This window comes from Thermobia domestica, chromosome 1, assembly GCF_964235325.1.
Source record: "Thermobia domestica chromosome 1, izTheDome1.hap1.1, whole genome shotgun sequence".
NCBI lineage: Eukaryota > Metazoa > Arthropoda > Insecta > Zygentoma > Lepismatidae > Thermobia > Thermobia domestica.
Window position 1 is genome coordinate 241,242,161 of NC_137454.1, and position 144,179 is coordinate 241,386,339.

The following is a 144,179-nucleotide window of genomic DNA, read 5'->3' on the forward strand; positions in this document are numbered from 1 at the left end:
TCGGCTTCTCATACTGGACGAGCAATTGTTATGAATGTGGAAGCAAACACCTGTACCATGATAGAGACGATTTACAAATGTTGGTTGGGAAAGGGAAGGAAATTAGCAGGACATTCGCAACATTTTATTGATCTGCAGCACTTTTCGTGTTATCGTTCTCAGAAACAAACACTACACAACTTGTTAAGCAGAGATTGGATACAGCAATCGTTGGAGTAGTTGTTATCGTACAAGACTCCCACATAGAAAATCTCGGTTGGATTCCCCGCCAGTTAATATAGTTTGTTCGCATAAAATAATGGCTCCAACTGTGCGAATTACAACGTTATATCCGCAATAGATGAAATCGTTCGGGACAGATAAATCTTCAGAGATGTCTAGAAAATGGTCCGTTCTATTTCTATTAGTTTGATACAAAACTCGTTTCCATTCTATAATTCAATGTGTTTGTATTCACATTTGAAATTTGAAACAGGCATGGTCTGCTACATCTATAAGAAATATCCAATTTTTCTGTTGAGCATTTGTAACTTTTCATTATGATACAGTTTGGACTTTTAATATGGGGTGTTTCTGATAGAAATTTAGCAGTAAAGTAGCATTCATTCATTTTCTCTTTCTTTCTTTTTCATTTCCTTTCTTTCGTATTGTTCAGTTGGCATTAGTAATCTGGAATGAACGGTAGGACCTACGCTACCTACTGGGTTTATTAGAATGTATTTCGGATCAGTATATCCAATGAACACTACCAAATTTGCAACCCAATCACATGTAAACAAAGCATATGTTAAACGTTTGACATTATGCGGAGATCTACAGTTCTATTAGAAATTGAGTATTTTATTTGACCACCAAGTTTCGCATTCATTTTGAAAGTGACTTAATGAATGTTCAAATAGAGATGCAAGGGCACGGAAAAACCGGCTTTTTTTGGGGAAAAAACTTGGTTTTTTCTGCTTTGCTTTTTTGCTTGGGAACAGACTTTGTTTCGAATCTCTACGGACAAAAACTCATTTAATTAGTTGTTGATGTAGGTAATAATATAAAACCTAAAATAAACCATGAATTTCGAAAATATTTTTTAAAAATTCTTAACATAATTACATTATTAATTACTAAGGATTAATTAATAGATGTAATCATTTTTTAACCTCTTATATACAAAATTAAGTACTTTTATTTTTTTAAAAATGATACACAAATAACTATCAAAATTGTATGTAGTATGAGAGAAATACATTTATATGATAATCGTGAGAGAAATACATTTATATGATAAACACTGCACATGAAGAGCTTGGTTTTGGGTGGATCTGCACATTCTTGAAACTTTTAACTTTCATATACATTATATGGATATTTCGAACAAATTTTTCATACATTGATCACATACGTAATAATCTGTTACCACCTATCAGGTGCTTCGGATCTACAAAATCGGTAAAATTCCAAATTCTATAATGCACTGACGTTTCCTTAAGCTTGTTTAGAATCGGACAAGTACCGAATTTTCTGTTCATGGATCATATGTGTAATAGACCGTTCATCTGATCGTGTGGTTTCCTAGGTTTATAACCACCATCACGGTTTACCCAGTCCTGATGGTTTCTGAATTTTTAACGACAGGAATTCAACTTGTTTGAAAAAAAAAACTATGGAATACATTTAAGAAGACTGGAAAGAATCAATCACTGTTTCAATTCACAAGAAAGCCTACAAAACGTATTGCAATAATTAGCGAGGCATTTCTCTTAACATTATAATAACAAGATTGATTCTATATGCAGATGAAATTATTGGAGATTATCAGTGTTTATTTCGGTTAATCGATCAACTATCGACCAGATATATACTATTCGATAAATACTCGAACACGTTACCCAGTACATCAGCTGTTTATTGATTTTAAAAAGGTTTACGACTCGAATAGGAGGGAAGTATTGTACAATTCTAACAGAATTCGGAATACCGAAAAAGCTAGTTAGATTAATTAAAATGTGTTTAAATGAATCCCAGAGTAAAGTCCGAGTAGAAAAATTCTTGTCCATGAGCTTCAACGTTGAGAATGGTCTGAAACAAGGAGATGCATTATCGCCATTATTACGAGGCGTGTTTTTTAAGTAAGGTCTGTTTGAACATAAGTACACAACGAAAGATTATTTCAAGAAAGTAAATGTATTTTCAGAAATACATACTTTACTCTATTTTTCGACATAGTTGCCAAGTTTGTTCAAACACTTATCATACCTCTCAACCAATTTCAAAATACCCTCTTCATAAAACCTTGCCGCCTGCTCCAATAACCAAGAGTTCACTGCCGTTTTCACATCGTTTCGGGACCCAACGGGAGCACAGTTTCCCAAAACTTTAGGTGTTCAGAAACAACTTTGTAAAGCACTGATATCGACACGTCAGGAAATTCGCTCCGATATTGTGCATCGGAAACCACTACCAGATGGTCAGAGCATCAATACAACTGTGTACTGTCAGCAGTTGAACCGTGTTCATAAAACCTCAAAATTCTGAAGCCAGCACTTCTGAATCTCAAAGCGGACCTCTTGTTACATGACAACGCTAAGCCCCAAGTGGCTAGGATGACCTGAAACACCATTCTACGCCTTGGATGGGAAACACTATTGCATCCAACATATTCTCCGGACATTGCACCATCCGATTATCATCTATTCCATTCCTTGGACAATCACCTTAGAGGACGCCATTTCAAATCCCTGGTAAAGATTGCAAATGCACTTGATACTTTCTTCACTTTACGGCCCACCAACTTCTACCGCGATGGAATCCATGGCTTCAAGAACGTTTGCAGAACGTCGTCAAAGATGATGGGGACTATTTTTGAAATTCCAGGTACGTGTTAGATGGCATATCGATGTTGGAAGGTGGTGGGTGAAAAAACCACAGAACGTTCTTGGTTACCTTTATAATAAATTGTTAGAACCATTTGGAGAAAAGCGAAATTAAATAGAAGTAAATATTGTAAAATTTTGTTTGAAGCAGGTAGAAGCTAGAGGGCAGATTGTACTAAAATCAATAAAATCATCCCTAACGTTAGGCAAAAGCTACAACACAATCGGACTGGGAAAGAAGTGTCCGGACCACCAGAACATACCCTCTGCGTACGTCCCTACAACTAGCTAAATATTAAACGAAAGGTTTGCAGGCATATTTCATGTAGAAAGTAGGGCTACTGAATTCAGAAGAGCCATGTGCCGGCTAAGCTAAAGAAATAATTTAACAAAAAGTGGGAGCAAACATGACCTTGAGAAAACCTCCACACACTTCGTTTGTTTAGCACATTGCCCACTGGGCGGGAGCTGGGTGGAACAGGGTGAACCATTAGAATCACAAAAGTCAGTAGTAGTAGTAGTAGTAGTAGTAATAATAATAATAATAATAATAATAATAATAATAATAATAATAATAATAATAATAATGGTATTAAAATTTTTACTGTTAACCTAAATTAGGTAAAACTTACAGAAAAGTCGTCATTTCGGGGAAGGAGGTTCGTACCTCCAAGATACATATCTGCAACTATCCAAATTTTAAACCAAAGTGTTCACAAAAGTTTCAAGTAGAAAGTGTTCTACTGTACGCTTTAAGGAAAATAACTGTAATAAAAATAACTGAATATCACTGAACACAGTAAGGCATATAATAAAATAACTTTTAGAATATGCAAAGTTAATTATAAAAGCTTTGCTACAAAAATACCAACACAGACCATAACTCGATGAGCTCAGAAATACGAAGTAACAAAATGGAGTATAAGATTCAGTCTGCAGAGCATTTGGTACTTAAAGAATGGACATGCACTATTTCGAGAATCGAGATAAGACGAGAAATGTTTAAGATACTTTTCGTCTCGTCTCGATTCTCATCTAAAAGCGAGACGATAATTTGAGTTAGCCTTGTCCCGTCTCGAATATAAAATGTTAATTCTCGCCTCGAGTTTGCTTGGTTTGCTTTAGAAACGAGATGAGAAATCCTCTTCTCGTTGGCAACATTAAACAAAACCGAAGTATTATTGCCAAAAGTCACGTTTCTGCTTATAATGGTATGACCTGAGCTATATTAAGCTTCTACTTTTAACCTTCCACGAGATAATAACAATTATTATTATTAGTTTATTATTATTATTATTACTATTATTATTTCTGAAGATTTGATAGCTCAAGTATTGAAACATCCGAGTATTCGAATATCTAAAGATAATAAAACGTGTCATCGACATTCAATCGCCACCAAAAATCCCTTAGAAAAACAAACACTTCATGACGTGGATCAGATGCGAGAACCTCGAGATTACTGACAAGGCGCCTTGACCACTGAACCACGATCACTACGCGATAAACGATTCGTCTTTACTGTGTTTACGTTAGGTATCTTTGCCTCCGCTTACAAAGTTATACGTTATTTTTCTTCGTTTCAAAACGTCTTTCGTAGTTCTTTTATAATGCTATAAGTGAATAATATTTGACGTAGTTTTTATTAATAACTTGAATTGTTCTTAAACCTTTCGTTCACAATTTTTTCTCCACACCAAACTACATATATGACAGATTTAATTCTTATACTCTGCATTTGACTCCAAAGCAGTAGCCATTACCTGATCAAGAACTTCTGTCCGGCACGCATATTTGCGGATTGCAAACATTTCATTTATTCCCTGATCTTATTGGCCGATACAGGTAGGATATCAAGAGTCATGAGCTATGTATAGCAGAAAGTAAACATTAAATGCTGTCGGCTCTCGTAGCACATTGTGCTAGTGCAACGTGATAATAGTGAAAATTGTTTGTGTCATGGGTTCAAACCCGGCCCATCGAAAGTTGTTGTTTTTTTATTTTCGTAACACTTCTTTCATTAAAATAAGATTGAAATTAATACTCAAAAAGTGATTTACCGATTATTTTTTAAATTTTACTAACACATTTTTCATTAAAATAAGCCTGCAGTTTCATTATAGGGATCCATAGAAAAAGTAATATTAAAAGTAGTAGTAGTAGTAGTAGTAGTAGTAGTAGTAGTAGTAGTAGTAGTAGCAGTAGTAGGAACGGGTTAGAAGTACCGCAGGGGTTGGTTGGGTTCTGTTCTCGACATAAAATGGGCAATTAAAGACTTGCACAATTTTTTTGTAGACTTTACATGAGCAACTTAAAACAGATGGCTAGGGTAGCGGTCGAAAATAATACAGGGTAGCGGCGGATGCTGAAAACGTTTGTGATCAGCAGAAATGCGTCCTGCACGATACATTTTGGTGTAAATAACTTTACAGGAAGAAGCCGGTTCGTTCCAAAGCTGAAGTTAGTAATATTTGAGTTTTAGGTTCAATTGGCATGATAGTTGCAGCCAGTACTCTCGCATATTTCCAGCGCTATGTGCCCTTGTTAGATGCGTGCACTTATTTTGATTTTTTTAAGACGAACACGTCGCAAGCTCTATCCTCCACTATTTCAGCCGGTTCTTAGAAGTTGTTTTGCAATAAACTTTTCGCTTTTCTGTTATTGTTATTGTTATTATCATTAATCTTATTTTTCTTGTTGTTATAATTTTCTGTTTCTTATGTTTGTTAAGCTGAGTACTCACTTTCACGGTGTTTAAATAACCTTCTGTTGTGTCAAGAATAGTTGAGTACAAGTTCTGTATTTGATGTTCAGTCACAATAAAACTGATAATGTAGGGGTAACATAGTTGACTTGTAAGCAGTTGTTATCCAACCTAGGTTCAAATCTTGTTCAAACCCAAGTTGTTTTTTTAACAAAGTGATCGTTAAGAATCGGCTTCTCATACTGGACGAGCAATTGTTATGAATGTGGAAGCAAACACCTGTACCATGATAGAGACGATTTACAAATGTTGGTTGGGAAAGGGAAGGAAATTAGCAGGACATTCGCAACATTTTATTGATCTGCAGCACTTTTCGTGTTATCGTTCTCAGAAACAAACACTACACAACTTGTTAAGCAGAGATTGGATACAGCAATCGTTGGAGTAGTTGTTATCGTACAAGACTCCCACATAGAAAATCTCGGTTGGATTCCCCGCCAGTTAATATAGTTTGTTCGCATAAAATAATGGCTCCAACTGTGCGAATTACAACGTTATATCCGCAATAGATGAAATCGTTCGGGACAGATAAATCTTCAGAGATGTCTAGAAAATGGTCCGTTCTATTTCTATTAGTTTGATACAAAACTCGTTTCCATTCTATAATTCAATGTGTTTGTATTCACATTTGAAATTTGAAACAGGCATGGTCTGCTACATCTATAAGAAATATCCAATTTTTCTGTTGAGCATTTGTAACTTTTCATTATGATACAGTTTGGACTTTTAATATGGGGTGTTTCTGATAGAAATTTAGCAGTAAAGTAGCATTCATTCATTTTCTCTTTCTTTCTTTTTCATTTCCTTTCTTTCGTATTGTTCAGTTGGCATTAGTAATCTGGAATGAACGGTAGGACCTACGCTACCTACTGGGTTTATTAGAATGTATTTCGGATCAGTATATCCAATGAACACTACCAAATTTGCAACCCAATCACATGTAAACAAAGCATATGTTAAACGTTTGACATTATGCGGAGATCTACAGTTCTATTAGAAATTGAGTATTTTATTTGACCACCAAGTTTCGCATTCATTTTGAAAGTGACTTAATGAATGTTCAAATAGAGATGCAAGGGCACGGAAAAACCGGCTTTTTTTGGGGAAAAAACTTGGTTTTTTCTGCTTTGCTTTTTTGCTTGGGAACAGACTTTGTTTCGAATCTCTACGGACAAAAACTCATTTAATTAGTTGTTGATGTAGGTAATAATATAAAACCTAAAATAAACCATGAATTTCGAAAATATTTTTTAAAAATTCTTAACATAATTACATTATTAATTACTAAGGATTAATTAATAGATGTAATCATTTTTTAACCTCTTATATACAAAATTAAGTACTTTTATTTTTTTAAAAATGATACACAAATAACTATCAAAATTGTATGTAGTATGAGAGAAATACATTTATATGATAATCGTGAGAGAAATACATTTATATGATAAACACTGCACATGAAGAGCTTGGTTTTGGGTGGATCTGCACATTCTTGAAACTTTTAACTTTCATATACATTATATGGATATTTCGAACAAATTTTTCATACATTGATCACATACGTAATAATCTGTTACCACCTATCAGGTGCTTCGGATCTACAAAATCGGTAAAATTCCAAATTCTATAATGCACTGACGTTTCCTTAAGCTTGTTTAGAATCGGACAAGTACCGAATTTTCTGTTCATGGATCATATGTGTAATAGACCGTTCATCTGATCGTGTGGTTTCCTAGGTTTATAACCACCATCACGGTTTACCCAGTCCTGATGGTTTCTGAATTTTTAACGACAGGAATTCAACTTGTTTGAAAAAAAAAACTATGGAATACATTTAAGAAGACTGGAAAGAATCAATCACTGTTTCAATTCACAAGAAAGCCTACAAAACGTATTGCAATAATTAGCGAGGCATTTCTCTTAACATTATAATAACAAGATTGATTCTATATGCAGATGAAATTATTGGAGATTATCAGTGTTTATTTCGGTTAATCGATCAACTATCGACCAGATATATACTATTCGATAAATACTCGAACACGTTACCCAGTACATCAGCTGTTTATTGATTTTAAAAAGGTTTACGACTCGAATAGGAGGGAAGTATTGTACAATTCTAACAGAATTCGGAATACCGAAAAAGCTAGTTAGATTAATTAAAATGTGTTTAAATGAATCCCAGAGTAAAGTCCGAGTAGAAAAATTCTTGTCCATGAGCTTCAACGTTGAGAATGGTCTGAAACAAGGAGATGCATTATCGCCATTATTACGAGGCGTGTTTTTTAAGTAAGGTCTGTTTGAACATAAGTACACAACGAAAGATTATTTCAAGAAAGTAAATGTATTTTCAGAAATACATACTTTACTCTATTTTTCGACATAGTTGCCAAGTTTGTTCAAACACTTATCATACCTCTCAACCAATTTCAAAATACCCTCTTCATAAAACCTTGCCGCCTGCTCCAATAACCAAGAGTTCACTGCCGTTTTCACATCGTTTCGGGACCCAACGGGAGCACAGTTTCCCAAAACTTTAGGTGTTCAGAAACAACTTTGTAAAGCACTGATATCGACACGTCAGGAAATTCGCTCCGATATTGTGCATCGGAAACCACTACCAGATGGTCAGAGCATCAATACAACTGTGTACTGTCAGCAGTTGAACCGTGTTCATAAAACCTCAAAATTCTGAAGCCAGCACTTCTGAATCTCAAAGCGGACCTCTTGTTACATGATAACGCTAAGCCCCAAGTGGCTAGGATGACTTGAAACACCATTCTACGCCTTGGATGGGAAACACTATTGCATCCAACATATTCCCCGGACATTGCACCATCCGATTATCATCTATTCCATTCCTTGGACAATCACCTTAGAGGACGTCATTTCAAATCCCTGGTAAAGATTGCAAATGCACTTGATACTTTCTTCACTTTACGGCCCACCAACTTCTACCGCGATGGAATCCATGGCTTCAAGAACGTTTGCAGAACGTCGTCAAAGATGATGGGGACTATTTTTGAAATTCCAGGTACGTGTTAGGTGGCATATCGATGTTGGAAGGTGGTGGGTGAAAAAGCCACAGAACGTTCTTGGTTACCTTTATAATAAATTGTTAGAACCATTTGGAGAAAAGCGAAATTAAATAGAAGTAAATATTGTAAAATTTTGTTTGAAGCAGGTAGAAGCTAGAGGGCAGATTGTACTAAAATCAATAAAATCATCCCTAACGTTAGGCAAAAGCTACAACACAATCGGACTGGGAAAGAAGTGTCCGGACCACCAGAACATACCCTCTGCGTACGTCCCTACAACTAGCTAAATATTAAACGAAAGGTTTGCAGGCATATTTCATGCAGAAAGTAGGGCTACTGAATTCAGAAGAGCCATGTGCCGGCTATGCTAAAGAAATAATTTAACAAAAAGTGGGAGCAAACATGACCTTGAGAAAACCTCCACACACTTCGTTTGTTTAGCACATTGCCCACTGGGCGGGAGCTGGGTGGAACAGGGTGAACCATTAGAATCACAAAAGTCAGTAGTAGTAGTAGTAGTAGTAGTAGTAGTAGTAGTAATAATAATAATAATAATAATAATAATAATAATAATAATAATAATAATAATAATAATAATAATAATAATAATAATAATAATAATAATAATAATAATGGTATTAAAATTTTTACTGTTAACCTTAATTAGGTAAAACTTACAGAAAAGTCGTCATTTCGGGGAAGGAGGTTCGTACCTCCAAGATACATATCTGCAACTATCCAAATTTTAAACCAAAGTGTTCACAAAAGTTTCAAGTAGAAAGTGTTCTACTGTACGCTTTAAGGGAAATAACTGTAATAAAAATAACTGAATATCACTGAACACAGTAAGGCATATAATAAAATAACTTTTAGAATATGCAAAGTTAATTATAAAAGTTTTGCTACAAAAATACCAACACAGACCATAACTCGATGAGCTCAGAAATACGAAGTAACAAAATGGAGTATAAGATTCAGTCTGCAGAGCATTTGGTACTTAAAGAATGGACATGCACTATTTCGAGAATCGAGATAAGACGAGAAATGTTTAAGATACTTTTCGTCTCGTCTCGATTCTCATCTAAAAGCGAGACGATAATTTGAGTTAGCCTTGTCCCGTCTCGAATATAAAATGTTAATTCTCGCCTCGAGTTTGCTTGGTTTGCTTTAGAAACGAGATGAGAAATCCTCTTCTCGTTGGCAACATTAAACAAAACCGAAGTATTATTGCCAAAAGTCACGTTTCTGCTTATAATGGTATGACCTGAGCGATATTAAGCTTCTACTTTTAATCTTCCACGAGATAATAACAATTATTATTATTAGTTTATTATTATTATTATTACTATTATTATTTCTGAAGATTTGATAGCTCAAGTATTGAAACATCCGAGTATTCGAATATCTGAAGATAATAAAACGTGTCATCGACATTCAATCGCCACCAAAATTCCTTTAGAAAAACAAACACTTCATGACGTGGATCAGATGCGAGAACCTCGAGATTACTGACAAGGCGCCTTGACCACTGAACCACGATCACTACGCGATAAACGATTCGTCTTTACTGTGTTTACGTTAGGTATCTTTGCCTCCGCTTACAAAGTTATACGTTATTTTTCTTCGTTTCAAAACGTCTTTCGTAGTTCTTTTATAATGCTATAAGTGAATAATATTTGACGTAGTTTTTATTAATAACTTGAATTGTTCTTAAACCTTTCGTTCACAATTTTTTCTCCACACCAAACTACATATATGACAGATTTAATTCTTATACTCTGCATTTGACTCCAAAGCAGTAGCCATTACCTGATCAAGAACTTCTGTCCGGCACGCATATTTGCGGATTGCAAACATTTCATTTATTCCCTGATCTTATTGACCGATACAGGTAGGATATCAAGAGTCATGAGCTATGTATAGCAGAAAGTAAACATTAAATGCTGTCGGCTCTCGTAGCACATTGTGCTAGTGCAACGTGATAATAGTGAAAATTGTTTGTGTCATGGGTTCAAACCCGGCCCATCGAAAGTTGTTGTTCTTTTTATTTTCGTAACACTGCTTTCATTAAAATAAGATTGAAATTAATACTCAAAAATTGATTTACCGATTATTTTTTTAAATTTTACTAACACTTTTTTCATTAAAATAAGCCTGCAGTTTCATTATACGGATCCATAGAAAAAGTAATATTAAAAGAAGTAGTAGTAGTAGTAGTAGTAGTAGTAGTAGTAGCAGTAGTAGGAACGGGTTAGAAGTGCCGCAGGGGTTGGTTGGGTTCTGTTCTCGACATAAAATGGGCAATTAAACACTTGCACAATTTTTTTGTAGACTTTACATGAGCAACTTAAAACAGATGGCTAGGGTTGCGGTCGAAAATAATACAGGGTAGCGGCGGATACTGAAAACGTTTGTGATCAGCAGAAATGCGTCCTGCACGATACATTTTGGTGTAAATAACTTTACAGGAAGAAGCCGGTTCGTTCCAAAGCTGAAGTTAGTAATATTTGAGTTTTAGGTTCAATTGGCATGATAGTTGCAGCCAGTACTCTCGCATATTTCCAGCGCTATGTGCCCTTGTTAGATGCGTGCACTTATTTTGATTTTTTAAGACGAACACGTCGCAAGCTCTATCCTCCACTATTTCAGCCGGTTCTTAGAAGTTGTTTTGCAATAAACTTTTCGCTTTTCTGTTATTATTATTGTTATTATCATTAATCTTATTTTTATTGTTGTTATTATTTTCTGTTTCTTATGTTTGTTAAGCTGAGTACTCACTTTCACGGTGTTTAAATAACCTTCTGTTGTGTCAAGAATAGTTGAGTACAAGTTCTGTATTTGATGTTCAGTCACAATAAAACTGATAATGTAGGAGTAACATAGTTGACTTGTAAGCAGTTGTTATCCAACCTAGGTTCAAATCTTGTTCAAACCCAAGTTGTTTTTTTAACAAAGTGATCGTTAAGAATCGGCTTCTCATACTGGACGAGCAATTGTTAAGAACGTGGAAGCAAACACCTGTACCATGATAGAGACGATTTACAAATGTTGGTTGGGAAAGGGCAAGGAAATTAGCAGGACATTCGCAACATTTCATTGATCTGCAGCACTTTTCGTGTTATCGTTCTCAGAAACAAACACTACACAACTTGTTAAGCAGAGATTGGATACAGCAATCGTTGGAGTAGTTGTTATCGTACAAGACTCCCACATAGAAAATCTCGGTTGGATTCCCCGCCAGTTAATATAGTTTGTTCGCATAAAATAATGGCTCCAACTGTGCGAATTACAACGTTATATCCGCAATAGATGAAATCGTTCGGGACAGATAAATCTTCAGAGATGTCTAGAAAATGGTCCGTTCTATTTCTATTAGTTTGATACAAAATTCGTTTCCATTCTATAATTCAATGTGTTTTTATTCACATTTGAAATTTGAAACAGGCATGGTCTGCTACATCTATAAGAAATATCCAATTTTTCTGTTGAGCATTTGTAACTTTTCATTATGATACAGTTTGGACTTTTAATATGGGGTGTTTCTGATAGAAATTTAGCAGTAAAGTAGCATTCATTCATTTTCTCTTTCTTTCTTTTTCATTTCCTTTCTTTCGTATTGTTCAGTTGGCATTAGTAATCTGGAATGAACGGTAGGACCTACGCTACCTACTGGGTTTATTAGAATGTATTTCGGATCAGTATATCCAATGAACACTACCAAATTTGCAACCCAATCACATGTAAACAAAGCATATGTTAAATGTTTGACATTATGCGGAGATCTACAGTTCTATTAGAAATTGAGTATTTTATTTGACCACCAAGTTTCGCATTCATTTTGAAAGTGACTTAATGAATGTTCAAATAGAGATGCAAGGGCACGGAAAAACCGGCTTTTTTGGGGAAAAAACTTGGTTTTTTCTGCTTTGCTTTTCTGCTTGGGAAATGGGCTTTTTTCAAACTTTTGCTTTAAATTGATAAAGCAGACTTTGTTTCGATTCTCTACAGACAAAAACTCATTTAATTAGTTGTTGATGTAGGTAATAATATAAAAACTAAAATAAACCATGAATTTCGAAAATATTTTTTAAAAATTCTTAACATAATTACATTATTAATTACTAAGGATTAATTAATAGATGTAATCATTTTTTAACCTCTTATATACAAAATTAAGTACTTTTATTTTTTAAAAAATGATACACAAATAACTATCAAAATTGTATGTAGTATGAGAGAAATACATTTATATGATAATCGTGAGAGAAATACATTTATATGATAATCTTAAACGCTGCACATGAAGAGCTTGGTTTTGGGTGGATCTGCACATTCTTGAAACTTTTAACTTTCATATACATTATATGGATATTTCGAACAAATTTTTCATTCATTGATCACATACGTAATAATCTGTTACCACCTATCAGGTGCTTCGGATCTACAAAATCGGTAAAATTCCAAATTCTATAATGCACTGACGTTTCCTTAAGCTTGTTTAGAATCGGACAAGTACCGAATTTTCTGTTCATGGATCATATGTGTAATAGACCGTTCATCTGATCGTGTGGTTTCCTAGGTTTATAACCACCATCACGGTTTACCCAGTCCTGATGGTTTCTGAATTTTTAACGACAGGAATTCAACTTGTTTGAAAAAAAAAAAACTATGGAATACATTTAAGAAGACTGGAAAGAATCAATCACTGTTTCAATTCACAAGAAAGCCTACAAAACGTATTGCAATAATTAGCGAGGCATTTCTCTTAACATTATAATAACAAGATTGATTCTATATGCAGATGAAATTATTGGAGATTATCAGTGTTTATTTCGGTTAATCGATCAACTATCGACCAGATATATACTATTCGATAAATACTCGAACACGTTACCCAGTACATCAGCTGTTTATTGATTTTAAAAAGGTTTACGACTTGGATAGGAGGGAAGTATTGTACAATTCTAACAGAATTCGGAATACCGAAAAAGCTAGTTAGAGTAATTAAAATGTGTTTAAATGAATCCCAGAGTAAAGTCCGAGTAGAAAAATTCTTGTCCATGAGCTTCAACGTTGAGAATGGTCTGAAACAAGGAGATGCATTATCGCCATTATTACGAGGCGTGTTTTTTAAGTAAGGTCTGTTTGAACATAAGTACACAACGAAAGATTATTTCAAGAAAGTAAATGTATTTTCAGAAATACATACTTTACTCTATTTTTCGACATAGTTGCCAAGTTTGTTCAAACACTTATCATACCTCTCAACCAATTTCAAAATACCCTCTTCATAAAACCTTGCCGCCTGCTCCAATAACCAAGAGTTCACTGCCGTTTTCACATCGTTTCGGGACCCAACGGGAGCACAGTTTCCTAAACTTTAGGTGTTCAGAAACAACTTTGTAAAGCACTGATATCGACACGTCAGGAAATTCGCTTGAGAGACCTGTTATTGTGAAGCGCCTGTTCTCACGAACCCTCGCTTCAACTGAAGCCACCAAATCGTCTGTAAACGAAGAAGGGCGACCGGAGCGGTCCTCATCATGGACGTTGTCACGGACATTTTTAAATTCTCGTACCCACTTACGCACTTTGCTTACACTCATAACAGTATCACCGTACACTTCGCAAATCTGTCGATGAATTTCTGCAGCAGACAGGTTTTTTGCTGACAAAAACCGAATCGCTGAGCGAACCTAACATGTGGCGGGCGACTTGATAGTCTTAAACATTGTGAAAGCTCAGAACACAACCGTACAGGTCAGCTACAGAGCTGAAACTGAGCACAGTTGTTCCCGAGGCATGCCGATACACGACGCACACACTCGTTGCGGTATGCGCGTGAACTACTAGTGTCTACAACAAAACGGACCTTACTTAAAAAACACGCCTCGTATTTAGCATTGTTCCGGAGTACGCTATAAGGGAAATTAAAGATAGCAACCAGGTCCTAGAGCTGAATGGTATTCACCAGGTTATGGCGTATGCTGATGTAAATTTAATTGGGGATGATAGAACAATAGAAAGAAATGCATAGGCCTTACTAAACGGTTGCAGCGACATTGGTTTAGAAGTGAATGCAGAGAAAACTAAATACATTGAAGTTCATTGGGATCGTAAAATGTGGATGCGTTAAAATATCAAATAATACTTTCGACAAAGTAAATACTTTCAAATACTGTATCTAGGATCAATATTACCAGACCAAAATCACATCCACAAAGAAATTAAATGTCGACAGAAATTAGGAAATTCCTGTTATTATTCAGTTCAAAATATTTTGCCGTCGCGAATTCTGTCGGGAATTTAAAGCTTAAAATACATAAAATGATAATCATGCCTATTGTTCTGTACGGCTGTGAAACATGGTCGTTTGCGATGAGGGAAGAACGCAGACTGAAAGTATTTGAAAATAAAATTCTGAGATGAATATTCGGACACAAGAGTTAACGGGAATGGGGGAAACTTCAGAACGAAGAACTGCATAATTTATATGGTTTACTAAATATCGTTACGGTCATCAAGTCTAGGAGGCTCAGGTGGCCAGGTCATGCAGCCAGAATGGAAGAAGGTAGGAACGCTTTCAAAGTGTTATCTGGAAATCCAATCGGAAAACGTACATTAGGAAAGCCTAGGGGCAAATGGAAGGACAATATTAAGATGGATCTCGCATGTGAACGCGGCATTGAACCTTCGGATCCCATAAGCCATAGAGAGAGAGAATATATTTAAGTTAAGCACAACTGCACAACCATGAGTGAGTGGTTAGTTTTTGCACTTCTATCTGGAAGTCGGGGATTCAACCCCGAATTCAAGAATTTTGACAAAAGTTTTTCTTAATTCCATCTGTGAATGTAGAGATAGTGCGTGTACTGTGAATCCTGGCCGACTTCCTTTATCGTTTTTAAATCGTTGTTATTACTAGTTACCAGCAGTGACGGATTTGCGAAGGGGATTAAGGTAAGGATGTCTTAAAGATTGAAGCCTGTATCCCGAAATTACGGAATTTCTAAAACAATCGAAATATTTGTTATGCCTTTACTCATAAACTTCAAGCTCACCTCAAATAAAAATTAGGTATTTTTAGAAAAACTAAACATTAATATGGAAAAACCCTCCCAAAATACTTTTCTAAATCCGCCGCTGATTATCACTATAAAATGGACTTCAAGGTTTTATCAGGAAGATTATTGCTGAATACAAAGAAAACGAAATATTAGTTATGCCTATACTCATAAACTTCAAGCTCCTCCCAAATAAAAATTAGGAGATTTTAGAAAAACCGAACATTAAGTGGAGAAACACCTCCCAAAATACTTTTCTGAATCCGCTACTGATTATTTCTATAAAAATGTATTCAACGTTGTATCCGGAAGATTATTGCTAAATTATTGCACAGCTACAGTATAACAAAAATGTGGACGTACACTCTGACAGATATACTGACAAACGTTTCTAACGGATATATTGAAAAACATAAATTTAACTTATGTGCTAGAAGCTAGAGTAAGCCTACTAATCTGTTAAGAAATGAAACACGGATGACTAAAAAGAAATGATGTAGAGAAGAAAAATGTCAATAAGAAGTTAAAATAAAGTTAAATATCCTCTACGATTGCGCTCAAATACTACGTACTGTATGTTTAATTTAAAAACATGTGCTCCATCCATCATGATGGTGAATCCCAGAGCAAAATATGGTATTTAGGTCATGAAATCTTACTTAACTTTAAAGTAGACTATAAGAAAGCTATTCCAATAGAAAATCATGAAAATGAAAAAGACAAAATTTCCAAAATTCTCGTTTTTTTCCAAAAAAAAAAAGCCGGCTTTTTACTTGCAAAAAATCATCGATTCAAAAAAGACGGCTTTTTTGCATCTCTATGTTCCAAGCATCCTCTCTCTCTATATATATATATATATATTATTATTATTATTATTATTATTATTATTATTATTATTATTATTATTATTATTATTATTATTATTATTATTATTGCATTATATCTCAGATCTAGGCTTGTGTGATATGTCGATATATCAATATCGTCAATATTGGTATTGACATATACCAACATTCGATATCACGAAAATATCGACATCGATATATCAACATCCTAAATTTTCGATATCGATATTCGGGGGGCGAGATATAGGAGGCCCCTAAGACTTGCGATGGATGAAGAAATATAACTTAATTTTTACAATAATGTCTTCTAATGACAATTTCTTTATGATCACAAATTGCAATGTAAATAAATCCACTTGCAAATTTGCAATATTATATACTGTAACTTCTTAGCCGCCAGAATTTTTCTGTTCCAGAAAAAAATGAAGAAAAAAGCACCTGTCAAAAGCAAGTACTTCGAACTTTGAGCTAGAATTTATGTTAAGAATTTTTTTGTTCCTCTCCCATCCCTTTTAGCCTTTGGGACCGCTCATTGACAAAAAGTGCACACATGACCACTATATGCACACATGCTCTTAGCCGGAATCAGAGATTTTGAAAAGGAAATGAGTTTTTAATAATAATAATAATAATAATAATAATAATAATAATAATAATAATAATGTTTTAAATATAACAATTGGGTTTACAACTAGGGTTCCATCTGTTTATCTTGCATGGGAGGTTCGCAAGTCTGCTACGCCACTAGTGTCCCTTATTCTGTGTTTGTCTCTCTTTCTGTTTAGTTTTTATGTTTACTTTTGTGCTGATAGGCTTTTATATTAAGCCTTTACATTAAGTAACCTTTTAAATTTTTTTATGAGATGTTCTTCTTTTGGAAAAGTAGAAAAACTGCTTTCTTCTGATATCTATTCCTTACCATTCGTCTTGTTTGAACTTCTTAAGTAAGAACATTTTGTAACTTTTTATGTCATACATTCCCCTCACGATAAAAAAATACATCATTCTTAACAATTTATTTTATTCTCTTAATTGCAGTTTACCACACTGCTATATTTGTAACAAAACTGAGGTTGGGTCCAACATCTTTCTAATTCTCAACCACTGCAACGACAATGTTCTTGGGTTGCCTACTATTGCAGGAAAGGAAGATTTGCAGGTGGTAATGCATTTTTGGAGTTGTTAACACATTACGCTTACATTCTCACGAGAACGAGCATTCTAGTTCGAAAGGAAAATACTTGCATACTTAATTACATTTTGTGGCCACGTCGTTAAATTGCAGAGTTCTGGAATAGTAAGGAAGATAAAATGTTGGCTAATTAAAAAAATAAGAACTAGTAAGAAAAATCAAAGCCATTGTTAAAATCAGGGTCGTTTTCTAATTACACTAGTTAACAAAGGTTTTGTTACATAAAAGGAAATACCTGTTCTTAAAGGAACTTTTTGCGCTGAATTCGAATATGCACTCGGTTTTTCTCCATCACGTACGATTTTCCCGTAACAGAGGGATTTTCGGGAAAATCCCTCAAATATTTCCCTTTTCGTTTATTTTACACCCCAAGATCTTGTCCCCTTGCATATACTAACATAGAAATTATACCTAAGTATACTTTGATTCATATTTAACAAACCCTCCAAGTTTCGTAATAATCGCTTTATTCTTTCTAGAGAAATAAATATGTTTGTATGTATACTGTGTGTACTGTTTATTGCACCTTATAGTAATGCTTTCAGATCTCTTAAGTTGAGGTAAAACGTTTTGCTTTATTACCACAAACACATATATAAAATATAATACAATATAATTTACAACTGTGACAATTTACAATAAACAATAATACAAATGTACCAAAAGGTCATGAAAAGACAATCAAAACTATCACAATATATGAAACTTCCATTGGGTTACAAAAACGTATACTACCTCCTACTTTTGTAAAGGTTGCATTCTCTAACAAGACCCCAACAATAGTCCCCCATCATTGAAGGATCCCATCGTCCCTGGTACCTTTTCTCCATTGCCATTATATCTTGGTGGAATCTTTCCCCCTGTTCGTCGCTGAGAGCACCTAGGTTAGCAGGAAAGAAGATGAGGTGGGAGTGCAAAAAGTGGATTTTTAAAGACATCCTACAACCCAACTCTTTGTATTTCTGTATCATGTCCTGTACGATTTCTGTGTAACTCTCAGCTTTGGTATTGCCCAGAAAGTTGCGCACAACACACTTAAATGCTGTCCAGGCAGCTAGCTCAGCACTGTTTAACTTGCTGTCAAAGCTATCATCAAGCATTAATTTCCTAATTTGGGGACCAATAAACACTCCCGCTGAAATCTTAGCATCACTCAGGTTTGGGAACTTATCTCGCAAATACTTGAAACCTTCACCAGATGTGTCCATGGCTTTGACAAAGTTTTTCATAAGTCCTAACTTGATATGAAGTGGCGATAGTAATATCTTATTAGGATCTACCAAAGGAGCGTATTTGACGTTGCATTCTCCAGGTACGTAATTCACTCTAGGTTCCCATTCCTTCACTTCATAATGTTTGTCATCAGCTCGGCTATCCCATAAACATAAAAAACATTGGTACTTCGTGTAACCGCACTGCAGTCCTAATAAAATACCAACTACCTTGAGATCACAACATATTTGCCAACAATGGTCCTTGTAATTTATAAGATTTAGCAAAGTTGACATGGTGTCATAGAATTCCTTAATCTTCACTGAGTGCGCAAGTGGTATAGAAGGTTTTTTATTTCCATTATGTAAAAGGACAGCTTTAAGGCTGACCCCTTGACGCGTCGATAAATAACCTCCATTCTTCTGGAACGTAAGGAATTCCTAGCTCCGCCATCAACCCATTTATATCCGTACATACGCACACATTATCTTGCATTGAGAAATAGCTTGAAAATTGAACATGCCTTTTCCTGTACACTGATATGTTCGTTTCTGCATCCAATAAGTTCCACTGCTGGAGCCTTGATCCCAGAAGTTCCGCCTCTTGTTTTGTCAGGTGCAAATCACGGACTAGGTCATTAAGTTCACATTGCCGGATGAAATGTGGCTCGAGAACAGTCAGGGATGAACGTTGGATCCTTGGATGTACATGTTGATGTCGATGGTTCATCAAGGTCATGATCATCATCAGAGTCTTTTGGCCATATCTCTTCCCAGTTGGTAGGGGGCTCGGGAAGTGGAAGTTCATCTCCGTGCGGAATAGGTCTAATTGCGGATTTAACGTTGGGATAACTTATTGTGTATTTGCTTTTTTTAGAATGTCCCTTAACTACTGTGAGACAAAAATAACAATCATCCAGATGGTTGGTGGGTTCTCTCCACACCATTGGTACAGCAAATTTCATGAACCTCCGTTTCCCTTTGGCCCATGCAAGTAAAGTGACGTAGCACGACGCACAAATTATGTTGGGTGCCCAAGTTTTGTCCTGATCTCCCACACGACATCCGAAATATATATAATATGCTAGTTTCACCGATGGCGTAATGGATCTACACTGTCCTTTAACTACAAACTGGCCACACACATAACAAAAACTATTTGGTGAGTTAACACACAAACGCCGTCCTCTTGACGCCATTGTACTGATCACAAACTAAACTTCTGGTCTTAGTTGGGTATAATGCCGTTAAGATCAAACATGAAAGCACTCTTAGCAGCAAAGACAACTTTGAAAGTGAAGTAGTGTTAAACCACACGTCAATATAAAAATGTAAAAAACTCCCTCACCAGGTGTCAAGAACACAAGAAAGAAAGAAATGCGCGGGGGAGGGGGGAAACGATACCGTAGTGGAAAATTCAGACTGCATAAGTTCATTGTTGTCAGCAATGAGTCTGTATTCCATTCTTTCTTTCTTTTGCATTCTGTTACATTTGATAACAAATGTTGATAACCATTTCATGAACAAAACGAAAAAACTTGGAGAATTGTATATATATGTATTAAGATATACATATACTGTACGTTTAAAAAAATATACGTTGGAAGTACATTCTATTTTTATACACGTTTCTAATTTACAGAGAGCAATACAAGTGTGTTGTTGACTATTGTAAATATTCATTTTTATGTCTGTGTTTGTAGTAATAAAGCAAATCGTTTTTGCCCCAACTCAGGAGATCTGAAAGCATTACTATCAGGTGCAATAAACAGTGCACACAGTATACATGCAAATATATTTATTTCTCTAGAAAGAACAAAGCGATTTTTACGAAACTTTTAGGGTTTATTAAATATAAATCAAGGTATACTTAGGTATAATTTCTATGTTACTATATGTAAGGGGACAGGAGCTAGGGGAATAACATATCTGAAAAAGGGAAATTTTTGAGGGAATTTGCCGAAAATCCCTCTGTTACGGGAAAACTGTACGTGATGGAGAGAAACCGAGTGCATATTCGAATTCAGTGCAAAAAGTTCCTTTAAGATCAGGCGATTTTTCTCATGTAACAAACAAAAAGTTTAAATTTGTTAACTAGTGTTATTTTTATGGCATTTATAACGGTTAAGGTTATTTTTTCCTACAAAAATAAACGGTCACTAATATTACAAAAATATGACTAGACTAAATAGCTTCATACAAATATCGCGTTAGAAAAGCCGCATCACATAAGAAAGTATATAATAAAACCCGAGATGATCAAAAAGTTTGTGGGATATATTAACTACATAAGCTGTGGCACACCAAATCCGAAAGAGTGCTTTCTCATATTAACGAATCTCTCTCAGCAATATCGATCTAAAGATCCTCCCTATTATTTGTACTCAGAGAAGACAGTCTTCCTCCAATGTTTTCATGGGTAACTATCAAGAGGCCTGACACAATTCCAGTCCGAATTACGGGAGACACATGAATTTGATTGGCACGTTCATTTGAAGGTATACACAGTATTTATTGGTCAAATTGAGGAGAAAGAACAGACCGAATTCCTGATCGATTTCCCAGCAGTTAGGTGCCCTCGAATAGCATACTAATATGGCATTATTATTATTATTATTATTATTATTATTATTATTATTATTATTATTATTATTATTATTATTATTATTATTATTATTATTATTATTAAAGTATTCTGCCTTTGGTAGATCCTGGAAATATTTTTTTAGTGTTTGGATCTTGAAATATTTCTTTCGCGTTTCAAGATCTTCTGTTTCCTCTTTTAACTCCCAATGTTTTCTTCTATTTTCCAAATCATCTATAAGTTTTGTTCTTCTTCCTACTCCTCACTGTTTATTTTTCCATCTATGGCGGTATGAAGAGGACAGTTTTGTCGCAAGATGTCTTCAATCTCATAGATCTTCCTCCAAGGGTACTGACAAAATGTATCCTCTTTTGACCTATCTGTTTTAAAACTTCTTCGTTTGTTACTCTCTCCGTCCAATTTGTCTTTTCCACTTTCTTCCACCACACTTCGAAGCTCTCTAAATGTTTCTTCTATAACTTCCGTACGTCCAAGTCTTTGCACTATTCAGTCCATTACTACAATACACTTGATTAGCTTCTTCCTTGGTCCAATATAGTTAATAATGATCTCTTCTTGTTGATTGCTTATTTGGCTATGGCATTTCTTGACTTGGCTTCTTTGGTGCAATAAGTCTCTCGTGAAATTCTTCCCAGATATTTTAAATTATCAAACTCTTCAAGTTCTCTTTGTTCTACTCTAGTCCGTGAGGGCGTGTTTCCACAAGATATTCTCATAACTTTCGATTTTGATTTTAATTCCATATGGTTTCCTAGTGTCAATTACTTTATCCATCATCTCCTATAGTGATTCTTCTGTTCCAGCTTTAATAACCATGTCAGTTATATACCTGACCTTGTTATTGATTTGCACGCCAATCCTTAAATCTCCAAATCCCATTAAGGCTTGACGACATGCTACATTCTTGTCTGAGTCCTCTTCCTATCTCCACACTATTAGTTTCTCCTTGATTCAAGAGCTACCTCAAATTTGACCAGTCATGTCATAGGTCATAGGCTGTGTACTTTACTGAGAGAAACCTCTTCCGATCAACATAGTTATATGAGGCAAACATTCTTTAACTCCCAAAATATCTACTAAATTATGACTAAATTTGACAAGCAGGTAAAAATTACATATTTAACCCCATCGTATTTCTTGATCAAAGGTGGTTACTTTCAGTACTCTTTCGGAGTACAATTTTCCTCGTTCAATTTGCTTCATTATTATTGGTAATAAGTTCTTATATTTTGAATATTTATTTTTAAAAAATATTTGTTTTTTATTAATTATTGGGTAAAATTTTTAGATTATCTCTCTCTCTCTCTCTCTCTCTCTCTCTATATATATATATATATATATATATATATATATATATAGGGCCGGATTTAGGGGGATGCAAAGATACACGTGCACCCCCTCTTCAATGTAAATATACACTACCTAAAATGAGAAACTAGCAGGGAAAATAGGAACACTTTCCGGAAATTTCTGCTTTCATGTTTCTGTTTCGGCTTAACAGAAAGCGAAGTTTTGCAAAATAAATAGTTTAAGTCAATATCCTGAAGGTTGAAGGAAAAGGATTCATCGTGAGCAGAGGCTTAGCATTTTCAGGGTAATCCTCATTCACACCACATATACCTAAAGGCATTTTAAAAAATCAAATTTAATTCAAATGTACTGGTAGTTATTGGTGTACCCCCGTTAGAAAATCCTGGATCCGGCCCTGCATATATATATATAATTTTATTTTATATAAAAATGAAATTTACTTGTCACATCCCATAATTTCTTTTTACTTTTCTCCGAAAAAGACTCACCTTTATCTCACCGTAGAAATTGAGCCATTCCATGAGAAAATAAACAAACACACAACATAACCTTCCTGGGCATCAGTGTGGGCTTTGACACAGGATGTGGAGCTCCTCTTCAAATAAAATGAAATGAAATTTTTGAGTTTTACGTCCCACGCTTATGCCTTATAGACTAAAGGAGACGGTGATTATGAGAAATGAATGAAATGGTGGAATAAAGAAAGTGGGAGGAAACGGGAGAACCCCGAGGAAACCCACGCACGCGGTGTTTTTCCACCACAAAGTTCACTTGGCGGGAGCAGGGTTTGAACCTAGGACCCCATGCACCAGAGGTGAACGCTGTACCACCTGAGCTCCTCTTCATTTCGACCATGGATCTCCTTCGCATATTATTGTCGTAGTTTATAACTCATAATCAACTGCTTCAGAAATGGCTCGATTTCTTTACGCCTAGTGGAGATTCATAAATAGCAATTGGTTCAAGCAAAAGTACTTTAGTTAAATCATGTAACACCTAGAAGTCTAGCTTCTTCTTGTAGCCAGTTTTCTCCAAATGATTTAATACTGTTCGGGTGATAGATGTCATATCGATGTATTGACCGAGTCATTTTCAAAGTTATGACTACTTATTTGCCCTCTTACTTTACTCTTCCTGTGATTGGTCGTCCATCACGAGGAGAATTTTCGACATCCAGAACGAGAGCTACTGAACCAAATTTTTGCTGTTGCTTTAGATGATACATCTTGCCCATAAATAGCACAATTTTCTTCACGGTTCTCCGCAATATTTGTGCCTTTATCTAAACGAAATTGTAAAATGTAGCGCCCTTTTGTGGAAAGTTCACATATCTTTACCGCATTCTTTTATAAGAGTTCAATACATTTTACATTTCTACTAGCTTCGACTGTCAGTTGTCAAATGACGTTATGGCTAACACGATGCGACTGATATATCCTGAGAGTTCCTGCAGAAGAGACTCAATACTTATGTAAATGACTTGCTAGATACAGAGTGACCAAGATAAAAGAGGCCCCGTGTGATACGGAACGTGAAATTTGCAGCTTTCTAAGTTTTGTTATTTCTTAACATTAATGCGGAGCTCGAGTCGGGTCACGTGATGCCGAGCGGCTGTTAGTGACCATAATATTAATTTATTCTTCTGTAATCTGTATTTACAATAAACGAGTTATAAGACATAGTGCCTCTTTTATCTTGGCACGCTGTATAAGGACTGAATAAAAATAATGACATTATAATTTGTACCTATCTTTATAAGAAAATTAACTGAAAATCAACATTTTGGAAAATCTTAGCTCGTACCACTACAGGAAATTAAGATTGCTGTTGTTATTGATATTCAATTGAATTATTTGCTATATATGCTGCTTTTGCATTATAAATTAGCTTAAAAGGTTAATCTCCTCTGAAAGGGGGAATTATTATCCATTTATTTTCATTATTAATGGGTGATTCTCTGACAGGTGGTTCATTGTCAGTAAATTTTCAAAATTAATTTCAAACTATGGTGTTTATGTTTTTCTATTAAGAAATAGTGTAACTATATACTGACACATTTAAAATCTTTTTGTGAAATCTATTTACTAGGTTTTGCTGTTCACATATCCCTGCTCAATACTGTTCACATATCCCAATTTTTAAATAATTTTCAAACTAAATTCTAAATCTGTAATTATATTAACAACTAAAAATATGAAGTGGACCTTTGGCAAAAGTTTGACAATTTTGTTTTAATTAATGTTTTATTCTGGTAGACAAAAATCGTAGTTTTCTCATGTCATATTTTGCTGTACCGTTCGTAACGAAAAATATGTATTTTTTGACTTTCCTTTGTAATTGTAGAAGATAAAGTATTGAAACTTTCGCTCCAAAGTAGAATTATTATTAGCCTGTTAGTGGTACCTATTCAATTTGTTTATTATCTTCCTTATTTATTTTATGAGGTACGTATAGAAATGTTGTCCTGTGCGTAACGTTACTTAACGTAACGACATTTACACATTTATGCAAGAAAGTGAATAAAATCAAGTTATTAAAATTTCAATACGTGTTTGTTGTTATTGAAGCTAAACAACGAACAATAAACTTTTATATTAACTCAAAGAAACATGAATTTTCTGACAGAAACTATACCAAACATAACTAAACGTAACTATTTAAAACGTCTACGTCAAGTTACATAGAAACATTTATCACGAGACTTAGAAAAATATTACTGTATAATGATAAATATATATATATATATATATATATATATATATATATATATATATATATATATATATATATTTCATTAGAAAGGTAGATATCTAAGATGGTTTGACAGTCTCGTAGGGGATCGCTTCAAAACTCTTTAGTTCCTTTCAAAAACGTCTATTGGTTCTTTAAATTTATTCTTTCACCCTTTATCAACAAATTAGGTACTGGAAGTATAGGCTATATTTAAAACTTGATCAAATGGGACATAAGATCTGTTCTTTTCGTCAAGACAAAACTTTATACAACTGTTGTTTATGCCTTTCAGATTTGTTACTCTAATGTGCCCATCTTCTTCTACATCACTTTGAGACAGACATACATACCGATATTTAATCCTATTTCTGGAAGAAACACAACCAAATTTCACTAGGAAACACCTGCTCGAATATTGTCCATTCTGAGCTCGACAGTTGGAGGTTGGAATATCATTTTGAACATCGTTTTCAAAGTTGTATTCTGAATTAATGTCGCTCCCATCACTGGATGAATATATCATTCTGTACACTGTCACTCTTTTCGTTTTCCTTGAACCAATATAACTTGTATTACCTTGTTCTTCTTCACATTTTAGAGTTTTCCTCTTCTAAATGGCCAACAACGAAACAATGATCTTCGTAAAAGGAACGTGATACGAAAAGAGTTAATCTTTTAACTTGCCTATAACGTTGCATCCTCACTTTATTTTTCAGTCCCATCTTCCCCTTGTTTGTCTTAATTATCTAGCCACTTCAGCCCCACTCATTGCTTTTGTTGATCGATTTAGTTCATTACTGACAATATTACTTCGAACACAGTTACTTGCCTGTGAATCCATATTACTTTTAAAAAAATCACACTAAATAAAATCTTCACTGTGAAGTAACAAACAATCATACCAAATAATCAAAAACCAACTGTTTCCCTTTAATTCACTTTCCCGCATTTAACCTGACAATGACAGCGTTCAAACGACTCAACGTTTGGTAGGTAGCACAGAGGATCGAACAACTCAACAGCTGTACAACATTGTGTGGTTTGAACGCCACCGATCAGCGCTCAGAGAAGTAGCCCAAAGACACTAATACTAAGCGAGTTGTCTAGCAAAGTGCGACTTTGATACTTTGGAATGTAATTTAATTCATTTAAATTAAATTATGGATGCAAAATTTTTATGCTTGTCAATGTCCTAATGTTAATCTTAAAATATTAATCTTTTTCGTAAGGCTATTGCATAATAACAATTTTAAAACAACTAGACAATTGCGTTGATTTTATTTTAGCTTCCCTTTTCAGCAGCGAGGCTATATGAGACGTGAACCTACTGATTAACGTGGAATCCGAACCACATGAGCTCCCGCCGGGAATCGAATCCGGTTCCCCCACGCCAAAGGCACGTACGCTAACCGCTCAGTCACGAGGGAGCTCAATCAGACAATTGCATGGTTACTTTTCTGTCCCGTGCGTAACGGTGAGTCGAAAAAGAAAACATAATGTGAAGCTAATTAAATTCTATTTTCCAACTTAAAAATATAATACACAGTAAGGAGAATGAATGCAGAACATAAGTGATGGCATATAAAATGAAAACGCTGCCATAAATCGCAGAGAATGTCCAATGAAATTCAAATTGTCAAATGAGCTTTTTGTCTGAGTCCCGTGTATAACGCTTAATTTTGGCTTATAACTCAAATTTGCAATTGTTTTGAGTGTTTCATTTTATTTAACTATGCACTAATAATTTTCCCCCTAATTTTGACAAACTTTTTATTTTATTTGAAAATACATTTTTGTTTTAAAAAGCAGTTTTTGTGTACAAATGTTCTGTGCGTAACGCTGAGAATCGCCCCAGCACAAAAATAATATTCGGCGTGCAAGTATTTACGTGTTATGTAAACATTTCAACTCAACTCTATTCGCAACAGCCCTTAGGGAGGCAGGGCCTACCAACCGACTCATGCATTTGGGGTGATATGTGGTAAGCACATCGGCTTCCCTCACCGTTAATAATGGCTTTCTAGATGCAAGTTCGCGATTTCTTCCTTTCAAGCATCTCACCACTAGTATTGCTGGGTGGACGCTGCGATACTATTTTCATTTGGTGGAGACGTACCCATGATTCCTCTGATTAGGCCCAACATTACTTGACTGCTTATTTCAGGAGAAGTGTATTTCATTGCGAGCAGGGCGTTGGCGTTTAATAAATCTTTAGATTTGGTAACTATAATACAATGAACTTTTTTTTTTAGTTTGCGCAACAACCACTTCAAACTCACTACTATTTTAATGTAATTATTCAATTACTCTATTATAGACATTGTGTTGATTAAATCATTGAGTAGCAAGCGATAAAGCAGTAGCGATGTCTTGGCATGCTTGTTTATTATTAGGGATTAGCATAACACTCAGGCTGAGACGTTTGCCTTCCATTATTATAAAGATAACAAACAAATTTTGTCACTTTTTGTGGAGGTCTGTGTTCAATTGGCCCTCACACCGTGAGTTGATTGCGAATGAAGATAAGGCGAAGGCCAGTTGTTGGTGTGGGTGTATCCAACATACTACCTGGTTGTGGCAGTTCAGTTACTCTGTGAACTTGGGTAAGGACAAAGTGAACATGGGACGTTCGCAGAAGGTCGTCGATGCTGATGGGGACAATTGATAATCTTCCAGCTACGTCTTAGATGGCATATTGATGTTCGAAGGTCGTGGGTGAAAAAGCGGCAGAACATTCTTGGTTACCTTTATATCATAATGCACCGGTACATAGAAAAGGAATAGTGTAATGTGGATAAGAGAATAGTCATATATTACGTAATAACAATCTTTATCCACCCATCATCTTTGGTTAAAGTATTATGTCCACGATAATTTCAGATACGTTGTTTTCTAACTGAAAATTAATTTTCTGCATTAAATAGAGAAAAATATGTAATTATATGTTGTGTATTAGGCGGTAATTTTAGACATAAAAGTATATCACAATAGCGTTTGTGGGTCCGTCTACTCCATTTTGTGATGCGAGTCTACGTATCTTGTACAATCTTACAGGTTTGTGAAATAACTTTTAAGTTAAATAAACTATAATCATTTAGTAAACTTGAACCTGTAGCTCTACCTCCAAGTAAGTTTGGTGTAGGTACTTGTTATCCCAATGTTACTCGTATGTGGTAAGAAATCATACCCTCTTCGAAAGCATGTATTCTACTGTAAGTGGAGTTAATTTGTTTCAAGAGAATCTTATGTTCCTGTTTCATAATTACCAAGATAGGTGTGCTTTGGAAATACTCAGAACTGGAGAGAATTTTAATGAGAGTAATAGTCGAGTTCTATAATTAGTTCGAAAGTGCTTCATCTCAGACTGCCAAATTGTCTCTCTAAAGAAGAAACAAACTTAATTGTTTTAATGTACCTAATTTTGTAGCATTTATATTAGTTCTAGATTACGTAGAATATAAAAATAGTATTTATCCTTAACATTCTGAGCCTTAGGCTGCCCGATACTAAATAGTATTTTTTTACTACATCTTATTAACAATTTTCGTGGCATAGTTACAAACGGACAGATCGACATGACTAATATAGTTGTGTAAGTTTTGATAATTTTGTTATTACTCTAACTCAAAAATTTTATAAAGCAGAAAACAAAAAATTTGACGAACATAGGAAACTACGTATTCAGTTATATGTTTAAAATTCGTTATCTGAATGTAGAAACAAATAAAGTATATTTTGTGCTATGGTTTTATTCTCGCTACTCATTTTAATAGTCTGTGACTCTATGCCAGTCCAAAATGGAATAGAGCTTTTCACTGCGTTAGTTATTAGATGACTCTAAAGTGAAGTGAACATAACTAATATTCAGATTTTTCTCTTATGTTTCTTGAAACACAGAAGAACAGCGCGTGAAAACATATTGTACAGATGTAAGATTTTTTCTTGTCTTCTTCAAATCAGCAATCGTTTGTGTGGTTTTACATAGTTATCCACTCTTCTCTATTCTGAGACAGGCCTCTCATTTCCCCTTGTCTATCCTGTGTCTTGTATTATTTTGATTAGTGTATTTAGTCCATATATTTAAATCTTGGCTTTCCTCTGGGTATTTCTCCTTCTGCCATTCCCTCCATAGCTAATAGAATAATTCATTCATGCCTCATAATCTATCCAATCATCCTATTTCTTCTTTTGGAAGTATTCTTTAGTATATTTCTTAAAAGGTAGGTGTGCACAATTTCGCCACGTTAAGCTTTGAACGACTGTTGAAAATTCCTCATAGGTATGGTGAGTACGTCCGTACTGGAAATGGATAGTATACGCTTTAGTTATCTGTGGGGCAAAAATAAAATCTGTACGCTTATAGTATGGCACTTCCAAATAGAAAAGAAAAAAGTGTGCAACTGGCGAAATTGCATACAGCCTGTCCACAATTTTGCCACCCCTACTTACTATAAGCAAAACTCACAAGTCAAACTGCTCGACAAAACAAATACTGAAGTACATATTTTCACCACATGAATATTATGATAAATATAATACATAATCATTAGTAAATATTTACTTATTTAACTTCTGGGCCCTGGCTTCACTTAAATGCTGAACTTTTCTCTTCGCCACTTCAGGGTGCAGCAACAAAAATCCACGAAGTCATGTTCGACTTGCTGCACCTTGTATGTTGTTGAAAGGATGTAGCTTTGTTTTGTATACAAAACTTGTAGACACATCTTTTCAACAGTCGAGATGTGAAAGGAAATCCTACGTCCCCTAGCCGCACAATACTCTGGACTAAGACATCTTCCTCTGCAATATTTAACACAGGTTTTCTACCAGAGAGTGTACGTTGTGTCCTTCGTGCTTGTACATAGACACCTAATGTTCGACGTGGTATGTTGAATTGTTTACTTGCAGCGTTGACACATAGCTGATGCTGGGTAACGCTGATCACAATGTTTTATAAATAGATCGATGAACAGTTGCAGTGCTTCCCTTTATTCCGTCTGTCTGCCATTATCTGCAACTAAATCGAAATAAAGGAGATATCAAAATCGAAGAAAAGGGAATATCACTGCCGTTGCTGCATTAGGTCATGTACATTAGCATAGGTTCCCATTTCGCTACCCTTTTTCTGCATGGCGAAATTGCAAGCACTTCCAAGGACTACAGAAATAGGGTGACAATATGACTCCCAATGTACAACCCACAGCTTTCCACATATCACTGCAAACATAAAACATTCGTCTTCACAATGCAATACTTAATACAAAGCTTCGAATCTTCCTTCTGGAACAATGGACCTCACTTCGTTGTTCTCTATCTTTTAACAACACCACGTCTATCGCATACACTGACTGAATGTCTTTCGCGTCTAGGGCTACCCATCGAAATGGTACAAAACACGTTTACCATGCGCTACCTACCTATACAATAGCCCACTCTACGGATTTATGCCAGCGTGTTCGGAAATACAGGTACCTGGCGGAATTGCAAACACTGCGGAATAGCGAAATTGCGTACACTTGCCTTACACAAAATGTATAAAGACAATTTATGAGTTTGCAAAAGCAAGGGAAAATAAGTACCAAATAAAAGAATAAAAGTACGAGATATGCACTTTAAGTAAGTACCGTTTTGAAAATTAAAAATAAAAAAGCACGTATACTTTTCGTAATAATTTTATTGTTAAATAAAAGTCTCTATCTTAATCTACTTTTATTACGATACTTATCGTAATATTAAGATAAATATTAAGAAAATATCGTATCGTACTACAAGCTTTAGAATGCCATCCTCATAGAAGTCTGCCGCGTGATTTGACAACTACTGCAACACACTCGTTTTCACCTCATCGTTGCCGTGGCGCTGACCACCCAGATGCTTTTTTAAATTCAGGAACATATGGTAGTCCTGTGTGCTAGATCGGGACTGTACAGAGGGTGATCAAGTTGTTCTCAGTCGAATGATGGGATGAGATTTTGAGTTTGAGTTGTCGCGTGTAGACAGACACTGTGATGAAGCAAAACAATCCCCCTACTTAGCAAGTTACGCTTTTTGTTTTGGATTGCACGGCGCAGTTTCCGTAAGGTCTCACGATACGTCGTAGAAACTATTATCACACGAGACAAAACATCCCCTTGCTGTCCCAAAACAAAGTACACATGATTTTTCAGACTTAAATTGTTTGCTTGAACTTTACCTTCTTTAGATGATTTTGAATGACGCCATTCCATGAATTGTTGCTTCAATTCCGGTGTAACGTAAGTCACCCACGTATCGTCGCTTGTGACAGTTTTGCTTAAAAAGTGACCATCTTCCTCACTGTACCGCTCAAGGAAAGTCAACGCAGTGGCGAAACATTGGTTTTATGCACCTCAGTCAACATTTTCGGTACCCAGCGTGAGCAAAACTTTCGATAACTTAAGCATTGATTCACAATATCACATAGAACACTTCTTGAAACTTGAGGAAGCTTACCAGATAAAGACGAAATCGTAAATTGTCTGTTCACTTTCACATTTTCATCAACTTTCTGCACCAAGTCTTCAGTGATGACACAAGGTCACCCACTTCATCCCTCGTCATAAACATTCGTGTGGGCATCTTTAAAAGCTCTAACTCATTTCCGTACCATTGTATAACTCATAATAATTTCGCCATACACTTCACTACTCTGGTGCTGAATTTAAGCTCGCAACAGGTGTGTGTGCTGCTAACAGATATAGGTACACATCGCACATGAGCAGAATTCCGACCGAATAACTGCAGCGGCGGAATTTCAATTCGGTGCCATATATATGTATAACCAATATTGAGAAATAAGTAGAACATTTATGCATACTTTAAAAATATCGTAGCTTCTTATACACGTAGAGTAACGTGACCGATGATGGTCACTCTACCTATGATGGCCACCCTTTGATATTTTCGCATAGACACAACAGGTGGCAGTAGTAATGCAGTGTGAAAGAAGGAAGTGACACGCGCAAAAGGCTGTCAAATTTGCGGGAAATTATGGTAAGTAGTATTAGAGTAACTGAGTTATGAAGTGCCAATAGGTACATTTTTCGGGTACGTTGTAAAATGAGACATGAATTCATTGCGTGGTTTTAGGCGTAATTTGTGTTACACATTATTCTCCCATTTGTGTCATTCTTGCTGTTACCAGAGGTTCAATTTCGACTTAGAGTGGTGTTCACAAAGTCACGTGTGTGCAGCCGGTGACGTCAAATGAGAGGGAGATTCTAGTATCCCTATGATGGTCACAGTGAAGGGTTCGTATGATGATCAGCGTGGCCAATGTGTTGCAATGCAAGTGGTGATTTCATAAAACCGTTTGTTATTTTTAAGGGTAAGAGAAGAAGACCTGAGTTCGAAAGGGGGTTTCCCCCTTGGACTGTTATTGAATATTCAGAAAGTGGATACACAAACGCTGCATTATTCCTCGCGTGGATACAATTCTTTCGTTCCAAGTGTACTCCTGGGCCTGTTTTTCTTCTTCTTCTTCTTGATGGACACTGCGCATATCTACCATCTTGAAACGCTGGAATTTGTTGCAGAAAATGAAATAAATCTTCGCTGTTTACCTCCCCACACCACACACTGGCTCCAGCTATTAGATAAGGCTGTGTTTAAGTCATTGAAATGTCACTACAATGCAGCCACAAACAACTGGATAAGACACAACCCTGGGGTGAACTTTTCTAAAAGAGATTTTGGCAGTATATTTTTTGAAGCTTGGTTGAAGGCTGCCACACTTCAGAATGCTGTGAATGGTTTTGCGGGATGCGGAATTTTTCCTGTAATGCCAAGCAAAATTCCGGACCATGCCTTTGTCGCTGACTTCGCTGGTGAACCATCCCCAGATTGCGCTGCACATGAAGAAAGATTTTCTGAGGCTGCTACAACTAATTCCCATCATGAAGTTGCTGAAGCGTGTTCAAGTGTAAGTGACAGTGTTAACCCTTGTTCTCCTATCTCGTGTAAACCCGACCAAGTTGTTAATTCCCCGTTAGGTAATGACAATCACATAAGCTTTTCTGCATTGTCCCCTGTTCCATTGATGAAGACACAAAGTATGGTAAGAAACAAACGTATGAAACCGCATAAATTCAATCCTGTTTTGCCAAATAAACTGCAAACGCTTCGCGAGAAGCAACTTAAAGGAGATCGCAAAGGCACACATAACATAGGCAGTAGCGATCCTGCTCCTCAACTTACTACGGACAACGTGAAACAAGCAATTCCGCAAACCCGTGGTGTTATATCTAGTTATTTTGTTCGTACCACTGGTAACAAATTTCCTGCTAGAAAAAAATTGAAGTTGTCAAATGATGATTCTGATCTTTGTGTGTGTTGTGGCAAAAATTACTACGAGAAAAGTGCTGTGAACAAAGTTGATTGGATTCAGTGTGTTTTGTGTAATCTTTGGGCCCACGAAACGTGCGAACAGTCATAATGTGTGCTGACGAAAACAAAATATTTTTGCGGAAGATGTTTTGATATGGAATATACTAGCCATAAGATATTGTGGTATCCAAGAGAAAGAGTGGAATGTTGAAAATGTTATGTTTAATTACAATTATCTTTAAACTGTCAAATAATACAAATGAGATTATGTACGCGTAAACTTAAATGTTAATGTTACACTTTTACTTAGAACAAGATATTTAAGTTTCTCGTGAGTTTTCAAGTAGGATGCACTAGCACTACTCACTGCTTTTCAACTAGCAGCTACATAATACAACTATTTAAAATGTATTCTCTTCAATGTGGCTTCAAATATTAGACGACAAATATCACTGTATTTTCAATATCTTATATATTATAGAGTGTTGCCAAACATACATGTGACTATTTGTTTTTAACACACTTAAGACTATTCTTCTTTGAGTGACCATCATAGGCGATGAGGGTGGCCATCATTGGGTATGGTATTCCTATGTTGGTCTTTGTGAACACTTTCACATTTCCGATCTGTTCTCTATAGATACTACAGGATGATTCATTATTTATCTGATAATAGTAAGAGGACAGAGCAATGGTTGAGCATGATAGTTTTCTCTTCAGCTATTTTGAAATTATAAGGAAAAGTTGTTAGGGGTGGCCATCATCGGTCACCTTACTCTATATAGAGAAAAAGACTAAGAAGAAAGCCAAATAAAAGACGTCCAGGACCCTGGTATCATAACTGGAGCACGGGTGTTAGCTATATGTTATAAGTAGTATGTATGTAAAGATGTTTGTGTGTGTAATCGTTAAGAAAAGATGAACAACACAAGACAAAATCTACTAGGTTACAACGTAAGTTGTTTTTAACACACAGCACATAAATAGATTTTTCAACTTCTTCTAGCCTGTCAATTTTTATTATTAGCAATAAAGCACTTTTATAGCGCTCTTAAACTTCATTTTTATCGATTTTCTCTAAATCTACGCATGTTAATTTACATTCAAGTATGCTACTTTCAATCGACTGATATATGTTATATATTACGACAATATTGCAGAAAAAAATAAATAAGAAATAATAGCATTTTTAAGTGTTATCCTGTTAACCATACTAGCTAGAAGCACTTGATGATATGCATTGACTGTTTTACAAGAAAACGGGTTGGTCTTGAGGATAAAATTCTCATTACCGCAATTTCAATATTGAAACCAATAGGACACAAAGGATCAAATGTAACAGCTGACACAGCTTTTAACATATAAAGGCTCAAAGGTTAATTACTGTAAAGTAAATCATTCAGTTGATTTCTAAAGTAAAGCTTCCCATATGGAAACCAAAGTGTCAAATTCATGATTAATTCTTTGCAAATACAATAATCCATTAAAGCTTTGTTCATATAAAACAAGATGCTTAACGCTTTTTTCATAGAAAACAAAATACTCAAGTCAATCTTTATTCATAGAGAATAATATACTCAATTCAGGCTTTATTCATAGAAAACTAGTTTATTTTTGCTATGCATATTTGATTATTCTAGTACAGCATTTCTGAACTTTATGTTCGTTTTTTGGCACGCTAACTTAAAATCCTCCGAAACATGTATAAAAATTTTACATTATTGCATATCTAACGTTAAGATACTTTGTACAATATTTTGATCATAAAAGAACATTACAGTGTACAAAAGAAATGCAATTCAATTACCGAAAATAAAAAATATAATTATTCCGTTATGTGGACCTGCATGCGAAATTAGTTTCTATGGCCTAACTTGCTCCTGAGAGATCGTTAGTTTCGTCGCAGCTGTAGCGGTGAACACTGTTTGTGAATACTTGTTCTAGCAGCACATTATTATTATTCTGTAAACCTTTGCTTAATATTTCCTTTTCATTTACTGATGGCCTCTTTTGAAATAGTTGATAGAATTATTTCTCGTAAAAAAATATGGTGCATTTCCAGAAGGACACAAAAATCTTTCAAACATTGGTCTCCAAATTCTACTTTTCTTTCCTTCAGGTTCAAGCATGTTGTTCCATTGCAGATTGGCAGCTAAAATTCCAAAAAGAAATTTTCGTCAATGTTAAAATATATATATTTACTTTTGAAAATGTATTTATAACTAATGCAGAATATCAGATAAGTTCTATATTCAGTTGATAAAAACTAATAATCTTTATACTTCTTCGATCACTGTGAAAATTAGGTTATTTTTCTATTGCTAAAATAAAATTAGTTAAATAATTTCATAGTAAACAATAAGATAATTATATTGACTATGTAACAGCCGGTCCATAAATTCGTGAATCAGGTTATAAGAGTTATCTTTAAATGTAATAATCTCGTTAAATGAAAACACACAGACCCATGTATGTATATACTGCATGCTTTGTAAAAGGAAAAAGGAACATGTAGATTCAAAATATTTTCAAAACAAATACTTCAAGTTTTCTCCATGTTAGTGTAGAAATTAGTAAGTGTGCAGAAGTGAAATTAAACGAGAGGAAGTATTTGATACTTTTCAACGTTTTGTAAAAATATATATTACGTGTATCATAAATCGATGAAATTTTGCTCAAAAAATAATAAAGAGTTTAGTTCCATTTAATTGTTTTTTTTTTAAATTAATGTCATTTCATGACTTTTGAACAAAAGTTCATTGATTATGACATTAGAACGTTGGATTACAAAAAAGTCATAACATTGAAATGCTATCTAGTGGATATATGTTATACGAAAAATACTTAATATGCAAAACTGATAGTAACATATAAACTACATTTTGAAGAAAAACATTGAGGATATGTGATAGCAGTATCATATTCATTTTACTTGAATTCACCTTGTTGTTGACACATTAAATTAAACATAATTGACACAGATGTAAGTAAACATATTACTCAAACTGATTATTTTAGAAATAGTCCTTGAGAAAGACAATTGTCAATTATACTGTTACGTTTGAGAATACAAAACTGGAAATTCTCGAATCTTTTCATACCGACAACATTTAATCATTTTATTTCACAGTAGACAGTAGTTCGTGATATTTCTTGGAGTTACTTATTGTTTGGTTTTGTACTAAAGAGTGAAGTGCTTACCAAATAAAATTTTCAAATATTCAGTATTACTTATGTCATAGTTTTATTTACGTACATACTGTATCTTCATATCTTCCTTACGTACATATCTACATATCATACATTCTTACCCTCTGCCAACAACTTTTGACTAATGTGGAAGCAATCCGGGGCCAAATAAGAAGTGTCCGGGATCTCTCTTCCGAAAATGTCTCCCTTTATTCGAAGATAATCAAAAGCTGAGAATGGTTGTAGGACGACGGTAAAATCATCACTTCCATCATAACGGCCGCTATTGATCTGTTGAAAGGAGCAAAATTAAATGTAAAATTCTGTTACATGTAACATTCTGTCAGTAATAAAATCATGTTACTTGCATATACATATTTGTATATCAAAAAGCTGTTATATAAACGTAGGCTGGTAGGGTTTATTGATTGAAACTTAGCAAAATTTCTTGCCATCTTTACAGCTTTAATTAAGCAATGAGATTACAAAGTATAACATTTCATTATAGTTGAATTCGTGCTGTTAGTGAAATAGCTAAAACACTTGTTTTTGATTATTGGTTATGTTTCTGCCCATAGCAGCCCACATGCATATTAAAAGTCAATTAATAAATTTTTGTTTTAAACTAAATCTGGAATCACACAAATCAAAGTTAAATATGTGAAGAATTCGAAACTTTGAATCCATAAAGTAAATGAACAATCTTCCATGTTTCCCGCCTTGTTAAAACCAGTTTAAAAAATCCATATCAAAACCCTATTTGCTCCACTATATTGCATAATGTTAATTTTGTACCGAAATAATTGATCAAAGAAAAATAAGGTTCAATATACAGCTGGTTAATAAACAGGTTGGGTAGTTGCCTTTTTCTCTCCTTGCGTAGAAATAATCCTCCTAATTGTATTGCCTCCTTCAAGATTAAAACAAAATATTACGCACATCATATGAAAATGAAATACTTATTGTCAATCAAAGTTCATCTAAAAGCAAACATTGGTGAACTCAACTCACTGTCAGATCTTCTTTCCAGCATAACAATTTCGTCTTGTTGAAAAAGGAAACTATTTAGAGGATGGAATATGATTGTTAAGATTTACTTTCATTTCTGAGTAGTCCAGAATTTCACTTTAATTTTATTTCCGAGTAATGCAGAATTTTACTTTACTTTTATTTCCGAGTAATGCAGAATTTTACTTTAATTTCTGAGTAATGGAGAAATTTACTTTACTTTCTGAGTAATACGGAATTAGTAACTATTATAAACTTGAATCGCAAAGTTGAATTTCGCTGCACAAATAATAGGTTAGTACCGTCATTGATGCAAATGAAACTCAGCCAGTGGTACCATGTTAGTGAATATTTAGTTGGTGCAATCGAAATGTTCGTGGAACATGTATCGCTTTCAAAGGGATTAAAAAATAAAAGCTAGAATTTATGATAGGTCAAAGTAGTATCCAACTTAGCCACACACTTTTGTCCTCGCGTAGCCAGCAATTGGACAAACAGCTTGATATTTCACAATCTTTCATCATCATAAGTGTCTTACTACTAAAAGGCCATTTACCGCTAACTGGAAAGCTTCTATATACCGTCTATCTTTATATCCTGAGGATTTATTTGTTTCAGCATCTATTATTAATTCGCAGGTGGGTAGGTAAAGTGCGTTAGGTCAAAAATTGCCCAAATTGAGTTATCATAAACACTAGATAGAGAAAAGTGAAACGAATGCTTGGGTATAGTGCAATAAATCATAATGGCAATAGTGGCGAAGTTATGAAGAGGTGTATTTTGAGTTACCTCAGATCGAAACAGAAATGGGTGTGTAGGATGTGTTATGTCATGGTGTTCATAACTTATCACATAAGACACGGTGTAAAAATATGATTGTGAGTGTGCAAAATGTGTTATGTCGACACTGTACTGACAAAAGACATTTTACACCGATACTTTTAAATTTAATTCATTAATTTACAAATTCTGCACTAGCTTGAAAACATTAAGAAACGAAATCAATAGTTCAGTAAATGATTTTACTTTTTGAAAATACTAATGTCTTTCACACAAATGTTTTATTGAATGCTGTTCAAATTTCACATTCTCCTTTCCATAAGGAAATGCCCAATAAGATAAGAACTCAAGGAAAGGATGATGAAGAAAACAGAAACAAGAGGGTACTATGACTTTAGGATTGCTTCAATAACACCGCTCACTGGCAGTCGTGTCTAAAGTGGCCCCGAAACCATCGGAAAACTGCTCGCTCGATGCGACAATTGAATAATAGCAGGAAATGAGATTGTTGTACACTGAGTAGTCATGTATGTTATTTTATTTTAATGTTGTGTAGAAATCAGACGTTGTGTTTAATCCGGTGCTTTCTAGAATACAATTACTTGACATGAGTGCACGGGGGGGACGAAATTGCTACGGTAGGCTGCTGAAAATCCTGAGGAACACGAAGAAAATGTAATGAAGATTCGAATATGAGGAAGTAAATGGCGCTATTATATTTTACAATAAACTTACTTGCCTGGTCTTTGAATACAGTAAATAAGCCTATTCATAAATTTGTGCGGTAAGATCATAGTTTGGATAGAACAATGTCGCATATGCTGAATTTGGTTTAGGTAGAGTTAGGTTCATTTGCTTCAGAAATATTAAATTAAAGATATGATATGAGGGATTGTATTTAGTAGACTAAAATTTTAGCTCTTCTAATTAAGAATATATTAGAAATGGTGAAGGTTCACATTATGTTCTACACAGAGAAACAAGTTGTCCTTTGTGCATCGTATGCATAGTTAGGTGGGTTCAAGCAGGCAAGTAGCTACCAAGGTACGAAAGCCATTATGCAAGGAATGCACAATATGCAAAGAATTTACCATATTATGTGACCCTGGCTGAGCTTTAAAGAGTGCGCAGATGTTCCAGTACGCAAATTTATATTTGACGAAGTATCTCATGAAATGAAATTATCGATACATAAACCACATAAAGACACATGCCCAACTTGTAATAAACTTATTTATTAATCAAGTCAGCTTGCGAGGTGAATAAAGAAGCAATACAGAAAGAGCTGGATGGCTATCAACAAAAAGAAGAATAGCATATGAGATGAAGAACTCCGATAAGGCAATTTCTAAAAATGACCTTACAAGGAATTCAGTAACATTTGACATGCAACAATGTCTTCCGACTCCTTCCTTGCAGTGTTCAATTGCTTTTAATAAAAGACAGTTATGTACATTCAATCTTACATGATTGTGGCAACGAACAGTGGACAGTGTTATAGCATTGCATGGCATGAAGCGATTGCCGAACGAGATGCTAATGAGGTCAGCTCTTGTATTTACGAATATCTGACTCATTACTTAAAGACGTCAAACATATTACCATGTTTACGGACACATGCGGTGGCCAAAAAAGAACCATGTGAATAGTAGTAGCCTCACAAGACTCAAACACATTCGAATCCATTGATCATAACTTTCTAGTTTTCGGCAACACCCATATGAAGTCAGACAATGACCACAGTATCATTGAAAAGGCGAATAAAATTAAATGGAAACATTGAAAATCCGCATGGGCAGTACTAATGGGACAATCAGCAAAGAATAAGCCAGTCATAGTATATGAAATGAAACGAAGATTTTCTCGATTTTGTTGCCCTTCTGAAAGGCCTTCTGCAACACAGAAAAACGAATCAAGAGGGAGAACGTCTAAACTGGAGAGAACTAAAATGGTTTAATTTTAAAGAAGGCGAAAAGGTTTTCATTAATTACGAAACATTCCTGAATGAGAACAGATTCCAACATTTATCTTTTACAAGAAGAGGAAAGCTTCCAATTCTGAGACTAGATTTGGCCTGCAAAGGACCTGTTCACATCAGCGTGAAAAAGAAGAAGAATTTGTTGGACCTGCTTCAGTTCGTTTTTGTAGCGTTTCACAACTTTTACAAAGAGCTTCGTACATCCTGTACAGCCAGAAACATGCATCCTGACAGCATCAAAAACGGAGATGAAGGTGCATACCTGTAAGTGGTAGCCTTCTTAGATATACAATAGTGCATTGAAATTAGAACAATGTGACATGTTGAAAAATATGAATTGGAACTTAAAAGAACGCATTGTAACAGGAATTAAAATCTAATATAGTTCTAATAACTGTAGAAGTATCTCAAGGATTTTTGTACTATTATTTCATAACTGTAAGTGGTCTCATTCTTGGATATACAATTGTGTTGATGTTCTTGAACAAAGTGAAGTGTTTGAAAGTGAACTGTACATTTTGGAACTGAAGAAACGATGTAATTAGGATAAAAATGTATTTCAGTACTATTAGTAGTAGCAGTATTTCCAGGAGTTTTATAGTATTATTGTCGGAATGTATAGAAAGTAAGGACGTAACACATTCTACACGCGCACATTCAGTTTAGAGTCATTGGAGTAAATTGAATGTGCGCATGTAAAATGCGCTTAGTCGTTTTTTTCTATGCATGCTGACAATAATTCTATGAAAATCCTTAAAAATTGCCTTGATCCGAATGATGTGTTTTCAAGTTATTAAAAACAGTCTTATTAGCATGAAGAGTTACCACACTTAATCATTCTTCCAAAACCGGATTTTAGATTTATGTCTAAACTTTCAAATGCGATTTCTCCAAAACACTAATTTTTGACTTAACGCACTTTACCTACCCACCCGCCAATTGTAACTGACTTCCTGTTAACCTTGTTTTCCTTCCACTGAACCTTCTACCATGTCCCTAAAAATATAATTTCTCCTCAGGTAGTGCCGTAACCAAAAAAATTTACTTTTCATGTCCAATGTTTGTCTAGAAGTAGATTTATTCGAAGTGTTATTATGGAAGGAGGAATTCAAGGCAACTGTGGGTAAAGGTGGAGATGGGTTTCTAGCCGTGTCTGATGATGAGCTTTTTGTTACTTAATATAGGACAATTCAAGTAAAGAAATCCAAGTACACATAGGTAATAGTAGAGACAGAAGACTTCAAGTACGATATTACTTCAGTGTAAAATAATTCCAGACAACCACTGGTAACTACACTGATGTTACAGGTGGACGAGGGTACTCATGAATTTCGATACGAGGAATTACTCCCCATGTATCATCAGTATTCTGATTATCCACAGTATCAATGGATTCTACAAAATGATTTGATTTCAATATGAAGAATTTCATTATGTATATATAAGGTGGTTTCTATCATGAACGGTTTGGAGTGGAAGATCCAGGTTCGATTCCTGGCAGAAATTCATGTGGTTCGGATCCCACATGAAGCTCTAGATTCACGTCTCATATGGGCTTGTTGCTAAAAGGGACGTTAAACTCAAACTCAAATCAAATTTCATGAGCGGTGAGTCATAGATAAACATCGTAGTATAGCTTGGGGTTAAAACTCAGGGGACACACAATGGTTTTCATAATCGCAAAGCCACCCTATACAATGTGGTTCCATACTATTTGCAACGTTTCTACCTTTCATCTACTAAAGCACAGGAGTGAAGATTAAATGTGAAGTTACTGCACCTACCAGATCCTCTTGTATCCTGTTGTATTCTCTCACTCCATCGACTAGCGATTCTGGATCTGTAAATGCACACGCACAGAACATAGACTGGAAAACAGCGCAATGTGGAGGACTGTGAGCAGATGTATGAGCCGTCAGGTCTATAATGTTAGAAACAAAAGACAGAAAAGTTATTTTTCAATATGCATTAAAGCTAATCAAACATACTCATTCAAATCCAACATTATTATTATAATTATGATTAACACTCTAGTTGTGAAGATACCTCGGATAACAATTTGATTTCAAACACAAGTTTTCCTCTTTTTTTCAAAATTATATAATCAAAAACAAAATGAAATAACATTCCTAAAGTTGCGTGAAATTGAACATCAATGAGAACGTTTTAAAAAGTTAAAAAAAATAAAGGCTCTGAAAAGCACAAAATAATAACAAAGCCCTTAAAACCAGAAAATATTTCATGACTATTTATCTATTAAAAAAACGTAAAGTCATGCCACTTCGAACAAATTAATATCTAATTTAGAATTGTTTATTTTTTTAAAAAAAATTCAGGTAGAGTAATAGTAATGAATTAACTTCTATCTTATTATTATTATTATTATTATTATTATTATTATTATTATTATTATTATTATTATTATTATTATTATTATTATTATTATTATTATTATTATTATTATCTGCTATCTAAAGCTCTTTTTGAAGTAGCTTTTTTAAAAAATATTTTATTTTCTACTTTTTAAGTGGGATTTTGAGGTCAGTTATTTTTCTATTAAGTTTTTTTTTTTAATATATTTCTAGTTTTCTTTACCCCAGTAGTTTAGTGTTGGTAGGTATGGAATGAGACCACTAGATGATAAGGTTTTCAAATAATGGCACGTACACATATTAATAGGTTGCTAGAGGATATACTGTGTAAACATTTAGTTTATGTCACCATATAGATTATGATGTAGTGACTGGAGTCCTAGTATGTTATGTGAGTTATATGAAATCATGATGGATAATGGCTATGTTTGTTTTGTAGTTGGAGGAATCTTTAATGAATTTTGAATATTCTCTGATTATATTGAAGGAATCATTTGAAACCATGATGGATAATGGCTATGTTTGTTCTGTAGTTGGAAATACTAAGATATTGGGAAAGCAAGTCGAATTTAAAGGTAATATGATAATAAATGGAATTAGTGAAATGAAGATACTTGTATTTATTGTTGGGAATATATCTCAGTTTGCCTAACAGTATTAGCATACAGTCATTTGGAAAGTGATTCTGCAGTTATATTAAGGTAAAGGTGCAGGGTAAGCTGAAGAGGTCCACGATTGAATATTTTGAAGAATCTAACCTTACTTTGTTACTAACATTTAGTTAGATACTTAAATTAAAGGCAGAGCAATATTTTCCTATACAAGACGCCACTCTACGAAACATGCGTGAACATTTTTTTAAAAATCAGTTTAAGTATTGCGAAATAATAAATGAACATACATATAGTGTTAACACTATCAGCTGTTGAGGAGTTTCATGGTCTATCTCTAAAGCCTTTTATCAGATCCTAATAAAATTTATGTATAATTCTCATGAAAGTACACTATTTGAAACTAAAGAAAAGAATAATCAATATAGATATAGTTAAAGTTATGCGTGAACACCTACACAATGAAGTCTGTTAATTACGATATTAAGATGGAACACGGATTTCATGGTCTAGTTTCAAACAGTATCATCAGATTTTAATAAAGTTTATATCAAACTGTTTTGAAAGCATATTTTTCAAATGAAAAGTAAGTTAACAAAATTAGTTGAAGTTATATTGATCGCCTATGTTGAAGTTATATTTATTATTCATACAAATATGGTACTAACACTCAGCCGTTGAGGATTTTCATAGTCTGGCTTTCAAAACTATCATAAGATTCTTATAAAATTTATATGTAACCACAAGAAAAATACACACCTTCAGACAGGAAAGTATAATCATATCGGCGCATCTGTGTTGAAGGTATTCGTGAGTATACACATATTGAAGTCGGTTGGTTAATTACTGCTTTTATACTCCGTTGAGGCGTTTTATGAGCTAACTCCAAGGACTTTCGATATGTCCTGACAAAATTTACATGGAACCAAATCGGTGGGCAGTCATGCTCTCTCAAACAAAGAATAATCATCAAAATCGGCACTCTTACGTCGAATTTGTGCGTGCACATACCGAACAATACAGTATGTTAACCTAGTGTATATGTGTATGATTTTTTCACAATTAATTAACAACCTTTTTTCGAATATTTTATATATAGAAACCTTCCTTGGAAACAGCTTATTCGATTAGTGAAAACCGCATCGAAATATGACCAACGGTCTTCCATATAATCGCGAACACCATTGCATACATAAACACATACGTATGAAACTGAGAACATCTTTTTTGTTAAGTCGGTCAAAAATTAAGTGAAATCTTCAACGTCTCTTTCTAGGCTAAAGAAGCGGATGGTTAATTTTAGTGATATGAGAATGTGACAGAAGATGGAAGAAACCATGAAAATACCCACGGATATAATGTTGTTCACCGGAAAGTAGAATGGCCGGGAAAACTGCTTACCAATACTTCACCGTTGAACTACTGACGAAACAAGGAGCTGTTATTGTATGTTTCTAATTGCTTGAGCATCAATTGATCAGAAAGATGCTGCGTGCTTTTTATGTCCACACAATGTACTATTTTTTGGCTACATTCAAAATATGATATTTACAACTATCACTTTAAACCTACTTTAAACATACATGATAATGATAACACAACTCTGTACAAAAATTATATTTTTCTGGCTTATCGGGGGCTGCGGCGACTCACACGTCAGTGGTAGGGAATTTACCTGTGGTACGTAGGATCCAACTCGTGCTAAGTGGATATCGTGGTTGATGATGAGCACTGTGTCATAAGCGCCCGAAGGTGGGACAGGGTGGGGCCCGGGCCTCCTGTGGCTCACGAAAAAAACTTAAATGTCTTAAAATTTTCTTAATACAACTAAAATAAATACCAAACGTAATATAGCAACCAGGGAGATGGGCCCCTCCCTAGAAATTTTTTTCGGGCGCCCATGCACTGTATGCATGTGGTTTATCGGGGTTCTCCCACTCCCTTCATTCCATCCTGTGATTCAATCTCATCTCCGCTGTCTCCTTTATCTAAAGCGGCATAATCGTGCGACGTAATACTGAACGACTTCATTTCCTTTAATATTTAGACTACCGGTAATCAATATTGTCCCATAGACATTGTGTTGTGTGAAAATAAAATAATTTAAAGTTAAAGTTTATTTAGAAAGACGTCACTCCTGCGTATCATTGATAGCTCTAGTAAGCACGATGGTTGATAAGTTTTGAAAGTGATATCAATATGGCTTAAAAACCCACATTTGAAAGTATCTTGAAACTATATTTTGTAATATTGTAATGAATTAACAAATTAAATTATATTTAATAATCTTAATGTAAATCAAATTATCTTGACTTATAGGCAAATCGGAAATGCATGTACACTGTACAATTATGTGGAAGTTGCTGAGAATACATGTAATCAACATCATTTTTCGAAGTGAAAAACATAAAACATCCAGCAACAAACTTTAATTTTAATAATTTCAGGGTACATCTCGAGGTTTTCATATTCATTACTCATTAATGAATATGTATACAAGGTGTTCCCGTGAACTGGGGATAAACTCGGAGTGATGATGGATGATAATGACTGACTCAATTTGAGAAGAGTAACAAGTGTCCAGAAGTTGGTCGTTTCCGAGACAGAGACCACCAGAAATTTTGTTGCAACGGGATAAAAATGGCCATAACTCGAGAACGAAATGTCAAACTAAGGTCCAGTTAAGGATAATATGCATTATTAGTACCTGAGATTTCATTATTGTATGAATGGATCGGAAGTGAGGACGATACAACGGTAGAATCAAAAGAAAATTAGAATATTTCGCACATTTGAAACAAAAAATATCACGAGAAATCGTCAATTGTATCCAATAAAATTATTTCAGATAGAAAGTTGTCCAATACCTGAATCGAATGAGAAGGAAATACGACTCTGCGAGAGCATGAACTACGGATTGGATGCAAGTTGTGACCGTAGGAAATATTGATAAAGATGATGGACAATCACAAAAGAACAAATCTGCGTTACAGGTCACTGAATCGAAATGTTTTGTATCCGAGTATGATCCGCCGAAGAGTGACAGGAATAGACACAATAACTGAAAATCTGGTTCTGTCAAAAGAAGTACGTATCCAGCTGTTGCAGCTTTCTCCACGAGACCAAAGTATGATTTTTCTCGTTTCGTTTGGTAGATGTAGTAGGAAATATTGTCTCGTCTCTACTACAGGGCCACGGTGGCTCAGTGGTAGAGCGTTCACCTCTGGTGCATGGGGTCCCGGATTCAATCCCAGCTCCCGCCAAGTGGACTTTGTGGTGGACAAACATTGTGTGCGTGGGTTTCCCGGGGTTCTCCGTTTTCCCTTCAGTTAATTTAGGTATTGGACATCTTTCTACCTGATACAACTTTATTGCGTACAATGGACGACTTCTCGTCGCATTTTTTGTTTCAACTGTGCAAAATAGCATACTAATTTTGGGGCCTACACTTGCGCCGCCTTTACTTGCTATCCATTCCTACAATAGTGAAATCTCAGGTACGAAAAACACATATTGAACAACCTGACTTTAATCCGACATTTAGTTCTCGACTCATGGCCATTTTTGTCCCAATTCAACAAATTTTCAGTGGCCTCTATCTCCGAAACGATGCACTTCCAGACACTTGTTCTTATTCTCAAATTGCTTCTTTTATCGCCCACTATCATCACTCCGAGTTTTTCCCCAGGTAACGGACTCACCTTGTATATTAGAAAATTATATTTTAAATTATATTATATTTAAATTATATTATATTTAAATTATATTATATTTAAATTATATTTCTAAATTAAGACGACAAAATAGTAGGTGTGAAAAGGAATTTTTGAGTTGATTGAGTTGAGTTGATTTTGAGTGTAACGTCCTTTCTACCAACGAGGCTATATGAAACGGTACCTACTGATTAACGTGGAATCCGAGATACATGAGCACCCGCCGGAAATCGAACCGGGGTCTCACACGCGAAAGTCGCGTACGCTAACCGCTTAGTCACGAAGGAACTCAAAGGCAATTTTTATTTTTTTCTTCAAGGAAATGATTTATAGATCTTCTCGCTTACAAACTACAACTCGATTGCTAATAAAAAATGAAATATCAGATCAGCAAAGGTAAAGTTAGGAACTCACTCATTAGGGGAAGAAGATTGACAAATGTTCTTGGTAAATTGTCTCTTAAATAATCCAAAACCTCCATCAACTTCCTTCTATGATGTTCGGCCGAGTACTCTTCTTCGTTGAAACATTTGTAAGAACATATATCGTTATGTCCAATAAGAATGGTTAACATCTGTTGAAAGAAGAAGTACAGAAAGTAGAAGTAAGTAATGTGCTTAAAAGTATTTACATTAGGAATACGTTAAAACTAAAATTTAACTTTCTGCCAAACATTTCTTGGTTATTGAAGTAAGTTACGGAATTAAGAAATTAATTGTTTATGCTATGACCAATAAGTTACTCAAATGTTAGTAAAATATTCGAACTGGTTACTTTTAATTGATTACAATTATACAAATAAACAGAGTGGAACACTTATCTTGATACGTCCTTGTAATCTTTAAACTAATTCACAAAAGTCACTGGAATTTTGTCCCTTCCAAATATAGACAGAGAGCATTGCTCGGCATACTCTTTGATACCACAAGATTAATAGTGTTGCCAACCCAACATAAAGTTGTATTTTTTAAGTAGCACTACGTCTAGTTATTACTACTTCAAATCTACATGTTAAGCGAAAACTTATGATGTTATTATTCAGTGTTGGAAAGTACATTATCATAAACTTCCGAATTTTGGTGGCCTCTACACTAGTAACAACGCAAATGAGAAAGACAGGGCAATAGTCGGTCAAAGTATTTTAGTGCCTAATACTATGAGTTCTACGAGTATATACCGGATTTCGAATGAATAGAAACAAAGTTACAAGGGATTGAAAATATGTTTTCTTCAAAAACCCTTATTTCTAGAAACTGCTCAGGTATTCAATTTCTTAGATGCTTTTCAGTAGAAGATCACAATGCCGTTTATGTCTCAAACCTTTCTGGAGAGACTGTAAACACGGGTAAAGTTTGCAATAAGGGTCATTTAACTCGAAGTGGCAAAATGGTTGTGAAATGGAATGTACTGAATTACTCACTTCAAGAAGCTTACAGTCCTTCGATGTAGTCTCCACCAGCCTGTTGAATCCTTCGCCAGATGTCTGGTAACCGTTGAATACCTGTCAAAACCCAACTTTGTGAGAGATCGTTGATAGTGCACCCTAAATCAAGAACAATGCTGGGAATGTCTCTGAAACGTTTGCCCCTGAGAGGTTCTTTCATTTTTGGGAAAAGATCAAAATCGCTCGGGCTCATATCCGGGAAGTATGGCTAATGCTCCAGTACCTCCCAACCCCATCTTCGTAACAGAAATGAAATGAAATCTTTAAGTTTTACGTCCCAAGGTTATTGCCGGTTAGGCTAATGGAGACTGTGATGATGAGAGATGGGTGAAATGGTGGAATGAAGAAAGTGGGAGGAAACAGGAGAACCCCGAGAAAAGCCCACCACAAAGTCCACACGGCGCGAGCTGGAAACGAACCAAGGACCCCAAGCACCGGAGGTAAACGTTCTACCACTGAGCCATAGCGCCCCCAATCGTCGTAACAGAATCTCTACTGAATTTGCCGTATGGCATCTGGCATTGTCATGTAAGAGAATTGGTCTAGACTCGAGGAGATCTGGACGTTTGCGCTGCAATGCTGGTCACAAATGGTCACTGAAGCATGAAGCATAATATGCAGCATTGACGGTAACAACCGGTGGAACTTGATGTGAAAGGATAATGCCTTCGTGGACGTATGACATTATCATAATCACCTTCACGTTTTCTGGCTCTTGCCTAAACTATTTCGGTCGTGGAGATCCTGGGTGGCGCCATTCACTTGACTGACGTTTCAATTGCGGCTCAGGAGTCACTGAATCTTGCCCACATTTCGTCACTTGCAATAATACAGTACAAGAAGTCATCACCTTTCTAATTGTAACGTTGAAGGTATAGATGTGTACATTCCCACCTATGTCACTTTTGAACCTCTGTCAGAGCATGGGGTACACATTTGGCTGCAGTTCCCCGCATGCCAAGATCTTGTGTTAGTATGCGGAACACTGATCTGGAAGAAATGTTCAGCTCCTGCGAAAATTCACTACAAGTCCAACGCCGATCACCATGAAGTAGTGTCCGTAGTCTACCAAGATAAATTTCGTCCGTAGTCGTTCTCATATGCCCTCCACCATGCATTTTGTCTGTTCATTGTCCTCCAGCCTGAAATACTGCAACCCATCTCGCCACTGTTCGATACGGTAGAGCAGCTTCACCACAGGCCTCTACTAATCATCTGTGACTCGTCCTAGCATTTTACCCTCGTGCCACCTGGAATTTCATAAACACGCGCTGTTCTGTACACATGAATATTGCGTTTGGGCGGTATTTCACACAACACTCACCTCTAAGAATGTCTACTCGTCACACACACCGTAATATGGGACCGCAGCAGCGTTAAACTGACTGGTAGAATTCACGGAACACACTACGTTCGTCATTTGTCTCCTGCCCACACGACACTCCAATCGTAGCAGTGTTGCCAGTTCGAGTTAACTGACCCTCGTATATATGTATCGAATGGTTTGGGATATCAAATTGTTGTAAACGACATTAAGATCTTTATCAGTATTGAAAATCTATCGAATGTTCTTTTGTCATGTTATCTCACCTTCCAATCTCTCTTAACATCTATTCTTGGATCTCTTGACATTCTTTTGACAAGTCTTCTGGCTTGTGCCAGCAAATCGTTGTCCACACAGGCAGTCACTGCCATATTGTATTCTGCTGTTGGATCATAATGCTTTCCATCTCCGGTCGAATAACCAATTATCTCTGGGTTGAAATTCTTCAAAATATTTGGAATTGTCAAAGTTGTTCTCCAAGTCCCTTCTCCTCCTAAATAAAAGTAAAGATTCAGATAAATATATTACATAATTAATTTAAAAGACCTTATGAACTAGTAGAGTCTCAATTAAACAAAAAAGCTGTTGCAATTCAGATAAAAGCTTTAAACCCATCTTTAACTTTTTGATAGTTAAGAGGTAGAAGGACTTTAGTACATACCTACGGATTAAAAATTGCAAATTAACGTTAGCCATAAACACTTTCCGTTACATTTATCTCAAGTCTATAAAGCTTTAATGTAAACGACTAATATGTTAATGTAGCTGTATCAATGCATCTTCATGGGCATATTATACTTGTAATTTATTAATAATTGGTAACTCCATAAGAAGATCGATTACACTGATATGTATCTTTACACGTTTTTCTGTTTCTTTGATATGAAATGGTGTATCGGAATTCGAGTTTTTCTGCAAATTTCGAAAACGACCTTCAAAGTTGTGTATTACGTCAGGTTTTGTCAGAAATCACGTACATGTGAAAATTAAACAAGCAAGCTTTTAATATATCTATATATATATATATATCTATATCTATATATATATATATATATATATATATATATATATATATATATATATATATATATATATATATATATATATATATATTCCAAGATGCTCTCCATCTTGGAAGGAAGATGCCCTATTGGAAAAGTATTACGATACTCTTAAAACTGGTCTGGAATCCATCCTCAATTGTTCTCTTAATAACAACTCTTGGATACAAGCTTCTTTACCAGTCAAAAATGGAGGCCTTGGAATCCGTCGCGCCACAGATATGGCTATTCCGTCCTTTTTAGCGTCTTTCTATGGTGCAAGTCAAATAGTTAGTTCACTTCTTCAATGGGATGACGACGAAATCACCAATCCAGATGTGATGGACTGCATAGCTAAATGGACAAATTTAGTTGGGTTAGACTCTCCGACTCTCGAAAATCGTAACAATCTGCCATCGTTAATTGCCAGGCAGCTTCTTTATTGCAGACTACAAATAATATCGAAGATAAAGCCAGACTTTTAGCGGTCATGTCCCCAGAAAACGGAGCATGGCTTCAAGCTCTACCATCACCATCTCTGGGCCTACACCTATCCAATGAGAGCTTCCGAGTATCAGCTGCACTACGGTTGGGAGTAGATATATGTGAACCACACCACTGCCCCATTTGTAACACCTTTGTAAATAAAAAGGATTACACGGTTTGTCGTGCAAAAGCAGTGCAGGCAGACACCCACGTCATTCAAGTGTAAATGATATAATATTAAGAGCATTAATATCAGCAGGAATCCCAGCAGTGAGGGAACCGATTGGATGCAGCCGATCTGACGGAAAAAGACCCGATGGTATGACATTAGTACCTTGGAAGAAAGGAAAGGCATTGATTTGGGACTTCACATGTTCAGACACCTATGCCCCCTCCAACCTACAATATGCCTCAGTACAAGCTGGACTCGTAGTGCTCGAAGAGCGAAAGAAAAAAGGAATAAATATAGCAATCTACTCGATAACTATTGCTTTGTCGCAATAGCAATTGAGTCTAGCGGTTCTTGGGAAGAAGGAGGCCTCAAATTTATAAAAGAAATCGGCCACCGTCTATCAATTAAATCAGGAGATAATCGAGCAAAAAGTTTCCTGATTCAACGCATAAGCATAGCTATTCAACGTGGGAACGTGTCGGCTATAATGGGAACGTTACCCACTAGTAAAGAGCTAGAAGAAGTCTTTCTTCTGTAATTGCGGAGAAGGGAGGTTAGGAGTAAAAACAGACATCATTGGTGCATCAATTTATGTAGCAACCGAGCAAGGAGTATGGAGAGACAGCTCACAGTCCATAAGTTTATATGAAAAAAAACCGGCATGAATGCTGTACCGTACGTCAAGACAGTGACATAACATGACAGGTTGGAGCCTTTGAAAGCAGAAGATTTAGTATTACCTGCCGAACATCATGGGAAGAAAGTACCGAAGAATAGATATTTACTGTTTCATTTTAAATTTTCATATATATATATATATATATATATATATAAAATCATTTATAGCCAAACCTAACTTAACCGTCCATTCCAATAGCACATTCGCCGACCATAAAAGAGACGTACGAAAATCTTAAATTTCTGCTGGAAAATGTGCAGTACAAACATTATAAGTGATCTATGTGCAGGAATTTCAAGATGATTGCAATATTGCAAGACAATACACAAAATACCCTTGCTTTTGTGTGAATAGGACTCCAGAGTAAGAACTGAACATTGTGGTCGGAAGCGGTGGCCAGTCAGAAGTACCTTTATATCTGGAGCAAAGAACATTGTTTCAGTTACACTGGTTGATCCCTCGGAAATTCTCTTGCCACCGTTACACATAAATTTAGGTTTAATGAAGATATTGTGATAGCTTTAAGCAGAGACAGTAAATGAATGCAGTACCTTGGTGTTAAGTTACCATCAATCACGTCTAAAAAAATCAAAGCTGGCATTTTTACGGACCCACAAATAACAAAAAATGATGGTGGACAAAAAATTCGAGAAAACTATGGGTGAGACCGAATTGCAAACATGGACTGCTTATAGAAATGCGATACAAAACTTTTTGGGAACTCGAAGGCTGCAAATTACAGCATTTTGGTCGACAAGATATTGGAATCTTATAAACTGCTAGGCAGCAACATAAGCGAGAAAATGCACTTTCTTCATGCTCATCTAAATTACCGTACTTTCCTGGCATTCTTGGTGATTTAACGGAAGAACAGGGCAAGCATTTCCATCAGGATATTAAAATGATGGAAAATTAATACCAGGGAAGGTGGGCTATCCTTATGATAGTCGACTATTGTTGGATGTTAAAAAGAGACTAGAATAGGAAGAACACTGAACAAAGCTCAAGAAGAGGAAGTTTCAAGTGGAATCCAGTGGTGAATGTTTGGTATGTATGCTTTAAAATATGTATTTATGGCCTTACACAATCATTCCGTCCATCTAGAATGCTATTGAACATGTTACATGCGTTGCCATATATCAATATCATTTGAAATGTACACGTTCTTCAATTTTCTAATTTTGGTGATTTGTGAAACAATCTGACGTAATACAACATTTTGAAGGTCATTTTCGGAATCTTCGGACAAAATCCATTCCGATATAGCTCTTCACTTCAAAACAACGAAACCTTGCATATTAGTGTTATTAACATCAAGTTGTCTAAAAGGTATTGAGCCTTTGGAGGTGAAAATAAGAATACATTTATTTTTATTTGAAAATAACATTACACAACCACATATGCACCATATTGTTTGATGACTTTATGTAATTGTACTGACAAAACCATATTCCTTCACTATATAATTTCTATGGTTTCTGGTCAAAAATTGTGACACGTGATTTTCACAGGCCTCTTCTGAAACTAACTTAACACCATTTAGGAAGTTTTGCACACTGACCGAAACAAATGATAGTCTGACGTTGCCAGGTCCTACTTATACAGTGAATGTGTTAAAACCTCCCAGCCAAGTTCTTCCAATTTCTGACGAATCGTTAAAGATATATAAGGTTGTCAGCGTGGTATATGACATTCTTTCTGTTGACCAGTTCCGACAGTTTATTTTAAATTTCTAGGTGCGCTAGCGCTAATTGTAAAGAGTACAGTCGACAGTACAGCCAAGTCTATCACTCTGACCGGCGAAAGGTTTTTGTAATGCCATACCCTTCTAATCTCACCAAACACATAGCATAACCTTCCTGGATGTCACTGTAGACCTTACTATTTGCAGTGGAGCTTCTCATTGCTTCTACCATTATCCGTTTCGCAGAGTGTTGTAGTTTATCAACTTTTTAGTACTCGTGATCAATCGCTTCAAAAATGGCTGCAGTTCGTTATATCTCAATACGAATTCGCATATGGCAATTTCATCGAGTAAACGTTTTTGGCACCCAAACGTCGAGCTTTTTGTAGGCTATTTTTTCTCAAATTGTTTAAAACTCTTTGATTTTGAATGTTTAGGGCATTGGCTTTTAATGGCTGTTGCATGTTAGTCTTGATCCATTTTTGCCAGAATATAATCCATTCTTGCTATGATTAGTCGCACACTGCGACAACATCTTGATCATCGAAATTTCCAGAACGAAAGCGAATGAACTATCTTTTGGCTGTTGCTTTTGATAATGTATCTTGTCCAAAAAAACAGCAAAAATTTCTTTATGGATCTGAGTAACACATGCGTCTTTATCTAAATAAAATTGTAAAAAGCCCCGCAATTTACTCATTCCGCAGCACAATGTTTTACGTCTGATTGAAAGATTTCTAACATATTTTGTACCTATACTAGATTCAGCTGTCCGCTACGTAACAACGTTAGACCTGCTGCGATTAATACATCCTGAGATTTAGAATACAAACCGTCATCTCGTGCCCAAAAGACTCAATACTTTATTCATAACTTGCTATAATAAATTACAATTTAATATGTCCATGACTATTCAATAGTTAACAGCCGAGTAGTGTTGGGAAATGAAATCTTTTCCTCGATTATGCCTTTTAGGCTCCGAGTAATGTTGGGATCACAGTTTAAACGGTAATTTCACCTTATATGTGAATCTTATACTGTCGGTGTTGAGAAGAAACGTTAAAATTCAACTAATCAACACATAACATACAAGTTAATACACAGATATAAACAATTAATTTCCTATTAAAGTTTTACAACAGAGATGCCATCATTGATTGTGAATTCGTTAATTTATTGGAAGATCTTACTTAACTTAAATAAATGGAAATTTTAAAGTAATTATTTCACTATTTTAACCTTATTATTTTATATAGCTTACTTATATGTCAATTTAGTTTTTATTTAACGATAATATTCCAAAATTATATAAAATTTATGAATATTGATACTATATATATAAAGGCAAAACCAAAACAGGCAATATACAATGAAGAAAATAATTAATAGAAATGTTCAGAACAAAATAATCTTATTCTTTATGCAGATCAAGTCACCGAAATCAAAACGTCAAAGTGTTCATTTATTTACATGAAGAAAGAAATTATAAATCCCTAAGTAAAAAGTGCATTATAAACAAAGGATATTATCACGATTGAGCATTCTTAGTCTCATAAAGAAATCGATTCAATTAGTGTAATCACTTATATTATTTTGTACATGTCGTACCTGCACTCCAAGAAACACCTCTATTTTCAGTAAACATATCAAGGATACTTGTTCCTTTGGACCCAGTGGCTGCTGTCAAACTATCTCCAAGTGCACCAATAACTTTGATATCATTTGGAGTTAGTCGATGTACACTTGTGGCAGGCTCTGCTAATCTTTTCGTCTTACAAGGAAAATTAACAGTAGTTGGGATCATCAGCTGTTCATGGCTGTCATTTGGAATATCGTTGTACTTTGTTATATCGAACTGAAAGGAAGGGGAAAATAGTTTTTGTATAACAAATGCTATCAAACGTAACCTTTGATTTTGTTACAAAAAACTATTTAATCTTAAACAGCAATAAAATATTATTCTAGCTGAATCATTTATTTTATTTTACATTGAATTTTTGTAACCTGCTCTGACATTCAAATTCCACTACTTGGATAAACTGTTTGCAAAGTGGTATAAGAATACAATACTTATTAGAACTCGATAGTTAATATTTTTTCAATTTCAATATGTTAGGAAGTAAAACTAGGATTATGTGGAATAGATCTGATATGTTTTAGATAATGAATTAACCCAAGATAAAATGAAAAATAACCTTTGATCTTATTGCATAATATGTTTCTTTTTCAATGGCTATCTTTAGTAGCATCGTAATTTAAATGTAATCACTGAATTTGCATTGAAATTCATTTACATACAAATGTGTATTCTTATGAAAATTACAGGATAAAATAATCTGTCAATATTTTTGTATTGCTATATACAGGAAGTTAATAAGAATTGTTGAAGGAACATTAAATAGGGATATTGTGTTAAATATAAAGTTAGACTTGACTTATATGATCTTAATTATCTAAAGATTCATGCTACTTAGTAATTACTTATAATATGCAAATTTTACGTCAAGAAGTAATGTTTCAATATGTGTTGGCACAATGTAGAAACCATACAACTCTAGATGCATGACCAGTTTTATTTGATATTCACAATAGTAAATTTTGCTTCATTTCCTGAGTCCTTAATATGCATAGATATTTGTGAATTTACTAACATATAAAGTGTAGATGTCTAAATTTTGAATTTTGTACATATCACGGTAACTTTCTGTTCTTTTTAATCCATTTTGTTAATTATCTTATGATTTTGTCACCAATAATGGCCTGAATACAGTAATTTTATTTTTCTCTAAGAGGAAAGTACTATTTCTCAGACGAACTAGTTAAAATAATGTTCATCGCTTGACTGTGAAACAGATGGAAACCAAGAAAGTAACTCGGCAACTAGAGCATCTTTTGTCTAAGCTAATTCGTAATCATATTGGCTTAAGAGTGAAAATCATCTCTGCAATCAACCGTACATCGTGAATGATGAATATCCAAGTATCTACCGAGCGAGTCGACAATTAGTTAGAATTTTGAAAATCCTATTTTACAGTAATCTATGGAATATCTTGACAGCAAACAATATAACTAGTGCTTTCCTCTCAAATTCAAGACACTTCTTTCTGCACTAGAAAGAGTTTCAGAGGTATAGGCGATTGTCAATACTTCCTATTGATTTGATTAAACAACACAGCTCCAGCGTCGTGTGATGAGGCATCTGTTCATGGTAACTATTGAATGTTGTACTTGACATGGATGTAATACTTCTGTTTGAGTTAAAACGTGTTTAATATTTTTAAATTCTTTTTGGTCTGTTTCTGCCCAAATCCAATTTATTTCCTTCCTGAATAAAAAATGAAATGAAATGATTATTTCAGTTTAACGTCCCACGTTATGTCATATATTCTAAGGGAGATGATGATTAAGGGAGATTATGATGATTAAGAGAGATGATGATGAATGAATTGCTGAAATGAGAGATTCGGAGGAAATGCGAGTACCCTGAGGAACCCGACGGATATGTTGTCCACCACAAACTTAATGGCCGGGATTCAAACCACGGACCCCACGCACCACTGACCACCATGTCCCATTCCTGAATAACTAATAATTATATAATTTAAAATGCGAATGTCAGAAAGTAACGGTGATATAATTCAACATTCTTAAGAAGAATTGTAGATGAGCCACATCAGCTGGATATGGTGTTAGTGAAAGTTTGTCTGATGACATTATAATTCCATTATAACTTAAGTCACAACCAAGATATTTTATTTTTGATTTGAAGAAGATATTCCTGTCTAACAATTTCTCAACATGTTCTACCAAGTAAACCGTGGTGGCTCAGTAGAAGAGCACTCACAAGCTCCTTGGTTCAATCCCGAGTGGGCTTTGTGCGTGAGTTTTCTCAGGGTTCTCCCACTTTCGTTATTCTCATCCATTTCATTCACTGCCTCTCTTATCCTCAGTGAATAATCATGGGACGTTAAACTAAAAAAAATGTTCTGCCTAATACTCAACATTTCAGAATACAATCTGTAATAACAACTATCACTTCACCAGTGGATACAAAGACAGGTAGAAGAGTATGTACGTAAAAAATAATGTAGTTCTCTTCTGAAGAAAGTTCAGTGCTTTCTAAAGAGCATATGACAAATAAAAAAGTACACTTATCTTATAGTAACAGACAGTCATCTCAAAACACATATACATATGTCACTAGCAGTGGTATGATACAAAAGAAGAGAGAGCTTTAACATTGAAATAACATATTTTAACAGAAAGCAAACAACGTTTAATATATATTAGGGTGGATCGTAAAAATATGATTTTCTTTTTACGAAATGCTATAGTGCCAAACAGTTGCCTATTGCAATAACAAGAAAATCGATATAAAGAAAATTAAAATCGGTTAACATCTTCCGTTTGCGCATCGCACATATATATTTTTTAAATTTCAGAAATAGGCATTTTTTTGTACATTTTAAAAGTTACTTCAAACTTTTAGCATGAAGTTGCTATACCCCTTTAAACGTCTTTTAAGGTTTAAAGAACCTAAATAAGTTAAATTCAGATCAACAACGTTACATTTTCCGTTCGCGCAAGGTCTGAGAAGAAACGGAAATTTATCAATATTTCTCAATTTTCAATGTGAAATTCTTCGTTCGTTTTGCTATGAAAAAAGAAGCAAAACTCACTTAACATTGATTAAACTGATTTGAACTGGATTGAATTATACTGGATTGAATCTATTGACAAAACAGTTACAAAGAAGATAAATTTGAAGGCCCAGCGGAAAACTCCCAATCTTCAGCGAACACTGAGTGTAGAAGAGGTTCCTAAATGGTAGGGGGTGTCCTCGGAAATGGATGAATACAGACATAGTTCTACCTCTGAGGTCTAGGAGTGTGTGGAAGATGAATACAAACAAGGACATCGACTGGAAAGTCCCAATGGCAGAAGGAATTCAAGTTAGATCAACAGTGCTAAACAGTTATCGGTTCGGAGTCTCTGATCGGGCAACAGCTGTCTCAGCGTCAAGTGTTCTACAAGATGCTGGGGAGAAAACTGATACAGATTCTTTCTATGTAGTTGATAAGTGTAAAATAAGAAGAGAACAGAGTAGTGTTAGAACTAATTTGAAAAGTGAATTCAGACCTCCGAGGAAAATTGGGGTCTCTTCTTTGATGAACGAAAAGATGATACTTTGATCATAGAAAATTTAAATGCCAAGCAATTTCATATAATTGTGCAAGAAGAACACTATTCTCTTATCCATGGACCTGGATAAATTTATATTGGACATGCGTCTCCTTTCTTGAGTTCGTCAAATGATATAACACAAAGCATTCTTTCTTGCTTGTCTGAAATAACAATATAAATTAAAAAATTAGAAGTAGTAGCGTGTGATGGCACTGTAACTAACACTGGATGAAAGAACGGTGTTATCCACTAACTAGAAAATCATGTAGGACCCTCGCTACAGTGAAGCATATGCCTCCTGCATGTTATTGAGCTTCCTTTTTACCACATTTTTCTACATATTGATGGGCATACTACAGGACTAAATCTTTTACTGAGCCAATGTAGCAGCATCTCTCTTGCTGTGAAAAACTCCCTGTGGCCGAAGATGAACCCATAGCTTGTTTGATTCCTGATATAGACAGACGTTTGTAGAGCAAAAAAGATCAACAATATCTGTTGGACATTTCAAAAGCAATTACTTTGCTCAGAAGATTTAACAAACGGGATCTTGGTCCTTTGCCCCATTCCAGATGGCTAATTGCAGCAAACTGAGTCCTTAGATTTTTTGTACGATCATCAGATCCATATGAAAACTTAAAAGAAATAGTTAGGCTCGTTTTGAAATCATACATGTCTGTCTGGTTTGTCATAAAAGGAACCCATACCTTACTGACGGACCAAAACATATCTTTGAAGTAATCCAGATAACATGATATTTACCGGAAGAATTACTTCAACTTATCGACCTAGTAATAAAACGAAATGTGTTCTTTGCACACCAGAGAATCTTCTGTTGTCATTGCTAGTTGATGACATAGAACATATTCGGAAGCTTGGTTATAGAAGGGTCTTAAAAGCAAACCAAACTGCCCCATAAAAGAAGACTGTTCGAAATTTTATACCTCCAAAGATAAACATTCAGGTTTCCGATTACTTTGAAATTATTAACTGGAATTCTTGTGTGTCGTATCATCCTACAATTCTGCTCAACCTAAGTGAAGATGATAGAAAACCATTCATCAATTCTGACACTACATCCATCAGAGAAATACAAAAGTTTCCCTGCCATATCCAGGCTGTGGAGAGGTGTGTCAAACATGTGACAGAGGCCTCGAATAAAGTATGTGGACATGAAGCTAGAGATGGCTATATCCTAGTTCAGCCATGCCTCATTTCTTAAAAAAATCAGGCCTTAAATAAATGTAGATATAAAAAAGAAAGAGTAAATATACAGTAAGTCAAAATTCTACTGCATGAAAAATATTTTTACATAGTATATTGTAAAATGTAAATAGTTGTAAATATAATGTAAATCTAAATAGCACACTAAACAATTGGATGGTTGGTTGGGTAGGGTGTGGGTGGAACTCGACGTGCAAGCACCTTCACGTGGTGAGTTCTGGGTCGTTTTCTTTTAGAAAAATGAACGAAGAGTTGCGAACACTAAAAATTCCCGAAAATTGTAAAATTTCAGCTTTTTCTCAGACCTAGCGCGAACGGAAAATATAACATTATTGACCAGAAGTTATTTAGGTTCTTTAAACCTTAGAAAAGGTTAAAAAAGGTAGAACACCTTTATGTTAAAAGTTCAAAGTAATTTTAAAGATTTACAAAAGAAGGTCAGTTTTTGAAATTTTCAAACATTTTAAGTGCGAACGGAAGATGTTAACCGATTTTAATTTTCTTTATATCGAGTTTCTTGTTATTACAATAAGCAACTCTTTTGCACTAGAGCATTTCGAAAAAAGGAAAATGTTTTTTTTTTACCCATCATAATGTACATTACGTATTTTATTTGTTAAAAGGAAATTTTGAGTAGCAATATAAAAATTGTACAGTTTTAAGAAAGTATTGGAGTAAAACTTTACGAATTTAAAATCGCTTAGTTTTAGCTTGTATGGTTTTAGTTTTAACTTAAATGTAATTAAGTATGAGTAAACTTAAAACAAAATGCTTTTTTAATAATTCCTGCGTATGTGCAAAGTTCTTCAGGGTTGCTTTTATTATATTTTGTTATGCTTAAATCTGTTTCAGGTTGAAAACTAAAAGTAACTGATTAATGTATATTTTTGAAAACGTAATGGTGTCCTTACTTGTAGATTTTGTATTTGTCTTCTTACAAGGAGTGACTGAGTGCGTTTGCCACTTAAGAAGTTCAATGTGCGTCCAAATGACCCACACAAAGTCAGGAAGACTAGAATATCACAGAACCCTCGGTATGACATGGCTTCTCTGAAAACAGAAAAAACTGTTTCAATTGCAATAAAATGAAGTAAAAATACGAGTTACGTATCAATTCATTGAAAAATAATATATGAGTACTTGAATGTAAACCAGAATATCATGTGAAGCTATAAATAGTACTATCATTTATATTTGTGACTCGAATGCCTCTTACAAAATAATATGAAATTATTATACTTCATTATACTGTATTACGTAGAAATATTGAATTATCCGTACATGACGTTTTATTTCTAAATAGATCTTGAATAAACTAGTTCATTACATACATGCGAGTACCCTTAATGATTCAACAAATCATGTTTGAATTAGGTTTAAATCAGGAGATATAGATGGTAACTTCCCACTACCATCCGCTCCACAGTACTAAACACTGAGGTCTCTCTAAGCACGTCTAATGTTTAACATTGGATGACATTACCAATAACCACAATTTCTGCAAACTTGTCTACTATAAGAATTATTGTATTTTCCCAGTTCAAAGATAGATCACAAAGTTTAAAATTAATGAGATATTGTAAAGGTTTAAATGAATACATTATCTTAGTTAAAATGGATAAATATAAATTATGTTCGAGGAACACGTGACTTGGACATGTTCCGTCGGTTGAGATTCGACTGCATTTTCATGACATAGGTCCTTGCCAGTATGCTCATAATGCGATAATTTAATTACACAGTTGGTAAGCACAACGACAGGAAAGTGAGACACAAACTTGAGCAAACCATAAAGAAACTTGGGAAAAATTAGGCACGAAATCAAAATTTATTATATGTATAACAGATTTTCAAGGAGTTAAAAAAGAGTTCATTTCCTTTGAAAAGCATATGCATGATAAAACGAAAGTTATTCGATGCGAATCAATCCCTTAAGCTCAAATACGAGGAAATTATTTGCACATATTATTTCGTAAGCTAACAAAGCACGAAGTTCAGGGACGTCTTCAAGCATGAGAGCATTTTTATAAATAGGCAGGTTTTGAGATATTACTTTACAGAACGACATCACAAAACTAGCACAGTCAGGATTGTGAATTTGTGAAGATTTGTTACCGTTATCGAAAATGAGCTGAAACACAGGTGTACGTTGTGGTAATGGGGTAATCTCTTTCGATAGCAATTACTCAGGGAACCGCATAAATAATTTACAATCTTTTTCCTTCTAGAATGATCTTGAATTTGTCTTAAATTAATACAGCTTAATGTATTCGCTCTTTTGTCCCCAAATACTATAGAGTGATTATAGAGTCCGAACTGCACATACTCTTACCACCGACAGTTGATGTGAAGCCAGCTTGTTCTATTTCTATGCTGAGAATCAGAAAATTCACTTTCTTATACCTCGGATCTAGAGACTAAGCCGTTGAATTTACAAACAGTATTGAAATGCTTCTCTCTCGACGCCTGAACATTTTTTGAATGGCAAAATGGGATCCTTTCATAAAGGAATATTGATTGGAATAAGATATCTTCAAGCATTTGGGCTCGAGACAAAGGTACATATGATGTTCCGAAAATATTACTTTGTCACCAGTGGTGTATCCAGGGCGCTACGATAATATGATCATACCCCTAGTTGTTTCATGGACGCCGAAAGACATGAAAAAAGAATATAGAATATATTTTATTCATTATAATTTAACAAAATAATTTATTTTATTGTTACGATTAAAATAATTAACTACATGCGCAAGACACACACCTGGGCACATTTTAGCAATTGATAAAATGAAAAACAGAAAAATATTTAAATTATTAAAATTCAATGTGAATAAAAATAGAGTACTAGTTCGTTTTTGTACCTTCTTTGCTCTTGCAGCAAATTACATATTGTTCATGTCACTCAGTAAAGATATTGTAATATATAAAAACCGGTGTTGTTTGATCGATTATTATTCAGTATGAATATATGGGAGCGATGTTTTGCTTATCGTGTCCCTTGTTTACTAATTCCAAAACTGCCAGTATCGTGTCCCTTGTTTACTAATTCATTTCCGAGATTAATAACGACTTTCGCTAACGTCGTGTCTTACAGGATGAGTGAATATTCATACCGTAAAAAGCAGTGATCGGTTTCTGTCGTCGAGAGACGGTTTCACCATATTCACTCCACCTTCTAGTTGTTGGAGGGATCAGTGTGGAATTATTAGGGAGACAAGGTCCAGAATATGATCATCATCATCGTCATAGGTAATCTGTCCTTAGTGGCAGGTCACTTGCAGCAGCTGTAAAGCATCCATGCTCCACTGTCCTCCGCTAACCTCTTCGTCTTCACGTATGATCTTTCTGTTTTTATGTCATCCAAAATATGAAGGTACAAGTAAAAGATGAAGATAGAAATGGTAAATTTAGATAATACATAGTTATCATACATCCAATCGCTTCCACTCTCCACATACAAAATTTCTCATTAGAAGACTAATTACATTCTCAATTGATATTGATTTCAATATTTGTTTTTCAAATATACATGTTTTCTCCCTCATATGTATCAATATAGGTGTGAAAAAACCAGTGGCGGTTTCTCTTAACGTTTGCATGTTTGTACAAACCTCCTTCCAATATTTTCTTTTATTTATGCTAAATCACTTTTCGTTTCATTGTCAACATTATCTTTCCTTAAAGAACTGCGCTTGAAGCGGGTTTGGCTAATAGCTTTCTGCTCGGGAGTTTGACAAACTCCCCAGCTGGGCTAATGTGGGGGTTGCGAGGTGCGAGGATCCTTATAGTGCCTCATAGGAATCTATATGTTTGCAGATCTCTTGCAAGCAAGTCTACCAACAAAAACAACTTTTCCAAAACAAAACGCTTTGGAACTGGAAATGCTCCACTGTCTTTCCCCCTGCAATATTGGTTGACACGGTTCTCACCTGAAGGGGAATGGTCCGCTCCTCCAAGTCGTACACAGAGGAGATAAAATGTTGCCCCTCTCCTAAATGCGAGATCGCCAAGTAGCCATAACTATTGGTTCTGTCAACCAAATAAAGTCAAAACAGCTATGGAAACAGTAAAGAGGACCCCGCGAAGAATGAAGACAGATTGAGGGTGTCAATAGTTAATACGCTCGTGTTTGAATGAGTAGAAATTTGGCAGCATAGAGAGAATGTTTTCCTTTTCATGCGTGTGTGGGTGAATGAGAGAGTTGGAGAGCAGTTTTTAGAAAAAGAGGGTTAATGGAGGGAAGGGGTGAGATTTTAAAGGGGACTGTCTCAGCTCGATTGACCAATGTCCAATGTACAAAACCCTTATCTTTCTTCACTTTCCTCTTCCGCCTACTATCACTCACGCCTTTGGCTGCTTAAATAGGGGTAGCACCCCTCTCACTAAAAGTTCTTTCAAGGGGAGTATTTGGATGGTTTCTTTTGGCGCAATACAAATCACACCAAAAAAATAATGTATTTGGAGTCGGACAGGAGTATGTTCACGATCAAATAGTAGAATCTGTTCGTACTTTGTAGTGTTGTGCGTGTGCGTGTGCCGGTCTTTGTTGTTTATTGGAATGGTTGTTGTAATTGCCTAATTACGTGTCTGTCCCTGATATACGTGAAGCGACAATGAGTTCTGTAACGTCTCTGTTGAATAAGCCGTTTTCAAAAAGAACTTTAGAAGCAAAGCTACTTGTGAAAAACATCGGAGGACCGATTCCGACTCTCAATATAACGCAAGTAATTAGAAGTCAGAAACAAACATTTACAAGGAAGTTTAATCTCAACTTGTACGAACAGCATGAGTGGTAATGTGAATGTGAAATTAAAAATGCTTTGTTTTGTTTTCCTTGTTTGTTGTTCGAGCGGGGGAAGATGCATAAAGTAAAAAGATGTTGGGGATACCCAGCATCTGCACAACAAAATTTAAAAAAATGAAAATTCGTCAGCTCATATAAAACACGTTAATCTTACTGTGTTGGGAAATGTGAATATTGCTGCTTCAACTAGATGCTGATTATAGGCGGTCCATTGAGAATCACAATCAAAAACTGACGCAAAACAGGCACGTGCTCAATATAATCATCAATTCGGTTTTGTGGCGTCTTCGAACTGGCTCTAAGAGGACATGATGAAACAGACTCTTCTTCAAATCCATACGTATTTAGTGGATTAATTACTTTCATCGCTGAACTTGACAGCGCTCTCAATAGTCATTTAGAAAACTCAACAATTTTTAAGGGTACGTCAAAAATCACACAAAATGAGCTTCTCCATTGCATGTTAGAAGTATACCATGAAGAAATCGCTATTATTCTTTATAGTAACTATTATTATTATTTATAATAATATTAATAATAATGAAAAACGAGGTCACATATTGTGCATCACCTAAAATTCAAAGCGCGAGCCGCCACTGGAAAATACTAAAATATATATTGTTTAAGTCAGTAGAAAAAATCGGAACATTTTACTACATCATATCTAAGTGATGCGACCTATATATGACTTTCTTTTTTGCTCTTCTTAAGCCACGTCTTTCAGCTATGTTGAGTTGCGTCCTTTCAGATCTGGTGCTTCTTAGTCTCCATCAATGTACTAAGTTCCAGCTTAATCGGTTTAGTCCTTTTTGCTACAGCGGAGCTATATTTGTCAACCCATGGGAAATTTCTCAGTGCAGCTATATCAATCATTCTGTACTGTAGTTATTAATGAAACATTTTCTTATCAAATAAGAGCAAAATTATATGGTGTTTTGGAAAAATTTTGCCTTACAAAACTCATCCTGAAAAACAAACTATCATTTTTTAACTTTATATAAGAAATGACCGATGCCATATATTAGGATTATTAGTGAAATCTTTTCTTATGAATGAAATAGCCTGAGCAATTGAAAGAAAAAAAAACGTTCGGAAAAATTCAGCCCCAAGATTAACTTAACTCTTGTAGACTTTCTCAGGACAAATTATTAAAACCACTTTACCAGGTTATTAATAAAATATTCATTTATGAATTATGAACAAATTTAGCTAAGTCGTTTTCGAAGAAATCTTCCTAAAAGAACTAACCCCTAAGAATAAACCCGAAAAGAACTACCCAAATTGCTTAAGCATATATATTATACCTAAGAATGGAGACATGGTATGATATGTCTTACTGTTAGTAATGAAGCAATGTCTTAGCAAGAGTAATGAAATCTCTTAGCCCGTCAGTTCCTAATTTCAGAACAATATAATACACAAATCATTACAGATGTCGATGTTACACTAGCCTCGAACATTAAAGGACTGACGATCTGTATATGTTTTATATGTTGTATGCAATAACTCCATTAAAGATTGTCACCTTCATAAAACTTGCCTTCGGTATAAATTGAAATTATCTAATTGGAATTTGATGAACTCTGTATATCATATAAACGAAGAACACGTGCGGAAACAAAAATGTTCAATTTTCTTTATTGAATTGAATGTTGCGTCGAGAAATATTCCTGTGTAGTGAATAACAATTAAAGAGCTAATTTACATGACAAAAGTGAGTGACATTTCAGAGAGTGAAGCTTTCTAACTATGGTGTTCCAATTGGAACCGGAAGTGGTCGATTTCCATAACGGGTTAACGCGAAGAGTGAAATCCATTCTTGGGTTGTTAAATCCATATCATAAAATAATTTCTAACTCACATACCAAAACATGTCCTTAGTACTTTATTCTAAATCCCATAGGTCCCATATCTTGACGCAGGTCATTTGGGCTGCGAGCAGATACTTTGAGAGTAATGCAAATATTAAAAAAAAATCTTAGGTGTCAATGCGCTTATTACAAGACAATATCAGGATGTCCTAAAGTAGTCCTACAATTATCGCACAACAGAGTCCAGAAATGCACCACAGGAATCGTGGAGGAAGTATAAGCAAACATCTGGATGATTACACGACAACCACTAACCAACTGAAAGATACCAATATTCAAGGGCTTATATCCCTTGAACGTCCAAGGGAGGTACGTACATGATTCGTGATATGTGGGCGTTCTTTCCTATCGTTTTTGTTCTGCAGACAGGCAGACAAACGGACATATAAAGTCCTATAAGAGTTCCTATACTTACACATAACATAATTTGGAAGATATATAATAGTATATTATAAAACGGAACAAAAGCGCAATTATAACAGGAGCATCATCTTGTATACCTACTTAATAACTTTTATGGTAGGTCTACTATCTACTGATACTACGCGTATGTGCGTGTGTGGTGCAGTTCTTGCATACGTGATAAATGAAAACAACTAGATGCTAATAGCATAGCAAACTTGTTAATGTCCCCTGTAGGGCAACATGCAACGACTGAAGTTTTATGATCAATATTTATGGATTTTGTGGTAGACAGTAGCTTTATTTAACACAGAATGTTCTCCTGATATAAAGTTTGCCGGATGTTTCTCACTAGATAGTTATTAATATAGAAGACTTTTTTAACAGAAAATCTTTCTATAAAGATAAGCCAATGGAAAGATCGCTTCTTTTGGGAGAAATAAATATACACTCAAATGTTCGTTAAAATGAAATATTATATTTATTTCAAATACATTGTTACACGCTGTCATAATAAATATTTTGCATTGTTCAAATGTAGGACAATTTTTTCAACATCTCATACGAATTTTCTTTAAAAATAGCCACAGATAAAAAATATAATTAATTCATATTTTGTTCAAATATAGAAAGCAATTTTGCTAACATTCCATAAGAATTTATTTAACAGGTATTTTTACATGATAACATAATTTATATATTATCTTACTTTTTTTGGAATTAGAAAGAAATTTTGTTAACACCAAATAAAAATATACTTAAAGGCAGAGATGTTCACCCTCGCGAGGGTGGCCCTCTCGAGGGCATCATCACCCTCAAGTTCCCTCGCCCACAGTGACGCGAGGGTGAGGGTACGCGAGGGCGAGGACAAGTTTTGGCCGCGAGGGCGAGGGTGCGAGAGGGCGAGGATAAGCTTCGATGGCGAGGGTGAGGGTGCGCGAGGGCGAGGGTGCGCGAGGGAGAGGACAAGCTTCGATGGCGAGGGCAAGGGTGCGCGAGGGAGAGGGCCAACTGCTACTGCGAGGGCGAGGGTGAGTGAGGTCGAAGTAAAATGAACATCTATGCTTAAAGGATATTATAGAATGATGACATAACTAATACATTCTTTCACATTATTTTGTTTCTAATATGAGGAAATTTTGTTATTATGTCATAAACTTTATTTAAATTATATTCAATCAATTATCTTAAATTGTTTTGTACAAGTTTAGGAAGAAAGTTGATTAAAATCTCATAAAGATTTACTGAAAAGATCCCCGAAATTCAAACCAAGAATGTACGTCTAAAATAATTACACCAACTTTTCACACAGACACATTGAATATGATTGTAACATTTGATAGAAAATGCTCGTTGTTGTCAAAACAAAACAGTTTATTATTATTATTATTATTATTATTATTATTATTATTATTATTATTATTATTATTATTATTATTATTATTATTATTATTATTATTATTATTAAGTATTATGCCTGCTGGCAGGTCCTGGGACTAACGAGATGTTTTCTGAAGTTCAGACCTGGAAATGTTTGTTCCACATTTCTCGATCTTCACCTTCAGTTAAAACTGCCAATATTTTCGTCTAGTCTTTAAATCATTGATCAGTTGTGCTCTTCTTCGCAATCCTCGCTTTCCTATTCGTCTTTCTGTGGCGGTATGAAGAAATTTTTTCGCAAGATGTGTCCAATCCACTTTGCCTTCCTACGAAGAATGTTGTCTAAAAGCGTCCTGTCTGACAAAATAATTTAGTTCATATTAAAATTTGTGAAAACTTCAATTTCAAAATGACCCAAATCCGCCGGAGAATCTTTCTCAGGAGGAAGAAAAAGAAATATTACATTTAGGACGTTATTCTATTCAGCTGAAATTATTTTGTGTTAAAAGAAAGGTTTCGAGCTGAACTTAGAATGTAATATTTTACTTGTGAATAGCCCTTAAAACATAGATGTCAACGAACAGAAAAACCAAAAATACGAAGAAAGTGGACCAAACCCTGAACTAGTGTTGTACACGAGATTGCAGAAACTTCTCTCTCGTCTCAAAAATGAGCCAAGAATAATCGTGATTTGAGTTTCGTCTTGAATTTCAATATCCATTTCTCGTCTCGACTTTTGTCTCATAACCAACATTACTTGGTTGGTTAGTAGGTTGTTCCTTTGCTTGATTTGGTTTTTGTTTGGTTGATTATTTGATTTCTGGATTGTTTGATTAGTATTTATTTGGTTTGTTGGTTGGTTATTTGTTATTTGAAGTTTATGGTCCATTTAAGTACCGAGGTTGTATGAGACGTGAACCTACAGTTTAAGATGCAATAAGAATAACCAGCAAATGAATGAGAAACAACATATCCTTAAAGAGCACGTACAATAGAGAATAAAAAATTGAGAGGGTTAAAACTAAAAGACAAGTAGATGCAGATGTCATTAATGAATAAATTTAATCTGAAATTCAACGCGTTTGAGAATATTACTAGGTACATTGCGCTGTACATTAAATGTGAACTGAGCTCAGAAGTGAGTGTTACTTGGTATATTTTCTGTCAGTTGGAAAAATTGGCTGTAAGGGTGTGATAAAATATTGTAATCGATTGAACTATCATTATCCTTCGTTTCAGACATAGGGTATTAGAGTGTTTGTGGCTCTAACATACAAACAACTTATTGACTGTCATTAGATCAACTACTCCTAACTCAAATCAAGTATATGTCACGGAAGGTGGAACAGTTCCACCTTCCTTCGTGAGTCATAGGAATACAGCTTAAATATCAAGTCGTGCATGTATTTCGTTACAAAAAAGTAGAATAACATAAATAAAAAAAGAGAAAGAAAGAAAATGACAACATTTATTGATTTGTTATCAGTGCAGAACATAAGTACTTGACCTCAAAGAGTATCACAAAAATTTGCCATTTATTTTATAACTAATGAAACAGTTCTTAATAATACTATCAAGTTCTTAATAATACTAGAGACACACCTTTAGCAAGTTTTAAGGAGATTTGTTCATCTTAATAGAGAAAATATCACGTAATACAAACCAAACTACTTTAAGTGAGGTATATGTTATACAGCTACTTGATATTTTATCAGTTTATTCTAACATAATCTTAACTTACGTAGCAAAACTAAAGTATTCATTTGAGATCGATTCTTTGATCAAAAACTACATATTCTTACAAATTTAATGGAAACAAATAAGAAAAATAAAACTTGCCAGATCAACAGTGGTCTACCTAGAGTAATTTAAGTGAAGGGGCCAACATTCGCGTCGCGGAGGAGCACTTGTAAATGTGTGTCCACCAAAGAACTCTTCTTCCCTCTCGCTTATTAGGGGGGGGGGAGAGTGAAGTCTGACTTCAGGTAACCTGCTTCCTTCCTTTCGTTCATTAGGTAGTGTTCAAATCTGCTTTCGTATCTCTTCCAGCTAATAGAAATTAAAGAGTATGATTGCGCTTTTCTACAGCATTTGACGACATATTATTCAACTTGTTGAACAGAAGTTTAATATTGCTATGCTCACAACATGTGTACATCAGTGTGTGCGTGTGTGTGTGTGTGTGTTGGGTATTGAAAATTTCCGTGAAGTAGAGCAAAATGATGATATTCGAGTATTTTTTTTTTTACTATTGTTTTATTACAAAATGTTTTTCGATACAAATATAACTACAAATATGCGATCCGAAGACAGAAATGGAGTTCCTTATTTTGGTATTGATGAGTAAGGATGTCCCAGCAGGGCCCACTCGCAGCTAAGTGACAGGTATGGAAGAGCTTCAGGACCCAGTCGCAGCCAGGAGATAGTGTAGGTGTCTCTCGAGACCCACGGAGATGGCTGTAAGGAGCTCTGAAGGTCTAGTCGCAGCTAGTGATGGGCAATGAGAATATTCCCAGTGGGAAGGAAAATAAAAATGGGAATATATCCGGTTTTTTCCCTGGCATATAAATTCCCGGGAAGGAATTTATTTCCATTTCTTTACTTCATCTTCTAAATTACAAGAACCATGTAACGAATTACTTTGTTTTCATTTATTATGATTTACTTCTAGATTTTAAATAATTTGGAGGTTAAAAAAAATAAAATTCGTTAACTGTAGGCTTACTTTATATAACTTATAATATGATTGTTAAAGTTCCATTTCCATTTGCACTAAAAAGTGGCAAAGTAATAATTTATAAATGATGAAAACGAACCAGTTTGTGAAGTAATGTAGACATTATGTAGAAATAGAGATGAAGTACTATTAATACACCCCAAACCACCGTTAGTAATAGACGTCCATCTGTCTCCTGTCTCAGACTCGAATTTCTGAAGAGGTACTCGGACATCTCTTACATGTGAATTAACGCACGAAATTTCGAGAAATAGGTAGGAAGAAAGGTCGTGTGTGGCAATGTTACGTGCAAAATTATAAAGATAAGTCAGTATCTTGCAAATATTGTGAACATAAGTATGTATGAGCAAATGTTTTTAAAATGGTGAGACATGTGTCTTCCTGATACCCAACCTAATTTGTTTATAACATTTAAAAATTTAATATGTTTATAATATCAGTAGTAGACTCAAGTTTAGAAAATCCACTTACATATAAATTTAAACTGTTTAGTGGTGTAAAAATATGTGGACTTACTATACCATTTTTTACCACATATTTACTTGCATAGAACGTACTGTAAGTAAATATACATTTATACGTACACAATAAATATAATAAAATATTAATAAAATAGCATAATACCGTTCAGAATATACATTTTAAAGCATCCTCTGGAGACAACAGTAATAATATACTGATAGAAAACAAATTTAACTTTGAAATCATAAAATAGTAATAGAACGCAATTTTCTTGGTGATTGTACATAAATTCCCGGAAAATTCCCATTTTGGGGAATCTTCCCGGGAATATTCTCAAAAAATATCTTCCCGAAAATTTATCCATCACTAGTCGCAGCAAGGAGAGAGTGTTGGGTTGGTTTTCTCAGAGCTCCAGGCAAGCTGAGAGAGGTGTTGACCAGCTACAAGTAGCTTCTAAGATGCTGCAGCTCCTTTTGTAGCTTGTCCTCTGACCATTAGAAATCCTCGGATTGGTGATGACGATTGTTCACTTCCACGATTCATCTCATGTTGTTGTTAATATCCGTCGTCTTTATTCTTCTTTTTCATTCTAATCACATGGAGCGCTGTCATATACAGGAGATATTACAATTTATATATAAGTACAGACTACAGGAAACATATACAGTCAGAACTTTTGAGCATAACATTGACAGAAAAAATACCAACTGCATTGAATAAAATGTAGTTGCTTTAAAGACCAAGGACAGTAACAGAATTGCAGTAATATCAGAGATTTACCCGTGCTTTCTCACAAAGTTTTTCTAAAAGCCTATCGACAGAATTAGTCTAAAACAGTTCACTTTCGAACGAAAGAAGTACCAAGTTCGCTTAACGCCGAAGCAGCATCTAGTGTCTGTATGATGTTAATGCACGCGTTGGAAAACGAAGTTTTACATGATTCAGAACATTCTTTGACGTTATGTACCCTTGTTAACTTCCAATGTGTGTTTCCAATTCCTGTACCCGGTCAAAGTAAATGCATCGTTCGAATATGGTTTTAAAACTCTATATGTTAAACAAAATGCTCCATCATGCGAAATTGAATATTCCAACCACTCTCTGCCACTGTGTCAGTTACTTGAAAAAAAAAAGTTCATCCGTTTTATATTTTGGGAACACTGCCAGCATTAGCTGTGTAAGAACATTATTATCTAAGTCATACGGTACTGAAATATTTTCTTCTCGACTATCTTATTTCTCTATTTATCTTCCCTCAGGAATCATCTCCAGCAGAATTAGATATCTTATCGGAAGACTGGATAAAACTTATCCAGACTTTTATAATATTTTAACAGAGACATTTCAGATATTCGAGTTGTAAACTCGCACAAGAGTATAGTAAATAGTGTTGCAAGCGGTGTTCAAAGATTGTATGGAAAGCATTCTAAGTGCGATGGTTTTAATCCTCATACTTCTCAGACAACGTCTGCTTTTCTAAGGTAGTTAGACAAATATATTGTTGCACTAAAAAGACCATTTGATCGATTTATTTATTTATTTATTTATTTATTTAACGCCTTTGGTTACACGCGTCCTCTTTTACACCAACTAGTGCAAATATGGTTAATAAACTTATTACGTTCTCCACTTTAATATTATAAAAGAACTTAGGTAGAACAACAGAAAGCATAAGTAAGCAGAGAAAAGAATAAACAAACTACATTTAATTGTTACGGTGACATACAACACACACACACACACACACACGCATATTTATATTGACATCCTCACACTACAAACGCATACATAAACATTCTTGTCCAAACTAACAGAAACTCGTAGACTCTCAAATTACGGTACGAAGTAGTAAGTTCCTACTGTAATGAAACCATGAACTAAGAATTAAAAAATCATAATTTTTCTCATAAAAATGGCAATTTGGTAGGTGAAAATGGAACAAAGTTTTTTGTAATATCTTAACTGTTGGATACATGCATAACATTATTTCTAAAAATCACAAGGACAGTATTTGTAATCAAAAAATCGTTGGAAGCAAAAGCAAAATAGTCAAGAATCACCTGTAGTCAAATAACAATGTTTTTCAATAGTAATTAACATTTGAACAAAATCACGAAAAAGACAAAAGCAAACCTCAAGGTAAATTAAAGTTCAAAAATACTTATTTTTTGCATCATTAGATAACAACAATATTTTGTCAGAAAATGTAATTAGCACTTTCCTAAGATTTTGTAAATTTTTATGTTGGCTTTTGGCAAAGTAAAAAGAAAAGTAATAAGGCAAACAAGGACAATAGTCCATATAAAATGACCAAATTTGCAACTAAAAAAATAATTCCGTATCCTGCATTCTGGATCCTGCATCCAGCATCGAAATGGAAAGATCCATACGAAATTACAAATACTGCAAGAAAGACCATTGTTTGGTCAAAACCAAGCGAAATATATGCTAAAGTAAAGTATGACTACAGAGAACATTAGCTGTCTATTTTGCATGTAACATGATATTAGGAGGTCTCTGAAAGTAACAGGCAAAATTTTAATACTTAAATATTTAGCTCATTTCTTTTATAATTGGCTTAGCATTAAGTAAATCTAAAAATTATTTGTTATACAGTTAAGCTAACATACTATGTCTGGTTCTAAACTCAATACTCTTTAAATGTTCTCAGATGAATAATTATATTGTTACAAAAATATCCACTATACACTATACTACCATTGTAAGCTAATTGAATCATCAATAAAATATTGTCATTTGTGACAATAAGAAATTGCAACCCTTCAATTAATTTCACTCTTTAACAATTTAATTTAATTTACGTATTCATACTTTGCATTTTAGTTGTTAATATAATTAAAATTTATTTTAATCTTTATTTTCTTTAACACTTTTTTTACTTGTGGTACACTACGTATATCTCTAAATTTTAAGCAAAATCTCAATACATTGGAAGAAGTTTATTTACTTTTACTTTCTGAGTACTTTGAGCAAAATTTTTGTAAGTTATATAAGATTCTGCCTCCAAAATTAAAAAATCTTAAATACTAAATCCGCATCTTGAATTTGAATATTACCTTTCTCATCTAGATACAAGCTGTGTGAGTGAAACATAAAAGAATTTCCTTTATAAGTAAGACATCTGCAAATATTTTCTAATTAGAATTTTCCGTTTGTGGGGTAAAACAACAAATCCACTGTCCCCCACAGCTACACCCCTGCACATTAATATGGTGTTAAACCACCTTTCGGGCTCAGAACAGCTCTGATGCGATTTGAAATAGGTCATAGAGGTTGTAAATGGTAGCAAGTATAAAATAACACCGTTCAGGGTTCAGTGCATCAGTAAATTCCATGAGAGAGAATGGCGGCTTAAGTCTCCTGCGGATTCATGTCTCCAAAATAGACTCCAGATGTTCAATTATGTTCAGTCAGGGGATTGAGCGCGCGAGGGAAAGTGTTCAACTTAATCTAGATATAAATAATTTTGATTTGAAGTTTAGTTTAGTTAAAGAGATTAAAAATTAAGATATTTAAATAAAAATAGAAAATATATAGGATAAATGACAAATTACCTATTTTAAATTAAAAAAAAAAATATTATCAATGTTTCCAGCTCCCCAATACCATACTGAAATCTAGAGCAAAGTGATTAAAGATATAAAATAAAAGATAACATAAACCTGAACAAAAAGAATTACTAACAATAACACTTTTGAGCTGAGAAGAATAGTACACCAATATGAACAAACCGATCTATTTTTGCTCGTAGAGAATCTCAGGAACATATTTAATTAGTGTCACATTTAAATACGAATATTAAAAGAAGCACAAAACATAAAGAACAAAATGTTTCTATTATATATATACATACAAATACAAAATACTTTCTATGTATTTACTAATGATGTTTCTTCCCTATTTTTTTCGTTAACAGTGGGAAATTTACTAATATGGTTTCCTTAAATACAGATATAAATACATTATGTATCCTATATCGTTGGCTTTCGGGACGAAATTCACGTCACGTGTCGGGACTGTTAATCATTTCCTGTCATTTGTGACAACTCGTTGTTAAAAGTGGGAAGAGAAAGGACCACGACAATGACTGTCCTTCACCTGTTAACAGCACATTATTCTATGGACACTACTTCATGCTATTTGTAATCCACATACGTCGTAAAGGGTGGAGGAAAAAAGTTTATTTCTTCATTTAAAAAAAAAAATCTTAATATAAGACAATTTTGATTGAAAGAACAATAATGCATATTGCATATTATATTGACATTTCTTCCAGTTTTCTGTACTATCCAGGGGCGGATCAAGCGCTGGGAAACCCGGGCGATGTCCGGGGCGCCAAAACGAGCCTCAGAAAGTAAACTTTTATAACGTGGTTCCTACTGGCTTTTTTGGTTTATATTCTTGTAAAGTAGCATCAATTACATCATCTTTTTCTATTCCACCATGGAAGGAGAGAATTTCATAGTACTATGGGGGGCTGTATCGACAAACGGAGATACGGCATGTAGAAGAAAGAGTAACAGAGATTGTTACATACTCGGATATATGGTAGAATGACTGCTGATGTTATTAATATAACAAAACAATTCACAATATAGCAGTAATCATGTCACCATGAGTTGTATTCAATAATTGCTTGTCAATATTGTTTTTGCTTAAACATATCTGTACATTAATAATAATAATAATAATAATAATAATAATAATAATAATAATAATAATAATAATAATAATAATAATAATAATAATAATAATAATAATAATAATATAGAACACAATGTAATTGATACCATATGTGTATTATTAAGTACTAAATATATTTATGTATTTGAGTATTAATTTTCCTTTTGAAAAATGGGCTTAAAATATTAAAATAACTGTAATAAAATGTAAAATATAGGCTAAGGCTAGGGAGGCCCAAAAAGTCACTTTGCCCGGGCGGAAATTTTGTCTTGGTCCGCCCCTGATATTATCTAATAATCATCAAGAAGTACACGAGAAATGCGCTTGATATTCAAATAATAAACAGGAAACGTCTCAGTCTGTCCATCACGGTAATTCTAATAATGAGCAATCATGCTAATAGATGTCTTTATCTGCACTACCATGTGTTAAACTGTCAAGCTAATTTGCTCATTTAAAACTTGTAATGTTTGCCATTTGTTATTAAAATTGTGTGATTTAATTGTAACTTAAAACCTAGCTATTGCTTCAAATAAATTAGTTCAAAATATGGTAAGTGTCACAACTATATTTAGATTTTAACTTACTCTATGACCTATGGAACCGGAGGTTCAATGCCGCGTTCACAAAAGCTTTCCATTGACTTCTGCCCTTAGCCAACTATATCCAGTTTCTATTTTGTTCCTATTTTTGCGAGATCTATTTTAATACTGTCCCCCCATCTGTGCCTAGGTCTTCTTAATGGTTGTTTTTCGATTGGATTTCCAGTTAAAACTTTAGAAGCGTTCCTCCTTTCTTCCATTCTGGCAACATGAAATGTCCATCTGAGTCTTTTAGACTTCATGACGCTAGACTTGATGACCCTCGTTATGAAGTTTCAGCCATTCCGGATTTCCGTTTCTCTTGGGTCCGAATATTCGTCCCAGGATTTTATTTTCAAATACTTTCAGTATGCGTTCTTGGCTCAGAGCAAGCGACCATGTTTCACAACCATACAGTACAACAGGCATGATTATCGTTTTACATATTTAAGCTTCAAACTCCTCGACAGAATTTTAACATTATATCAATTTTGTAACCGCATTTTTAACTTATAACCTCTTTTGCATCATGTGGTAAAAATATGATTTAGTTAGTCTACTATAACCAGTGGTGTCATTCGAATCATTTAACAATCGGTTAGTTAGTGTTTAACAACCGGTTCTCTAATTAATATAGTAATTAATATAGACATTGAGCTAGTAGGCCTATGACAATATAGATAACAAGACGTAAACATTGATACTAAAAGATTCATATGTGCAATAATTCATTCAGCTCTAACAAAAGAAAGTATAATTCGCAATAAACAAACCTTTTTTAAAAATCTGGTAAAGTTATTTAGATATTGCATTTTTACAAACGGAGGCATACACTGGAAAATGAGTGTTCACAAGAAAACATGAGAAGTTATAGATAGTGATGAGCGCAAGAGTCTTCGTCTTTCAGTTTGTGCAGAGTCTTGCATGCAAAACCAAGACCAAGACCAGGAATCCCGATGCAAGACCAATACCAAGGGGTGCAAGACCGAGACCAAGACCAAGACCACACCTGCAAGAACAAGACTCTTGCGCAAGAGTCTTGCACAAGTACCTGCTCAGTGGTTGAGCGTTCACCTGAGGTCTACAGGGTGCCTGGTTCGATCCCAGCTTGAGCCATGTGAGCTTTTTTGGTGGGCAAACACCGTGCGTGTAGGTTTTCTTGGAGTTTTCCTGTTTCCTTCTACTTTCTTCATTGCACCATTTCATTCATTTTAGTCATCACCGTCCCCCGTAGCCTCGATGCATAAAACGTGGGACGTTAAACTAGATATTTCATTTCATTTCAAAACATACTAGTGGTGTTCTTCTTCCAAAACTAAAGAGAAATGTAGTATTGAACATCGGTTATTCCGTACACCATAGGTGCCGACTACATGGATATGGCCTTGGCTCCGACGCTCAAGCATCCGTTGGAAATTTTTAATGTGTGCTCGTAAAATTAATATAGAAATAACGTTTCCATGACATTGACAAAAACGTAGTGCATGTGACTGCAAGCTTGATTTCATGGCCGGATGCCTATACATTGAATAATTGTTTATCAAGATAACAACTAGCTTCCTTAGGTATGCGGCACATCGAGGATTGAGCGATATAACATTATACAACAACAAATAATTCGTATTCACAAGTAATAGTGATTTTGTACAGTTATTTCAAATAACTTGGAGTTTGATGTCATTATTTTGTATTTCAAATATACGTCAAAAGTATTTATATAAATTTAGTTTACACAAAAGACAGACAGTTGAGTCGTTTCCAGTTTTCACTCAAATTATTCTAAAATATTAGGAGGTTTGATTATAATCATTATTATTTTAATTTTTCTCTCTCTTTTTTGGCCAATATTGCTAAATATATCATCATCATCATCATCATACCTATTCTGCCATTAATGGCAAGTCACGTGCTGCAGCTGAGAAGCTTCGATGTAGGGTTGTTCTCAACTAGCTTCTTCGTCCTGACGCAGAATTTTTCTGTTTCAATACCTTCCTTCAACTACAGTCTCCTTTATCCCCCTCTCTTTCCTTCCACCATACCCTATAGCACTTGCCTCATAATATAGTTCCTTCTCACACAATGTCTCAACCAAATCCTCTACCTCATCTTAACAATATCTAAAATTCTTCTTTTCTTCCCTATTGCTACTATTTCTAACACCTTCTCATTTGTTTTCAGTTCAACCCAGCTAATACTCTCCTTTTATTTCTCCATGCCCTCGTTTCGGCAGCCTCCAATTTGTTTAACTGCTTTTTCATAATGTCGATGTTTCTGCCCCATGAAATACATATTGGAATCAGTAAAACAAAATCTTAGTATTTAATTGGAAGTTTGTTCAATGCAAGGATTAGCTAATCGTGTTTGAAAAGAAAAAAATATGATGCCTTTGGAATGTAAAAATAAGTTTGCAATTCATTGTATTTCTTTTACCTGTGCCGCCTTGAGTTTCTTTCATGCGTTTCAGGGAGTAGTCTCCCCAGTTTGGGAACCAGTGGAGTATTGGAATTGTTAAAAATATAAAAAGATTACGAAACGTTGTGATTTATCCCATAAGTAGTGAAGTGTGGGCACCTATTGAAAAAAAAATAAATAACGGTCACCGCCTATGTTCTACACTATCATCATACTTACACGAAGGTATACTATATTACATTTAGAAACATACATTGTATTTCCGTTACTATTGGCGCGTTGTAAAATTTATTATCCCTTATATCCAGAGTAAAATTTACCTATAAAAAGCATAAGATTTCTTAAAAGCAAGACTTGCAAGATGCTTGCAAGCAATACCAAGACCAAGACGAAGACTAGGTGTGCAAGATCAAGACCAAGACCAAGGGTTCCAGTGCAAGTCCAGGATCAAGACCGGATGTGCAAGACCAAGACCAAGACCACCCAAGTCTTGGTCTTGGTCTTGCATTTGCTCATCACTAGTTATCGGTCATCATTATTTATGAAAAACGCATCATTTCGGAATTATAAATCACCGAAAATTAGTTAGAACGATGTTTAAAGGGTCATAACTCTGGTACAAAGTCTGGTGAAAGAGCAAGGCGATAATTTTGAGTCAAGGTTCCATTGGTGTGTCAGTAAATATGAAGATTTTGTTAGTTTTTAAGTTTCTGACCTATCATTTCTTTTAGAAAACCACATGAACTTCCTTCTATGCTTCGGGTGTAACTCTGTCGCCGCCCCTATTACACGCTTACTGGTACATTAATGGAACCTATGCTTGTTTAGCAGAGAAATAATTGATGTAACATAAAGATTTGATCTTACCTTTCATCTGTACTCTTGCTTTTCTTATATAAAGAAATAAAGTTCTATTGTTTTATCTTCAGAGAATGTAGGTGGTATTACTTAACAGTTATTTACTGTCTTTTCGGCTGTAGAATAAGATCGTAATATTGGATTCCGTAATTAATTTTCTGTTTTCCGTTCTTCGACTTAACTACATGATTGAAATGTTAATTTTTACAATTTTGTGAAAATAACATCTAATGATGGCACCAGCAAAGACGGAGCTGGTCACAAAGTTCCTGACCCATGACCTAGAGACCCTGAGACAGTCATACCCATGATCGACCAGACCCGGAAACCGATAACCTAGAGTGACCCGTGACCTTTATAGACCAATGTGTCCTGGAGATAACGAAGGATCGTCATACGCTTGGGGAGTATGTGTAAGAGTGCTAGTGTAATTATAACTAACACTATTCTCTTCTCTCTCCCTGTTTTCTCACTAAATCTATAATTTTCTCTGTGTGTGTCGAGGCATTACACCCTAAGATAACCACAAGCTTTATCAGAGTCATAGGCGTAGCTACGGGGTGCATCAGGTATTTTGTCAGAGCACACCCTAATAATATCGTTTGATTTTTTTAATTCAATTGTCATGCATGCTTAGATTTTGTTAGAATTGAATTCTTTAATTCACTGAATCGAGATTTTATCGGTTTTTAATACACTTAAAGCCCAATAAAATGAGCAAGTGTGGATATCATAGTGAGAGGGCTTGTTGGCCATAATCGCTTAGTGCACACCCATATGAAAAGTTATGTTTAAATTATCTCTATGTACACCCATATGAAAAGTTCTGGATAAGCCTATGAGAAGAGTATAAATGCATGAGAATCACAGAAAACAGAATCAACCAAGTTTTTCGCGATGAGGCAACATCAAAGTTTAACCTGTAAAACCGTCGAACCTGTAAAACTTGGTGTTTAGAATATAAAAATACTGCTGAGCCCGAGCAATGTTTTGTTAAATGATTTTTGCATAGTCTCGTATATTCGAAATTCATTGTATTATTTTGCAATATGGGCAGACGATAATATATGAAAATATATTTAAAATATTCAAGGTATAGTATATTGATTAAGAAACATCACACTGAGAATCAAACAAATGAACGTTCGAGCTGGAGCGTTCCTCAGTAATGTTCAAGAGCTTTCTTCAGCTTCTGGGTCGCTGGATCTGTTCTGGCTGACCCATACAAAGGTCGTGACCAAAGTGATTCATGTGACCGTGACCCATTCCGTCACTGGGCACTCTTAATTCTGTATTTTGGTGCTACGTATCTATGTTTTTTTTCTCTCTCTCTCTCTTCGAACCTTGGTATGTGTAAAAGTGGGTTTCACATGGTCTTGCGATGAAAGGTCTTTTATACCGTATAGTTTGATATGTGCAAAAATATCTTTCTAATGCGAACGTGGTGCCCATTAAGTTGTTGTGTCATATTTCAATAAAACACATTTACTAGGAAAAGTGTTGACGACGGTTTCAAAGTAAGATTGATTTTCTTATCTATGAATGGCTATTAATAAATTGTTGTGTTAAATAGGAATTAGGCAAATTAAGAAGTAATATATTTTGTCAAAGTTGTCACTAAAACACTTTTGAACCCCAACCTCCTCTTTTCTTTACAAAATTCCAGATACACTAATGTTCAGAAGATTAAACTTGAGCGAACTAGAAAGATGAAAGAAAAGAAATACATGAAACATTTACCTTAAGTATGACCGAAGATGAAGTATGTTCTTTTAAAGCTTCAAGTTCCAACTTCTTCTCTGATCACAAATTGTTCCGATTGACGTGAAGACATGAATAAGACTAAAATAATAGCCACCCAGGAAATCAAGTAAATAAATAAAGAAAACGCGAGTATCCAGAGAGAGACGTAAGATGTGTGAAGGTCATTCGAGAGATTTTGAAGGTTATCACACGATGGGAAACAAAATTAAAATTGAAAGTTTTTATATAGAAGGGATGTCTTATCCGCATTACCTGATGAACAACTGTAAAATTACAACTAGGAAAGAAAGGAAAGAAAATGCAAAACAAGAAGACAGAAAAGATTTGAACCGTAAGAATTCAAGGTCAACATTCTTGACCTTTGACATGGAGTGTGTGTCGCCGTCTTCTGACGTAGTTGTTTAAAACATTATTCACAAAAGCCAAACACGACATTTATTGCATGCTTCCATTATATTATTAAATACTATTACGGAAATTTTCTTCGTTTAAAGAACGTCTGCACGTAAAAATAGTTTTACGTAGAGGTGACAAAGATACTATTTGCATCTCTTTTCAATTCAGGAAACTCCGTTGCTATCGTTCTGGGATTTCCCTCACCACTAACTTCAAGTGGCGTTACGGTAGATTTGCCATTATGTGTGTGAGAGCTTTATGAAAAGAATTCCCGTACATTTCCCCTTTCCAGAAGAATATTAATTAATTGACTCGGATGTTGTTTAAGGAGCATTTAAAATACACCATCCCTTTTTAATATCCTTTGTTTAAAAAGTAATTTGAAACGTAAATAGAAATACAGCATAGCTATTGAAAGTCGTACTAAGGTTCTCTAAACGAGACCTCAGATTACCTTTTGTAAAATTCACTTACATAATATAGTCATTTGCAACTGGGTAATGTAATGCAGGTGCAGATTATTTACAATCTGAGAGGAACAGTAGAGAAAAGGAGGAGAGAGAATGAAGTAAGAGAGTGGGATAATCACATGTCTTACAGTGTAAAAAAAGTAGCTATGAATTCAGTGGCGGCGTAAGGGCGGGGCGAGCGGTGCCCCCGCCCCGGACTCCACTTTGTGGGGGGGCCCGGACGGTAGGTAAAAAAATAATTACTAAAGAAACTTGTTAGCGTGAGGTACAAGGGCCGTCAAGGTTTATAATTCACAGCTTCCCTAAAAGTAAGAGTAAATATTTAATTGTCGATCAATATCACTCCAAATGACAGATGAAACAACAAAAACATCTGTCTAATAAAACTAATCAGTGCCAGATTTCCGAATAAGCTAAACAACATATAGGTTAGGGGCTCACTCTTGGGGACCTGCAAAAAAATTAAAGAAAAACTGAATGTAGATTTAAAACAAATAAAATAACAGTTTTATTATCTTGTGGGCTCCTAGAGAAATTTAAAGGAAAAGCTGAATGTAAACAAACGTTTCACTCTCTTGGGGGCCCCAAAAAATTTAAAGAAAAAAGCTGAATTTAGGTGAAAAATAAGTAAAATCAGTTTCACTCTGTTGGGGCCCCAAAGAAATTAAAAGGAAAAGTGTATGTGGATTAAAATATGAATAAAATAAAAAAATCACTCTGTTCAATTACTTCAGAGAAATTTAAAGGAAAAATCTGAGTGTAGATTAAAATATAGATAAAAGAAAAGTCGAAGTATATTGTGTTGTCTACATTCTTCTAGCTTGCTTCCTGAAATATCACTATTTATTTACTTATCAGTTCAAGAAAAGATCACAAAGAAGTGATGAACGTACATAAAGCTTTATAAAGATAACCAAGAAAGTTATGTCGTTTTTTGTGGACGTCTGTGTTCAAATGGCCCTCATAACGTGCGTTGAATGCAAATGAAGATAAGGTGAAGATCAGTTGTTTGTGTGGGGTATATCCAACACACTACCTGGTTGTGGCAGTTCAGTTACACCGTGAACTTACGTAAGGACAGAATGAACATGGGATCTCCAAAGAGCGTCGTAAGTGCGTATATGCTGTACGAGTTCAAACAGGAGTCAAACGCCACTGCAGCGAGGCGGAAGACATGCCAGGTCTTTGGTGAGGGTGTCGTGACTACGTGGACAGAACAACAAATGGTTTAACAAGGTTAAGGCCGGTGATGAAACACTCGAAGATGCACCACGTGCCGGAAGACCAACACATTTACGAAATGAAGATCTTCAGGCAGCAATTGAGTCGAACAGTGTCCAGACATGTGAAGAACTGGGACTACAATTCAGTATGAGTAGAGAAACCATTCGGCAGCACCTCCATCAACTTGGGAAGCACTACAAGTTGGGTCGATAGATCTCATATGATTGGACTCTGGGCCAGAAGGCAACGCGAGCAGACGCCTGTGTTTCTTTGCTGTCTCGTCTGAGGAAGGAGCCATTTCTGGACAGAATGTTGACGTGCGATGAGAAGTGGGTCCTGTACAAAACTCCACGGCGCCGTCGTCATTGGTTAGCATTCCATGAGCCGGTTCCAAAACAGACAAAACCAGCACTCCAGTGGTCCAGTGATCCTCTTGTGTTTGGTGGACTGCATCGTGCGCGGAATCGTGCATCGGGAAATGCTACAAGCTGGTCAAAGCATCAATGCAACTGTGTACTGTCAGCAGTTGAGCAGTGTTTAAGAAAAACTCAAAACTCTGGAGAAAGCACTTCTGAATCGTAAAGGTTTTCTCCTTGTTACAGGACAACGCTAAGCTCCACGTGGCTAGGATGACCCAGGACACCATTCTACGCCTTAGATGGAAAACACTATTGCATCCGCCACACTGCCCGGACATTGAATCGTCCGATTATTAGTTGTTCCATTCCTTGAACAATCACCTTAAAGGACGCAGTTCAAATCTCTTGTAAAGGTGCAAAATGCACTTGATACCTTCTTCTCTTCACCCACCAAGTTCTACCAGCATAGAATCCATGGCCTTCCAGAACGTTGGCACGTCATCGATGCGGATGGGGAGTATTTTTGATTTTCCATGTACGTCTTAGGTGACATATCGATGTTCAGTGTGGTTGGTGGAAAAGTGACGGAACTTTCTTGGTTATCTTTATATTAGGGTACTAGCATTCTGTTCCTAATTAAAAGCTCTTTGGTGCAGACGCTATAGTTGCTGATTCGCTTTTTTCCTTCTGTCTTTTACAAGTCGAATTTTCAGCGAGGGAAACTCTTTTGCTTAGTTGGTTTCTCCTTTTTCACTCTTGTTTCTTGGCGTACAAATTTACACTTCAGCCCACAAATTTAGGGTGAATAAGATGTTCAATTAAAAACAAGTGTTCAAATGTTCAAAAGAAAAAAAAACGTGAATTATGTTATATTGCTTCCTTCTATTTTTTAGATACAAATAAAATAGAACTATTTTCTTACTTTGCGAACTTTGTGCAGCAGCTAAATGATGAGAGCGAGGAAAGGTTAAAAGCATGTTTGTTGCTCTGATTCGGCTTTGTCCTAATCGAATGACCTGGATGTGGCATAGAATTGTTTATATATAATCTGTTCACTAAGATGTGCTTAGAAACCTAAAGAACAACTTGACTTTTACCCACAAGGTATACTGAAATGTGTATTTTCAATGGGGCTTGAAGCTTACAAAAGTTTGGCAACCGCTTTTCAGATTTTGATAACACTACCCGTATCTGTCGTATCATTTGAAAGGTCTTTCAGCAAAATGAAGCTGATAAGACCATACTTACGCTCCACTGTAAGTCAAGAAAGACACGAACCCGGACATTCTTTCTATCGATAATGGAATAGCATCTACTTTGAATTTTGATAATATAGTTGATACTTTCGCAGATACTTTCGAAGGAAGGTAGCATTCTGAATGCTGGCGAAACACAGGCTAATAAGGTAGTGGAACTATTGCCGAAAGTAGTTTCAGGTTTCAACTTAAGACAATAAAATTACAAAAGGACTAAAAGAATAATAAAAAGAAGTCAAGATCTGTTAATTGACTAGTGATGGGTAATAATGAAAATTAGGATAGTACACAACCCATAGTAGAATTCCATGCTCACATATTTAATCTATGATGTAGCCCTATCCCCAATTATTTAATACATTCAGGATTTTTTGTTACAGTATATTCTAATACTAAGTGTGTGGATAAGCTTGCATATGTGCATTATTTTTATTCATATTAGTTTCATTTTTTGTATATAGTTTAGTGAATTCTTTGTGATTCTTTTAGTGATTTTTCTGGTGAGTTTTAGTGAGTTGTGTTTGCATTGGCTGGCAACAGTGCCTTCAGTGTTCTATTCAAGTTGTGTCTGTGCATTCGACAATGTGCTGTGAAGTGCAACTAGGCAAACATATTCATTCATAGGTTTAGAAAAACATATTTATTCATAGTTTTTAGAGAAACACTCATATTCATTAATATACAAGATTTACATGTTCGTAGCAGTGTTTTAGAGTGTCAGTTTATGTGTGACCGAAGACAAAGTATGATGGTAGCAAGCAACCATGTGGTTTAGCAGCAAACAAGCAACAATTACTGTAGAAACAAGTTAAGATAAGTAATTCATTGTACTAATATTTAAGTATTATATCATTATATTAACATATGAACAAAGCATGTCATATTTATCATATTAACGCATGTACCTTTAAATGAAAATTGAAGCAAGTAACATCTAAAATATTCGTCAAGTCTTATTTCTCGATCCTCCATGATATCCGGGTGAATCAGTAATATGGGTTTAATCATACAGTTCATTAGCTGTGGATGTGATATGCGTGATTTGTAAATAAAGTACATAAACATATCACTCCTTTATACATCACATTTTTTTTTGGTCCTCCGTCCACCGGATATCAGAACGAGAAACGTGACTTTGCATTATTTGTTCTCGTGTGTGTTTGTGTGGGTGCTGCTGTCATAAGCAGGACAGAACTGTTCATATCAGTACAGTGGTATGTGTGCATTCAACCCAGCTGAATTCAAGGTTACACGTTTGTAGGTCACTCAGAAGTGAAAATTAAAATATATTGTCAGCGGTTTGAGTAGTTAAAAAAGAAGGACTGAAACAATGGCAGAAGTGCAGTTGGGTCAACTAATTAAGAAACGTGCTTCGGTCAAAGGTCAGGCAACAAGAATACAAACATTTCTTCAAAAACTACAGAATGAAAATAAACCTAGCATACAAGAAGCAAGAACGAGACTAGTTGCACTTGAAGGGGTTTTTATTAAGTTTGATGAGATACAGTCAGAAATAGAGCTCTTGGATGAGACGGGTGAACAAGAAACGCACAGAATTACATTCGAGGAACTGTATTATGATTCAAAGGTTAAGTTACAAGAATTTATTGATAGTTTTGATCAAAAAACGGATTCAGAGACAGCAAATAACAAAGCCACAAATTCTAGTAATTCAGTACAATTGCCTAAAATTTCTTTGCCCATATTTTGTGGTAAATACGAGGAGTGGTCGCCGTTTAAGGACATTTTCATTTCCCTTATTCACAATAACGAATCATTAAGTACAGTTTGTAAATTTCAATATTTGCGCACATCGCTCAAGGGAGAAGCGTTTACATTAATAGCAAATCTGCCAACGGTAGAAGTAAATTACGAAATTGCATGGAAGCTTCTTGTTGAACGCTACGAAAACAAACGGTTAATAGCTTCGACATATGTACGAGGGTTGCTCAATATCAAGCCAGTAACGAAAAAAAACGCTAAAGACATTAGACAATTTGTAAATACTGCACGCAGTAATTTTCAAGCCCTTGAAGCATGGAATTTGGACAAACCTTTGCATGACGTACTACTAACACAGCATTTAGTAGAAAAACTTGATTCGACAAGCAAAAGGGAATGGGAAGCTGAGCAAAGTAGTGACTCCTTTCCATCGTTATCGGAACTATTTTCATTTTTAGAAGGTCGTTGTCAAATGTTAGAAAACATTCGTCCTACTCAATCTGAAAGTACTTATGACAACAAAAGTGTAGATTCTAAAGCAAAAAGAAAGAATAACAGTCAAGTGAATTCGTTTGTTACTATGCTTCCAAATGCATGTAATATTTGCCGTAGCAAAGAAACGCATGCTGTCTTTCGCTGCCCAGAATTTCTGAGTGCTAACATTAATCAAAGAAAGGAGCTCGTGAAGCAAAATAAATTATGTTTTAATTGCTTAGGTAATAAACATCAAGTAAAGGCATGCAAATCAAGTACTTGTAAGAAATGTAATTTTAAGCATAACACACTGTTGCATGAAGATGCTACTCAGGAGGCTACTAACAAAGACAGTTCAAGCAAAACAAATAACAATAATACTAATGTACCTAAAGTTAAGGAACAGAACCAGGTTAAAGTTCAACCACAGGACTCTTATTGCTCATTTAAGATTAATTATGGTCAGCAAGTCTTATTAGCAACAGCGTTAGTTAACGTAACAGACACTAAAGGTCGTTTTCAACAATGCAGAGTGTTATTAGATGCAGCGTCTCAATCGAATTTTGTAAGCGAAGCTTTAGTTCATAGATTAGGTCTCAAGAAAACGAAAAATCGTGTTCCCATTAGAGGTATCAATTCTGTAACCTCCGAAGCTCAGCACAATGTTGAAGTTCATATTTACTCAAGAACATGTGATTTTAATGCAGTGGTCAATTGTTTAGTATTACCAAACATTACAGGTTGCATACCTTTTAAGGATATTGATTACAGTAATTGGAACTTTCCAAAGGATATTTGCTTAGCCGATCCAAATTTTAATCACTCGTCGTCAGTGGACATGCTTATAGGTGCGGGGTTATTCTACAGTCTCCTTGAGCCAGGCCAGAAAACTAGAAAAGGACATTATCCAGTTTTGCAGGAAACGAAGCTAGGATACGTTGTCGTCGGAAATATGCCTTCAATACCCGAAGAAGCCAACCAGTCGGTAATTTCATGTTTTGCTCAGATGGAGACAGGCTTGGATACACAATTGAGAAAATTTTGGGAACTCGAAGATCTTCAGACTAAGATTTACACGCCGGAAGAAGAAAATTGTGAGAAGCATTTTTTACAAACTACAACCAGAAACGAAGACTTCAGAGAAAAACAACAGCCAATCATACTTGGTCAGCAAGACGGTGTTAAGACTTTAGGAATAGCATGGATTCCATTAACAGACAAACTTATAATTTCGAACAAAATTTGTAAAAATGGAACTGCAGTAGAACGTAATGTTGCAATGACAAAAAGACAAGTCGTCAGCGTAGTGTCATCTATCTTCGATCCATTAGGTCTAATCGCTCCAATTGTCATCAAATACAAGAATTTCTTACAGAAGTTGTGGAAGACAGGAATGGATTGGAATGACCCATTAGACACAGTCCTACAAGTTGAGTGGAATCAATTAATGTCTTGGCTACCTGCGATGGCGAAGATACAAATTACAAGAAACGTAATGTCTTCGGAGAACGTTAAGGAAATTCAATTACATGGTTTTTGCGATGCAAGTGAAGAAAAGTTTGGAGCAGTAGTGTATATCAGGGCTACAGACGATCAAGGAAACATTGAAGTCAATTTACTTTGTTCAAAGTCGAAGGTTGCACCACTGAAGAAGCAAACCTTGCCTAGATTGGAATTATGTGGAGCACTGTTACTTTCGAAGCTAATAGACAAAACATTATCCATATTGAATATAGAGGTCAGTGGTATACACCTGTGGACAGACTCGACGATAGTTTTGTCATGGATCAAATCACCTCCCAATCGTTGGAAAACATTTGTATCCAACAGGGTGGCTCAAATTCAGAGAATCACAACTATCAATCAATGGCACCACGTGCCAAGTAAAGAAAATGCGGCAGACATAGTTAGTCGAGGAGCGGATCCCAACACTCTTATTCAGTCTCGAGAGTGGTGGCATGGTCCAGAGTTTCTTCACAGAGCGGAATGGCCATGTCAAGAACAAAATGAGCCAGCTAATATTCCAGAAGAGAAGAAAGTCATGATAAGTTTGGTGGCAGTTCATGAAACAAGCTTTATGAAAAGATATTCATCGTTAAACAAAATGTTGAGAGTAGTAGCATATTGTTTGCGATTCAAACAGAATTGTCTTTCCAAGAAATTAGAAAGAAAAACCGATAGTCTTGACGCTTCGGAACTTCGTTTAGCGTTACACAGATGTATCAAGATAGTACAACATACTACCTATCATCAAGAAATATTGAACTTGCAGCAACAAATGGAAGTTTCAACAAAGAGCCCAATCAAGGATCTTTTTCCATTTCTTGACACGGAAGGAATGCTAAGAGTAGGAGGAAGATTGGAACATTCAAACTTAGAGTACGACAACAAGCATCAATTCATCCTACCTGCAGAACATCATTTCACCCACCTGATAGTCAAAGAAGAACATAAAAGGTTGCTTCATGCAGGACCACAGCTTCTTATTGCATCTTTGCGTACCAGATATTGGATTCCAAGAGCTAAGAAGATGGTCAAAGCAATAGTACACAATTGTTTGGTTTATTTCAAGTGGAGACCAACAAGTTCATCTCAGTTAATGGGACACTTACCCAAGGAGAGAGTAAATGAAGCAAGACCATTTGTACACGTGGGAGTTGACTATGCAGGATTCTTTTATGTCAAGCCCACGATTCGCAGCAAAATTCAAATGAAGGTCTATGCAGCGTTGTTCATCTGTTTAGCCACTAGAGCAGTTCACATAGAAATAGTTTCAGACTTAAGTTCTCAAGCCTTCATCGCAGCATTGAAGAGATTTATTGCTAGGCGAGGAAAATCCTTATCTATCTGTAGCGACAATGGTTCAAACTTTGTTGGCGCCAATCGAGAATTGCAACAATTTTTTGAATCCAAGACTAACCGAAAGGACATCCTGGAATACTCAGCTCAAGAAGGTTTAGAATGGAAATTCATTCCTGCCTGATCTCCTCACATGGGGTCATGGGAAAGTTCAATAAAATCCATGAAGTACCACCTACGGCGTGTAGCAGGAACAGCAAGTCTGACATACGAAGAGTTGAACACGTTACTTATTCAAATTGAAGCCATTCTAAATTCAAGACCATTGACAGCCATTTCCAAAGATCCTACAGATCCAATGTATCTCAGTCCAGGACATTTCTTGATTGGAGCTACACTTCTCAGCCTTCCGGAACCAGATCTACTAAACGCACCTATCAACAGACTAGGTAGATGGCAACGGATTCAACAAATGAAGCAGCATATTTGGAAACGTTGGTCAAGGGATTACCTCAACCAGTTACAACAAAGAAGAAAATGGAAGTCAGCTCAGCCTAATCTACAACCGGGCATGGTCGTATTGTTAAAAGAAGACAATGTTCCTCCTCAAGTGTGGAAGTTAGGTTTGATTGAAGAAGTTCATCCGGGCAGTGATAATTTAGTGCGAGTGGCAACTGTGAAGTGTAAATGTGGCATTTTTCGGCGCAGTGTTGCTAAATTAATTCCTTTGCCCCTAGAGCATTAATTGATTGTGTCCAATCAAGGAGGGGGAGGATGGATAAGCTTGCATATGTGCATTATTTTTATTCATATTAGTTTCATTTTTTGTATATAGTTTAGTGAATTCTTTGTGATTCTTTTAGTGATTTTTCTGGTGAGTTTTAGTGAGTTGTGTTTGCATTGGCTGGCAACAGTGCCTTCAGTGTTCTATTCAAGTTGTGTCTGTGCATTCGACAATGTGCTGTGAAGTGCAACTAGGCAAACATATTCATTCATAGGTTTAGAAAAACATATTTATTCATAGTTTTTAGAGAAACACTCATATTCATTAATATACAAGATTTACATGTTCGTAGCAGTGTTTTAGAGTGTCAGTTTATGTGTGACCGAAGACAAAGTATGATGGTAGCAAGCAACCATGTGGTTTAGCAGCAAGCAAGCAACAATTACTGTAGAAACAAGTTAAGATAAGTAATTCATTGTACTAATATTTAAGTATTATATCATTATATTAACATATGAACAAAGCATGTCATATTTATCATATTAACGCATGTACCTTTAAATGAAAATTGAAGCAAGTAACATCTAAAATATTCGTCAAGTCTTATTTCTCGATCCTCCATGATATCCGGGTGAATCAGTAATATGGGTTTAATCATACAGTTCATTAGCTGTGGATGTGATATGCGTGATTTGTAAATAAAGTACATAAACATATCACCCCTTTATACATCATCAGTGTGTTAGTAAGTGGTAATGGAAACAGTCATAAGTGGCAGAATATAAATATGACTGAATTATTAAATACAAAATAATGGAATCATAAAACAAGTGTGAAATCTGGAAAGAATAGTAGAAAGAACAAACAGGAGAAAAAGATTCTAATGCTTAACAATTTATTGATATTTCGGCAAAAGCAGTGGCACTAAATAGATCGTATATTATCACTGAGGAGAAACCTAGTAAAAGATAAATGAAGAAGACACGCAGGAGAGAAATCTATTCTAGCCATTATTTACTAGTTCGGTAAAAAAAAAAAAATGTTTAAGTATCATGTATTATCACTGGAGAGAAAACGAATGTTAAAGTGAATGGGGCTAATTGTATAAGAAAAATCTAATCAAATAAAACCCATGTAGCACAAACTCAGACAGGTGAGAGACTATGAATAAACTTAATCATATGAGAAATTGGACAGGACAAACACCCAAGGCGAGAACCGAACAAGAAAATTCTATAGAAAACTGAGAACTTACATTTAGAAATCGCATCTGTTATATTGTTATTTGCATATTTTTCAATATCAGCTCATTGTTACATTTTGTACGTAAATTTGTCCCTAAATGTATTATTAGGAGCATTACTTAAATTATTCTATCTAATTACAGTACGCTTTTAACCTAGAATAGTATAACTTACATGGAACATCCGTAAAGTGTTGCACGCCGATTTCAACGAAATTTTGCAGGTAGATACTAGACACAAAACAAAGTGACCCGTATTTTTCGTTTTTGCGGAAAAACGGTTTGAAGGGGCCTATGCCCCTCCCGAAGTATTTTCAAAAAAGCTTGAAATCTCCAAAAGAACATGAGCAATTTGCAGAAAAAGGCGTATACACATACTAGATAGAAAATTAAGGAATACGGGATTTTTCTTTTGTGTGAGGAAAGGGTTGCAGGGGGAGGAACTGCCCCCATTTAAATATCTCCAAAAGTAATGACAAAGGCCAAATACGAGAAAAGGGTACAAGCGATTCAATGCGAGAGATATATATTCTGAAGAACGGTTTCAAAGGTTGAGTGCATATAATTGGGCACCAGAAGATATCAAACTGTATTATGAAATATGTATAATGTTATCTTGCAGTAGCAAGGCTACGAGGTGGTCATGCTCATCGCTGCATATGATAAGTTCGAGCGATAGTAATTTTATGTGTGTGCAAAACATATGACCGATAATTGACAAGGGGGTGTAATTATACTTATCTTGCCCTTGGCTTGTGCAATAACTTGTTTACTTGTGATAATGATACATGAATGCCACAAAAGAACACTTCAAGATAATGAGCCACACGTGCAAAATGAGATACCAATATCTACCTTGTGTACATAATAAGTAATCAAAAAGTTAAGTACATTGCGTCAGATACTCATATGTATATGATATAAATTCGTTGTTCCATCAGCGTGTTAAAGAAGAGAAATCCAGCATGAATCCCACTAACATTTTGCATTTACTGTTTGTTGCTTTTGAAGTGATACATCGATCAGAGTCGCCAATAACAGCACAGGAAAGGGATACAGCACGCATATTGCAATGCTTGCTGGAATACTGGATGGACGATATGGTTACGTTGGACACAGAAGAAATATTAACATTAGCAATTGAGAAAGACGACAGGGAAGAGAACACCGCCCAATATTCTCCTGTGGATGACGACATAGAAGAGTGTGATGGCGGCACAACCATACATGGTCAAGCAGACATCACCTTTGCATACAAACAAAAGGCAGTCAACTACTGGAGAAGTGGTATGAAAAGACCACTATCCCTTCGATCCGTACAAGCAAAATTTAGAAAGGTAACCTCAAGGCAGCAGCTAGAACGCTGGGAAAAGCAAGTCATTGGTGGAGGAACACGAAGGATAAGATATCGCAGGTATCTCAATACGTTCTTCGGAAATTCCAAGACGCTCGTGAGGCACACTTTCCAGTACACGGTGTTGATCTACGACGATGGGCTCTGCAGGCCAGCAATAGATTTCACCTTTCATCATTTAAGGCATCAAATACCTGGCTGTGGGAGTTTAAAACAACACACAAAATCGTATCGCGAAAGGTAACGAAATTTATATCTACGACACGTACGTCTCAAGCTAAAGAGGACATGTTGAGAACCGTAAATGCCTTTCTTGACAATGTAAAACACCATATTATCCAATTCGGCCCAGGTAATGTGTACAACAACGATCAAAGTGGTTTCCAACTAGAAATGCATGGCGGTCGAACCTTGGCTGCTCAGGAAATGAAGAAAGTGGAAACAGTTGTCCAATCCGTGGGTGCGACAACACACAGTTATACAATACAACCGACCATCTCTGCCGATGGTGCTTTGCTAGCACCATTACTCATTGTTCTGAAGGAGCCAACTGGTGAGCTTGGCCCACGCGTGCTCAACACTGTGTTTCGCCCCCGTAACGTATATCTTACCGCCTCAAAATCAGGAAAACTCACAAAGGAACTTTATTGTCGTTGGCTAGAGCACGTGTATTTTCCTACAACACAGCGTCAAACAGTTCTTCTATTGGACGCTTGGAGTGGACATTGTGAAAATACCCTACACTCCATTGAACCGGAAGAGAAAAATATTGTGCTACTTACAAAAACCTCAAGGTTTAACTTGGAAGCTGCAACCACTAGATGTGTACTTTTTTCCTTGTGGAAGACATTTGTGCGCCGCTTTTCGGACACTGTTATCTTACAACAGTCTGATATTAATTTGCATCTACGGGATAACATAATCAAACTACAATTTCTGACACATAATCAATTCTCCTCTCCAAGATCGAAAGATGTCATCAAATACGCGTGGTATCACATTGGCTATACAACAGCCAAACCGGCACAATTTCAGACCCCAGCAGAGTTCTACTTTTCCACGAATCACATCCCGACATGTGACATTTGTGGACAGGTTGCTGTGATTCGTTGTGGTTGGTGTAAGAGATCACTTTGTTTAAAGCATTTTTTTTTTTTTTTTTTTTTTTGTGGAATATCATTATTGTGACACATTTGTTGCGTAAGATATTCTGCTTTAAAAAACTGTTGGTCTGTGTTATAAAGTGGTGGATAGTACTTGCAATATGTATTTCTTCATTGCACTTCTAACAAATGCCTTTATACTTTCATCCGAATTGTTTGTGATTATTTGTAGATTGTGATCTTTGTAAGCTATTTGGATGAATTTGGTGGGGATGTGGCTCTCCTTGCAACAGTTTTTCCGGCAGGAAATAGCAAATACGTATATTTTACTTGCAGGCTATATCTAGTATGTACATACGCCTTTTTCTGCATATTATTCCTGTCCTTTTGGAGATTTCGAGTTTTTTTTTTCTTTGAAAATATTCCTGGAGGGGCTTAGGCCCCTTCATACCGTTTTTCCGCAGAAACGAAACAATACGTGTTCCTTATTTTTAAGTCTAGTACCTGCATGCGTAGTTTTCTTGGAATCGCTTGTGCCCTTTTTCGATTTTGGCCTTTGTCATTATTTTTGGAGATGTTTGAATAGAGGTCGTTCCTCCCCCTACAACCATTTCCTCATACAAAAGAAAAATCCCGTATTCCTTAATTTTCTATCTAGTATGTGTATAGGCCTTTTTCTGGCAATTGCTCATGTTCTTTTGGAGATTTCAAGCTTGTTTGAAAATATTTCGGGAGGGGCTTAGGCCCCTTTAAACCTTTTTTCCGCAGAAACTAAAAAATACATATTTCTTACTTTTAAGCCTAGTATCTGCATGCATAGTTTCCTCGGAATCGCTTGTACCGTTTTGTCGAATTTGGCCTTCGTCATTATTTTTGGAGATATTTGAATGGGGGTCGCTGTTCCCCCTGCAACCATTTTTTTCACACAAAAGAAAACACCCGTATTCTTTAATTTTCTATCTAGCATGTGTATACGCCTTTTTCTGCAAATTGCTCATGTTCTTTTGGAGATTTCAAGCTTTTTTGAAAATACTTCGGGAGGGGCTTAGGCCCCTTCAAACCGTTTTTTCCGCAGAAACGAAAAAATACGGGTCACTTTACTTTGTGTCTAGTATCTACCTGCAAAATTTCGTTGAAATCGGCGTGCAACACTTTACGAATGTTTCATGTTAGGTGTCGGATAAATTCTGGATTCTTTGTTGTTGTTTTGTTTTGTTCTTAAGATTATGTCATTTCTGTCATGGGTTGTAGTTTCCGTTACACTATCCCTAGTCCTTTTTCTGTGATGCCCCTTGTTTAAAAATGAATATATACTGTATATATATATTATATATATGCTGAATATCACTCCGATTTATTTAACATATCAAAATTAAGATGGTTTAACCACACACACACCAATGGAAAAGGGGGAGGAGGAGTAAACAGAAAGAATAAGTATGCAAATGAAAGTCAAAAATAGCAATGCATAAATCATGATGGTTCGAGAAGGGGTCCCGATCTACTTCACTGGCCCCGGGCCCCAGTTTGCCTTCTGCCGCCACTGTATGAATTCAAGAGTAGGATACTTGCCAAGCGAATACCGGAAATTGCTTCAGCATATAAAAGAAGTCGCTAAACCACGGGATATTTATTTATTTATTTATTTATTTTTTTTACTGAAATGCATCTTTTTGTACAAGGCAAAAGGAGAGATATATCCTTGACAACAAGGTATTTCAGCTTCACATATGAGCTACAAGGGTATTGCATGAATTAGAAGAATACCAGAGCAATTTTTAACGAGCAAGTCAATACTGGGCACATACCAACAGAAGGAGATTATTTTAAGTAGTAACAATACTATACACAACAATACTATACATACTATACAATTATTTTATCTAATTTAGAGCTTATTTGTTTTTCTAAGCATCTCACAATTACACTCCGAAATTAAGAGAAAGTTATAACGGTTCGCTTTTTATTAAATTAATTGAGCCACTAAAACGCAAACTTCTGTGCCATAATTCCAGTTATTTATATCTTGTTGTCCCTGACAACGAGGTTCCAAAATCTTATTATTTAAAACATTCGAATATATTTTTTTATATATATATTAACATTATATCTATACACTATTTCTTTTTTTCTCTTCTTCTAATATTAAAATCAGCCAGCCTAGTACATATTTAGAATATCTTATGGTCCAAAATTACCAAGTAATAAAGATTTATAATACAAATATACAATGTACCGTTGTATATTATGGCGCCCGACAGACTTTTTCTTTTTATTCATTTTATTTAATAAAAAGAAAAAGAATTCTGGACCCTTTACTTTTACATATGAATCATTCGAATTTTCGAATGCACCTCGTATACTTGAAAATTACAATTCATATGATTATACATATATATCATATTTAATTTTAAAACAATATTATTGTCATATTTATTATCATATTTATTTTAAACTTTATCATCATCTTCATTTATTTATACGTTTCAACGACGATAAGGCACACTCGAAATTTGATTTGCAAGTTGTTTGATTTTAAATTCTTTTTCGGGTCCATTAAATGCTTGTTACAAATTATTAATTATTTATTTAGGCAACATGAAGAAGGTTTTCAAAAAGATGTATGTGGTATTCATATAGTTGTTCTTTGAACACATCATGATCGAATATAAGATATAGTTAAACAAAATATAGATTAAGATTGTAATATCGATAATAATCAGGACATAACATAATAATTAACGTTTTATTAACATCATAACATGAATAATGTGATTGATATTGCATTTTGGCAATCATATAAAAACACATAAATAGTATGAAACACAAATATTAAGTAATACACATAACATTAAGGCATAACTTGAGAAATTACTATTATAGATATAAACTCAAAGATTAAATAACATAAAGTAAAATACATTAAACAAACTTACATATTCATGAAATACTTTGTTTTTTTTTCTTTTGGAACAAAATGCTATCTGTTATGTATCCTTTACATTAACTTTATAGAACTCAAATAAGCAGGGTTTGAAAAAACCCGTGTTTTTTTGAAAAAGCCCAACCCAGCTGGGCCCATATGGGTTTTTCAGGTATATTCGGGTTTAATTGGTTTTTTTCGGGTTTAATCGGATTTTTTCGAAATATTTCAATGTCTTTGGGGTAAAAGTGTTAAAATGTGATTTATATTTCAAGATTGTCATTGTCACAACTTGCAACAATTTTCTAGTCACTGCTGTTTTGAAAAAACTGGTCGCCATTTTTATATTTACGTTGGTATGCCGCCAAAATCTATACAGGAAATTTAGTGTGTCTCGTGCTTGTACTCTGAAAATTTTAACTTAAAGGCCGAAAGTTGTACCCTATAGTGTGTGTGGTAGAGGCAAACAAATGAGTTGAGTTGATTTTGTGCTTAACGTCCCTTTCAGCAGCGAGGCTATATGAGACGGGACCTACTGATTAACGTGGAATCCGAACCACATGAGCTCCCTCCGGGAAGAAAACCCGGGTCCCACGCCGAAGACAAGTACACTAACCGCATAGCCATGAAGGAGCTCGGCAGACAAACGAACAAATGTAGATCAAGTCATCCAGAAGCCTGACTGACGTTCACCAAATATGAATACCAAAAGGGGTCTATTAATTTATGAAATAAATAAATGTTTTAAAATGCCTTATATGAAATTAACATCTTCCAGCGTAAATAAACCTGCCATATTTTCTCCATGAGAATACGGGACACCTCAGACCCCCCCCTCAACTTTCCAACACAATGCAATGAACTGTAGTCTGGTTATAAACAAAAGTATAATAGGCCGCGGTGGCTCAGTGGTAGAGCGTTCACCTCAAGTGCATGGGGTTCCTAGTTCGATCCCAGCTTGCGCCAAGTGAGCTTTGTGGTGGACAAACACCTTGTGCGTGGGTTTTCTCGGGATTCTCACGTTTTCTCCCACTTTCTTCATTCCGTCATTTCATTCATTTCTTATCATCACCGTCATCTTGATCATAGCAGGCATAACCGTGAGACTAAAACTAAAAGATTGAATTTTATTTATTTTTTTTTTCAAGAATATAATAGGCAAAAGTTCACTAAGCAGCAGCTGCTTTTCTCTGTTCGTACCCTGCAATTAATTGTACAGACTGAAGATGCCTAAAAACTTAAGATGTGCTATAAAAATGCTTTACAGGAAAACAATATGCAAATTATTTCAATCAGTGGTACAATCTACCTTCAATATTCTTCGCGTTTAGCAATATTTATTTACATGGCTGTATTTGCCAAAATTACGTTCGTCAGTTTAATCTGATGAAAAGCTGATTTTTCTCCCTGTGTCGTGTGCAATTGTCAGGACCTAGACTTACATTTTTCTAAGACCTGGACCAAAGCACAATTCTGTGCCCCTAGCCTCTGAAAAAGATTATAATTCTTGCTAACTTATCTAATGTGTTGCTGTAGAAAAGGTCAGTCATTTTTCCTGTGTTTGTAAATGTAGAAACACTCAAAGCCATCTTTTTTTTTTTTTTTTTTTTTTTTTAATGTTCCGGAGAGTATCCGAGTTTCCATCAAGTGCAATGGAAAAAGTAGCATTGCAAATTTCGCTCGCTATTAAATCGAACAGGGTGATGTAATAACTTCCTCGAAACTGTTACATGCAACAGCGTACTATTCATTCACTAACTACAGGATTCGCAGCCAATGTCAGAATATTTTGTGTTTCACTTTTCCAAGGCTCATAGTGGTCTGGTCTCTTGTAAATAGTTGAAAAGTGACCAAAAAAACACACGAAAAAGTGACTAAAAACACAAGAAAAAGTGACCAAAATCTCATCATGCCCCTTTTTTCATCTGTCAATTTCTCCATCACCTCTCTCTTTATTCGTTGTTTTGTTTCATCTTTTCTTCTTTACTTCTTTTTGAGCTTCCTCCTTTCTTAGGTTTTCTAACTATGCTTTCTAGTTACGGTAAGCAAACTTAGCAGATGTAAGAAGCTTCTGAGTAAGTGTAACCAGTTCTGGGCTACTTCCGAATTTCTTCATCCCAGACATTATATTTAACTTAGCATTGAGAGTTCTCAAAGCCATGAAATATTCAAATTCATATCTACTCTTAAGAAGAACATACAAGAAGCATAATGAAATTTCGTGACTTTTTCTTTACCAAATCATAAAATTTCGTAACACTCTCAAGAGTGAATTTGGGTGCGAATTAGGCCGAATTTTCATCCATGCGATAAAAGTGTGGTTTGCATGCGATTTGGTAGCGTCTAAAGCCGACGATCATAGACAATTTTGGAGGTAAATTTTGACGTTTTATAGAACAAAATTTTCCAATCTGTACTTACATTTGTACAGATAAAAAAAAATCTTGACCCAAAAGCTTAAATTTCGTGACTTTTTCGTGACATTCGTGACCGATAGGCACCCTGATAACACAAGACGAACATGATGAACCAAACAAATATACACACACAACGTTGAGCGGAGCGTTAACTATTACGAGAAAAAACTAAAAAACTGTTATGATAGAAGAAAGAATAGACACAGAAGGGTTCTCAACTTCACCTTGAGAGCTTAAGCATTCACTCCAATCCACTGTGCTTTAGAAAGAACAAAAGCTGAAGTGAGAATAAAGCTGACTGTTTCACATGTGGCAGCAAGTACTGAAGCTTTCAGAAGAGTAATGAGTAACAAGTTTCTGGCTTTTTCCACTTATTTTTATAATATTTTTCTTAGAAAACTGCCAATGCAAAACATAAATCACACGAAAAAGTCACTTTACCCCCCACAAAAGTAACTTTTAGTGACAAATTTGAAAAAAAAAAGTAACTTTTAGTGACCAACGAAAAAAAGTAACTTTTAGTTAAAAAAAGTGACTCGCTATGAGCCCTGCTTTTCGAATAAGCTGATATTGATAGTAGAAATGGAACGGAGTTAAAATACGGGACATATCTCTGTCCCGACTAAATTTACGGTGACACGGGACACTCGGGTCCAAAAACTGGACTCTCCCGTTTTTTACGGGACGTATGGCAGGCTTAAGCGTAAAATAAATAGTTTTATTGTTGAAGTATTCATTTCCGATCCTTCTTCGTTTAATTCGGGATTTTCCCGAGTACTTCTTTCATAGCGTGTACATTAGTTGAAGAAACTTGTGTTTTACATCCAGGGCCTAAAATTCAACAAAATCACAGCTCCACGCTGGTAAAAAATTTTATATAGGGTACAGCGGGGTAATTCGAATAGGCGGGAAATTTGAATAATGTTAAGCATTTTGCCAGCTGGAGTGAAAACGCGGCTCGCCATGTTACTGAACCTGCGGTGGATTTGTAGGTGGTGATTTGCAGAAGTCGCTCTCAGAAATACAAAATATTCCTTCGGTTCTGAAGGCTTACACGATTTTTTGCTTGCTGCAAGGTAAGTACGAATATGTGTAGTTTTAGGTCGTTATAATTTTCAACGTTATTTTCTTAAGCTTTCCTTATTATTAACTGGATAAATGAAACCGCTCTGGATTATAATCGTATCAGTAGCATGTGGGGCATTGATATACTGTACGCTGGCGTCAACTAATGAGCAGTTTTTATAACACGTTCTGAATGGAATATTCGTCGAATGCGGGGCAATTTGGATAATTCAAAACGGGGCAATTTGAATACCAGTCCAATTAGAGCTATAGGCCTACTATTTTATATTTGTTTGTCAAAAGCGAAGCTTTTGGTGTTAACAAGGAAACTGAATTCTTATTTTGACTTACTGGGAAAATTAATGAACGAGTATGATCTCCATAAACCATCCTAACCGTATTTATAATATGCACTAAAGTAGGCTTCCTCTAGATAACAGACCCCTAAAATTCTTGCAGAAAAGGGTAGAAAAGAGGTGATAAGTTTAACATCTGTTGAGCGCGGGGAAAATATAACGGTGATACGGTGATAGCATGCTACAATGCCAGGTCGTTTATACTTCCTGTAGTAACATTCAAAGGCTTACGCAAAAATCCGGATTTTAAAACCCAAAATCTCACTCTCAACTTTTGTCCTTAGCGTTCTGCCAAAGCCATGACATCGAAATGCTTTACCTACCTCCACACACAGCATACGTATTACAACCACTCGATCGCTCTGTTTTTAAGGCCCTTAAAGCCAACTACCACCAAGAGGCAACTATCTGGATTCACCAAAACCCGAGCTTAGTGATTAGTAAATCTCAGTTCTGCATTTTGTTCATTGAAGCCTGGAAGCGGACAGCTTCTGTTGGACTGGTAGTTAATGAGTTTTCATGTATCGGTATATACCTCTTTAGTCCACAAGCTATTGACGAATTTCGATTCGACCCTTCGGAAACGTATGGCTTTGTTACACATTTTGAGGAGCAGTCTTCTTGGGAAGAAGATCTTAACAACGCGCCTTCTTCTTCCGGTCATGGCTCTCAAAGCTTTGTCCCAACGAAGCCTATAGATGAATCCATACAACAAGTGCTTCTCAGCCCAGAAAAAGTTTGTGTGCAGAAGAGACGTCGTGTCACAGGAAAATCATGCCACTGAACTTCTGAAAATATTCGGGGAATGAGAATAAAACAACTCCAAGGAAAGACGCAAGCAACGGGTGCAACAAAATCCAAGGATACTACGAGAAAGAAGAGTGCTAATACAGAACCTGACACGAAAAAAAAAAATGAAAGCTCGAAAGAAACTGATATTCTCTACCCCTTCCAGTGACGAAGATGTATTTCTAAGTCTAAAGATGGCAGCAGGCAATGAAAGTCAAACATGGAATTGCTGTTTTTGCCTTCTTAATTACTATTCAGAACGTTCTGCTAGAAAGGGAAACTGGATTCGTTGCTAGCGTTGTAAGGCATGGTTCCACGAAGTCTGTGTCGGTGCAGAAGGTCGAAAACAGTTTATCTGTTGTCGTTAAATACGAACAATGGAAGATGAATTAACCTATTACGGCTCTTTGCCTTGGACAGTGTTACTATAATTTTTTTTTAGTATAGGCCTACATTCAAAAATATAGCTACAGGTGACGCATATTTACAATTTATGTACTTCTTTTCATTCAAAATGAGCATATTTCAACTACCGTAGAATTTGCAATCTAACTATTAACTAGTTTATATATTATTTCTATAAGACTTGTTCATTTTGTTGGTTATTCATATTACCCCACTCGTTATTCAAATTGCCCCTCGCAATTACGTTTTTCGAAATTTCGGCGGGGAAATTGAATACCCAAATTTCAAAATGATGTATCTCAGATACTCTTAAGAAAAATTGTTAAGTAATAGTAAGGTTCAAAGTTTTTGTTCACAATTTTGTATTTGGACACCAATTACAGTTTCTGATATATGAGGAAATGTCTGAAATTATTCAAATTACCCCGCTGTACCCTAGTATAGAAAAACTAGTCAGCATTTGTTTAGACATATAATCAGTGTTCTGTCCAGTACATCATGTTTACCTGCGACCAAATTATATTATTATTATTATTATTATTATTATTATTATTATTTAGGAAAATTTTGGCATCCAGAGCGAACAAAATTAAAGGCAAATTAGGATAAATATTTAATTGTATTGTATTTAACCATAAAATACTGGAAACAAACCGGTAAGAAAAATAATCACACTGGAAGTAAAAAATCACTTTTTCTTACATAAGAATTTCACTGTCATTTTTCCGTGATCATCACACGCTCAGTCTGTTTTCTGCCGAGGCAAATATACCGTTATACCAGGGCTGTTCCTTTGACTTCCTACCAACTTCAAAACGCCTTTCCTTTCTGGCCAGCCATTTCATAACAGCAGGGGTTGGGCTAAAATCTTCCAACGGACCCATATTTATATTAACGTGAAGGTAATTTTTCACAATAGTGGGAGCAAAGAGAGTCTGTTATGTTTTCAATATGTTGTAGTCACTTATAAGTCTTTCAACATCGAAAGAATATGTTTTCGAAGCAACAACTCGAGCTAGACTTGTTGACAGAGCATGAAATGACTGATTTCCACAGATTTTCATGAGAAGGCTTTTAGCGTCCAGACCTTTTAACATACTGCACGATAATGCCTCTCTATATTGCATTGCGAACTGCAAAAGATCTGTATCAGGTCAAATAACTCTCTTAGGGCATCATCAGTTACATCATCTTGCAAAACACGCAAAGGCTCCAAAGCAACAATACTGTCTTCATACAGCAAACGCTGACTAACAAAGTTAATTATGGAATCCAGGACTTCGTAGCGTACTACAGATACAGTAAAATATCTTTTCTCACTGACATTTGTTATAGGATTTTTTTTGCGACGTGTGTTACGATGAAGTTGAATACCATGTAATGAGTACTGTATTTCTCCGTTGACGTTCTCTTGCACACGTTCGTTTGAAAACGTTTCTTCCCAACCGCCTAACAGAGGTTTCTCTTTCATGCTCTTTAATTGTGCTACAGTTCTATTTTTATTTGTTATTATGTCCAAAAGAAACATTTCATCACTCTCAAACTTGTGCTGGCAGTTCTTGAAAACATATAGAGCGTCTGTCACAAGACACAGAAGATGAAGGCGATTTACTTCTATCCATTTACGCAGATGACCATTGGCTTCATTACATCCATGGATTTCCGTTTGCAATTAAAGGCAGCTTGGATACCAATTTTTTAGGAGAGTAGTGAGCATACTGAATAAAATTCTGTCCACCTGACGTCAAAATATTCTGGGTAGTGCAAAACTTCTAAGTTATTTTCTGAAGCATCGTTAAACTTTTTGTTCGCTGCCCTGAAGAGTGATAGAAAGCACACAATCCAAATGCTGCTTGTATGACAGATGAAACTTCTTGGACATTCTTGGTGACATCTTTCCATGCTGAATTAATGCTATGGGCAGCACATCAAATTGCGGATGCGGTGCGGATACGCATCAAATTGCGTTAATACGTGAAACGAATAAAAATACTCCGAGTTGGTGAAGTACTTCTCCACTGACAAGAATATGTACTCTTTTACCCAACATGCCCAACTTGGCCCAAATTTACTGCTTTATAAGCTAGTGCCTACTGTATCTGTTCATACTGCTGACTATGAGCGCGATTTCTCAAAACCGGGTAATATTTAGTCAGTAATGGGTGCCCACACTAAGAAATCCCTGGAGGGATCCCTGTGTAATTTTACTGAGGCTTTGAATTCCAATATTCCATATAATTATAAATAAACCTAATGTCCAACGCCCAGCAACATAGAAAATTGAATACCCTATGCTGCTTGTAGGCACAAAGTAGCGGTAAATCAACTAGACGAGAACCATGTGTTAGGTGTAGTGTCTGCAGGCATAAAGACGAACTAAAGGAACATTGGCTTACCTTTTGTTCCTTTATTTCCTTCCTCTGTTCCATTTTCGTTATTGTTTCTAAAGTAATGAAATTACTTTACCAAAGACAAAAATGCATCGTCACCAAACAGCAAACGCTGATCTATAGAAAAGAATTAAACCGGGCCGGCTAGCGAGATTTTTTACGCATGAAACTTACGAACGGATAATATTTCCTAGGTTATGATTGGTTGTTGAGAGTCTACGGTCCTTCGGCTAAATTTTTGGTGGTTATTGATGTATGTTATCTCTGGTAGTACATATTTCTATAACGGATTCAAAGGGCCGTGCAATTTTTATTTACAAAACAACACATTTCATTATATCGGAAAAGTGTAATGTCCTATTTAAACAGATAAACGTGCAGTTAGTTGCATATTTTAAAACTATATGAATGCAACCGAAAACGTTTGAAAACTAAATATAGTTAAAAAGTTCCTTCACCTCAAAATTGGCAATGGTTTTCCCTGCCATCTAGGAGACACCTATACGTATTAACTCTGGCTTAATATCATATACTGGCAGTTATATGAAATTGAGTAACCCATTGCATAATGAATGTATTGAATCAGTAAGACTTAGTTTGACACATTAAACGCGTTTAAATGCATAATCCGAGAAAAGTACGGTACTCACATTAGTACCACTCCACACTTTAAGAATTATAGCTCCACACTCCTTTCCTACAGTTCCACAAAGTGTGGAGTACTCCACTCAATTTTAGGCCCTGTTTACATCAAAGGTAAGAAATAATACTAATAGTTTTACTAATGTATTTACATATGTACTATTAGTACCGGCACCTATGACCTTAAACCCGTCAAACGTATGAGTGATAATGTCCCTCGGTGTCACAAAGTCGACGAGCATACTATTCACGGAAAATATTTTCTAAAGTACAAAATTGCTTATTTTACTTCAAAAGGCTATAAGCATAATCCATACATTAATTTGTTCTATAACTATCTCAAGCTGAGGTAAGTTAAAAAAAAATCATTTAGTGCATTTAGAACCTCATAAAGGTCTTATGTTGAATGTTGTTGTATGCCTTAACGTGAAAGCCTCTGATTCGCCCAAGGAAAGTCTAAAATCTGATAAAAATCACTTACAATGTGATTACCTTAATTGTACCAATAATATATTAACAAATAGGTCAAAAACCCAGGTGGGTTTCAAAGTGGTTTTTTTCAGGTGGGTCCAACCACTTGGGCAAACCCTGCAAATAAGGTACGAATAATAAACAAAGGCATAACGGTATTTAAAGTAAAATCAATTGAATACGATCTTTTCGAACATCGGAATCCCAGTCTAGGTTACATGACCAATAACTTCCTTCAAATCGCATTGAATATCATAAATCGGAATACGGTTTTCCGCGTTCTTTACTTCTACAGTTCTTAGTTTCTTAGGTTGAAAATTTTCGCCGTAGTTCCTGCCATCTGAACAGCGTTTCTGACAAATCGTATTATTTCGGCTGTGATTAGATGGTGTTGTATTATCGGCCAAATCAGGTTCAGTTCTTCTTCGTTTCACAGGTGGTGAAATATTGTGTCTCCTAATGGATCTGTATTTATCCTTTACATGATATCCACGGTAGTCTGTCCTGCCATGGTTTCTGTTCCTTCTGTAATTAGATTGCGTTATGTTACCGATCCAATTAGGTTCCGTTCTTCTTCGTTTCACTGGAAGTGAAATATCGCGTCTCTTAATGGATCTGTATTTGTCCTTTACGTGATATCTACGGTATTCTGTCCGGCCATGGTTTCTGTTTCTTCTGTAATTAGGCTCGGTTACATTACCGGTACATATGAATTTAACATAACCTTTTACATTGGGATCACACTTTAGTCTCATATGGACACTTCGAACTTGATTTCGATTAAGGTTAGTTTGATTCAAACTAGTACTGTATTGAATCATTGATGGGTTTTCAAAACTTTGCAACATCACACTTGGATGATGGAAATCAACGCACTGTATCACGTTCTGTGAAAGCATCATCGGATTGTTTACTAACATCATTTTGGTCTTTTCGTTGAATGAACAATTCAACAAATTCAACTCACTCGACCAATCAATACAAGCTCTAATAGGAACACACGTTTTCTTTCTGCGTTTCAAGAATATTGGAATCAACTTATTTCCTGCTACATGAACCATAGGACTAATATCACGTTGAATATACGGGAACACAGACAGTCAATAGCGTTTTCAAGATGAAGGTGATCATAACATTTCGCCCACTGATACATACCAGAATCTTCGTTACACATAGTATCAGCAAAGCAGTCAAAAACATCGAATGAGGAAAGAAGTTAGGATAATCTGATCAAACCAATACGGCAGTATACTTTTGTGAAAACTCCGTATATTTCACTAATGTAATGTACCCACCATTTCGCACTGCATTCTCGCGAATACACTTTTCTTTAATGGAGTTTACTTCATCCCGTAACTATCGAATTTGATTTTCATGTTCATTTATCGTAGTTCCTATAATGTCTACAGAGTCCTGTACTTCGTTGCATCTTTGTACTATCTTTTCCATATTTTCATCGTAACGTCCCAATTTGGCAGCAATTTGTTGATTCACTTGATTCAATTGTTCCTGTATCTGGTCCCATTTGCCGTCGTTGCGTTCCTGCACTTGCTCAAGCTTTTCATCAAAATGCTGAGCTTGGTCCTTAATTTGTTGTGATATCCCTCTTAAAACTTCCATTAAGTTTTCTGGAGCATTCCTTTCGGCCTGAACCATTTGGATATCCACCGTTTCACTATTCGTAGTACTCATGTTTTTTCTGTGTATTACTTTTCCACTTCTTAAAATAGTGGAATCAATGTGAGGCTCAATGGTGCTCGTTTTACTGTACTTCGAACGATACACTTTCACTTTTCCTTTCCCGAGGTTTCGGCACCAATTTTATAACGGTTCGCTTTTTATTAAATTAATTGAGCCACTAAAACGCAAACTTCTCTGCCATAATTCCATTTATTTCTATCTTGTTGCCCCTGACAACGAGGTTCCAAAATCTTATTATTTAAAACATTTGAATATTTTTTTTATATATATTAACATTATACCTATACACTATTTCTTTTTTTTCTTCTTCTTCTGATATTAAAATCAGCCAGCCTAGTACATATTTAGAATATCTTATGGTCCAAAATTACAAAGTAATAAAGATTTATAATACAAATATACAATGTACCAGTAGTAGAGTACGATTGTGATCAGGATTAAGATTTTTAGGGGAAACTATTATAGCAAAAAAGGGAAGCAAAAAGTACTGAAACCAAAGCGAAAAAGGGCCGTAAAAAGTGGTATTTTCCCCTTCAATTACTTCGGCAACTGCACATTTTTCTGATCAAAATCAAGTTAATAGAAAATACCTACATTTCTATAATCTCTCTCTCTCTCTCTCTCTCTCTCTCTCTAAATTATACGCTTATATTAGCCGTCACCACAGAAAGAAAAGAAGAATAAGGTTGTTGTATTTAACAACATTTAACACTTAAGTTGTTAAACATATGTTTCTACTTTAAGATCAAATGTCTTTGTCGGTGCTAAAACTTCCTAATATAGGTACATGCACAGGGAACAGTGAGGCAAATTTCATATTAACTCTGAGTAGTAACCACAATTTCTGAGATTTGGCAAACTCAGTAGCGTGTTTTTTCTAAAGAAATAGCTCAAGTACTTTTCTTTGATTAATTTGTTTTGTTTTGTTCGCAAACCCATCAGAGAAAGCACGAACTGGTTGATCTTGTCAAAATTCTCAAACAGAAAGACAAAGAACTCGATCCATGATCCCCAGCGAGTAACGAACAGGAAATTTGAAAGGATCATGGCTATAGTTTCTTTATGGGTAACAATGTGATTTGAGGCATTCATAAGAATATTCTTTGAGGTAGAGATTAATTGATTCGCAATATCGTATTCGTTATTAATAGACTCTCAAACCCTACAATGGGAATGTGCTAAACGTATTAAACGCTTTAACTATACGAACATAAGTTTTAGTTGCTTAACTACATAATTCTTATATGGAGTGTATGGTCCATAACCATCAAGACAATGTTACGAACTTGAGTTTGCATTCTCCAATTCATACGTCGTGCAGAACATGGGCTTTATTTCCTTACTTGTGAAGAGGGAATATCAAAAGCTTAGAATATATCTGTCCAATTATGTCTGTGTTTTCATCTCGTAAGACTCCCACATTGGGGTCTGAAACTTACCGCATACGATTCTTTGATCAGTATAGTGTTTTCTTGAAGTATTTACATCGGCACTGACATTCGTGACAATTTTTGAAAAATTGCTTGAAGGTTGAGTGCTTTGATTTATTGAATGGACACACAAATCAGTATCACCTCTCCGTAAATTTCATCTTTTAAGAAAGTTCACTGTTCATAGACAATTCATAATAGAGGGTCTCGGGTCTCTTTCTTTCTTTCTTAAAGATTTTAGAAAGTAGCTCTAAAAGGAGAGTAAAGGGGATTAGCGGCATATTAAGGGGAAAAGCATCCAAAGAAAAAGAGAAAGTGTTAAAACATTATCACTATTCCCATCCGAATGCAACGTTTAAACAACAAAAGAACATTAGAATCATGAAGCATTTAACAAATTGTTATTTATTGTTTATCAAGTATTCTGCTTGTTGACAGGTTGTGGGACTAATGACTTTTCTTTGGTTCGGGCCTGGAAATGTTTCTTCCATGTTTCTCGTTCTTCCGCTTCCTCTTTTAACTCCAATATTTTAGTTTATTTTTTTCAAATCCTCGATCAGTTGTGTTCCTCTTCTTCCTACTCCTCTATCTTCTTCCGTCTTTCCTTCTCTGGAAGTATGAAGAAGACAATTTCTTCGCAATATGTATCCAATCCAATTCGCCTTCCTACGGAGAATGCTAGGTAAAAGCTTACTCTTCTTTCCTACAAGTTTTAAAACATATTTACTTTTGTTACTCTATTGCAGTAATCGCCCAGTCGTCGATCGCGGGCTACTATCGCATTAACGTTCCGGTTAACTAACCTTGATTCCTCCACTAAACTGACGCTAACAAATGTAAGATTTTTTTTAAAAAAGTGGTAGTTCTTTTGGATGGTAGCTCACAGTAGGATTTAAAAACGGTACAGTAACTCAGAAACTTCATAAGTTTGGTGACAATTGCTCTATTGAGTAACAAGAGAGAATTAACGACATGGTAGTATGATTTAATTAGTAATGGTAGCGCTACAGGCGGTGGCTCAGTGGTAGAGCGTTCACCTCTGGTGCTTGGGGTCCCGGGTTCTAACCCTGCTCCCGCCAAGGGAACTCTGTGGGGGACAAACACCGTGTGCGTGGGTTTTCTCGGGATTATCCCGTTTCCTCCCACTTTCTTCATTCCACCATGTCATTCATTTCTCATAATCACCGTCTCCTTTAGACTAACCGGCATAACCGTGGAACGTAAAACTCAAGGATTTCATTTCATTTTTCTTTAAACTTGCTAAATGATCTTCATTGTGTTCGCACAATCACTTTATCAATTTAAGTTTTTTCTTATTATGAATTATGTAATATTAAAACAATGTTTGATATCAACGACGTGAATGAACTACTGTTGTCCACGAGACGCGGAAAATGTATCGTCTCGTCTTGAAAACGAGACGAGAATTGTCATGTTTCCAGTTTCGTCTTCTATTTGAAAATAACATTTCTCATTTTGTGTGTAACATTTATCTTATATAATTTTTTACAATAGTGTATGTGTGTTATTTATCTAAAACTGGATACCCAAATGATATTTTCATAATCGATATTTTGTTAATACGATATATAATTTTAACCTTTAGAAATTTCTTAAGTACCAAAAAGAACCACACGTGTTATATAATACTGTAGAGGTATAGGCTATGTTGTTCGTTCGACGATCAATAATACATGGAGTAAAATCGATTCCAAGTTACGGACAACAAACCGTTGCTATTAGTAACAACCATAACTTATAGAAGCACAGTAGCATATAGTGCATATATTTTCGTTATTATTTTAGTACCGCATTTAAGCAGACACAAAATTCGAGACATTATTATTTTTTCTTTAAAGTCTAAATAAGTTATTAGAAATTTACACACCTTAACTTAACGACTGTTATATTTCTCTAATACACATAACTCTAGAATATTATAAATATTAACAATTATCAAACACTAGGGGTCTGTACAGGATCGGGCCGAGCCCCCGGGCTTAGGGAGGTAAATTTTTAAATACAGAACCATATTTCTCGGGTTTTTTCGGGCCCAACTTTGTAAATATACTGTACAACGATATTTATCGGACCGTTCTTTTACAACGAGATACTTTGTATCGATTGATAATTACCTGTATTTTTGGGCAGAAAGTGCTTCTACATAAGCACTATACTTGATATAATGTTAATTTAAAAATAACAAAAGAAGAATGTTTTTAATATATGTAAGAAATATACATTATTGTATCAATGGTTGCTAGGTAGTTGTTTATAGATACATAATTAACATGATTGATAGCAAAACAGTTTGTATGAATATACGTTAAAAGAGAATCCACGAATAAATTATTTACTACTCATCATCGACTTGTAATTTCAGTATAAAAGGTGAGAATACTAGTGTATATAATTACGGAAGATATTTGAAGGTGTGAACAATTACGGCCACTAAAGGATATACTTATGTTATTAGCCGAACCAGGGTTGACGACTACCTTTGGTGAGTCGTTGTAAAATTTTAAGCTTATAAAATGCGTATATTTAAACCTCTAATTAAATAAAAACACAATTTCCGTTAATTATTAAGTTTTTGTAATTCTGGTTTATTTCGGGCTCATTTCATTATCCCATGACCTTGAGCCGGGCTCGGGCCTAAAGATTAAAACATATTTCGGACTCAGGTCGGACCTCACATTATAAATTCACAGACCGGGCCATGCCCGGACTAAAAGTTCCAGCCCGTGTAGACCTCTATCAAAACCTAAAGTTGTCCAAAGTTCAGACACATACCGATTGACAGAACTCATGAAAAAAATTATATGGGTGAACTATATATCCTCATTAGTAGTATCCCAGAAAATCGAAGAAAATTATTTTATATCCCTAAAAATGTATGTTCTACGATAGCCACGCCCCCTACCATGATGAAACTCATACTGAAGCATACTCTCATCATGTTTATTATTATTATTATTATTATTATTATTATTATTATTATTATTATTATTATTATTATTATTATTATTATTATTATTATTATTATTATTATTATTATGAGACTAGCAAGACGATAGTACACAGTATGATTAATGAGTTAGAGATGAAAGTTTTAAATTTTCTTTTTTTTTTAAAAGTATAATCTATATTTATGAAAATGAAAGTGACTAGTTTATGACTTAATAACTCTTGAACCACCTGAACGATCTCGATCAAATTTTCAACATAGATGAAGTTCGGGACTGGGATGGTTTTTATCATTTCATTTTGACTGTGCAGCTTATGGGAAATGGAGGGAAAGATATTTAAAGGTGATCGGAAATGATCGATATTAGTGTCAAATCCATAGCTTTCGATGCCACTGAGATGGACAATGACAATTCCGATACCGATTAAATCCAAAGTCAGCCTTACAACTTGAGAGGAGGGAGGAGCGATATACATATAAAAATGATCGGAAATGACCGATATTAGTGCCGAATGCATAGTTTTTGGGGTCGTTGCGATGAACAGTGGCACTTTCAATGGAGTTTAAATGCAAATTCAGTCCTTTATGTCGAAAACGAAACGAGTTCTCCCCGTGCGAAGAATGATATTCTGCTAGAATTGTATAAAAGTGAGATACACAATAATTTATAGATGGTTTCAAGCTCAACAAAATCATATGATTCAGGGTAAATCCTAATGGATGATTTTCATGAAAATCAAGAAAAACTATTTTTATGGGGTTAATAAGAATTGTGTTATTCATTGCCAATAATAGTTGATAGTTATTTGTTGTGTTAGAACAATTTACTTCTTTATTTATATGCTGTGACGTAACATATTGTATTTATTGTTATTTGTCTACCCCAACTATGTGACGCATATTCTACCTATAATTGTAACATTCTGCTTGGGTTTTCAGGCAAACAAGGAAGTTAGCGATCGTAACAGAAAAATAACAGACAGAATATTGTCTATTATAGCTCATAAGGCATAACATCAAAACTGTGCGAAGCTCTTATCCAGGGGTTAGTGATTATCACTGAGAAACTGATACTCTAACATGCAGCTCTTTTGCGGCTATTCTAGGGGTGGGGGCACAGTGGCTCAGTACTAGAGCGCTTATCTCTGGTACGTGTGGTTGCTGGTTCGATCCCAAGTAAGTTTGAGGTGGACAATATCGTGTCTGTGAGTTTTCTCGGGGTATTCCCGTTTCCTCCCACTTTCTCATTCCACCAAATCTTCCATTATCATTCACTTGCTTTAATCATTGTCTCCTTTAGTCTAAAGGGCATAAACGTGGGACGTTAAGCTGAGAGATTTCATTTTCATTTTCATATATATTCTTTCAGGCTTTGTTTTCATATTATCACACTAAACATAACACAGTGAGCAGGGGTATGACATAAAGAATATATAAAAACAGAAACACGTAACCCAAGAGTTGTAACACTTATTTTGCAACACCCGATATATATATATATATATATATATATATATATATATATATATATATATATATATATATATAATTGAAAAACTATCAAATATTTCACTTAATGACAATGAAAGACTCGATTTTTTCAGGATATTAGTTACAAAATATCACAATCAAATCAAATTTGATTGAGATCCATTTTCTATAAGATTTCTGAGATTCCATTAGCTTATGCAAACTTACGGAATGTCGTAACTTGATAATGACCCTTTAAGTACTGAACCGTAAAAATGCATCTGGGTTCATATTTAACTACATCTTACAATTTTTAAAAAAATGTTACTGTTGATTTTTGTTGTTATTTTAGTATCAAATTAAAATGTAAAATCTGAATTTTCATCTTGAATGGTGTAACGTGTTTGATATCAGTACAATTACAATCACAGAGAGCCTAACTATGAGAATAAGGTGGTTATCACTTAATCTCGTATGTATTCCGGTAAAATATTTTACTATCCAATTATCGATCCAGTAAAATAATCAAATAACAATTTGATTTGGACACATCTTATTTGAAAATAAGTTACGAATTGTTGTGATTAGAAATGCACTACAACTAAACAGCACAACTTTACTTTTTGATATTTATGTTATACTCGTATATACGAGTAAAAGTGACTAACTTGTCAATGTTCAGGCCACACTAATATAGCTGCAAACGTAAAATCTGGACAAAACTTCTCTTGCAACGAAACTAGGGATAACTGAATTTTGAAATACGTATTTTAAGAGGGAATAAAGGGGATTAGAATATTTTCACTAGTAATACGGTGTCTCACAAATCTATGAAGTTATGAAGTTGAAACTGGATATGTAAACTCATTAAAATATCTCAATACGCATTCTGATGCTTTAAAAATTTCGCTCTTAACAGTTACGCGCTGAGTAGGTGCCATGAGACCTGCAGTAAACGTTGTGAATTGATCGTGTAAGCCCGATGGGATCTAAATGTCTACCATATTTCGTTACTTACTTCGAAGGCCACCAATCTGATCTTGGTAGGACTTTCCCATTAGAAGGGGCCAACAAAACCTAATTGAAGGTTTTACGCTAACTGTCTAATAATATTGTATTTTTATTTATTTGATTATTTCATTTTCAAAATTATTAGTTGCCTGATGGGGAAAATATAAAATTCGCCATGGCGCTTAACGTATCAAAGTTAAGAAAGAATAGGAATTTCTATAATATGCAAGTTTCCGACTCTTCACTCAGAAACATCCAAAGTGTGGATTTGCTTAGAAGATGAAATTCTGTACCCATAACCTGTTCATTAAAAATGTTTTAAAACGGTTTTGCAGAATTTTTCAAATTTCTTTTCTACAGGGGAAAATTTCTACAACATTCAAACTTCCGATTTTATATTCATTACACTAGCCTTTGTCTAGCTGGTGGTTCCGCCCACAGACCCCAGCATTTACTCGGCCTACGGCCTTGCACCTCTAAAACCCACAATTCTACCAAATTTCGAGTTTCTTTTCCTATTTCAACTATCTAAAAAAAGATTTTGTATCCCAAGAAAAATCTCATTTAAATAACATCAGAATTTCTTCATCCCCTCTTTAGACCCCTTAAAAGCTAAAATTATTATCTTTTGGCAATTTTCCTATGGGTTACTCGGGGAAGGCTACAATAATGCAAAATTTCATCATTCCAATCATCCCAGAAGTGCGTAAACATTTTGAGGTATAGAAGATGTCCCATATAAATAACATGGGAAAGATTTTTCAGTTCTCCATAAAACCACTCTACAGTTGGAAATTTTAATTTTTGGCGATTTACTTAGTTAACGCTAACGTAAACGTATAAGTATATTAAATTTCAAGTTTTTATTCCAGTTGCAAGTACCTAAAATATGAGATTATAGGTAAAAAAAAGTCCATTTAAATAAGATAGGGAATTTCTTCATCTCTCCTTTAGACCCCCTAAAACAAAATATTCACTTTTGGCAATTTTTCAGTCCCGAAAAGCTACAATCACGTCAAATTTAATCATTGTAACTCTACAGGTAGTGCCCAATAATTTTGGGGTGTAAAAGGTTTGTATATGGAAAAGATTTTTTAGTTTCCCATAAAACCACTCTAAAGTTGGAAATTTTTACTTCTAGTGACTTAGTTAGGTAACGCTAACGAAAACGCACAAGCACACCGAATTTCAAGTTTTTATTCCAAGTCCCTAAAACATGGGGTTAAAGGTAAAAAAAGAAGCATTTAAGTATCGGGATTTTTTTCATACCTCGTTTAGACCCCAAAAATTAAAAATATTCACTTTTGGCAATTTTTCTGTGGTTAAGTCCCGGGAAAGCTACAACCATGCGAAATTTCAACTTTCCTCGTCAACCGGGAGTACCCCTTTATTTTATGTCAGTTCATGTAGTTTTATGTATAGTTAGGATTTGATTTATCTCGTACGAAGGAAAATCACTTCTACTAGTTACTGAGATATTAGTAGGCTAGTATGATTGAAAACAAAGGGCCTAGCAGAATAAGCAAGTGAAAACTGTCCCCAAGCATATCTGCACCAAATTCACAGTATCGATTAACATTTATGAGAAACTCAGTTTCCAAAACTTTCAGCCCCCCAAGCGCTTTAGGAGGGGTGTTAGGAGGGGGGAAGGAAAATTGAAATTATTTTTTTCTTCTGAACGGTTCAGCCAATTTCCATGAAAAAAAGATGTTAAGTGTTCTCAACAACATAAAAGTTAGAATTTTATTTTTTTTAATTTTTGGGGGTTGAAAATTGGTCATTTTTTAATTAAAAAAAATTAGTGGAAGACTAACTGGGACACCCACAAATTTTTGTCAGTTTTTCTTGCCAGGGTCCCTAACAACATATATTATTTTCATTTTGTTTGCAAGTGTACCTCATAGTGAAAAAGGCAAATGTACATAGGTCAGCATCTATGTGGTATACGTATGATACACAGTGTACACCACTAGGATAACCAATACCTTTGAACTGGGGGATGAAGTTGTTATAACATTGGAATCTTATGATAACAAGTATTTTTTTTTGTCTTAATGGTATTTGGTCTCTGAGGATGAAGGGGTTTCTCGACCCTGTTTGCACCTCCCTTGGCTACGCCACTGCTGTACATAAACTGAAATTATACATTTCCGCATTTTCTGTTAATTTTGCACATAATCAATGTTCTGTGATATATATAGATCTTTGTTTAGTAATTGTTCTTGTTTTGTAACAGTGGTTTAATATGCCTGTTGTTACTAGGTATTTATGTGTTTAGTTTGTTTCGATGCTATTACTGTATGTGTGTGTTTAATATGATTAAATAAAGAATGAATTAAAAGAAATTAATCCGCATCAGTGTTTTCATCCACTACTGGAACAATTTCGGTTTTCGTGAACATTTTACTAAGTATTTCAGCTGGTTGAATGATTTATGATAGGTATCTCGCATATGATAAATAATACACAATAGCAGCATCTTGAGAACAGCAGCCAACAGTTCTGTTCACGAAAACCGAAAATATTTTCCAACTTTTCTCTCGTTGAGAACACTTAACATCTTTTTTTCATGCAATTTGGTTGAGCCGTTCAGGAGAAAAAAATAATAATTTCAATTTTCCTTTCCCTCCTCCTAACACCCCTCCAAAAGCGCTTGGGGGCTGAAACTTTTGGAAACTGAGTTTCTCATAAATGTTAATCGATACTGTAAATTTGGTGCAGATATGCTTCGGGGCAGTTTTCACATGCTTATTCCGCTAGGCCCTTTAAATAGAAAAATAAGCCTTGATGAACGTCAAGCAATTATTTTATGTAGACAAATCAAATCACCAGTTTGTAAAGACAGGAGAGAAAGTTCATTAATGATTCCATTAGACTTCCATCTGTAAGAAAGTTAAACGGGGAGTATTTATTGAACCGTGAATTTCTAAGTTGGAGCAATTTTATTATTGCTTTTAGTGAGATTTAAATGTTCAAAGAGCGTATGGATTTCTTTTTTCAATAAAGTAAACGTCCTGTTGCAGAAAGGCAACGTAAGAGACTATTTAGATAAAAGTCAAATAATCTTAATATGACAGAAATATACGAAAGATTTTTTTTGTAAGGTGAGGAAGGGAAGAGAAAGACCGACACACAACCGAAGTCGTGAATATATTCACGTCGATGCACATAAAACTTCATGCAAAATCACCATTATTTACGCACATTACTTAGCTTTATTAAGTATCGATGTTTTTTCAGTTATTTCTGCATACTGATGGGTCTAAACCTTGACTTAAATGGCATCGGTATTTTTATTATTCATCTCAGCAACACCGAAAACCATAGATTGGACACTAATATATGTCGTTATAGATTATTTTTACATATCATTCTCTTTCTACCTTTACCCTTCAATTTCCATGCCTTTGGGCGATGAATGTGGATTTAAACTGCATCATGAGTGTCACTATTCATCTCAGTAACGCCTAAAATTATGGATTGGACACTAATATCGGTCGTTTTCGATGATTTCACATATCACCTTCACCCTACCCCTTGTTCCCCTTTCTAAAAGTGTATAATAAATCTAAGTTATGCCATGTTCCACTCATGTGCCAAAACTCATCAAATACGTTGCAGTGGTCTAGGAGAAGTTAAATATCAGACATTGTTATATTCACTTTTATTTATATAGATAGTTTTTTTTTGGGGGGGAGAGGAGGGCATATAAAGGGAAGGGCTGACTGGGCCTTTGCCTCTTGACCGATGGCCCAGTCCACACCTGCACACAGTACGAGTTTTTATCTTTCGCCTCAAAATTGGCATGATTCATTCAATGAGACATAGGATCGCCTTTTTTAAAAATGTAGCCTAATGTTTTTGGTACTATTGTTTTATGTACAGACACCACAAGTTTTTACTTCTTCTTTTTCAGAATATTGAACCATTTTTCCTTGTACGAGAAAAATATAAAACATAGTGTACCAGTTGCCATAGTAACTGGCTAGCTAACAGACATTGAACCGATACTATGCAGTACATAATATACCACTTCCTGTTTCCCCTCTCTTACTCATAAGCTTACGCAAATCTAAAGCACAACAAGCGAAGTGGATTTTTTTTTTATAATGAGTATGTTGCATGATGAAACACAATGAGGTAAACAAATAGATATTGATACCACGTGAGAGTCGCTTCACGTCGTGAAACCTTTATAGACTCAATCGATGGGGAAGGGCCGCAGTGGCGTTCACCTCTGACACTCAGCATTCTTCTTCAAACCATCATCCCTAGTCTTTTCCATCGTTCTTGGATAGTGTCCATCTTTATTCATGTTTTCACAAAATAGAATTGAAGACTCGCTGTAGTAAACAATATAAGTGCCAAAATCAAACGTTACTCTAACAGGAGAGGCAAAAGATAGTCAATTGTTCCCAAGAGCTACACAATAGAAAATGCTATTGCTTAGAGATACAACCTAGCATGTAACGAAGTATGAAAATCTAACTATGAAAACATATTTTTAAAAAATTAAATAAGTGAAAGAATTTTAAGGTGGTACTTAACATTGTTTTCTGTAGCGAGGCTTCAATTTACTTCTTCCTAAATGTTTCTTTAACCATTCATATATTCACTTTTATTTCATGTACTCGCTTCATGTCCTCACTAATAATTTTACTGAGATACCGAAAACTGCCACCCGTTCTGTTTCTGTCCACCTACTTCAACTATTTGTTACCGATTGCTTCGTCCGAATCGCCATTGCCTCTGGCTTTCTAATGCTTGTTTTTATCCCATAATTTTCACAGCGTTTCCTCAAGCTTTTAAACATCTTATTATTGTTTTCCATGTTCCATAAAAAAAAAAAAAGTTCTATATCATATGTAAGTCATATACACCTAATCATTCTACCTTTTATCGAAATACCGTTTAAATACTCAATATTTTTTAACAACTGTACAAGTTTATCTAACAAAAATTAGAAATCACTTTATTTTTTATCATATGACCCAAAAGTAAGGGAGTTATGAAGTTTTAAAATTTTCAAACGGCCTCCATTTTGAAACAGTATGACGGATTGGATTCGATATTTGTAATATGAATGAACTGACCAAATTTGGTTTTAACCCATTCGCTTTTAGGGATGTAGCTTTATCCACTATATTCAAGAAATTGATTCTACTGTTATAGAAATAGATTAATATCGTCAGAGCTCCACAATAGGTAATAAAAATCCCACACAAGCTTATTACAAACCAGAAATTATAAGGGGATCGCTGGCAAGCGGATGTGATAAAATGGGGGTCGTGATAGGTATTAGGTTCCACTGACATAAACCCTCCCAACCGGTACACTGGTCTCCATGCTCTCCGTGGACACTGGTCTCTCGCAAAATCTCAGTAATCCAAACACGACAGGGACAATAACACAGAAATCGAGGACATCCAAAAATTCTGACTATGCTCTTCAGAGGGACTCAGATTCCCAGTGGATTGTGCCTCGTGATCCGAAGCCGAACGCCCGAGACCACTCGGCTTTGTCACCAGCTACTAGACCAATGGTGCTTCTCTTTGTTTTTGTTACTGTTCTGTTAATGGTGTACTTTCCATAAGCTTTTAATTTCGTACCATGAAGTATGATTTTTTTACTTTTATCTTCTTTTCTGTCATATTTTATATTGTTTTTTACATGCCACTTCAATATTTATTTGAATGCTATGTCCAGATTGTTATTTCTATTGGAGAATATGCATAATTCTCTGTAATAGAATACAGAGAAAATAGATTTCCCTTGTACGGATGTCCGGGAGACTTAAGGATCTATATTCAACTTTTTCGACTTAGATTCTGGATGACAGTCTAAGTTTTAGTGTTCAGAAAGTACCAAGTCTTTAATACCTCAAAGTTAATTTTATATTTATTGGTGCTTTCATATTTGTTGCCGAAAAATGTTATAGTGTGTTTGATTGTAGAAAACATTTACCAAAATACAGTCTCGGCTCAGCGGAATCTTATATTCTTCATGATAAGTTTTACAGATTTGTTCGATTAAACTTTGACATCAATGATAAGTGGAAAACATGTACCTTTCCTTTTCTGTGATTCTATCGTGTGAATACTCTGATAAACCTTCCAGTTATCTTCCAGTGCAATGCTTCGAAACGCACACAACAAGAGAAAAAATTACAGGTATTATAATGAGGGAGTGAGAAGAGAATCGTGTTTGTTAGAATTACATTACCAGCCTTAGAGATATAAACACCACGAACAAAAAAAAAAATACGAAATGCGTATTTTATTGGTCAATAGGGCATTACATCATCATAGGCTAGGATTACTGCTTTGATTTTCTGTGGCAAGCTGCCAATGTGGAAAGGAATGAATTGGAAGTTCAGTTTGGCCCATTCGTGGAACAACTGATCCCACAGAACGGCAAATGTGGGGAATGTTGATGACTCCTCTTCACGACCAGTTCCATCCTGTCCCAACTTATATCTATAACGTTGAGATCAGACGAATTCGCGGGCTAGCTAAGATGTGGGGTGTCCAGCTCTTTCAGAAAACCATTCCTGCACAGTCCAGAATCAGTGAACGGTGAAGTTATCGTTTTGATGCTGGGACTCTGGGAGGTGAACATCCCGCAGAAACTGGACAAATGGCAGCATCATATTATCTAAAATGGACATACTTAGGTATAATCCACAGCCTTCATGCGGTAGGGTACCTCGATCAAGGTACTCACACCAGCACTTGAAATTCACCCCTATAACATGACACTACCTGACACCTTCTATACAGCCCTTTGCCTACACTCAGTTTTGTAGGTTTCTCCGGCCTGTCGCATCACTCTGGAACAGCCTTCATTGGAGTAGAGGCAGAACCAAGATTTATCTAACCAGAGGATGCGTTCCCACTGGTCTCTAGTCCAGTGCCGACGGTATTCCCTCATTCACGATAAGTAATTTTTCTTCTTATGACAGTCAGCCCGGAGCGTACCATGACAGATCGACTGAATTTGACTACACTATCCAGTTCTCGTCGCAGCTTCGCTCAGAGACTTCACGTTTGTGTTCTCTGAATTGTACTCCTGCAACAATTCCTGCCGGGTTTGGAACCGTTTAGAGGCCGCTAATCTGCCCAGATGTCTACGGTCAGGGCCGGACATGATGGGTTTCCTATTACTGTTACTCCGAGTGGATTGGTTTCTGCCAGACGTCCTACACTCTGCATAGGCAGTACTGATCGTGGATTCGGACACGAGAACGAACTGTGCAGCCTTCCACAGGGTATGCCCATGTTCACGCCCGAAGACAATGGCTCCCTTTTGCCAGTCGGTTACATCTTTTCTTCGGCCCATGATCAACCTCTAATGAAATGATAAATCATCAGCATGCACGTCTTACCAGCTGCAAACTATCAAAAATAACATACAATACTCACATTTGCGGTATGAACGAATATGTTGCTATGCCACTTTCCACAAGAACTCTGGAATGCCCACACTGCCACACTTCGTAATATTTTGTCTGGAGTGCTTATATATCGCACCTTTACTTCAAAAGTGTCACAACTCAAAAAAGTTAGTTTTGAGTAAATCGCATTTGAAAGTGTTGGTAATACATTCATTTTAATGTTATTTACTAGTGAAACTAGCGCTCCCACGCAGCTTCTAGTAAAGCTAGAGCGACTATTCTTATGTTGCCGGATAGAGGATAGGCTCACAAATTCGAATATATACATAACTTAAAATTGACATTTTTGAGTTGTGACACTGGGGCGATATGATGATGTTTTGTTGCACCCAGGTCACGAGTGTATCAGAGTTATCGGGTCACCATCAAGGGTAACAGATCTGTCCGGCTTACCAGGTCTGGTAGGTCATAACCTTTCTATTTCCATGTCACGGGTTACGAATTTCTTGATCGTTCCATCACTGGTGTCAGGTACACAGACAAGTATGATAGATCAACCTTCATAGCATAAGCCGCTCCCACCACACTATCTTGCCTTCAAAAGGGTTGGATTTCAGGACCACGACAATGACTCCGGCTTGATTGACATGTATGCTGTCGGTGTTATTTCTAGATATATTCGATAGTTCATAATTCGAGTAACTTCTCAGTTACCCACCCAACACAGAATAATGTATGCTTTACTGAAAGTCGAAGCCGGAACAAAGTTCTCTGAAAGTTCACGTGTTAGCAGGTCCATCTTAACGCATGGGCCCAACTGCCATTTGCCCTTGGTTCCCACGAGCAGAATTACACGTATTAAGGATGAAATTTAATCGCCTCAGCACACTAATTTGTCCCGAAGCCCCATAATGCTATAATGCTGCTACTACAAAAGTGCGTGCTAGTATTTGGAACACACAGAGGCATAATAATAAAATAATAATAATAATAACGATGAAAATAGTTCTTTTCTGTAGTAAACCTGTATTGAAAGGCAAATATGAAAAATCAGTTTATGTGACGCGTATTGATGCGCCAGAGTGTTTATATATATATATATATATACCACATAACAGACTTCATATCGAGGACATTTTTTACATTTAACAAACAGATTTACATTATTCGAGAAATGCCACAACTAAACTTGATAGTAGCGATTACGGATATATAAGGCTTCTTTCCTTCAGGCTTATATCAGGATGTATAACGTTTCTTGTGAAATTGAACATTGCAGCAATATTAATATTAATAGTTATTTACAAAGCATTGGCTTTACCCCAAAGAAGAGGGCATTTTCCAATTTTTCTTTTTGAAAAATTCTAGACTATTTTCAGGGATTAAGATTATACCCGAAAAAGAGAACATTTGATAATCAACCCTCCATGTAGCGTATGATCTGAATATTCTTATTTTATTTTTCTTTACAATACGTGTGTCTATAGGAAGATTGTAGAACTAACAGACGAATCCCTTTAACATAATATTCTTCTAACTCTCGGTTTTATCGATTTTCAACTAAGTATTAAATGTAATAGCGCCGAAAATTCGTCAGAATTAGGTAAACTTTCAAAAAGAAATGTGTTGTAGAAATAGTACTAGAATACGTGAAACGTGCAAACCACACGTGCGTAACATTTTTTTTTTTTTTTTTTCACCAACGTAGACTACTCGTGAAATAAACAGTTTTCCTACATCTGACTTCTCCAATTGCAAGAAAAAAAAACAACTCTTTATTCCCATTGTTCACACTGGTAATAGCATGCTATTTTACAGAGTCAAACTTTATTACATGTGGTGATTAAGTTAAGTTTATTGACAATTATCCAATTAGATTCACGAGTATGGTTGTAGATGCATCTTTTACGAAATTACTTTGACATTGTAAACGTTTATTTTGCAGTTACATAATGAATTCCGTGTTTCCCTCTGAATAATACTATAAAAATATATTGGGCTGTATTCTCTCAATGAAGAAAGCTTGCTGCTTTAACATTGTTATTTGCGTCAGTTTCTACTTTGTTTTTCGGAAGAAGTATTTTTCAACATAAATAGACAGATAAAAGACAATAATAACAGCCTTCATTTTTGATGCAACCAGGGGCGAATCTAGCCCGGGGCTGGAGGAGCCTTACCCCCCCCTTCCCAGTTTATTGATTGGCAAAAGTAATTGAAACTATTATTTATATATTTTTGAAACTTTATAGTAAACTTATGATATACTTATCATAGTATGGGTTCCGGTTGCCCCCCCCCCTCAGTTTTAAACTTCTAGAACCGCCTCTGGATATAGCAGTTTATTTATGAACGGCGTGAAGGCAAGGCGACATACAATCGATACCCCATATCACATACATAAGAGGTGATGTTGCCAACAAAACGTTCCGTTGTCTTTATCCTCTTTTCCCAGATATTACTCCATGGACAGAGATTGGATGAATCTCTGTGTTGCATGATGGACAGTCGGTTAGGTTGGATAGTAGAAACCTTACCCAAAACTCACCGAGGATCTCTTCACTAATAAAATGGATGTTGAGTTGAGTTGATTTTGAGTTTAACGTCCCGTTCAGCATCGAGACTATATGAGACTTGGATCTACTGATTAAAGTGGAATCCGAACCACATGAGCTCCCGCCGGGAATCGAACCCGGGTCTCCCACGCCAATAAAATGAATGTATAGCCTATTTAATGGATTTTTATATATATAACACTAATAAAGAGACTAATAGTCACTTGACAATCTGTATTGTACTTACAAATACTGTACAAAATACTGTACAAATAACCTTTCACCGTGTTCAATGCACAATATACACTCATGTCCAAAATTATTATTGCATGTCTATAAATATGATGTTGTGGGAATATAATTTAATAACGAATTTTCTCGGTATTTCTTATAATATTAGTATCTGTATAATCGGCAAATACATGTATGTGGAAAATTTCATGTCAAAAGAGCAGTAAATAAGAACAATAAAACGAAAATAAAACTTTCTTGTCTATTTACCAATATTTTGTTTTATTCATTCTGGTTTTCGTATTTATAATCTTTTGCTATGAAATTTACCACAAATACACATTTTCCGCTTATACGCATAGTGTCAGTATTAAAAGTACCCTGAAAATCAATATCAAATTATATTCTTACAAGAAGACAGTCATAGATATGCGATAATCATTTTGGACATGAGTGTACATCTCTTCAGCAGCGATTTACAGATATAATGACACAACCGAGAAATGGTATCCGATATCTTGAATGATTGTTCGATTAGCTGTTTCACCTGGTCAATCATGTGGTTGACCAGGAAAAAAAAACCATCTTTGACAATATTTCACATGGAGAAGTAGCATGTTGTGAAGTCACATGAACGGGATGGCAAATCTGGAGTACCACGACGTAAAATTCATTCATCGAATTGATGATCTAAAAATCTCTCATAACAACAAAGTGGGGCGGTATTCCATTGTAAACTGAATGTTTTCTTATCAAGGGTTATTTTCTAGTTCTGGAATGACATCCTCCTGCAACATCTGAAGGTAAATGTCACTACTAACAGTTTCTTCAGAAAACAATGATCGTATGGCACAACCATTCCAAATACCATCCCAAACAGGGACATCAAGAACTTTTACAAGGATTTCCCTCCAGTTGCCCGTACCCTTGTACATAATCTAGTAAGAAAGCAGCCCTGTCCAAAGCTAGGTCACCAAATTGTGCGTTTGATTTACTCATAACTCCGGAAATACTGGATGAAATAGTATTGTGCATAAATATTCAAGGTAGAAGAGTTATGCAAAAAAAAAAAAAAAAAAAAAGGAGAACGTGGAGGGAAGTTTCGAAAGAAGAATTTGAAGCTTTTATTGGATTACTATTGCTGGCGGGAGTGAATCGTGACTGCGATGTTTCTACACGTGAACTTGTTTTGAACAAGTTTGCTGATCCTAGGTATCGTGCAACATTTTCAGTGAATCGATTTGAAAATACGAAGAATGCTTCGTTTTGATGATAAGCGAGCACGTCAAGTAAGGCTCACTTCAGACAAATTAACTCCATTTCGTTATGTTTGGTCTTTATTTATAAGAAACTGCACAAACTCATACTTTCCTGGACCTAACCTAACAATAGATAAGCAACTTGTAGATTTTCGTGGAAGGTGTAACTTTATCCAGTACATGCCTAGCAAACCGGCCGAAAACGGCATCAAAATATTTTGGTTGTGCGATAGTGACATAGGTTATGCCAAGGATGCAGATATATATCTCTTGGGCGACAGCCAGGTGAACCTCCTCAAAGCAATTTAGCTTCAAATATCGTGAAAAAGTTATCTTGTACAGTTCTGAACTTTGGGTTGAACACACTACTGACCAATTTTTTACTAATTATGATACTACGAAATTTCTACTGACTAAACGTACTACAACTGTTGGGACAATAAGAAAAAATTAACGTGAATTCCACCTGAAATGCTGAACGTAACAAACAGGACTGTTTATTCAAGCAAATTTTGCTTCGATGGGAATGTAATCCTCGTCAGCTACGTGCCAAAGAAAAGGAAAATTGTAATTCTTATGAGCACCATGCATCACGATAAGAGTGTCGATAGTGTAAGTACAAAGAAAAAGTCTGAAATTATTAAATTTTATAATGTTACTGAAAGTGACGTGGACAAGATGGACGAAATGGTGGGTACATACACCTGCAAGCGGCAAACTAGGAGATGGCCGATGGTTTTATTTTACAACATTCTAAATGTTGGTGCACTAAATGCGTATATTTTGTACATAAAAAACATCCTAATTATCATCCCAATGTTACACATAAGCGTCGTATTTTCTTGGATAAACTAATTACTCCACATATGATGGAGTGCATTCAGAATTCCGGATTGAAAAGACCAACAGTGGAAGCAATTAAAATGTGTGATGTGAACCGTGAGGAAAAACATGTAACACCAGAAGCCAAGACAAGGAAACCTCTGTAGTGTGTGTGAAATGCTCAATTCCAGTCTGTGATGTTCATGGTGCCGTTTATTGCGATAAATGCAAGTAACTTGTTTGCTTTTGAAATTTCTATATTTTTTTTTCAAGCAGCATGTAACAACCATCAAAATGTTCGTTTTCAGTGAACTACAAGTATTACACGCATCATATTAGACAGCGCAGCATCCACTGATATACTAATACATAATAAAAATCTTAAAACTCTTTCATACATTGCTTGCAAAACTTCTATGTACTCAATGTTCACATTTTATTATTTGTATTAATGCCTGTATCTCTATTAGTATAACAGTGAATTATGTAGAAACAGTCTAAACAACATATCCTTTATATAAGTAACCATTCGGTATAAAGGTAAAGAATTTGTAGATACCTGTTTCAGGAAATTCTATTTTGGGGTCAAATTGACTCCACATATGTAAAGTACGATAGAAAAAATGCACATGCATCCAAGGGTTAGAAATGTTCCCTAAAGTGAGACGTGTCATTTTCAGGTTACTTGCACGTCTTCCGGGAGACTTCTTTGGGCTAATTCTCAGCAATAAGTTCAGTGTTTCCTTCATTTAGTATCTTCATAGTCGTCCTCTTCGCGGTAGATCACACTGTTACGATACTACGTCGGAGGTCCTTGGTTCGATTAAATCGACTCACTTTTGGATTCACGACATCTACTTCTCTGGATTATTTGTATTTTTTAAAAAATAAACCATAAATACCGAATGAAATAAGCCACAATGTAAATCTCACTCTAATGGAAGATAAAACTTATTAATTTACGCGTTACTAGGTAACTATCCATAGAATAGCACAGAATGTTGGCGGAACAAAACCGAGGGGCAAAGAGTAATCCTATTAATCTTTAGAAAATAGAACCATGAAGGATTTAATCTTCACGGTGTCCATAGAAATGGACTTATCGCTGTCCATATTCCCATTTGCAGACAAGAAAAATAGGACACGACAGACAACCACCAAATTACTCCTAACCTAACGCGGGCTAAAAGTGTAGATGTCCAAGTAAAATATCCAAGTGGAACTACTGCTCGGGGCAACGTAACAAAAAACGGGTCGACAGAATCGAAGATCACAATAAGCCAGATCCACTAGACGACAAGCTTTCATGTTCAGTAGCAAGGCTGAGGATAGTTTTCCCAATTGCAGTCCATACAGTGACGACGACAGCTTTAAGTTCTTAGGGGGCAAAGGAGGGACAAACACATTTTCGGAGGGACGGCTATTTGCCATACCAAAATGACATATTTATTACGTTTGACTTATTTTACATTTCACTGTGTATTTCGTTGCTGTTTTCATATTAGACCTATATGATTATTAATTAAACTTATTTCAAGTAAAATTTGTAACTACAAATAAGTAACGTCTGCACAAGAAGTATTTTCAATGAAACTTCTGAAGCCTAAACTTAAATTGAATTACTTTCACATATGCTACAAGTAACACATTCGTCTAGTACTATATGCTACGTCTCTCTCTCTCTCTTTCTCTCTCTCTCTCTCTCTCTATATATATATATATATATATATATATATATATATATATAGAGAGAGAGAGAGAGAGAGAGAGAGAGAGAATTTACGAGAAGCTGTTGAAAATGTCGTAGTCCAATCCAGAAGGAGTGTAGGTAGTAGGTAGAAAAATGAAACTGTAGTTTTGCAAAACATATCTCTGTATGTACAAATACAAATTTTCATATTAATAATGAAATTCTTATTGTTTCTCAGGCCTCTGAAGTGCTTATGTGTGCCCAAACAGAGAGTTTCACGAACATCCAGATCCTGACTGTTATAACATTTTTGTTGCACCAAGGAAAGTCACTGAAGTAAATTAATTAGGAAATCAGTGAAACACCACGGGACTCTCCTCCGTTATATACAGTGGTGGAAAAGCAAGTGACTTGGTATAAACGTGGCGATTTCTAAACAAATTATGCTTTACATCCAGGATGCAATTTGTCACATTATTCTTTAAAATTGCAGCACTTCAGTCAGTGGTGGATATAGCCCGGAGCCGGAGGGCCTAAGCCACCCCAGATTTTGAGTGACAAAAAATAATTTATGCTATTATTTATATAGTTTTTAAAGTGTATAGTAAACTTACGATATACTTATTATAGTCTGAGGTCTGGCTGCACCCCGCTTTCTCAGTTTTTACCTTCTCAGCAAAACTTGTGTCAGAGATTCTGGGCATTTCTTTGAAACTCGTCGGTAGCATAATTTAGAATGGCTTGGGTGTGCGCAAGTTCTCGGCATAAAGGGTTCCCAAATATCTGCCAGGAGAATAAAAGAGTGACGGCATTAAGAGAAATCTTCCAATTTCACCGCAATGCTGATCAATTTTGCTTACGAATTGTAACCATAGATGAAATATGGTTGTACCACTGTGATCCTGAATCGAAACAACAGTAAATGGAGTAATAGCACTCATTTTTCTATCGCCCCAAGAAGTTTAAGACACAGAAGTAGGTTGAGAAACTGTCTGCAACATTCTTCTGGGATAAGTATGGAGTCGTACTCATAGACTACCTCCGCAACAGTCAGATATTTAATCCAGAATATCTACACTACTTACAAAGCTGAAAGAAAAATTCAAAGTTCAACGCCGCGGAAAATAAAAAGAAAGGAATTCTGTTATTTCAGGAGAATATACCAGTTCTTCAAGGCCCTGCGAACACAACTGACATTGCATAATCTAGGATTTAAATGTCTAGATAATCATTCTTAATCCGCAGATTTAGCTCCGTCTAACTATTACGTGTACTTATTTCCCAAACTTAAATAACACTTGAAAGGACGCCATTTTAGATCTGATAGGGGTAGTGCTACGAACAGTGGTGCGAGGAAATCTTCATTTTTTTTTTTTTTTTTTTTTTAACTTTTCTGCAAAAACTGGAGCACTGCACAAGGTAGTATATTGGCTCTAGGGGGAAGTGTAGAAGAAGTAAAACTTCACCATTCCACGTGCACTCCTTCTGGATTGGGCTACGAATTTTTCAGCAGTTCGTAGTCAATATGGTAGACGTCACGTCAGTACTTTGAAACAAAATAAATAAGGGAGCACTAGTATATACCAATTACTAACTAAAGATCAGTACTCTGACAATACGTTTTATTGGGAATCAATTTAATTTCATAAATTTATTATTATCATTTGCAGGAAGGGAAAAAACAACTCTTTTTATCCCTTCAAAATATTAAGCCCTGGTAGTTGCAAACTAAGCTGTTATAAGCACATCCTCTGAATATTGAAAGCCGAGAGCAATGTTTCAGAAAAGCAAAATATGAAACTGAAAACTTCAAACCTGGATAAATACAAACAAGTTACGTAACTGGTTTTACCTTTCTTTTGTTTCCAATCGAAGTTGATCCAATGAGAAGAAAACAAGTCGGCCAAATCTAGTAATGTTCGCTAGGCACAATAATTAAAAACCATAAGAAAGAAGTATAACTAAAATTTACCTCAAAAGGCTATAAATTAGAAACCAGAAATATGCGTGCATACCCAGACGCTCAAAGAAGAAAGCTTGAGGACTAATCTGCCACATAGTAAATGCATGGAAAGTAGACTACAATTTGACAATGGGATTGGTTATGATACTGATATAAAATACTACATGTAGAATGGTTAAAGATTGTAGGAGTCAGGGGGGCAGAAGTAGCTACTAGGGGGGCGCTCGCCCCTTGCCCCCCTCTGGCGTCGTCACTGAGTTCATATCAGCAAAGACAAAATAGGTCCAGACGAAACATTGAAAGTAAGATGTATGTTCGTAGTAAAAGGCAAAACTTTAAACACTAATAAAATCACAGTCTATAATGTTGATAAAATACGATCTGTCGTAGCATACAAATTATGTAGTATTATTATTTATTTTTGTTTCTTCCATTTTCATTAAATTCAAAACTTCATACGAGATATAGGATAGTGCATGTCGACGAAAATTATAATGTAATACATATGCAATAACAATGATTCCACTTTAGAGCTCCTCCGTGGCTAAGCGGTTAGCATACGCGCCTTTGGCGCGGGAGACCCGGGTTCGATTCCCGGCGGGAGCTCATGTGGTTCGGATTCCACGTTAATCAGTAGGTCCACGTCTCATATAGCCTCGCTGCTGAAAAGGGACGTTAAACTCCAAATCAACTCAACTCAATGATTCCACTTCACATATTTCTTCTCTTCCCAGGAATACTTGAAAAGGGTTCATAAAACCAAAAGTTAATAAAACGTGACGACTGGACACAACTCGGTTGGATGCAAACTTCAACCCATCCACGGATCTCCATACGGTAACTATAATCTTAATATTCTTCAAATAATAAAATGAAATACTAAAATGCATCACATGCTACAGAATTCTTAGTAACCAATATATATATATATATAATCAATACAACTGTTCAATCTTTATATCGAGATATACCAACGCCCATAAATGTATCTATAATAATAATACATAATCCCAGGTTGCAATAAGTGCCAATAAATATTAGTAATATGTAATATAATCATGTAAATAAGAACCTGAAGCCTAAGGGTGTACATCAGTTCTATTACTTTCACTAGTAGTTGGAGGAGGGGGTGGCGGCAAACTAGCATTTCTAAAAGCTTTATGATTTCGACGTTACTTGGGGAGTCTCTTATAAATTTTAAATAACAGAAAAACTGCTAACAACAATAACAAAATTTCCACAATGTCAACAATAATCCAAAACACATCCTGATCCAAAGACATAGACTCTGCTCTAGCGCCTTTCCTACAAAGGGTACACAAGAAAAATCCTTGTTTATATAATAAGTATCCTATAGCTAGTGTCAAAATAATATTCCAAACCACCAGAAAAATAGGAATAAAATTGTCTCTACCTAGGTATAATAAATTGGTGTATAGGGAACCACAGATGCAACAGAATAACTAGATAAATTTAGATGAGGTACAGAGTAGTGCCAATTTAAATTTAATAAATTCGAAGAATTAAAAGACTTCATGAGTTTTAAATTTCTGAAAAGAAATTGCAGCTTCGAATCATTGATTTAGGTTTGTCATGCCTTGACGTGATGGTCGTTCCACATCTGTAATTCTTCTCCTGAAGTCTGCTGCCATTACATTTGTGTTTTTGTTGTGTTCCCATAAAGATTGCAGCATGAAAATACGTTGTTCCTTGATTAATTTGCGATTCATTTCAGCACCTGTATTACTCGCTACAACTTCACTCAGTAAATAGCTCTTGAAAAAACACGTGCGAAAGAATGGTTAACAGTTTCAACTACACTAGAAGACACAGTAGTAGTGCCAGTTCTACTACAAAAACTTCACTTATTTCTTATCTTTCTTTACTTGTTTTTGGAGAAAGCGACTCTGTTCCAACTTTGTTATATCAATACATCTTAGCCAGCGGTTATCAGTCCACTGCTGAATGGCGATTTGTCCAATCCCTCTCCACAACCATCCATCGTGAAATTTTCCCGATTACTCCGCAGTTCTTGGTTTCGTCACGATGATGAATCAGTAGCCTTGTTTATATAAATATACAAACTGAGGACCTTCGAGTTTCGTAGTTATATAAAATTGGTGATTTGCCGCCAGGAATTTAGGAGATTTGTATGAAGTTAAGTAAACAATCTCCTAGATAATAAACTCCAGGAGTGCAGATTGATTTTAAGGCTACGTAGTGATTTTTTTTTAAAATATCAAAACAGAGTATACTTTATTAAGGAGTGGCACAAAAATTTTAGAAATATCAAAATCAGTCTTCCTGATATTGGAAATGCAATTGAATCAAATGGCAATAGGGAGATGGACTTAGCTGACCTAATTAAACAGCAAATGGAACGAATGAATCAGCAAATTTTGGTGATCAAATGAATCAACAAATGTAACGAATTGGTGAGCGAATGAATCAACAAATGGAACAAAAGAATCAGCAGATGGGATAGTTAAAGCAAGATTTTGGGGAACGAATGAATCAACAAATGGAACAAATGAAACAATTCGACAGTAATATTGACCTTAACAGCCAACATTTATCAGAACAGATTAATCAGACAAATCAACGAACAAAGTGACCTTAAAATGGAACAACTACTACGTAGGTTCACCGAAGAAATGTCATCACAGGTTAACATGTGTGTTCCAAATGAGTCTCAACCTTCCACAGAAACAACAGAAAATGCAGATCTTGAGGTTGCATTGGTGAAATTGCTCAGTTTTCGCAAAAACGTACTGCGGTATTGGTTGGATCAGATTATCCTAACTTCTCTCTTCATTCTAATGTTTTTGATTGCCTTACTGATGCTGCATGTAACGAAGACTTTAGTATGCATCAATATGCGAAAAGTTATGGTTATCTTCGTCAAATGAATGCTAGTGACTGCTTGTATTCTCGATATATTCAACATGATATTAATCCCGGAGATAAAGTAATAGTAATAGAACCATTTAATGATATATATACGACATTGGTTCATGTACCAGGAAGAAAGTTGATTCCAATATTTGTGAAATTCCGAAAGAGGATATGTGTCTCCACCAATGTTTGTAGTGATTGGTCGATTGAGTTGGAACTATTGAAATGTTCACTCAACGAAAAGACCAAATTGATAGTAGTGAACAATCCGATGGTGCTTTTACAAAACGTGATGCGATGTGTTGAATTCAATCATCTAAGTATGGCATTGCAAAATTTTGAAAATCCATCAATGGTGCAATACAGTACTAACCTGAAGCAAACTAACCTCAATCGAAACCAAGTTCGAAATATCCATGTGAGATTAAAGTGTGATCCCAATGTAAAAATTAATGTTAAATTCACATATACCGATAATGAAACCGAATCTAATCTTATTAACAACAGTAATAGTAATCGTGCTACACTTAAAAAGCATGTAATCACTGAATCTAATTTCTCTCAAATTCGATTTCGTAGAAATTCCATAGATGGCACAAATTCTCAAAGTAAGAAACTAAGAACTGTACTGGTAAATAACACGCAATACTGTATTCCAGTTTATGACTTTCAATGCAACTTAAACGATCCTTTCCTATTTAAAAGTGCAACTATGTAAATATCATAATAATATCCTTTTCCCAATCTTCTTAATTTTGCCCGGTAAAATAGCATAGATTTTGTCAACTTATAATATGTATCAGTGGCCCCAAAAGGACCTCAAATTAAACAACTTTTATGTTATTGTCTGAATGTACCTTCTGTTATCGACGTTGAAATGTATAAATATTTGAAATGAAATACAATATGAAAATGATATTGATGTAAAGATAGATATGATATATAATTATATGAATTATAATTTTTATATATACGAGGGTCATTCAAAAACTTAAATAATTAGTATGTAATAGTTAACGGTCCAGGATTTCTCTTTTTTTTATTTTTAGACAAAAAAGGTCCTATTGTTCAGGAGCCACATACGACGATACTCGTATTTTTAACCTCTTTATTTGTATTTATGGGCAAATGTACTTTAAAATTATGCACAAGCTGTTCTAAAAATGAAGAAGAAGAATATGAAAATAGAAATAGATGTAATTACTTTTCGGTTGTTATGCGATAATATTTTCTTATAATAGTGAATCGATGATGTGAGTTAGTTGTCATAGCAACGAAAAATGAATGATGCATAACTAAGGATCCATCTCCTGAAATCTGTATGTACAATTTTAAAGAGTGTACTTATTTAATTTGTTACGTGTTATAACAAAAAGGTATATCTAGATGCAGTGTGTAAAATGGTTTTTAATGAATCAGTAGCCTTGTTTATATAAATATACAAACTGAGGACCTTCGAGTATCGTCATTATAGCCTAACAGGCATAACCGTGGGATGTTAAACTCAGATTTCATTTCATTTCATTTTTTCCATTTGTATGTACCCAGGGTGCTTCTTGTCTCTCAATGAACAAAACTACTTCTTGACTTGGTATTAAGAGACAAGAAGCGCCCTGAGTAAGCTTCTCATATATATATATATATATATATATATATATATATATATATATATATATATATATATATATATATATATATAGATAGATAGATATACAAAGAATACAAATCTCATTCGCCTGTACAAATTTGGGAAATTCGACACTGAAGGCAAGAAGGAATGAGGTCATTCAGAATGAGACACAGGAAGCGCAGCGAATCCATTTCTGAGCTATCAGATGTATAGGCACGAATGTAAATATGAGTCTTTTTGACTCACAAGATTTTAAAAAAAAATGTAATTTGCTTGGGTGAATTTTATCAATTTCATTCCGAAGAAATAAGAGACGAGAACAAATCTTGCTGTTATTGTATATTTCTTTTGAACAGTGGACATACCACAAATTTAACACAAGGCGACTTTTTTTTTAATACACGTAATACTATTATATGCATCATTCATTTGCACGAATTTTGGAAACTATTATGAAGTATTTCTTTATCTGAGAGGTTGTATGTTAAGTCACTAGTTCAATATAAATCCATGGGAGTTTTTCTTAAAAAGAATACATACGACTATGTAGCATACAAACTTCAAATTCCTATTTCACGTGCATGAATTTTAGAAGTTCTAAAACAAAAGATGGAATGAAGTGAATTCAACTTTACGAACACAGAGAGTGGAAAAAGATTTATTTCAAGCACAAAATTTTCTGTATGAGTATTAATGCTACATACAATAAGATATCTCGTTCACTTGCACGAATTTTGGAAATTTTGTCCCACAGTGATGGAAAAAGAAAGTAAGCTTACTATTACTATATATTTCGTTTAAATTACTGAACATAATGCCATAAAATTCAGAAGCAAGTAATTTATGTACTACTACTAAATACGTATTTCTTCTGAACTGTTGCATACTAATGTAATATCAGGAAATCGAAATGGTCAAAAAATTATATGAACTCCTGCAACTCATATCAAGTGGGAAGATAGCGAACTTCTACATACATCTTACGGATATGCATATCTTACTTACTCTTTCTTTACCGAAGAAGAAATGAAATGAAATAATGTGAAACTTTTAGTTTTACGTTCCACGAATATGTCCTGTAGGATAAAGGATGTAGTATGAAAATTAATGTTAAACAAGAATTGGTGGTATGAGAATGAGGGAGAAAATATAGATTCTGGGGAAAACATACTGGTCAAATGTTGACTACCACAAACTAGCATGGCTTGGGACTGAACCAGGGACCCCTTTTCATACCAGAGGTGAGCAGAGCTCTCTTGTGGTTACAGGGTTACCGTACGCGTCTATGGAGCGTGAGGCCCAGGTTCGAATCCCAGTTACAGCTCATGTGATTCGGATTCCACTTTAATTGTGCTTTAGAACTAGGTCTCATATCGCCTTGCTGCTGAAAAGGAGCGTTAAACTCCAATTCAATCAGAGGTGAACGCTCTATTACTTCTTAGAAACATTTTTAACTCTTTGTTGCATTGTTGATTTTCTACCAGAGACGACAAGGACACGAACACAGAAACATCAAGAACGGTTAAAGGTTCCAATATTCTTCAGAGGGATTCCACTCAACGATGGATTTCACAACATGAATCACTGAGTCGTCATGCCTCCCAGCAAAGAATCAAGAACCTATAGTTAAGGTGCAGGTAATCTGACGTAAAACTATGTTTCAGTTGGATGTCTGTATGACTTATTGGATGCATGTAGACAAATACTTCCTATATTTGCTTTGTTTTAAATTTTTAATGAAGATTGCATTAAACTGTAGTGCAATGATTTGATTAACTCTACCGTATATGAATAAATTAAGACAATAATTGTTTGGGCATTTGAAATGGAATTTGTCACGTATAGCATATATTATTATATACGTAAAAATGTAGTTCCAAATTCAATTTCTCAGTTTGGGAACTATGTAAATATTGAATGAATGAACTGAAAGACACTGATCTCAATATTGTATGATACCATTACTCTAATCTAATGTATATTTTAATTTTAATTAAGATGTTACATTTCAAGTTAGAAATAACTAAATCAAATTAATAATAAAAGTTTATTATACAAAGTATATTAAAATTTACATACACTTATAAAGATGTATGCAAAGTTTACAGAATAACTCTTCAACTTACATTTTTTATCTGATTTCAAGAAACAGCAGTTCATTAATTGTCTGACAGTAAATTAAGGTGACCAATCTTGGATATTCCTTCAGCATTTTAATATAACATATATGCTTATTACCTCGTCACTCTACTCTAAGTTGAGAAAAGAATCGAACTATTTTCATTGACAAGTCTAAATACCTTTCTTATTTATTTTTATTACCAACCAATGTTCTTGTATTCATATATAAAGTTCCTTTTTATTACACTTTAGTTGGTAATTGGTACACAAATAGTATAAGGTTTCTTCTTTGTTCAACTTTTACTGGCACCTAATATAGAAAGCTGTAAGATTCATTTAGTGCCCAAAAACAGTATGACTTTTCACAATTACTTCTGCATAAGTAAGATGATTGTAATACATTTTTTTTGTAAATTAAACAGAATATTTGCTCTAAATCAGCCAGGTACTAGTTTTAAATACAGGTATACAAATAGACGACTAACTGATGTTTAAAAATGACCAACTATTGTCTTTTTATGATTTATGATGAATATTAACAAGGGTGCTTATCCTTCCCACCTCTCAAGATCCATGATGTATATCCTCATAATTCAACTACTTGATATTCCCCTAAAAATTTACGTCACTTTTTCCATTGGTTTACACCTAAAATACCCCCCCCCCCCAACAAATACATGTTTCGTAAGCTCTGATTCAAGGGTGTTTTTGTTGTGTAAGCTGCATAGTTTTATACAAAATTAGCTGACTGGTTTCAATATTTCAGTTCGTTTTTTCTCATACCCGTAAAATTTAAATAGCAGACATTTTGCGTCATGACTCTCCCCCGCACTGAGCACCCGTAGTATAAAACAGCACCAATTGTCAATGGAATAATATTTTCGATATATTCCCAATATTTGAAAAAAATATGTAGCGCTGCAGAACAAAAATAATAAAAAGTAACGTCGTTGTGAAAGAATATTAAAAAATGATAGGGTTGTAGAGAAAACAGGAAATGAAAACAGGCCTCATAGAAGAAGAAGAAGAAGAAGAAGAAAAGAAAAATAATACTGTTGTACAAGAAATAAATAGAAAGTAAAGCATTGAAAAAGAAAAAGAAAATGAAAAGTAACGATATCGTAGAAAGAAAATAACATAAAAAGTAATAGAGTTGCGGTAGGAGAAAAATATGAAAATTGAAAATGTTGTAGTAGAAAAAGGAGAAAAGTAATAGCATTGTAGAAGAGAGAGAGAGGATATAAAATATTGACGTTGCAGAAGAAAAAGAAAATTAAAAAAGAAAACTATTTCAGTTTAACGTCCCACGTTTATGTGCATTAGGCTAAGAGAAAAAGAAATAAAGAGGAAGAGGATTATAGAAGAGAAAGTAAAAGTAAACAGCACTGCAGTAGAGAAAACTAAAAGTAACGGTGCTATAGAAGGAAAAGTAACGGAGTTACAGAAGAAAAAATAAAAAGTAATGGCGTTGTAGAAGAAAACGAGAAGTAACACCGCATTGGACTCGGCTTGTCGAAGAAGCAAGGGTTCGCATTTCAAAAGAATTGTACAATATTTTTCTTTTATTTGTACTGAAACCTCAGTCTGTTATCAATCTTATTTCTTTTCTCTACAAAAAGATTTTGAGAACAAAAAAACTTTGGAACATTTATTTTCCTTACAAAATTCGTCTTTGTGTAGACATTAAAAATGGTCCTATAATGTCTTACTTCTGATCCTCAACATGTAACACACTGAAAATTCTTTCATTGTCTCCCGGTTAGAAAGAATCGTTGTGAATTTTCTTTTGTAAATAAATATGGTGCTTCCTCTGTTGGACATAAGAACCTTCTGTACAAGGGTAAATGTTCGGCACTCTTCAAACCTACTGGCTCCAATAGATTGTTCCATAATTCATTAGCAGCTGAAATTAAACAAATAAAAATTTAATTAATATTTATCCAGTATTCTAAATAACGCTGAGTTAACTAAATTTAATATTCTAGTTTCCTCTTCCTTCAGTACTCAAATGAAATTTATATTAGAAAAATAATGTTTCATATACAAGGCGATAATGCAGCTCGGACGACCATTAACAATTTTATGTTATATACAACTTGGAAGAATGCACAATAGAAGAGCTAGTGCTATTTCCTCTTAAAGACTTCAGAGCAAATGATCAGCATATTTCATATAATAAAAATAATATATAAAAGAAGTCACATTTAGTTATTGGAAACACAATACAATATATATAAAAACTAGCTGAACCTGCACTCTCTACACAGCGCATCATTCACATATAAGCATAAATCTCCTCCCCATTCCTCACAACATATGTACATATCATTTTACAGACACAAGTGAAAGACATCTTGATTTTAAAAAAATCGGCAAGGGGTATCATAAAGGGGAGATTTTTTCGATTATTTTTTCTCAATATCTCGCACCGTTTCTAAGATTTGAGCCTACTTCCGGTTGGAATTTCTAATTCATGTATGACCAGTGTTTTCTTTCGTCTTGCATGCAGTATGCAATAAGCAAATACATTACATACACAATTAATTATAATGTCAGTTATATATGGTGTTCATTGGGCAAAACACTCCAAAAATAAAGATTCATCTTACTGCTTAGACTGGAGAAATGGTTATCGTTCCTTTATCATTATTATTTGGCCATGAAACAAACGCCTGAGACATATGCAACCCCAATATACAACAATGTGGTGTTGGAATGTATGACGCATAAGATAAATTGATAAATTGATCTCTACCCCTGTCTTAGTGTTCTGGCTACGGACATGCTTCTAGGTAACTGAAGGGAAGAGACTATAGTTTGTTTTGAATATTTTTATCGTATCGCAAAGAAGGAGAAGGGGGCTCAAAGATTACATAGTACAGTATATCTCAGAAGCTAGACAACCCAAACGGGTGTACCATGTTGCATATAGTTCCGCTTGTACAGAATGTTTTTTTCTGTTAAATTTTTCCTATAAAATAAAACATAATTATCCCAGTATTTCATCCTTTATCCCAAATATGTTAGTATAAAAATCATCAACATGATATTTTATGCAGAATTTATGTTACAATTAACACTAACAAACACAGAACAACAAATACTATCAAAATATTGAAACCAAAAGAATGAAATAAATGAGGACTAATGTTGCCGACGAAACGAAATGAGACGATAAATAAGGTTTTCTCGTCTAGTCTCGTAAATTTTGTAGAAACCTCGTCACGTCTGTGTTCTCCAAAAATAGTTTCATATTTCGTCTCGCTTGGTAAATTTGTGTTCAAACTTTATAGCCTAACCTTTTTCTTAATTTCGTATAGAAAATAACAGAACCCTTCAACGTCATAAGAGTTCCACGAAGGATGCGGAAAAAAAAAGTCATTTATTGTTGGAGTATACTGTGTAATGACTTGTATATCTTTAGACGTTGACAACTGCTGTTCATGGTGTTCGTACAAACATTTTATCTATTAGGCTAGCAGTTTTTATATTATCAATCATGTAACACTAAAATAGTGTTTGGGATCTAAGACTGGGGTCAACTTGTGTTGTCTAGTAGACTCGTGAAATTTCTTGACTCGAAAACGAGACTAGAATTGTTACGTTTCTCATCCTTACTCGGTCCTCGTCTCTTTTTCGAGATAAAATGAGAAATTTCTCGTCTGTTAAACAACTCTAATGAAGACGAATCAATTGCATTCTTTATCTTTCAGAGACCTCTTTCTTGAGCATTGTTTAATGTTAGATGATCTTGTCACGAGCTTTTGTCACATCCTTAATAATGTTCATTAATCGAGTATTTGGTAGCATGTTGAAACATGATGTTTACAATGATATTTCACAAATAACTTGGATTGGTTGCACTACAAAATACTCGTTAAAGTCAAGATATGATCGTATAATCCAAACATAAGCAACACTTTTTGAAAAAAGTACGTACCGGAAGGGGTGGAAACATTGACACGTATAGACTTTTTTTTGTGGGAACGACAAACAAGTTTATGTAGTAATTGTGTTAAATTACTCGAGCTAATTTACTCGAATATTTTCCCTATTGTTGTTCAAATTTCCGAATGTTCGTTTTCAATATTCGAACAATTATTCGTTATAAGAATGATTGTTCATATTATTATTCATTGTTCTAATACTTGTTCAAATTATTATCCATTGTTCTAATAACTGTTCGAATTATTATTCATTGTTCTAATAATTGTTCAAATTATTATTCACTGTTCTAATAATTGTTCGAATTATTATTCATTGTTCTAAAAATTGTTCAAATTATTATTTATTGTTTTAATAATTGTTCGAATAATTATTCATTGTCCTAATAATTGTTCAAATTATTATTCATTGTTCTAATAAGTATTCGAATTATTATCCATTGTTCTAATAACTGTTCGAATGATTATTCATTGTTCTAGTAATTATTCGAATTATTATTCATTGTTCTAATAACTGTTCGAATTGTTATTAATTATCTGAATAATTTTTCGAATTATTGTTCATTGTTCTAATAATTGTTTAGAATTATTACTCATTGTTCTAATAATTGTTGGAATTATTATTAATTATCTGAACAATTGTACGAATTATTATTCATTCTTGTAATAATTGTTCGAATTATTATCTGAATAATTTTTCGAATTATTATTCATTGTTCTAATAATTGTTCGAATTATTATTAATTATCTGAATAATTATTCGAATTATTATTCATTATTCTAATAGTTGTTCGAACTATTATTCATTATTCTAATAATCGATCTAATTATTTTTCATTGTTCTAATAATTGTTCCACTTATTATTCATTGTTCTAATAATAGTTCGATTTATTACTGATTGTCTGAATAATTGTTCGAAATATTATTCATTGTTCTAATAGTTCCAATTATTAATCATTATTCTAATAATTGATCCTATTATTATTCATTGTTCTAATAATTGTTCCAATTATTATTCATTGTTCTAATAATTGAAGAATTATTATTAATTATCTGAATAATTGTTCAAATTACTATTCGTTGTTCTAATAATTGTTCCAATTATTATTCATTGTTCTAGTAATTGTTCGAATTACTATTCGTTGTTCTAACAATTGTTCCAATTATTATTCGTTGTTGTAATAATTGTCCGAATTATTATTCACTGTTCTAATAATGTTCAAATTATTATTAATTATCTGAAGAATTGTTCGAGTTATTGTTAATTGTTTGAATAATTGTTGAAATTTTTATTCTTTGTTCTAATAATTATTCCAAATATTATTCATTGTTCTAATAATTGTTCGAATTATTATTCATTATTTTAATAATTGTTCCAATTATTATTCATTGTTCTAATAATTGTTCCAATTATTATTCATTGTTCTAATAATTGTTCCAATTATTATTCATTGTTCTAATAATTGTTGGAATTATTATTATCTGAATAATTGTTCAAATTATTATTAGTTTTTCTAATAATTGTTCGAACGATTATTCATTTTTTTAATAATTGTTCGATTTATTATTTATTATCCTAATAATAACATAAAGAAATAAAGAAAATTCTGGAGAATTAAATTTAGAAGATGTTTGTCGAGGCCCCATTAGTTCAAATTATTGATCCACGTGAATTGTAGG

General features: G+C 35.0%; 5 protein-coding genes across 5 annotated transcripts in view; 2 read left to right on the top strand and 3 right to left on the bottom strand.

Moving 5' to 3' along the window:
• Positions 1-35,572: 35,572 nt before the first annotated feature.
• On the bottom strand, positions 35,573-82,902 carry LOC145667273 (phospholipase B1, membrane-associated-like). Its single transcript, XM_081734905.1, has 8 exons — positions 82,813-82,902; positions 61,770-61,908; positions 56,059-56,305; positions 50,656-50,882; positions 48,036-48,195; positions 42,710-42,846; positions 37,282-37,450; positions 35,573-36,122 (listed from the first exon to the last, which is right to left on the bottom strand). Exons 2-8 carry the CDS (start codon positions 61,899-61,901, stop codon positions 35,965-35,967), a joined length of 1,230 nt encoding a protein of 409 aa, XP_081591031.1. The 5' UTR covers positions 61,902-61,908; positions 82,813-82,902; the 3' UTR covers positions 35,573-35,964.
• Positions 82,903-89,575: 6,673 nt separating this feature from the next.
• On the top strand, positions 89,576-91,720 carry LOC145679205 (uncharacterized). Its single transcript, XM_081749794.1, has 2 exons — positions 89,576-90,775; positions 91,310-91,720. Exons 1-2 carry the CDS (start codon positions 89,576-89,578, stop codon positions 91,718-91,720), a joined length of 1,611 nt encoding a protein of 536 aa, XP_081605920.1.
• Positions 91,721-91,729: 9 nt separating this feature from the next.
• Positions 91,730-92,281, top strand: LOC145679211 (uncharacterized). Its single transcript, XM_081749801.1, has one exon. The coding sequence runs from the start codon at positions 91,730-91,732 to the stop codon at positions 92,279-92,281; it is 552 nt and encodes a 183-aa protein (XP_081605927.1).
• A 30,722-nt stretch (positions 92,282-123,003) lies between these two features.
• On the bottom strand, positions 123,004-123,336 carry LOC145679219 (uncharacterized). The gene has a single exon (XM_081749808.1). The coding sequence runs from the start codon at positions 123,334-123,336 to the stop codon at positions 123,004-123,006; it is 333 nt and encodes a 110-aa protein (XP_081605934.1).
• A 15,130-nt stretch (positions 123,337-138,466) lies between these two features.
• Positions 138,467-144,179, bottom strand: part of LOC145694788 (phospholipase B1, membrane-associated-like) — a 166,852-nt gene continuing 161,139 nt past the window's right edge. Inside the window, exon 7 of the mRNA XM_081771430.1 lies at positions 138,467-140,457. Within this exon, the coding sequence (XP_081627556.1) occupies positions 140,300-140,457 (158 nt within the window). The 3' untranslated portion in view covers positions 138,467-140,299. The remainder of the gene's footprint in view (positions 140,458-144,179) is intronic.

Coding starts and splice junctions, on each gene's coding strand:
- LOC145679211 (XM_081749801.1), top strand. CDS start 91,730: ATGGGGTCATGGGAAAGTTCAATAAAATCCATGAAGTACCACCTACGG.
- LOC145667273 (XM_081734905.1), bottom strand. CDS start 61,901: ATGTCATACCGAGGGTTCTGTGATATTCTAGTCTTCCTGACTTTGTGT. Junction 50,883..56,058: donor AGGTGTTTCTTGGAGTGCAG/GTACGACATGTA, acceptor ACTTTTATTTAG/GAGGAGAAGGGACTTGGAGA. Junction 48,196..50,655: donor ATGTTAAGAGAGATTGGAAG/GTGAGATAACAT, acceptor TTCTTTCAACAG/ATGTTAACCATTCTTATTGG.
- LOC145679219 (XM_081749808.1), bottom strand. CDS start 123,336: ATGGGCCGAAGAAAAGATGTAACCGACTGGCAAAAGGGAGCCATTGTC.
- LOC145679205 (XM_081749794.1), top strand. CDS start 89,576: ATGCTTATAGGTGCGGGGTTATTCTACAGTCTCCTTGAGCCAGGCCAG. Junction 90,776..91,309: donor ATATTCCAGAAGAGAAGAAA/GTCATGATAAGT, acceptor GTTTATTTCAAG/TGGAGACCAACAAGTTCATC.